The 129,184-nt window shown below is 36.5% G+C and overlaps 7 protein-coding genes and 4 pseudogenes across 8 annotated transcripts; 8 read left to right on the top strand and 3 right to left on the bottom strand.

Annotated features, from left to right (window-relative positions):
* Positions 1 to 6,701: 6,701 nt before the first annotated feature.
* On the bottom strand, positions 6,702 to 12,865 carry LOC143616473 (pectin acetylesterase 9-like; annotated as a pseudogene). Its single transcript, XR_013150668.1, has 12 exons — positions 12,638 to 12,865; positions 12,474 to 12,556; positions 10,646 to 10,776; positions 8,505 to 8,585; positions 8,332 to 8,438; positions 8,110 to 8,234; positions 7,873 to 7,933; positions 7,739 to 7,795; positions 7,580 to 7,657; positions 7,396 to 7,501; positions 7,161 to 7,309; positions 6,702 to 7,051 (listed from the first exon to the last, which is right to left on the bottom strand). The product of XR_013150668.1 is annotated as a pectin acetylesterase 9-like (transcript).
* Positions 12,866 to 20,692: 7,827 nt separating this feature from the next.
* LOC143616469 (putative prolyl 4-hydroxylase 12) lies at positions 20,693 to 26,681 on the top strand. The gene is made up of 7 exons (XM_077089286.1): positions 20,693 to 20,763; positions 21,478 to 21,594; positions 21,670 to 21,727; positions 22,095 to 22,145; positions 25,568 to 25,625; positions 25,903 to 26,075; positions 26,186 to 26,681. The coding sequence occupies exons 1-7, from the start codon at positions 20,693 to 20,695 to the stop codon at positions 26,555 to 26,557; spliced, it is 900 nt and encodes a 299-aa protein (XP_076945401.1). The 3' UTR covers positions 26,558 to 26,681.
* Positions 26,682 to 35,260: 8,579 nt separating this feature from the next.
* Positions 35,261 to 39,536, top strand: LOC143616472 (uncharacterized). Its single transcript, XM_077089290.1, has 7 exons — positions 35,261 to 35,638; positions 35,800 to 35,936; positions 36,121 to 36,165; positions 36,246 to 36,299; positions 36,411 to 36,809; positions 38,282 to 38,367; positions 38,444 to 39,536. The coding sequence occupies exons 1-5, from the start codon at positions 35,458 to 35,460 to the stop codon at positions 36,561 to 36,563; spliced, it is 570 nt and encodes a 189-aa protein (XP_076945405.1). The 5' UTR covers positions 35,261 to 35,457; the 3' UTR covers positions 36,564 to 36,809; positions 38,282 to 38,367; positions 38,444 to 39,536.
* A 7,587-nt stretch (positions 39,537 to 47,123) lies between these two features.
* On the top strand, positions 47,124 to 48,735 carry LOC143616463 (scarecrow-like protein 8 pseudogene; annotated as a pseudogene).
* Positions 48,736 to 68,857: 20,122 nt separating this feature from the next.
* Positions 68,858 to 72,632, top strand: LOC143616467 (proline--tRNA ligase, chloroplastic/mitochondrial-like). The gene is made up of 11 exons (XM_077089285.1): positions 68,858 to 69,139; positions 69,216 to 69,272; positions 69,921 to 70,031; positions 70,177 to 70,263; positions 70,358 to 70,471; positions 70,554 to 70,760; positions 71,509 to 71,646; positions 71,769 to 71,930; positions 72,004 to 72,203; positions 72,286 to 72,369; positions 72,477 to 72,632. The coding sequence occupies exons 1-11, from the start codon at positions 68,858 to 68,860 to the stop codon at positions 72,616 to 72,618; spliced, it is 1,584 nt and encodes a 527-aa protein (XP_076945400.1). The 3' UTR covers positions 72,619 to 72,632.
* Positions 72,633 to 77,065: 4,433 nt separating this feature from the next.
* LOC143616471 (putative receptor-like protein kinase At5g24010 pseudogene) lies at positions 77,066 to 79,556 on the top strand (annotated as a pseudogene).
* Positions 79,557 to 81,738: 2,182 nt separating this feature from the next.
* On the top strand, positions 81,739 to 92,546 carry LOC143616462 (uncharacterized). The gene is made up of 5 exons (XM_077089282.1): positions 81,739 to 81,789; positions 83,374 to 83,457; positions 83,533 to 83,794; positions 83,901 to 83,968; positions 92,189 to 92,546. The coding sequence occupies exons 1-5, from the start codon at positions 81,739 to 81,741 to the stop codon at positions 92,465 to 92,467; spliced, it is 744 nt and encodes a 247-aa protein (XP_076945397.1). The 3' UTR covers positions 92,468 to 92,546.
* Positions 92,547 to 92,774: 228 nt separating this feature from the next.
* On the bottom strand, positions 92,775 to 94,187 carry LOC143616470 (uncharacterized). Its single transcript, XM_077089287.1, has 2 exons — positions 94,064 to 94,187; positions 92,775 to 93,775 (listed from the first exon to the last, which is right to left on the bottom strand). Exon 2 carries the CDS (start codon positions 93,400 to 93,402, stop codon positions 92,884 to 92,886), a length of 519 nt encoding a protein of 172 aa, XP_076945402.1. The 5' UTR covers positions 93,403 to 93,775; positions 94,064 to 94,187; the 3' UTR covers positions 92,775 to 92,883.
* Positions 94,188 to 114,070: 19,883 nt separating this feature from the next.
* Positions 114,071 to 116,957, top strand: LOC143616466 (heat shock protein 83-like). The gene is made up of 3 exons (XM_077089284.1): positions 114,071 to 114,350; positions 115,033 to 115,313; positions 115,407 to 116,957. Exons 1-3 carry the CDS (start codon positions 114,086 to 114,088, stop codon positions 116,955 to 116,957), a joined length of 2,097 nt encoding a protein of 698 aa, XP_076945399.1. The 5' UTR covers positions 114,071 to 114,085.
* Positions 116,958 to 118,137: 1,180 nt separating this feature from the next.
* Positions 118,138 to 119,166, top strand: LOC143616465 (protein SAR DEFICIENT 4 pseudogene; annotated as a pseudogene).
* Positions 119,167 to 126,797: 7,631 nt separating this feature from the next.
* On the bottom strand, positions 126,798 to 127,523 carry LOC143616464 (uncharacterized). The gene has a single exon (XM_077089283.1). It carries the CDS (start codon positions 127,521 to 127,523, stop codon positions 126,798 to 126,800), a length of 726 nt encoding a protein of 241 aa, XP_076945398.1.
* Positions 127,524 to 129,184: the final 1,661 nt, after the last annotated feature.

The following is a 129,184-nucleotide window of genomic DNA, read 5'->3' as shown; positions in this document are numbered from 1 at the left end:
GCACCCCCATACCTCGGTTTTCCGGCGACCTCCGTTTCCGGCGCCGGCGAATCCTTTTCAGCCCCCTTTAATCACGCTTTGACCCGTTTTTTTGGTGTAACGACAATAGACTACGATAATAATTCTTATGCAACATTTTAATTGCGTCATAACGTCTTTTAATCACCGAAATCAACTCGCAAACCACCGGATTAAATTTTAAATTGCGATTATGATCATTAAACTAATAACGCTTCAATTGGCAGTATAAATAACCTCTTATCATTCATCTAAACTCGTACACAGCCTCAAATTAGTCAAATAAACACCCTGTAATTTGTAATTAATCCGTCAAGACTTGTTTTTCCGGCCACCATGTTCGTCGTCAATTGTTAATGATATCAGGTAATATATACATGCTTTTGATTCGTTGTAGGCCACTAATCAAAAACCCTAACCTAATTTCAACAAACATGAATCAGTTTTCTTGATTTGTAATTCTAGGGTTTGTTGAATAAGAAGATGAACAGGATTTATATATATATATATATATATAATATATATATTATATATATATATATATATATATATATATATATATATATATATATATATTTCGTTCTATATCTAAACACCAAAACCCGGGCCTTAGTAGTTAATTTTTTTTATTCCTTTTATCAAATTTCATTTATTAATAAAAAAAATTAAATCTTTAAAAATCATATTAATAAAATTATTATAAACTAAATATATATTTTTATAAATTATTATAAATTAAATAAAATCAAATATAAAAACTATATTTACCGCTTTCACCTAAAAACCGACTTTGTCTTCGTTAAAATTCGTAAAACCCGAATTATTATAATATTAAATACATGTCCGTTAACATTACAATCTTTTTTGACAACTTTAACTACGCTTGTAAATGAGAATAAAACTAGGCCAATAAATTTCGTATCCCATAAATATGGCAGCTCTTTTATTAATAATAAATTATTAATTAAATAGTAATTTTAAATTAAATCATTAAGCTTTTAAATTTCGTCAAATGTTAAACTTTAAATCCGTTAGCAATAATTCGTTGTTTTTAATTATTTAACATTACTTCGTTATAATCATACAAGATAAAATTCTCATTTAAAATCCATGCCTTAAAATATTAAAAGTTAATCAAATAATATTAAAATAGTTCGTTAAAATTCCGTTAAGATAAATATAGTATTATACTATAAAAATACATTAAAATAATGCATAGTCCTAAAATTTAATTATTTAACTTCAATCCCGTTAGTGAGATTTTGTTTGATCTAATTATAGTTCTAGAAGTTCAACCGTTACGGTTCCTTTGACGCATTTCGGTTTTATCTTTACTTCCGCTTAGATTTCAAATGTGAGTTTTCATAACCCCCTTTTTCATCTTTTTAATGTTTTGGGTGTAGCACGTTACAAACTTTGATTTCATTGTGTCATATTGCAAACCAAAAATCACATGCGTGTCTTGTATGTATTTGTTTTGAATCATATTGCTTGCAAACTATGTGGTTATGTGCTAGTTGTTTATTGTTTTATTGGTGGAGATTCGTACACATACTCATAGCGGGAGGGTCCGACGGGGCGTACCTACGCCGTCCATTTTTAAATGGCGGTATCATTATTCTATTCTCCAAGTAGCGCGGCGAACGAGGGTTCCTTAGTAGATTTGACTTTTATCAAACGAACGGGAATATCATGTATTTACTTTTCTTTGCTTTATGATTTAGGTAATACATCTTGACTGTGAATTTTACACTTTTCGTATTATATATATGCAAAAACTATGAATTCTCACCAACATTATTGTTGACAAAATATATTATTTTCAACATGCTGCAAGTTGAAGTTTAAGGATCGAAGAATAGAATAGTTGGACCATTATGTTACAAGAGACGAAAATTCGAAGTTTATTGTATTAATATTTGATTGTGTATTTGTATGTGTTGAAATGAATTAAATATAATTATTATCGCTTTAATAGCGTTACGAGCTTATGAGTGATCTGTACGTCACACCCAGGCATATTCCAATTTAGCCGGGGTGTTACAAAGTACACCCAACTTCCCATTCGAACGCATAGGGTCCGTCTAGCGATTTTTGCAACCATTTTATAAAGTGATACGGGAAACAAACTCTTATTTGAACACTTCCTATGGAAGTGCGATAACATTTTATACATAATAACATAAGAAAAAACAACTGCATGCATTTTTATCGTTGTAAACGTGTGCTATATAAATATTTTGTGCCATGTTAAACCATTGAAATGATAAATTTTATTTTATATGATTATACATTTATGTCAGTCAACATAATATATATATTATATATATATATATATTATTTTGAAGTAAAAATGCATCTATATTTACTCATATATAGTTTTAATATTTATGATTATGTGATTTTTTTAAGTTTTATTTCGTCATTTTCCCTCGTTTTTACTCATAAATAATTGAAAATAATTTCATCTATTCAATATATATATAATATATGCTTTGAAGTGGAATGATGTTTCATATATTAGCTATATAACCAATAACAGACGTGATTTTAAAAATATAGAAAGAAATGTGATTTTGGTCTATCATTCTTTAATTGTGTTTAGTAAAAATAAATATGTGAATTTATGATGTATCTCATTTGACATTAGGTTATAAGAATAATATTTTAATAAACAATTTTCAATTTTGTTAGCTTCAAAGGGAAAATTGGTTCATTGTTCTAGAGGTGTAATTTGAAAGTTTGTAACTACCAACCATATTACCATAATGCTTGGTTGACTTGTACATTATTGCATAACAAACTTGTACATTATAATTGATAAGTCGATATTGCATAAAATTTACATCGAAACGTTGCAAAAAATATGCACGTCGCAATGGTAAGTCCGGTATTTTTTTATAGCATAATATATTAAAATATATATAAAGAATAAGAATTTTAAATAAAGTTGTCAAATTGAGTGTTAAAGATGAGAGGGTAATTATGTAAGAATCTTTAAAATTTACAAAAGTTAACTATATTTAAAGGGAATAAATTGTAACTATTTTAATTAATATGGAGCACACATTATATTTGATGTTGCAATTACTTTTTTGTCCATCTTGAAGCTTGTAACATGTGTTTTATGAGTTGTAAAACTCTTAAAATTACACTATTAATTTTGCCCATCACTCATACTTTATATATAGGAGAGATTCTTTTTTTATCTCATTTCCTTTCAATTTGGTCAAACTTAACTTTCGGAAGAGGCAATATTTGTGCATAATCTACCTATCAATATCTAATCTAACTATATATTAAAGCAAAATTATTTTTTCACATGGTATCATTCTAGGGCTTCCACATAGAATGCCACATAGATGTCATGTAAGCAGTTTTCCTATTTTATTATCTCTTATTCTAAACACAATATGGAGCATGAACCCGTTTAGTTATGTTATAACTTATGACCCGGTTTTTCTTCAAATATAACCATCTTCATATGAAGATAACACTTTGTAAAATTTTGAAAAATAAGTTATTGTGTCATACAAGTCTCGAACCCAAAACCTCATGTTTCAAACTAAAGATGCTTACCAACTCCACTTAAGTAGTTATTGTGCTGGATTTCTTGACTTATAAATGATACATTGTTAATTCACTTATAATTAATACTAGAAAACCATTACACAATTAAGTTAACATCCAATGTTGTATTCAAAGAGGCTTTTAGAGATTTATGAATTGTAAAATTTTGTTTCATATCTTATGAATCTATAACGTATGTTATCATGTATATTACTAAATTTAACTTTTTTGTTGTTTTTAACCACCCGTGTATCACACAGACTCTATCCTAGTATATTATTAAAACAAAATAATTCTTTCTTATGTCATTCAACTAGAGTTGTCAGTTAGATGTCAACCAATACTATTATCATTTATAGAATTACTAACAAAGTTACAGATACAACTTTAAATATTGTATTAAATGGGGTTTTTAGATATTTATGATTATAAAATTTTATTTATCATTATTTATATCATATGAATCCATAAGGTATGCTATCACATATATTATTAAATTTTACTTTTTTGTTTTTTAACCACCTATGTATTGCACAAACTATATCCTATTTTGAGCATTATATGACTAAATACAGCCTTAAATATTAGGAAAACAAAATTAAAGATTAAGTAAAAGACAAAGTTATGCAGAAGCATTAACATTCCCTCTATCAAAATTTTTATTTTTATTTTGGGAGGGGGGGGGGATGTATGGAGTGTTTTAGGATGTTGTGAGTGAATGAGATAGAAAATGCAGTGTTTTTTTGTATAATTGATAAGCTACTGTTCACTTCCGTTATAATTTTTTAATACTTTTTTAAAGTGGTTGTGAGTATAGGGAAGAGAAAAAGATAATGATAAAAATATAAAAAATATATTATTTAATTGAAAAGGAAAGATAAATTTTAGTTTTGGAGATATAGAAATAGATATGAATGCTCTAATGAATCTACCTATACTAATTAACAAAAATGATGATGATAATGTGTCCTAACCACATTCAATATTAACTTTAATTTTTCTCATATTTTCTAATATCCACTCTCATTAATTTATGGTATCCATGGGTTATGAGTTTAATTAGTATGACCCATTAGTTGTAACCCATATGAAAAGAAAATATTTAATGTAATTTAAATAACATTTACTTTAACCCATTAATCTAATTAATAGTAAAATTAATTATTTAAATAATGATATAAACCAATATTTCTAAAAAAAGACATATAAACCATTGAATATCTATAATAAGTTTAAAATCAAACAGTGAATTATTAAATTATTTAAATAATGATTTACAAACCATTATTGTATACTAATTAGTGACATATGTTTATAATAGATATTTAATTCTATTTGTACTTCAAACTTCGTTGAATAAATACAATATTTATAATCTTACAATTTGTAAAACACTATTTAACTTACATTCGTACTGATCATATAAAACATCTTTAATATGTTTAGATACTAATAATTGATTTTATGTCATCTTAAAAACATTATTTCAATCTTAAGAAAATGTAAAATTTAAACATGTAACATTTGAAGTGTGTGTGATTATATTAAAATTAATCTATAAATTCAAAAAAAAATCCCTAAATTATGTATGATTAAATACCAAAATTTCGGTCATTTGACAATCCCGTATGATATACGGGTTCAAAAACTGGTTGAAGTAATAAAAGATAAAGAAAAATTACATTCTGAAAAGGTTTTGATTCTTTGTAGTGCACTTGGATAATTTATATATTTTGATATTTTATTTTGATGTATTTAAACTATGAGTTGCTTGTCATTACAGATACGGACGTGTAAGCGGGTCAAACCTTTGTGACCTAATCTGGACCTTGACCCGACCTTGATCCATTCTTAGGACCCGAGACCCGACCCTATTGTAAATAGCCGGGCCTGATTAGTTCGGGTCTCTCGAGCCTCTCGATCTTACTCGGTTTATGTAAAGAGAAAATAGTCAGAATCGAGAGACCCGACTCGAACCTGAGAACCGACCATATTGTAAATAATCGGGATAAAAAAAGGTTTTATAGAAACTATGATAGGATGAAAATACCCCCTCACATTGGGGGCTTAACGGAAAACTTTAACTTTGTTAATTAATTAGATTGGAATTGTTACAATATGAAACTTTAATGACTCAAATTGTTAAAGGTTTATGGATTGAACAAAAATGGTTAAAATCAACACACTATAAGGATCAAAACAAGAGTTCTCTAAAAAAACACCTTTTATATGTAAGGGCATTCTCGATTCATCCTTAAAAAGTATGTGAAAGGAGTTTGCAAATTATATGGCAGGGTTTTGAGTGGTTGTGAGTGTAAATTACAGGGGGGGAGAGAGAAAAAATGCAGTGATTTTTCTAAATTTGAGGAAACTTTGTTTGCCCCTATTTATTTTTTAATATTTGTTGTATTGGTTGTGAGTGGAGGAGAAAGAAAACTGTAATGATAAAGGTTTAAAAAGTATTATTTAATTCAAAATGAAAGGGAAATGTAGTGTTATTGTAGTTATAGTCTATAGAGATAGGGATGGGTTAATAGTAGATAATTAAATATTAGCTTTCAATAATGTGATTTTTTAATCATGTCAATTGCATTTTCAACTTTGACGATATCATATAACAATTCTTTTTGGTAACCACTTAAAAGAAAAATGTGTATAAATAATAATATGATGGGCTTAGCATGATAGCATCTGTAAACGATTCTTGTAAAATTTTGTTTTTTATTGGGCCTGTCTTGACAGCAAGCATGCTAAGCCCATCATATTATTATTTGTACACATTTTTCTTTTAATTGGTTACCAAAAAGAATTGTTATATGATATCGTCAAAGTTGAAAATGCAATTAACATGATTAAAAAATCACATTATTGAAAGCTTATATTTAATTATCTACTACTTAACATCACATAAAAATTTCCACATGTACAAACAAATGCCCTCTAGATTCAGTTTACATCCTTTCAATACATCTTTCACGGAATGAATCTTAGTTACCGGTGTTTTCATAACTAAACATGACCGCCCATGCAGATTGGGAATCGAGCGTGGGACTAACTTACTTCAGTTAATCAGTTAGACAAAAAGCTGATTATTTGTGTAATCAGTTTTGTACATATTATACTCTGCAAAAATAATTAATTGACCTTATATAAATTAATATAGCATCTAGCTTTTTTGAAGAATGAATGATATGAGCTAATTTTGTATGCTAATTTGTAATTACTATCTAATCAACATATGGGTGACTTCAGCTAATCATTTTCCAGCTGCAGGATAACTTCTGAAGTCAAAATGCAAATATGTAACCGGTATAATTTTGATTTTATATTTGATGGATTTGATTTGAGTATACTACACAGCTCCAATGAGATTATGACAGGTGGTGTCACATGGATAAGGACAATCAACCTTCTTAGAAACATTTCTTCCAAAGTACCAGTCACCAACTGATTCTGCAATTGTCTGGATACCAGTTGAAAAGATGGATTAACAATTTTTATCAACCCGTTAGAGATAAAACATAACCCGAATCAATATTAACTCTATAATGTTCAATTAAACCGTTACAAACCTCGTTATGTATTTGTGGGGAGTCAAGTGCAAACCAGGTGTCTTGAGACTCACTTTGACAGTGAGCAAAACATGAATTAATGAAAACACCTCCTCTCGACGAATTGAACAAGAATGACCTCACAGCTGTAAGCAATTCTATTCTGAAAGCTAAACAAATTAAAACAAGATATTAGACAAGAAAATAGATGTTAATAACAATATTCATAAAATGACTATTTTATAAAATCATGAACCATGCAAAAGGCGGATTTGGTTCGGACGACATGCTTTTGGATTAATTTTGCAGTGATTCCAAAGCCCATGTATATCAGCTGATGGTGGAACTAATATGTGGTGAAACTGTAAAATGAAGAGAAAAAGAAAATTAGTGAATTCAAAACACTATTAAAGTAACTAGACATAATGATATTATCTTACTTGGTATACATCATAGGCGGAGTTTAAGATGAAAACTGGTGGTGTTATGTACTTTAACAAGTACTGTGGGAAGATGCACTGTGAAACATGCAACAAGAGTCAAAATAATTCTCAAAATGTCAAGAAAATTAATAAATGGTGTTATTTATTTTAACATACTTGTTTGGGATCACTGATAGACTTTGTGCAGTTCTCATCCAGGTTCTTCTCTATTTCCTATCAAAACTTGCATGTTTAATTCACTTGTAAAAAATATATTATTTATATAAAAATAAGCATTGCAAATGCTGTACTTGCAGAGTGACAAGTTGCTGAAAGAAGGTTCTCTGGTTATGGTACAAGTTTATATCTGGCCTGCAACCCAAAATTCATAAGGATCAAATAATCACATTAGAAGCTATTGTGGCAATTTGAGCCCCTTTCTTATGATTGTAGTTTTATTTTATCTCAAACGAGTCAATAATTTAATAATAGATAAACAAGGTATGGATCACGTGGTTCATAAGGGAATTAGGAAGTATAGAACATACGAGTCGAGGAAGAATCCAGCATCACCCAGACATTTTACTGCTGTAATATTTGGTAGATAAGTGTTGAAGTTGTTGCAATGCAAATAAGATGCTAAACCTCCAGCCGAACACCCGGAAAGCAAAGCCTGTAATATGTTCATGAACATCATATTTTAAATGTATTGTAGATAATTGATATTGTATTGAAGTCTATTTTGAATTAAAATTTATATTTAGTTACACCTTTCTAGCGAACCGCAAGCCTTTTGGTAGAAGGTCTTCAATAATTGCTTGCCAAATCCGTTGGCCACGGAAATGAAGTACTAATGTCTGTTATTCATATTTGCATGCTAAAAACTATAAGTTATAAGTATCGGAACAGAGATTACAGGAAATTGAATGCAATATATATTTACCCCCGTTGTCGAACTTGGAGTCGCCAGCAAAGGATCCTCCATCACAGTATCTAAGCTTCACACGATTCCAGTTGTAAAAATCTGTTCATGTTAGTTTAGTTTCTTGTAGTTTTGTCAAATTTATTAATGTAAAAGCATGACAACCAGTTAATTAACTTTTATAATTATATGTATTGTTTATATTACTTTATTATGTTTGATGCCACATTGAGATATATAGGACTGCATTTAAGTAGTGTGATGGCCTTTACGGCTTATATTAAGGGTCATGCTATTTAATTTCACATCATAAAACACTCATACAGTCATTTTGACTAGAAAGTGAAACTTCGAAAATTTATTGGACAGTATGACCATTTGAACAATGCACGAAGGTTGTCCTTACCATAAGGGGTCAAACTTTGAAGAACGACCGTTTGGCCAATATTCAGACGACCGTTCTGACCACAGACGGTCAAACTCTGAAGCCTTTTGTCAAAACGGTCATCCGACCTCTATCCACGGCTTAGATGTGGTGGTGAATGCGATTATAAAATGGAAATTTTAATATATTTAAAGCTTGATGTAGTATTTCTCAAAGAATGCGTTTGAAAGATGATTATGTTTGAACATTTCAATCTCATGATATTCCCTTAAAAAAACTGGTAGCAATCATGCCAGATGGACTACAAAATACAAATAGAACACTCCAGTACAATGATAAAGTTGTAAAAATTGAAGTTTGTCATTTAGGGAAATGACGTTGGCACCCTTTCATTTGTTACTGTACATAAGAAGAAAGTTTAATAGGGGAGGGGTATTATTGACTTTTGGGACTGCCAAAAGTGGGGGTAAAGTAAGGTAAAGACATAGTGGGAAGCACGGGTGAAAGCTGGAACAAGACATGAAGTAATCCAGTAGCTGTCAAAAACAACTTAACACGTGAAATAGACAACTGTAATTTGGGCTGGGAGCACATGGTTACCAGATCTAGTCTACAACAATGGTATATGTTTTTAAGTTTGTCCATACTTGGATTTCAATCATCTTGAAATATTATTAACTCAACTATTTTCTGTATTAGTGATATTATATTTGTGGGCTTTTGGGTGGGCAAAAGTGAAATTGCACTAATTTTGACGTTTTTTTACTAATTTCGTGAAAATAGCGTTAAAAGTGGCGGAAGGTTAATCAGGCATCATGTGGTGGCGTTGATAGCCGAAAGACAATGGTACATGCACCAATCGGCTGGGGTCCTAATGGCTGAGTGTTATGTGTCTTATAGTCCAAGGCTTGATTCAAAACCACTATCGAGCCGGGGGTCTCACTGGAAGCAGCCTCTCTATTCCTATGGAGTAGAGGTAAGAATGTCTACATCTTATCCTCCTCAGACCCTACCATAGCTTTGCTGTTAGTGGGATATACGGAGTACAATGATGATGAATGATTAGTGATATTATATACACTTTAAAAGGGAGACACATGGTGTGTTGTTATATTTATATATAAAGCTCGGCAAGATTAGTTTGGTTCGTGTTAAAACAGACCTTAGGTCAGGCCTAGACATGTTCTAACCAGAATGGAGTCATCTTGAAATGGGTTCCCTGAGTTATATTTGCCTTTATGGTGGCTAGTGGCGAAAGATGGCGGTATTGACAGTTGATGGTTTGTTGATACGTTTATCCACCCAGTAAGTGTCACAGAGACAGGAAGTCTTACTAATATACATATTGAATCATGGTTAATTTGATTAGTTTAACATATTTCTGTTAAATCGTTATCAACCCACTGGTTGATAGAGACGTGTTGGAAGCGTTAAGGGTGTTAGAATATGTATTTCAGCTAGATGTACACTGACAATGAAATTTGCTTTCAAGTGGCTTAATTGACAATGATTCCAAAGTAGAAAAGTGACACAAAATGAGTTTGATGATTTTGGGATTCTCGTTGCAATTATCATTTTGGTATGGCATTAATAATTTTATATTCATTTTAACGTTTCAAAAGAAAATAGCCATCCATACCCATTGATGTTGTCTGTAGTGTATATCTCTAATTATTATAATAATAATTATTATTATTTAATTACCATAACAATAATATAAACATATTTAATGCAGTTATAAAATAGCAAGAAAATGACCATAGGAAAAGAGGATTACCAGGATTACGAGACGCGTTATTACTAAGAATGCCTGAGAAGGTCTCTAACTTGTTCATAAGACGTGTAGATCCGCGACGGGTTTGGGCTCTCTCTGCACATGACTTAATATCATTACACCCACCCGCCACCCTGTTATTAGATAATAATTCCACCACATGTTAGTATGATGTACATATCATAGACCCTACAATCCACATGCTAAACTCTGAAATCAAATTATATTAACTTGAATAATTAAACTGAATCATAATATATTTAGCTTTAATCATAATGTTTAATGCAAATCAAAAATCTGTTGACCATTTGTAAGATAATCAATGTTTTCCTCCAAAACACCCAACATGCATAAGTGTTAGGGAAATTCAGTTACTTTATGTAATATCATTTTAGTTTTATTTTTCTTTTTTCATAAGAAAATTACTTTATATGCATGCACTATAAAATAAAACCACAATCCAAATAAAATGGAAATAGCTAAAACAACCCTACACTTTTTAGTACTAGTCAATGTTTTAAAAATTGGTATTTAACTCGTGCCGGGTTAGACTTAATAGTGGTACAACCGGTTGTAAAGAGAGGTTTAACCGGGTTGATTCTTTTTACCCTATAATTCCATATAAATACAGCTTCAACTCAAAAAATAATCCAAAAGTATATAGATCCATATAATACAAAAGTTAATCCATAATAAGTTACTACTCTAAACAATAATCCAAAAGTAATCGAAGATTAAAATCAATATGTTTATGATTGGTATAGGAAACGTTGGTTAAACCTTTGCGATGGCAGAAGGTTAGCTAGGTTAATTCATAGAAGGAGGTAAACCGTGAATGCTTATATGGCTAATAGTAAAACCAATTATGTGGGTCTCAACTTTCAATTTTGCCTGAGTGGTCTAGATTAACCGGTTTCTTCCTAAAAGATGTGAACCTCAACTTTCAATTTTGTGGAAAACGGTTTTGGGCTAAGCCGATTTGTTGGTTTAAACTAGTATTTCATCAAAAATCCGGTATAACAGGCCGGTATGTGGTTTTATCATTGGATTACCAGGGCTAATTATTTATAGCTTTAATTATTGTGTTATTTAAAGCTTTAATCAAACAGTCAGAGCTAACGTCTTGGCTAAGGAGAATAGATGGGGGCACTACCATATGCCCATATTTTGAACATTGTTCCAAAAGATATTCTATCTTATTGATACTTACCTACCAATAGCTTACAGTCTTCTTTCGAATTAAATTTTTATTCGTTAGGACTTTGGTGTGCCATGTTGGTTGAACTTGCATCAATAAATTTAAGAACAATGAACTACAAAACAACTAAATCATCATTTTCTACGTTAATTAGGTGGGTCATGTGGTTCTACTTTTTGGCCCCTTCTGTGCAGGTTGAAAAGCATGTTAATAGCCCCATGTTGAACTCATTTTCTAAATAATAATAATGTAAAAAAACAAATGTTCCAAAGTGTAAATAATAAATTTAAACTTTTCAAAAAAATTATATAATATTTTTTTGACATGATTTATTTAACTCTGAAAAGTGAAAACCAATACTATAATAAAAATGAAATAATTTCTTTTGGAATTATTATAATTTTATTAAATAAGGACGTAACTGATTCAGTTTCCGCCGTTACTGATTTGCGTTTCAGTTTCACCTTAAATAAACGTAAATCATGTTCGTACTCACTTTGACCATTAAAGTAAAGTCAAAGTATGTAAAGTTAACTCAGGAAAAAGTGCAGTAAAGCCAAATAACCGGAAACAAAAAGCCAAGTTTAAATCAAATATTCGACTTATCACCATAAAAAGAATTAAAAAGCGTACCTCAAATTGCAAAAGCCAGTTGCGTGCTCCGGCGCCGAATCCACGGTGTATATGATACGCCGGTAAACTTCCGTCCAAGCAATCTGTACGTAATAAAACAGATTCAATTATTCAAATTATTATTAGAAATTATACATAAATAAATCATAAATCAATTCACGTACATGCTCCAATCGCAGCAGCTCTACGGACTACAGTCATGTTCACCAGAAGACGATCGGCGGGATAAGCGGTGGACGTTACTGCGCATGTTAGCAACACGACGGCGGTTACGAGCACGATCGTGATAACGTGCGCCATTTCTGCTTGTAAGCCACTACTCATCTTTTATGAAAGTAATAATTCAAATCTGAAATCGTATGTTTTATGAACTGCGTCAATGTGAATGTAGGCTTTTTATAATAATTTATAAAAAGTTTAAAACAAATTTTGACTTTTTGAGAAAGAAATGAAGAAGAGAGACGAATGTTTGGGTTTGGAATCTGGACGCACGAAGAAGAGTGACGAAGTATTGTAACCAACAAATAGAGAATGAAGGATAAGAGTGGCCCACTAATGAAGTAATGGGCCCATGTTGTGACGTATTGGTGGATGTATTGGGCCCACGGCTCACGGCCCAGCTGTGAGGAAAGTCAAAATGGAGTCCCGTGTTCGGTTGGATTATGCGGTTAGGGCTAACAAAATTGCCAACCAGTGCACTTTTTCTATGAATTGAAGTTGAAGCTATGTCGATGTGTTTTCAATGTAATGATTGATTATGTGAGCCCATATTGCCTGAAAGTTTAAGAGCTTTTAGGGTGAACGATATTATATTGTTAAAAAGTTTGAATCAATCACGCTTAAATGGGTTGAAATAAACTGAAGTTAGTTTAAAACAAGTTTGAGCTTTATATAATTTGGTTTTACTATACTTGTAAGACTAAATGAGGCTATTATTAATATAAATATTATATAAGTTGTGTTCAATATAAGTAACTAGGTTGTTACCCGGCGCGTTGTGCTGGGCTGTTCTGAAGGTCGGGTATCGTTTCCGTAAGTTGTCGCGAATTCGGTTGGTATCGACTATACTTTTTACGGTACCAAAACCAAACCCAAAAAATAATTCCTTAAATAACGTATTTAAAACAAAGTAAAACGAAACATCACACCACCTTACTTTTTTCGTTGCTTGATCTAGTATGAAATCGATTTAAAAAAAAAGACAAGAAAACCATAAAAAACAAAAATACAAAAAAAAAATTATTTAAGAAAAAACAAAAGAAAACCATAAAAACCAAAAATACAAAAAAAAACGACTTACATAAGGCATAAACTCAAGACAACCGGGTTATAACCATACAACACCACCACCACAACAGCTTTCTATTTTATTCTTTGTTTACTTTCAAATGAATAAATAGTCAAACATATTTTGAAATATTAAAAAAAAATAAAGAAACTTAATGGCTGTCACATAGCAGCCTCTGATTGAACCAACAATAAAAACTGTTGTAACAGGTCATTCTCCTTTAATATATAGTATAATTATATATGTCGTATATAAAACAAATATAGATACAAATAAAAAAAAATAAGACGAGCTTTAGCTAACTAAATGCCCATGTAGGCCTGTAAACGAACCGAACGTTCGTGAAATATTCGTGAACCGTTCGGCGGGAAGTTCGTTTATGTTCGTTTCTTTAATAAACAAACGAACATGAACAAAAAATTTGTGTTCGTTTAATTAAACGAACGAACATGAACACATGTTCCGTTTGTTCATTTATGTTCATGAACGTTCGTTTATGTTTGTTTATGTCTATTTATTTACGTTCGTTTATGTATTAATAGAAAACAATTAAATATTATCTTGATAGGTCATCTACTTAAAGGTTTTATATTTGTTAATTTGTGTTCATTTAAGTTTGTTTATATTTGTGTTTATTTGCATTTGTTCATAACATGTTTGTTTATCTTTGTTCAGTTATGTTTGTTTAGATTTTAAAAAAAGGAACACAAATATCCATTTTTAAATAAACGAACATGAACATAATATTTGTTTGATTAAGTGTTCGTTGTTCTTTTAAAGTTAAATGAACGTACACGAACATGCCCTTGTTCATGTTCATTCGATTCGTTTACAGGCTTTCATTATTCATATTGATGATTACATCGGTCTCAATCTCTAGGCTTGCCAATTTTATTTGTGTTCGTTTGTGTTCGTGAACCGTTCGTGAACACATTAATTGCCTTAATGAACGAACACGAACATAAAATCTCGTTCGGTAAGTGTTCGTGAACACATTATTTTCTTAACGAACGAACATGAGCAAAGCCTTGTTCGTGTTCGCTTACAGCCCTATGCCCGAGTTTGAAAACTACTGGGCTTTTGGGATATAAAGTTCAAAACGGAAACCTTTTTGGTCTTATCCATTAAATAACTCAGTGTAAGTATAACGGTACAAGATAAGCTCAAACATTTGTTGATGATGATAGAGGATTTGATGTTAGGTTTGACCAGGAGCATGAAACGAAGATGCTCATTTCGTATGTATTATTATTTTTATATTTTACATATGTTTTTTATTTGTGTATTCATATATGAAAATTGTTCTCTTCTTTTATTATATAAACTAGTATTAACGCGGGGGGCAAGATAACGATGATAAAAACTAATTAAGAAAGTGTTACCTAGCAGTGTTTGGTGCGTGCATTGGCATAAGTTATGTTGTATAATATACTCATATATATGTCTTACATTATATGGCAGTCTTTTCAACTAAACAAAATTAATTACAAAATAACTTTGGTTGTGCTGGGCAAGACCTGCCAATATCATTAGCTTGCCAATTGTTTGCCAAAAGGTGTTAAACCCACCACAATATCATTTTAACTCTTAAAAATCTCATTCAGTAAGTAGCAACACAGTGGGCCCTAGTCAAGAATCACATAAGAATAAAATTAAACAAATGATAACTTTTTATAACAATGAAAGAACATTGGATTTACCAGAAGAACCTAAAGGGTGCCAAATGGTCACTGTACCTCCCATTGAGGTTTAACCTTTTGTGAATATTTTCAAGTTTCTCTTATACAAAATGTGGTGCAAATTTGCATCTAATAATCATCTCATTGATCTCATAAAGATCAATATCCTTGAAGCCCCTTGACCGCAGTTAGTGGTGCACAAAAAACTCATATCCGAGGGAAAAACCCAAAATTGGTTTTTTTGTACCCGGATATTTTACACCCGCTGAGTCATTTAAACAAATTACGCAATAGGCTAATCACAGAAAACCTAAAATAATTTTGAATACACATAACTGGCTAAGCATATCAACACTTTTGAGTGTAAAAGCTACACCAAAACAATAAGTACAGCCGATGAGCTCAAGACCTATGGTTGTAATGCCATAAGTCATAATGATCATTGCCCACATTTTTAGCCTACATATGAAGTAAAAAACATGACAGCCGCATACAATACCAAAGCAAACGCCACCAACAGTCACTTTTAAGGCATCAATCAATACTATAAAACTTTATAGTCATTCCCCGATAATCATGAATGGCATTAATATGAACTATTAGGCATTATTAGCTGTAAGTCCAAGCTCAGAATCAAGGGGAGGCATTATATCTGGATCCTGGATGCTTATGTGAAGCCATCACAGTTGCCTATCCAAGGCATCCATTATCATTGCCGAACCTCAATTGTATCGATGCAATGTACATAATTAACAGGCTCAAGTACACATCATTGCCTTGTAAATTCAATTACCAATTGAGCCTCAGCTGACCATCATAGACTCTTAACCTCAGCAATGCATCATAGGCCACAGATCCTTAATCCCATCTCTACAAAAGCAAACTTTTTTTCATGGTATATACCGGTTTGGGAATTTTTACCGTCCCGACAACAGCCGTAACCGGAACACAGCGGCGGTTATCGCCGTCTAACTTCTGCCACAACCGAAATTCGTCGGCCACCGACATCGCTGCCGCCGCTTAGGGTTCCAAATTGCAACCCGAGACGACAACAATCGCAATCGGAGCACAGACGGTGGAGAACATCACCGACTCACCTCAGTCACAGCCATCGCCTAGGGTTACAAAACGGAACCCGGCAACAGCCACAACGTCGGCCTCACCTAGGGTTTCCAAAATGGAACCCGGCAAAATGGAAGCAAACAATAGAGAGAACCCGGTGAATGATAAAAGATGAATGAAGATAGAGAAAGCTTTTTCAACATATTCTAAGAATAAGACAGAGAGCAACATGTGTAAAGCCCAAAAACACGTGTTACCCTTCAAACACAACACAACATGTACAACAAATAAAGGCAAACGTACAATAATTTATAGCATGATAAAAGGAACAGTGATTTACTGTCTTGAGTAGAAGTTGGAATTTATTATATATATATATATATATATATTTACTGTCTTGAGAAGAAGTTGGAATTTATAATATATATATAATAAGGGTCTTATCCATTTTTTTCCGATATTAATAATGCCCACCAATTAGGATTTTGCACATGGAAAGACGGTGGCTATGGGATGTGATTAAGGGGAGAAAGAGAATAATGTACTGCATGGACAAAATGACGGAGAATGGTATCATCGAATACCACCCTCATTATCCCCATTTCACGCTTGACGTGATGGGCCTGATTACGATCACGCATATCATGGAAGCCTCACCTATTTTTTGCTCAATCCCCTTTTTTTCTTTCTTTTTTCATTTTCTTTATCATTACTTTTCGTTTTTAAATAATATAAATAAATGAAATTGTGGAGAATGATAGATAATGATGTATAACGTGAGTTAAATGACGAGGGTGATGAAGTAAAAACTGATGTGGCGCTAATGTGGCGAATGGTGGAGAATAAGGAAGTGAACCATGCATATCGCCTAAGATATAAAAGGAAAAACAAAACTTCGAATTGAAAGTATAAGCCGTATTATAAAATTAACCTGTCTATAACATGTTTTCAAAAACTAATATACATAAGGCTTCACGGGGAACACCGTGTCAGACATGCTTACCAAAATTGTATGAATCAAAAGTTAGATTCGCTAACATGGATTCGCTAACACCATGTTATATCAACACATTCATCTCTACATTAGCCAAAATTATAACCAAATATGTCAAAAGCTCGATTTCAAGGTCAAAAACAAAAAGAGTTGTTTTAAATAAGGATCGTGAAGTTGCACTTCATCGTGAAAATACTGGGGCCATGGCCCAATTTCAATATATAGGGCCAATTTTTTTAGCCCGATTAGCAAAACCAAAAAAAATAGAATCAACCTCAAAAACCAAAACAAAAAAAACCGAAACCAAATGGTTTTGAAAAATCAAGAAAATTAAAAATTTGGTTTTTGGTTTGGTTTTAGCCCAAAACCTATTGAACCGCATCACGCACACCCCTAAAAAACTAGGTATTTAGGGAGTGCTTTCATGGTATTTCCATAAAAAAGATACACGAAAACACATCATATTAAATTAGAGGTGGCAATATGAATGGTTTGGGATAGATTTGGGTGATGGGTTAGGATGAATTTTTGGGTAAGGATGGATTTTTAAAATAGAGGGTTATGATGAGTATGAGTCAAGATGGGTAAAGTTGATCCATCTTGACTCAAATAAAAGTTAAAATGCAAAGGGTTTCAAAAACCCCTCAAAAAGATATTCAAAAAAATTAATATAAATAAAAACGCAAAAACTGAAATAACTAAAATGTCTCCCCCGTCGTCCTCGTTCATAAAAAAAAACTCGGTTTCGTTTCGGTTCAGCCTCGGTTTTTTTTCGGTTCATTTTTGCTTTTTTTCCGTCTCGGTATCTATTCGGTTTCAATGTTTTCGGTTTTTGTTCGGTTTCGATTTCTCGGTTTTATTCGGTTTAGGATAGGTATGAGTCAAGATGGGTAAAGTTAACCAATCTTGAACTAAGTAAAGGTTAAAATACAAAGGTTTTCAAAAACCCCTCAAAAAAATATTCAAAAAAATTAATAAAAAAATAATAACTCGAAATATAAATCGAAAACGCAAAAAGTAAAATAACTAAAATGTTTCCCCCGTCTTCCTCGTTCATAAAATAAAAAAAAATAAAAAATAAAACTCGGTTTTGTCTCGGTTAAGGTGCGGTTTTTTCAGTTTTTTTTGCTTCGGTTTTGCTTTTTTTCATTTCGGTCGGTTTCGGTATATGTTCGGTTTCAATGATTTCGGTTTTGATTTCTCGGTTTCTATTCGGTTCCGTGGGTTTTGTTTGAAATAAAATTGGATAAAGCTTGTTTTAGTTCATTTTAATCTATAACCAAAAGTCACAAGCATTTTCCCAACCTATCTTGACATTCTTTCAAAATTCTTTTGATCCAGATCTATCTCAATTTTAAAAGTTATCCAAATTGACCCAAACAACCAATTTGATTTTGTTTTGCCACCCATATATTAAAAAGTTTGACAAAAAGATTAAGTAGTGTTACGAAAAAAAAAATCATCTACAAATGGTAAAAGAGCAGATGTAAGGTGGCCCGTGGCCAGTAATCTGGTTTTGCATAAGTTATGTTACAAGGCCGAGATGACTCATGCTTTAAAGAAACAAGAATGGGAAATTTTGTACATACAAAGAACAAGAATTAACATATATATACAACATTTTTTTTCCATAACCAGTTTACAGTCAAAAACACCTAATAACCGATTTAAACTCTAGAAATTCTACTACGCAGTCTTCTAACCTGATTTATCATTTATGAGATATGATGGACATGAACAAATAGAGCCGTGTCCGAGAATTTAAATACCTCGGACGAATTGAAATAAAAATGCCCGTAGGCCCTAATAGGTAACGAAAAAAAAGACCCGCATGTCCAATATCTCAAATGGGTTATGGGTAAAAAAAGATTGGACCCAATATCAAAAAATTTTAAAAATATATAAAATATATATCAAAAAATAGTTGAGCCCCCCAAAAAATTAAGTGCCCCGACCGGTCGCCCGGTTGCCCAACCCTCAAGCCGGCTTTGTGAACAAATATGAGAAATCCAAATGATCATTTTCCAACCCTATAAGGCGAATTGGCCCATCACAATTGTATTGATCCAGCAACTTATCTACTAATATTGCGTTAACATATTTCATATTTACATTATACGCAAGTCAAATCTTTATCTTTTACCTGTATCTTTATTTTTATACTTCATAAATAAAAATCTCATGAGACAGATGACACAATTGTAGGCCTTCTTAGGCTATGTTTTCTTGCTTCTCTTCTAAACAGTAAACATAAGGATAATGATAATCTCTCTCTCTCTCTCTCTCTCTCTATATATATATATATATATATATATATATATATAAAATTTAATGTAAGGAAAAACAAACGGGTAAAATTACTAAAATAGCATGGTTTTGGAAACGTCGGTTCTGAATTTGCAAGAAATTTAAAAAATATGCTAAAGTTACGTAGTTTACCAAACTTCAGGTATGAAAATGACACTATGTTATAAAATCCACACTATGTTATAACCCGCTTAGCAAAATAATTTTGACCCATGACCCACGGATAGTTAGAACGAATGAGATGATAGATTAGAAATTAAGATAAATGTAGGCTTGACACCTAAGCTTCAACATTTTTCTTTATTAGTATTGTAAGATTGTAAGATAAGATACGAAATGGGTGATCCAATATTTAGGGGTTCAACAAAGATGGTTGCCGGGGAATGATCTATCAAGTGTAGCGTTTAGATAAAGGAGGAGGTGGGAAATGGTATCAACCTAACTTATGGCTCCGACCATTATTTTATACTCTCGGGAATAGACGAAGATACTTAAAAACATTAATGTTCTCAAGCAATCTTCATTATTAAAAAATGAGTGGGTTAATTTTTAGTTGATGTGGAATCACTAAAAAAATAGTTAGAACTATCAATAAACATCTTCTTTTCTGGGGTTAGTGGTGATTAAAATGTCAAAATTTTGATTATTAAAATAAAATTGTATAGCCCGTGCATAACACACTTTTTTTTAAAGACGTGACACTTACCGGTTTTATGTCCTGGACCGGGCCAAAGGAGTAGGCCGTGGTTAAGTTTGGCGTTGTGTTGTTTCTGTGATCCGTTTGTTGATGTGAACAACGAACGAGCACTGCAGATTGCTGGAAGAGTACGGATTTATTTGAACTAATTGATTCAAACTCCAATTTTGTTTTGTTGATACTCTGCCTTCCATGGCGACAAAACCCTCATTTCTTATTATTGTGGCACTTACGTGTTGTCTTTCGACCTCTATTTCAGAAAGGTAACGATATTCATCTTTTCTTTTCTTCCAATTGTCTACTTCAGATTTCATGTTCTTCTTTTGGAGCCCTAATTTTGAATTTGAGGGATTCATTTTCAATCATATTATCATTTCTGTAATAAAGGATGATTCCACCCTAATGTGTGTGGTCTACGGGTGAAAATGAGCCAGAGCGCGTTTTAACTTATGAGAGCGTGACTCGGGTTCAACTCCTTTATTATTTTGTTAAATAACTTATACACAATTTTAATTATTTTTCTATATTATGAGAAAAACCGTAAAGAGCCAACAAACTCGTGTGCAGTGCAGTAAACGAGCCAAAGCTCAGCTTAATCGATACATAGAAGTTCAAAGTAGTTAAAACCTAAAAATATACTAGGCTCGACCAGCCTAAACAATTTTCTCATACAAGGCTCGAGCTCGGCCTTGATGAGTAAACGAGTTTTATCTTAGGCTCGGGCTCGAGCTTATCAGCGATCCAATCTCTAGTAGCTCGCCAGCGGCTTGACTCATTTGCACTCCTATTAATGTTTTGCAATCCTAGATGTTCATATAAAAAGCAACATGAATGATGTTGAATGAGTATTTATGTATTAACGATGTATATATCTACAATTTATGGCCTAGAAAAGACTGTCCTATTTAAATAACTACAAACTACAACATATCTGTATCATGAGAGCTAATTTGGTATTATTTCACTTGCTGTCATAGCCGGAAGATACCAAGGACCAAAGAGGTGATACAAAATAATGTTATACAGTTGGGTCGTGCACATCCTCCTAACACCATTGACCCTTCACGGGTTACTGAACTCTCTTGGCGACCAAGGTCAGGTAGTTACACGTGTCATTAATATGTCATTTTAGAGATGCTATTGACATGCATGTGTGTTTGTTTGGATAGGTTATTCTTCTACAACGGTTTCTTGTCTGATGAAGAGTGTGAGCACCTGATATCTTTGGTAAAACACCCATTCTTATATTTGTTTGGCCCTTACTTTATCAAGTAAAATAAGTTTTTATTGCAGCCAATATAGAAATTGACTTAGACCAGTTTCATATACAAGTAGGAAAGATCATGTACTTTAGCCAAATAAAAAGAACAAATTGCATATAAGATAACTAGCGTTGAACGGAATTTTATAAAGTTGCTTAACTTTAAACGGTTTTTATACTCTGGCTGAATGCATATTGATTACCTAAGTTAAATATGTGACTAGAGTTGGTTATGTTTTTATGCAATTAGCCCTAAATTTAATAGTAGACGGGTCAAATTGAAGTAATCTTTTTACCATTTTTGTGTTACAATGTGTATTTCTTTGATTATAGGGAAATAACAGCAAGGACAAATCCGGTGGAAATAACTCAGCCAATGCCGTGGTACAGACTACAAATTTAGACATCTCTTTAAAATTCAAATTAAGTTCAACTTTCTTTAATGTTCATTATTGTTCCTCGACAAATGTTATGGTACCACACCAATGCAGACAGAGAGGCAAGAGCTGGAAAGAGAGGATCAGATGAATTGAATCAATCGTTTTGGCAGCATCTTAAACCTTAATATCAATCTTTCATAGCATACCTCTATCTATCATTTATCTATCATTTATGACAAGATCACGGAGGTTTCTTCTTGACTGTCTTAGTTTGATTGTAAGTTTTCTTTGCCGTCTTAGTAACCTTATCAGTCTTAGTTTTCTGATCGGGCTTGGTGGTCTTAGTTTTCTGTTCGGTTTTAGTATCCTTATCACTCTTAGTGAGATTGTTCATATGATTGCGAAATTCCTAATGGTTCTCCGCCTTTTAACCCTTGCCAGGGGAGAAGGTACGAACTTCGCGTCTCTAATGGAACGAACGAAGTGAAACGAAGTTCCGCAAGGCACTTAAAAAAAGGTATTACTTAAGGCAAGGAAAGCGCCAAATTGGACTGCCTTTTTGTAGACTTCTTCTGTCCTGACCTGCTTTGAGCTTCCTGGAAATGGGTATTAAACAAAAGACATAGTCGGATAGGTAAAACCTCTTTTTCGAGTGAAAGGCCTTATGTTATGAGGGTAAACCTCCTAACCAGGCTACTAAGTGCCAAACTCTCCTCTATAATAAGGGTGGGGTATCCGAATCGACCTCCAACACTTATTCCGGATATCGTGATCTTGGATCCAGGTCTAGGTACTTTTTCTGATTCAGATTCTCTTGGGTACAATACCGAAGCTAAGTATAAGTAGATGAAAACAGCTTGACCAAGAGTTGCTAGAGCGGATTATTCAGCTAAGTCAGTACAGCCGGAAAAGCCTTGCTCTAAAGGAGCTTGGGGTGAAACCCTTCTATAAAGGGGAGTTTTGTTTGGCAGATCGATTTATAGTTGCTTCGGATGTAGCATTTGATGGGGATCTTTCAGCAGCGGGAAGGTATTTTAATCTTTATTAAATAGGTGATCCGCGAACTCTTCTGCTGCTGCTGCACCCCCAATGAGATGGGGAATTTATAACTCCCTATTTAGACTTTTGGGCCCTTCATCTTTCTGAATCGAGACCCGGCCCGGCTCGCGTCGTTCCAACAACCGGCGGGGAGCACCTCAGTATACGATCGCGTACAGTAACTAGGAGTCCTATTACACCTAAGGCCAACTTCAATTCACCAAACCAAGGTTCATCTCGTGTAGTGATTGTGGACCCGTACAAGGATATTGAGTAGACGGTTGATGTATCAGACTCGACCGTCAAATCGTGAGTTCGGACTTTAGCCCTTGATTCGGACTAGCAATTAGGAGATCGTCCTCGGACAAAGAGCTCAAAGCCTTAGATTTCATGCCGACTTTGGATCAAACCGCTTTCTTTGGCAGAGCACTAAAATCAGTAGAGACACAGGGAATATGGCAGCTAAAAAGATCTATTTTTGTGTGAAACATACTTGTCTGATCCATTTGAGGAAGACTTCTCTTCTTCCGCTGTGAACAAATCCCCGGCATCATGATCCGCTGCTCAGATGCATCTATAATAACGAACAGCGCTTCCGCAAGCCATAGGCAAGGAAGGCAAGGCACTTGACTGAAAGGTCCTACCCGACTCATACTTAGGACAGGCTTAGCTCTAGCTATCTAAAATGAAGAAATTGTACAAGGGAGCAATCCTATTTCACAAAGTAACTTCTCAAAGGGCGAAGGCGTAGTATCGATTACTTGTGTTGGACTACCTTTATAGGATAGATCTGATATACTATTAGGTTTTGGTTGGGCTGCTTGGTACGGAATTCACTGAGATTGACTTTAGATATCGCATTTCCGGTATAGCATTTACTGTTCGATATTTCCGGTATGTAATTGACTCGTATATAAAGAAAGAAAGTCTTTCATTTCCTAGTTCGATATTCCAGATATTCCATTAGAATGACTGATGTTGGACTAGCGTTATGGCAAAGAACAAGAAGAAAACAAAAGGAGAAATTTGTCCAATAGTCACAAATGGTGCCTCCACAGGTTGACATCCGATCCAACCTAGTAGTAAACGATCCGCCAAAAGCAACCAAAATATTCCTTGGTGAATCGGGCGAAAACTTGAACTACGTACATACATACTTTTAAAAAAAGGTAAAGCCAACAGACATAAAAAACTGGTGCTATTGCGGCTACACCTCCCGCTTTGTCAGGTATACTACGAAGAATGGCATGGATCGGTAGGAAATACCATTCCGGTACAATATGAGGCGGGGTGGGCATCGGATTAGCAGGTATATAATTGTCGGGGCATGTTGACTGAAGTAAAGTAGTCCGGTGGACGGGACCCGCCTCACCACTCCCATCTATGAACGAGAACCCGCTCTTTCTCTTTGACACAGAAAAGAGTCTATCTAATCAAGGTATACCAGGTCTAGTAGGAGGCAAATCTCCTATTGTTCTTACAGAATATGCTCTTCTTGTTCGAGAATCAGCTTTGCATGAACTTGTTCCTTCTAGCTTCTTTGTTTTGAGCTGTGGTACCTAACCCGAAGTAGGGAACAGCGAGCATCAAGCGTCAGGCATCGGTAAAAGAGGTTGGCATCGACTAAGTGACCTCCTTATAAGTCAGCCATGACTCTTAGCCCCCTAACTAAGCCGTAGCGCTGGGCTGCACTCTTTCTTCTATCAACTGAGGAAATGCACCTTTCGTTTGAAATGCCCTTGAGCCGTGTCAAATATATAGCGGATTTGGGCGCTCTAGCCAAAACGAATCCTATTTCAGCTATTACCTTCTCCATTACTATGTTCTCCTACGCAGGAATACCCCCGTTAGCCGGCTTTTGTAGCAAATTCTATTTGTTCTTCGCCGCTTTGGGTTGTGGGGCTTACTTCCTAGCCCCAGTGGGAGTAGTGACTAGAGTTATAGGTCGTTGGGCGGCCGGAAGGTTGCCACGAGTAAGTCAGTTTGGGGGACCGAAGGCAGTTCTCCGTGGACCGGACACGTAGCTTACCGAATCAGAAAGAAAACAAGTTTGGTGTTTGCATAGTAGGTTTGGTCACCATTGGCAAATCATTTTTTGTAACCTTTTTCTTTAGAAAGACCCAAGAAACCCTTCATGTCACCCAACAAAATACATGGAAGACCCGTTTTCCCATCATGTGTGTCAAAACAGGTTAATTTGTGTCATATTTTTATTGGTTAACGGTCAAACATATAAAATGAAAGAGCTGGCTAAAGAGGAAACAGGTTTGACAGCTTGAAAGTCACCAAATGTTTTCGTTATATCCTAAACTGCTTCAAACAAAAATGGATCATTATTTTGAATCTTGTTAATTGTATTTAATATTTTTCTTTTTTTATGTCATTTAGGATAAAATAGTTGCAAGAATTGAGGAACGGATATCGGCATGGACTTTTCTCCCCAAAGGTCTTCTCTGTTTATCATTCTTTTTTAATCATGGCCTGGTTTTACTTTCTGAAAAAAAGGTTCCTATATAAAATAAATTAGAAATAAATCAAAGCAGCGACTTTACTTTTTATAATAGCTCTTAATTATTATATTTTAAAAACTCCGTTTTCATGGATATGGATTAATGCAGATTTTGTTATTGGCTTAATCTCTCGAAAGAGTAATTTGAGTCTATATATTTTCATATAATTAACATAGACTAAAAATCATAAATCTACTGTTAACTATATTACAGGAAATGGAAAGGCATTGCATGTTTTTCATTCGAGTCCTGAAGAGACTAATGGGACCCACAATTATTTGCGCAACTTGTCCATGTGGCAAACCGGTGAAAGTGTAATGGCAACAGTTGTAATTTACCTTTCAAATGTTACACAAGGTGGTCAGATCCTCTTTCCTGTAGCAGAGGTTAGACAAAAGGAAGCAAGCTATCTATTTATTTTACTTATTTTTGGAAAATAGAAATTAATGTAAAATAAGCCATATATCTTTCTTTTTTCCTTTTTTTTTTTTTGCAGTCAGGAAGTTTGAGACTAAAGAACATATGGTCCCATTGTACAAACAGTAGTCAAATAGCAAAACCTATCAAAGGCAATGCAATTTTATTATTCAATCTTCATCCGAATGCTAGTTTAGACCCAAGCAGTTCACACGCCAGGTGTCCAGTTACCGAGGGTGACATGTGGTGGGCCACAAAGATCTTTGTGGTGAAACCTGTGGCCCCACGGAATAAAGAAACGGGCGGTGATGATGATGATGGTTTATGCACAGACGAGGATGACAGCTGTCCACAATGGGCTGCGGTTGGCGAGTGTGAGAGGAACCCAATATTCATGGTGGGCACTTCTGATTATTACGGGACGTGTAGGAAGAGTTGTAATGCATGCTGAATTGCTGATATATTAGTTTGAAATTTTACTGATGTCTGGTTTTATAGGCCATAAATTTGGGTGGGGTGTTATACATCTGGATCATTTTTCGTGTCATTTGAGATGCATATTCTGGGTATTATAATTTTTTATCGAGTTTGTATATTCATGATTGTAAATTTTTAGATAGTTTGGTCTCTCTTTGTTGCCTCGTTATTGGAATTTGTTAGTTGGTTAGCCTTGTAGTCTGTATAAAATAATATAGTTAACTGCACACCAAATGAAATTTTCAAAAAGTCAAATGGGTATTTGTATGTTTTTCTTTTTTTCTAAAAAGTATCAAGTGGAAAATGGTCATTTGGCATGGATTTAACAGATTTTTTTTAACATAAGTTGGTTTAAAGACAAGAGTAGGGGAAACTGGGCAAGGGGGGTTTCTAAGCCTGAGCTCGACTAGGCTCGAGTTTAGATTGTTTTGAGTTACGAGATCTCTAGCTCAACTTGTTTCAAGATCTTTTCCTAAAGCTTGAGTTCGGCTCGTGAGTTGCTTTTTCAAACTCGAGCCCTGCATGTTTATTATTTTTTAATTAATTTATATATATTCTTAATTCTTTTTATGTATTTTGAGAAACTAAGCTCGGCTCGAGCTCATGTAGTACCTCAAACAAGCCAAGGCTCGGCTCAAACTAGGTTGTGCAAAGCAAATTTAATACATAGAAGTCTATAAAAGGTAAAAACTTAAAAATTCATAAGGCTTGTTAAGGCTCGACGAGCCTAACCGAGCTTCCCATGCAAAGCTTTACTTGAGGCTCGGGCTCGGCTCATTTCGAGCATTTTGTTGACCGAATCACTAGTAGCTTGCGAGGGGCTTGGCTCGTTTGCACCTATAGACCAAAGTATTACAATTTGACCAACATTTGGGACCAAATATGTACTTTTTTTTATAACAAAAGACTAGAACCGTAAAACATGACTAGAAGAAGTTTAGTTTACTCTTTATTTAAGAGAGATCATCTTGAGTTGCCACTCGCTGATAATAGTGTATTTCTATTGTGATTGCAGCAATAAGACCATTTGCAATTATTGAATTCAAAGAGCAAGTTAGTAATTCAGCTAGGTGATGATATTGCTCAGCACCCTGTGCTTATATAATATGATCATAGTTCTTTTCTACAAATTTATAAGAATAAAAATCCATTGATTTTTCAGTACTACAATTTTAAACGTAAATGTTTTGATAAAGTTGACACTGGTTGTTGGGCGGGTTACTAAAAGCTTTCTTGTCTACTGAGAATAGTTAGAAGGTTCAACTCATGTTTTTCTTAATAAAAACTTATTTCTTAAAAATTCCCCTTGATTCTACATTTTTACCTAAGCAGGTATGTATTGGTGTAACACATATTTTCAGAACATACCAAAAACAGAATCGATTCACATCATCGATTCACACCAAACATATCTTCAACATACGTGTTCGTGTAGGAGTCAATCAAAACCAAATATGTGGAATTTTGGTGGGAGTGGAGATGTAGAGTTGAATTTAACAAGTGAAATTACGTAGAAATAGCAGCTTAACGTGTGATCTAGTCCCATAACCAAAGTTATTGAATAATAAATACATACTTTATTTTAGTTTTTGTACTTTAGCTTATTTTGTAATGCAACACAACATGTTACAAATCTAACGTAACATGAGGCTTTGCTAGCTAGTAGTTTTTAAATTATTCATACACTATTTATTTGAGTTGCTGCCTCTCAATAATGGTATTATTATGTATGTTTAAGTGTAACTACTAGCTAGGTGTAACGTATTAAAAAGGAAGAAGGAGAAGAAATAGGAATGTTTGTCAGCTTAGAGCCTTAGACTCCTAGAGTTGCTCAAATTAATAAAGATTTTGCTATAATAAAATTGATATTTTTATTATCATGTCTTGTATATATCAATTAACTAATTGCAAAGTTTTGTTATTTTGGTGTCCTCTTCAAATGCACCCGTCAACCTTTTTTTTTATTTATTTAATTTTTAGTTACTTCAATACATTAGTTAAAGGTTTCCTGCCTCCGTGATGTTAACGCGACGCTTTAACTACCACTTTCTATTTAGCCCATAACATTTAGCTTTAGGGGATGGGTGTGGCACTGGCATGGGTTTAGGGAGGTGGTATTGAATTTTTTTTTTTTTTTTAAAACCGAATCACTAAAATCTGCTTATTCTTCACCCAAATAAATGAATTCGTCTTAATCTCTTTGAGAATCTTATCCGCCATCTTATAATAGTTATTAAAAGGTCTCTCATTTCAAACCTTTTAAACAAACTACAATGTAAATTTTGCCACATCGTGTAGGTTTTTGTACCGTTAGTTCACTCCATGAATTGTAGCCTAAATAATCATTTCATGCATTTAATTTATAAGTTATGAATTTTCACATAATGATTATAAAAATAAAAACAAAGCTGTATTTGTTAATTATTACTAGTATTAAAAATAAAAAAAAAGCTATATTTGTTAATTACTATTAGTATTATTACTTTTACTAGTTTTAGAGCCCGTGTAACACACGAGATGGTCCAAATAATAAAGTTATAAATAAAACAAATAAGTACATAGTGTACATGAATAAATGATTACATCTATATATGTGACATCCGTGGCAAAACCGAGTACACCTTAGTACTTACAAATTCAAATAAGCGTTTAACCGCTTATTGCGTAACGAACAAACGAATAACCAAACGGGTCTGGTTATGGTCCGGATATCCCGGGGTGCCATCTATAAGTGATATACGTTTAATATAAGCTAAAATATTAGTAATATAGCCTTAGTTCGATAGCAAACAAGTTAAACGAAAACATGCTCGTTTAACTACCCGCTATAGATTTAAACGCGAAAGATAGTTACAAAACAAGCATTGTATCATCCGTTAAGCCGAAAAAGACTTACCAAACACTTATTTGAAATGTTTTAAGCGATCCGTGAAAATATTTTTAATTTTTACAAACATATAGTATGTTTTTATAAGAAAAACACTCGTTTTCGCTCCGTTTGTCACGCCCGATATATTTTTGTCGCAAAAAACCGAACCCGAAATAAATTTGGACTCGGCATTTCACGTTTGGGCACGTAAATCGAGAAAAGTGGGCCAAATGGACCCAAAAGGGGACCCAACGAGCCCAGCCCGCCAAAGAAGACTTTTACCCCCTTATTTTTCCTTTCACATATAAACTAGATACAAGATATTTCTAACATCATTTTCTTGAAAACTCTGGACACAAGTTCTGCTCCAGCCAAAAACCAGCAAGAAACAAGGTAAAGAGGTCTTAAATAATCGATTTTCGACTTATTTAAACTCGTTTAACGACATATAAACATGTCTTGATTGCCAAAAATCATTCCTAACCATGTAAAAACCCTAAAAATGGTCCATAAACATGTTTTGAACATACACATGGTGAGGAACCTGGTTTGATAGTTTTTTTGGCCATAAACACGGATTAAAGGGTTGAAACGGCGTTTCTACGGTTCAAAAGTTCGTTTTTGTGCACTAGCCGAAACCCTAAGTTAAGGGCTGTTATATTGATGAAAAATTGCTTGGTTTATGATATAGGACCTGTACCTAGCTTATATAGAAGCACAAGAACCCGAAAATTGGATTAAGAAAGCGAAAACGAACCAAAAACGCAAAGGTAATACCGATTTACTCGATTACGGGCTGTTTAGATTAAGGTTATGATGTGCATATTTTTAGGCCTTGAAATTTTTCAGAAACATCAGGGACCATGTCAATAAGTCCCTGTTTAAATTTGGTAATTTTTTGACCATCCGATAATATTTGGCGAATTTATTACCGAATTGGGACATTTATTTGGGAAAAATAGCTAAAATACTTCAAAAATTATGAAAATTTTCTGGGAACTCAGATTTAATGTATTTTGATCACATATGAATTTTGAGATCATTTGGAGAAGTCTAAAGGTGTTTAGTACATATGCGTTCATGCGAATTTTTATAGCAGAATTTGGGCCGAAAATAATATTGAACAAGCTTTTTACTTTCTGGAATTGATACAAGTTGTTTTGGGACATGATTTGAGCATTCAGGAATTTTTTTGGAATTTTTGGAAACTGTTTGGGGTAAACGGACGATTTTCAGGCGAAATATAGCTGACAAAATGAATTTTTATAAATTAATAAATCAGTAAATAATTCCATAAATATTTTTATAAAATCTACATATTTTAATTGATAAGTGGTTAAATTTTCATAATTTAATGATTAACGGTTAATTAATTATGTTAATTTAAAGATTAAACAAATTCAGTTTTTATAAAAACTAGCAAGTTCGCGACTAGCGAACCTGCGGGAATATCAAAACACCAAGAGTGATCAAAAATCATATTTTCGGATTAGTTAAGTAAAAACGAAATTTTCTATGAGAAACCTGGACAATCCGGGTGGATTGTGCGCGTTTCTTCCCAAATCAAACTGAATAAATGAAAACGGGCCCCGTGGCTACTCCGGGACCCCAGTATGTGATCCTTCTTTATAACTTAATCATTTTATTAACCAATACATTTACCCAAGCTTATTTTCCCATAACTGTTTTCTGAACGCGTAAACAAACAACTTAGCCCAGCTGGGAAAACAGGAATCTGAGCCAAGTTCGGTTTTAAGTATTAGAGATTGAACAACATCACAACCTAAGCCTATTGCCACTTCTTGGGCGTTCCAGCTATATCCAGATTAGTTATACAGCCCAGTTTAGTAATGAGATTATAATAATATTAAAATATTAATATTATTATAATATGGACTATAGGGACTAAGTGATAGCAAGGGAAACGAACCCCGAGCTGACCTCGCACTGAGTGCCTACAAAACTGTGAGTTTCATCACCCCACTCTTTAAACTATTTTACGAACTTTTGGGGTGGAAAACATGTTTATACACGTTATCTATCTAAAAACGGATCAGGATATAAAATATCTGAACATTTATATATGAAAAGTCCCTACAAACATAATGATTGACTACGTGCTGATGAAAGATGATTATTATCGTTGATTGATATATTGAGTAGAGATAATACGATATGCAAAACATAATGAAATTACACGTGACAGCATGTTTATACAAACACGTTATGTAATGTTAAACATAACTAATTTGGGAGACAACGTGGTCTGTAATGGCCATGGGGATAACGTGGTCTGTGACGATTATGGGGCTATTGTGGGCGGAAGGGGGGCCACAATAGTAATAAACTAAAGTTGAGTATGGCCTATGAGCCAAGTTCTGCTGCAACTTACTAAACTAAAGTTGAATATGGCCTATGAGCCAAGTTCTGCTGCAACTTATAAACTAAAGTTGAGTATGGCCTATGAGCCAAGTTCTGTTGCAACTTATTAAACGAACTAACTTGATTATGACATGAATGTTAAGAAAATAATGTGATTATGCGTATTGTGGGGATGGGGAGCCACAATATCTGGTGATACGTGATAAATACTATACGTATATATGTGTCTATATACATGCTATGTGATTAGCCGTAGGAAATACTATGTGTAGAATATACTAATTATTTGCGTGTACACTATATAATGTTTGAGTTTACGTGGAATCATTGTGGGTGGAAGGGGGACCACAGTGGTTGATGTTAACGCGGAACCGTTGTGGGCGGAAGGGGGGCCACAGTGGTTGAGTTTATGTGGAACCGTTGTGGGAGGAAGGGGGTCCACAGTGGTTGGTTAAACACGGAAATTGGAAACAGGTAATACGAACAAACAATCAAGATTTTACCGAAATTTCGAATTTATATTATAAACTTACATGTGTGCATATGCACACACAAGGATATGGCTGTACATATTTATACAAACGTAAATACATATTTTTACATACGCGCGTACATACAAGCTATGACTGTGTGGTACGCATAACTGATTTCGTTAAACTTATGAAACTCACCAACTATTCGTAGTTGACCTATTTTAACATGCTTTTCAGGTTATCAGATATGAGAAGTAATTTCCTGTGCGTTATGTGTCTGATTGGTGATTGATGTCATGTGCATTTGAGTTAGAAGTAAAGTAATTGAAGAACCGGTTTGATTGTATCACCTAGTTTGTAAAAGATGTTAGAACGATATAATATATTGTAAATTAGTTAGTAATGTTTCTTTATGAACAATGTATTTGATCCCAGTTGTATCTGTTGCATTTCCGTTTTACGCTTCCGCGATTCGCTTAACGGGGTGTGACAATATACTTATATCTATACTATGTGTACATAAATTGATTTTATTATATCAGAAAATGATTTTTTTTTTCAAAAAAAATGAACTTAACAACAACAACAACAACAACAATAATAATAACGCGAGTGCTAAACATACCTGAGAACGCTCCATTTATTGAAAATTTGATTCTGAGTATCATATATATAGAAGAATTTTGGTTATGAACCAATTTCAAAAAAGACTTTTCATACAATAATAGTTATGAACTACACCATGAAAATGATTTTTATAATTTTGAGAGGGCTTATCGACCTTGTCATAATGACAACACATAAAAATAACAAGTTAGCCTGTTAAATTTTGTGAATGTTTTGCTTCACTTGAGCATAATTTTGTATGACATGTTTCACACACTACATTTTAATCACCATTAAAGAAAAAGTTAATGCTGACACAAATGCTTCAAATTTGATAAAAGTTAGAAGCATTGATAGGCCTGGAGGTAGCATGTCGAAAGTGTTCGTCTTCTTTTCTTAAATTTTAATAGTTGTGGGAAAAATAGTCAATTAGCCAAATCCGGAATCTTTTCATTCTTTTCAAAAATGTCATTGAAAATAAATACGAAACCAAAATCACATTTAAAATTCTAACTTTCGTTTGTTTGACATTTTCAGGTTAAAACTTTGAACCCGTAACAAATTTGGTGAAAATCTAATTGCACTCTTAAACTTTTAAAAATACTCCTATTACCCCTTTTTGACCCGTAACAAATTTTGAGCTAAATATAGTTAACTTTTGCCTCATAATCTATTTACCAACTTTGACCCGTAACAATCAAATTTAAGTTACACAAAAACCCCGAAACAATCAAGCTTTGAACTCGTAACAATTTTGATGAAAATCTAATTGCACTCTTAAACTTTTAAAAATACTCCTATTACTCCTTTTTGGCCCGTAACAAATTGTGAGCCAAATATAGTTAACTTTTACCTCAGAATCTATTCACCAACTTTGACTCGTAACAATCAAATTTAAGTTATACAAAAAACCCGAAACAATCATTGATAAAAAACTAAGAAACTGACTATGATAAACGTTATTATATATGAAAGTGAATGGTATATATTACTTCATTTTAGCACATATATAGTTTAGTAAATCAACTGAAAAAATAAATGGATAGATTTAAAGCATATATTTATAATTTAAAAGAATATTTATTTTTATAAAAATGTATAGTATATATAATAAAATAGAGTTTAAAGGAAAGTGAATAATTTAATCATGTTATAGATATAATATAAATGGAATGTAAAGGAAAGTGAATATTTAATGATCTATTATATAGTTTGGAGGGAAAAAATTATGATGTTTAACCACAAGCCGTATCCACAGTTATTTTACTTTATAAAATAGGTAGATTTTGTTATCGTATTTTATAACAATAAAACTTTATAATACTGAAAAGGGCTTGGTACTGGGAGGAAGTGTTAAGACACCCATGCTCGATCCCCACATATAACACTTTAAGGAGGGTATGAGCGGCTCAATGACGTGATATCCGGTTCGATCATGAGGGTGTCTGGGTTTTAACATCAGTGTGCCTTCAGGCCGGGTGAGTTTTCACCGAAACTAGAGATAACCTAGAGGCGCTTAAAATTTCCGTACAACTGAGTTGGGCCTCCTGGCGGTGACCTTTTACCTTTGCGTCATTCCGTAACGAGTAACTAGTAAAGACTATATTTTTTTTAATTAAAAAAAAGAAAAAAAAGCCTCCCTGTTATATATATATATTTTCCTCTGGCACCAGCGCGTTCCAATTCACCCTGCCTCAAGTTTTCGCCGACTGCTTGTTTCTTCGTTACAACCCATACACACTCACATACGCCGTCCGTCCGCAGTTTCTCTTACGATCGTTTCGCCGTCTTTACGGCGATCTCTCAGCCTACACTGGTACGTTAACACAAACTCTCTCTCTCTCTCTCTCTAACTACCTTCTTCACGTGCTTATCATTTTAATCACGTGTTTCTTATTTCTAACCCTAGCACTCGTGACGTCACTCTGCTTATTATTGATGCTATCCAACTTATCATTTGTTTATATGTTGCCTCTATCATTTCATTCATTAATGCTTTTACATTTTGGTTGGATTGATTGCGTGTCTATCATGTATCAACTCTACGATCAATAAATTATTATTATTATTATTATTATTATTATTATTATTATTATTATTATTTGTAATCCGTATAATATAGCACGCGAATTACGTCCATGAATTGAGTAGGATGAATCGAAATATGTACTCGGTTAATGATTATGTTATGTTACTTAAATAGCGTTAGTGATTTTTAGTTATTGTAATGAGATTGCCTATTTTGCCTCCAATTAGGCCTCTTTAGGTCAATAATTGGTAGTTTGGTTCACCATTGTAATTAGGGCGTGTAATGAGGGGGTCTGTTTATTAGAAATGAGATTGAAGTATGCAATTCGATAGGTTTGTAAGTTGTAACAGTTTAATTAGTCTACAAGATTATTAAAATGTATCAAAATTACTTGATACAGATTTTCATCGTCATAGGTTTAGCTTAGTTATTTCTCTCTAGCTGCACTATGTTCAAACTACTCATTGAGATTCTTTTATGCAGTCTCGGTGTGGAGAAGAGTTATTTTTGAACAGATGGCTGTTGCAAAACCTTTAGACACCAGTACGCCAGAAGCAATGCAATCAGAGGAGGGGACGGGTTCCTTGGATACTTTCATTAGGCAAGCTGTCGGGAGAGAGCCTATATTTACACTGTCAAGGACCGGTGATAGCCATACACAGTGGATACAGTTACTTCATACGTTTGATCAAAATGGTAACAGTAAATCTTTAGCTGCACTAAACAGTGTCGTTAATCATTCACAATATGCAGACCAAGTTGGGACCCTCGCTTCTAGTTGTCTGGATATCGTAGTTGGTAGTTTTATATTGAAGTATTATTATAAGTTGACCTGGCAGTGTCTTCTTTATGTGCAGATCTCCCTGGATGGTCTTTGCTGACGCCTATGAAGGTTCAGATGCTAAAGTGTGATAAGTGTGCTCGTGAGTTTTGTTCAACTATCAATTATCGAAGACATATAAGAGTGCATCGCCGGTCTATGAACTTTCATAAGGTTTTCTTATAATAATAATAGATAATACTGAGTAGATCTGCCTACCCAAATGTTAATCATTTTTACGGAAAATGTTTAGAACTTTTCATTTAGACTACCTGATTATAATCACGTTCACCATGTATATGATTGGTTTGCTTTTTTTTTTTTTATATATATGTGATTTTATTTTCTTAATGTTTAGGAGCCTCAAAAGCATATGGATATCCTTGGAGCATTTTGGGATAAGGTACGCTTTTATTTTTGTAGCAGGGGCTTGAATCTATCTTTTTTCAGCTCCACTTTGCTCAGCAATGTGTCTTTTTGCAGCTTGATGATGATAAAGCTAAGGAGATTATGTCTTTCAAGGATGTTAATCTTGAGGTATTTACTCTGAAATTGTCCTTAGTTTTAATGTCAAATTATTTTTTAAGTTTTGGCTTCCGCTTCTAAAATCACATGTGTCAAACTTTATTAAATGCCCCTTTCATTTAGGAAGTTCCAGGCTCTTCTATAGTAAAAAGTCTTGCAGCTAATCTACGGAAATCAATTTTTCTATCTCTTCCACAAGTATACATGAAGGCTGGCTCAACACTTGTGGTATACTTATCTTTAATATATTATTCTACTGCTTTTATTCAGTTTTGATATCATTTTAATATTTGAGGCATACTTAGGAATGCTTACTTGCAGGATATTATTCTAGGTAGATTTTTCAGGCTTTCTTCCCAAGAATTATTCAGTGTCCTTGATGATGCTAGCGAGGGAACATTTCTATGTGCTGGAACAGCCGAATCATTGAAAAAATACGTCTTTGATGGGGAAGCTGGGAAAGTTGGTCTTGAGACGAAAAACTTAATTGCTTGCACAAGTTTTCTTCTTGAACAAAAATTGGTATATTCTCTTCACCTATATATTAGTAAACAGTCTTGTTATCAAGATAGGTCCAAAGCGTTTCTTAAGACATTTTCTAGCAGGCATTTTACAGTATTAGATAAGTTCATTTGTTTATTACAATTTGAATCACAAACTCTTTTACCCGGTATAAAACATTTTCGTACTTCAAAGCTGGACATTATTATCTAATTCTATCTATAGTTATCAAATGCGCTAGGCGCACTCAAGGCCCGTAGGCCTCGCCTAGGGTCTAGGCACAAGGCGCAAAAAAAAAAAAAGCGAGGGCCCGAGGGATTAAAAAAGCGCACTTAAATAAAAAATTAAAAATATACTATGTATATGAAAGATAATATTATTCTTCAAATAAAATAAACAACTATTATATAACATTTAATATCATCTAATTAGTACCAAAAGTTCTAAAATAGTCAAATGTAATTCCAAAACTTGAACAACAAAATCTATCAATATAATGCCTTTGACCTCTCCTAAATCTAAGTTTCGATAGCGCTCCTTGCGTTTCTTTTGCCCGGCCTTTATCTTCTCGTGTTCATGGCATAGACGATACCAAAGCGCTCGCCTAGGAACTAGAAGCGCATTTATTGAGCATGCATGAAAGTTGGGCCTAGGTGCAAGAAGCGAGGGCTTTTAATAACTATGTTTGTATCTGGTGAATTTTAAATGTTTAGCTTTAAGGTTATATCTATGTTTGAATGTACCTCCTGGTTTTCACACTTGCATTTTTCTTTAGTAGACCAGAAGTCAACATATTCTGAGTATAAATAAAACATGTTTTATGTTTCTTTGGTGTAAATAAAACTATCACGAAATAAGTGGCATGTAGATGTTTAACTGTGAGGCTTACTTGAAGTGCCTATGATACAGACATAATTTGATATCTCATTGATAATTTAATTCTAAATTAGCTGCTTGATCTCCAAATCAAGTTCAGGTTGAAAGAGGTGGAGAAATATGTCTTTCAAACTACTACCATAATAATTTTTAACAATCATTTTCCAGCTTGTTGCATTTAAATAATGTCACAGAGATACCCTTGATTTCTTAGATTATGTTTTACGTGAATGCAGTTAAGATTCTGAAATTAGTGATGGGTTTTTGAATGGCGTGTTGTCTATCTTTAACCTTCAAATTAGGCTCAACAGATAAATTCATGGTTAAAACTCCATTTACCACTCTGAACTTCAAAGATTTTTACTTGTGATATGTGTATGTGCTAATGTTATGCTTCTAGGGTAGATAACCGTGAAAGCCACGTGTATAATATGCATATGGAACATATCGACATTGTAAATACATAGAAACAAGCATGCCAATGCGCCATCATTGAGTTGGTATCCAAAGAAGGCTTGAACAAAAAACCTGAAAGTGAAGGAAAATAAAGGAAAACTTGTATACATGATTATGACAGGACTTATTATAATAAATTATACAATTTCAAATCTGTTTAGGTGGACGCATGGCTTGCAGACAAAGATGCTGAAGCATTGAGATGCCAGAAGTTGCTTGTAGAGGAAGAAGAAACTGCTCAGAGGAGGTTTGTGTGTGCGTGTGTGAGTTTGTGTGTATATAATCTGATCAAAGGTATGCCTGTTTTCATGATATGGATGTAGGCAAGCTGAGTTGTTAGAAAGGAAAAGACAAAGAAAGATTAGGCAAAAGGAACAGCAAGCAAGGGAGCAATCTGATGGCATAAAGGTAGAACTATACACTGCTTCTGATACGTTTGAGAGTGTGTCATCACCAGAGAATCCCAGCCCCCAGATCTCAGTGATTGATCCTCTCACCCCAGATGATACAATAATCACACCCCTTGATCCTGCCCAGTCATCAAGCTATCAAGAAGCCGTTGATCATTCAGATTCAACTGTTAATGAACAACAGAAGATGAACAGTTCACAACATTTCACTCGATGGCAGATGCCAAAATCACAAAGAAATGGTCACCATAATAATCAAAATGGTAGTTCTCTATACACTGCTTCTGATATGACTGGAGAAGTCCAGCTCAGATGAAAATATAATCACAGCCCTCGATCCTGTTCAGTTGTCAAGCTCTGAACAAGCCATTGATCATTCAGATTCAACTGTTAATGAACCACAGAAGATGACCGACAGTTCACAACATTTCACTGCTCGACGACAGGTGTCAAGACCACAAAGAAATGGCCATCCTAATAATAATCAAAATGGTAATTTCTTAAAATGGGAACATGCACACAAGCACAGGGAACAAAGGGTTAATAACGGTGGTAAGATTTGGACCAAGAAACCTAAACCTGAAAACACTGTAAAATCTAGAGTACACAATGATGCAGATAATCAAACAGCTATGAACAGCTGTCAGCTGATGATTGGTTCCATATCCGTTACCGTGAGGAAAAGTACGGGTCAAAATCAGGTCAACCGTCCAGAACCTGAGTTTCAAGAAAGTGTAAACATGGAAGTCAAGACAAAGAGTGTCCAAAATGTCTTGAATCGTTCCAATATCAAGCTTTGGAGGGCCCGACAGGCAGATGGAAGCAAAGGTCAAATATTGGAAGAGGATATAAAATCCGCAAGAAGCGTTGACCAGACTTTGACCACTGAGAGTAGTAGCCAGTCGACTGAGTTGAATGTTAATGAAGAGGCTAGTGGAAACTTGATGCCATTTTCTATTGATGCAGCAAAAGATTTTCTCGCTCAGCATAAGCTTCATCATTATTATTATTTTATAGTTTTTTTAATAAAAATCTCATAAATCATACTTTTTTCAATTAACATAATTGGCAGGATGGAAAGAGGCAGTTTCAGGGGAACATGTGGAGTTGGTTCTAACATCAGCACCTGAGCCACCTGAGGTCCAAGATGACCATCAATCGTCTGAGTCTTCAAAGGGTCACGCGGAGGGACCCGATTCTTCAATTCATGCAAATGTTCAACCCATGTTTAGGACAAAACCCAAGAGTGTAAAGGCCAGGTACATTCTAAGGCAGAAACCTGTTTACTAGAAGTTGAAGCAATGTTTAGGTTATACCCGACGACACTGTTTGTTCACAAAGAGTTTGTCAAAAAGAGAATAGGTTATGATATTCTACGGTCGGTTTAGTTTTTTTTGGGTCCCTGACCTCATATTGGTTTTTTTTTTCCTTTTAGCTACCGTCTATTCGTCTAATGCTGAATTGGGTACCATTTTTTTGGTAATAAGCTTCATGTAGTTTAATCAGCGTTTTTATAGCAGCAGCTGCCTTTATTTCATCTTTATGCCTATAGTTTTGCATGCCATTATGTGGCTTTAGTTACATCATGCTTGCAATTTTGAATATTGTAACTCTAGAAAAACAAGTTTATCTGGGTCCATACGGTATAGTTTGGGTTGGACCGCTGACCAAAAAAAATATTTTTTTATTTATTACGTTAATATTATATAAATAGTTAACTTCCAGAAGGTTATGCCTTTTTGATATTTATATATTTTGGATGTTTTTTGATCTGGTGCATATCTATATTTTTCTGTTACTGCATAGTTTTAAATTTTAATATTAACATTTGTAGTCATGTTGAAATGTTGAATATTTTAATTGCTTATGGGATTAAAAAATAATAGATTTGGCAGACCCTAACTCTTTTGCCATCCTAAATTATGGTAACCATTTGAAAGAAAAATTAACTCTTTTAAGAATTCTAGTTTAGTTCACCCTTCAAATTCTTATATGAAGAGCCTAATACCCACTTTGGAAAGATGTTGGACCATGAGACATGTCTTACTCTGTTCTTATACTCTTGTAACAAGCATGTTTATTGACTTATTCTGATGAGATATGAGCTAACTTGACCACTTGAGAATTGAGATCGTCTGTGAGGCTTCAACCATAGGACCCTTCTAACGGTTTTCATATTATTTACATTCATCATGTACATTTAAGAATGCAGTGGCTGGTTCACGTCTTTTACAGTTGCAACAATTTAGGCAACCTCTTCGGGGTTCTTTTTGTAGCAACAAGTTATCAGTGTATCTAATCCATACCATTATAACATTGACGTGGGCATTGACAATAAACGAATGCCCCTAGAGTAGTATGCGTAATTAATATAGATCTCTTCCATCTATAGGATAAGAATGACATATGAAGGACAAGGACAAGAAGATATGCAAAGAGTTATGGTAGAAACGCAAAAGAATGATTAAAGATGTGCATCTAGGGCATGGCATCAATGTCACAAGTCCTGTTTAGCACGTGACTATCATACTATAATAATGTTATGGGATGACAATGTGCCATAAAAAATTGACAAGACAAATAGGCATATGATGTAAATTTCACATGAAGAAAGTTTTGTAAAACCATTTAAGGTAAGATATATGAAGATGATAGCAAGGTTGAGAAAATGTTCTACCTAAAATGTAAAAGTTGTGAAAAGTAAGTGGAAACTTTTCCACATAATGTAAATTACGGGAGGACAGGACTTTGTAGTGGTATATAAATGAAAGCCAATCTTAAACTGTTTATAATGTTACAATTCATTTTTTTCACATGTAGGTCTAGTCAGCATATCACATTAGCTTTTTATCCTAATGCACCTTTACTCAACACTACCTTACACATCATTCCCACACATAACTCACATTATATCCTTTTTCTTGAAACAACCCACATTATATCTCCGACCACCACCATGTTTTCTTTTGTTCTTGTTAATTGTAAAAGCACTTACAATCCATTCCCTACAAAATGTGAGTTGATTTTGAAAAAATAAATTCTAATTTAAAACAGTTATTGTGCTTGAGGTTTGTGAAGTCAACTTCAAAAGTACGTTGCATCATAGTTTTATAATTGGGGTTTTTTTGACACGCGAGGTCACATCAGTGGAGAGGTGATTTTTATTTTAGTGATGTTGTAGTTCTTTATAGACCCCTTTTTTATATTTTATTGTTATATTCCAACATTAACATGGCGACAAATCTATGCCCCCCTCCCCCATGTCGCCCCGTGGTGGTGGTGGTGGTGGTGGTGGTTGGGGGGGGGGTCGTCTAAAAACCTCCTACAAATCGTCCCATTACTCGCGGACTTATCAACTTCACTGTGGTGAGTATGATTGCCAACTTTTTTGTTATTAATAATCATCAACATATTATTTGTTACCAATAAATAATTCTATATAGTTGCAGTGATTTCAGGATGGTGCTACCAGCCGTTTAGAGGATGCAGTCTTTGGTGATGCAATAATTGACAAGTTTGAAAGTAGGCATCTAAAGTTGTAACTTTATCTTTTTCTAACAACTTTTATGTCCACATATTTCGTCTTTTAAATTTTATTAATTTCAGTCAGTGATCGTCTATGAGTAAATACATAGTTTAGTTCATATTTTAATTCTTGTTTAAAACTTATTTTCTTGTATTAAAAGTTGTCATCCATAATCTTGATAACACTTTCATAGTTTCATGTAGTAACTAACGATTGCATACTTTTTTATGAAACAAGTTAACGGAAACGACATAAAGTGGACAAGTGGGACAAGTTGTTTAGTTAGATTTCATGTCTTTAAAAAGATATATTAAGGAATCGAAGGACGTGCCCATGTAACAGTCAAATCTTCTTGTTCTTGTTATTGTTCTTGCCATTGTTGAGTATAATGGAATTTTTTTTGTTTTTTCTTTACTTATAATTTTATATAACTAACAATATATAATAGTAAGTAACTATACGTGTAGCTGCTAAGTTATATTTATATTACAATTTTGGTCTAAACGTTTAAAATTACACAGTAACCTCAATTGTTTTCTAGTGGATAATATGTTAGTAATTTTAGGGGGTGTTTGGGATTCTTTATTTTAGCCTCTCTATGATTTACAACTTCTTCAAAAAGTCATAAGGTTATTGAATGAGTTCAATATTGTGAGAGCAATAAGTCATAAGTTACACTTTTGTAACTTATAACAATAAGTATAAGGAGGCCAAAATAAGGAATCCCAAACACTCTCTTAGTGTCTTCAATTTATGATGAATAATCAGGATTTGCTTGCAGATTAAAGGAGAAGACATGGCAAACAAATTTAGAGATACGAAGTATATGACTTCGAGACCTTGGCGGGTCCGAGACAACGCTTTTGCATGGTCCAAGGCAGTGGCGGATTCATGATTTTTCCCTTATGGGTTCACCTTTTTTCGGCGGTCAAAGTTTGCACAACCAAATGTTAGATCTTTAGGTCATTTCGGTCGGGTTAGGATGATATGCTCGTCTAATTTCATCTATTTGATTAAGGTAATAAAATGAAATTGGTTTTTGTTCGGAGAAATCCCATAAAATGTCTTCCAGTTCAATTATCTTATGAGTATTATTTGAAAAAGATGATGACTCGAACTTTCGTTTTAATAATTGTTTCATTAGCCCTTTATATCAAGTTTTAACATAACTAAACAAGTATTCAAATTGGGATTTAATAATTCAAGTTTAACACAAATAAACAACTAAACAAAAACCAAATCAAGTATCTGAAAGGATGAAACTAAGTCATACTACTGTCGTGAGTCATGAGGTGCCGTCAGAAAAAGATTGTTGGTTGCGGGAGGTTGAAATTGTTGGAGAGTAACTCTTTGCTATGGGTTCGTTTCTAAACTTTTATGGGCTCACTCAAAATTTTCATATATCACTTCTACGTAAAATTTTAAAATCAATTGGTTCATGTGACAATGTTGGCTCTTAGTGGCTATGCCCCTAGTCCAAGGGACAACACCACCATTGGCTTGGGTTGCGTTGAAATAAGTAGCAAATTGTTAATACTTGGTAGAAACTTGATTACTACATGTCGATAGCAACCGAAGCTCGGTAGCAACTTTGTCTGTCTGTAACTAATGAGCTAAGTAGCAAATGAGATGAGGTAGCATCTTATAGTTTGATAGGATCTTATAATTCTCTATTTGAAAAAACCCCCTTTTTGTGTTATCCGATTATTGATTTCGTCACATGTTAAATACTTTAATCTAAGAGTGAACTCTACACGATTCAGCAATATATCAAAGTTATACGAAATCTACGAAACCTGCATAATGGTTTTTTTATTTTCGCCATCTTGTTAAGTTTTTAATAAATTATCAATATACCCTAGTATTAAAAGGACAAAAGTATATAAAACCAATCGTATCAAGTTTCTTTACCGTTCTGTCGATGGACATTTCATTGTCTCTCTTCTTCTCTCTGTCTATTGTCATGGTTCGGTATCCGGATTTGCATTAATTAATTTGCTCTCTGCCGTTTCGATAAATTTGAGTTTTGGGGACATGAAAGCCCTTGGCGGTCTCTCCTATCCTCACAAAAGTCTATCTATAGCTTGATTATGGGTGAAATTTACTTGGTATGATTTTTGTTTTCAGTCCAAACTTAATAAAATGATTTTGTGTAGAAAGCAAAGGAAAACACATATTTTATGTTTATGTAGGAACGAAACAAAACGAAAAATGGACTAGTTCAAGTGAATGACATGGTAGGATTAGATGACCGGCTGCCCGAATGTTGACGGTGTAGCAAGTGTTGGCACCGCGGGCACATCGTAGGTTGCAATTTTCCTTAAAACTATGTTTCATTTAAATATCATTTCTTTTCAACTTACCTTACGCGCCTTCTTTCATTTTCACTTAATTTAAAATTGTTTTGGCTGCAAAAAGAATATTATTTAATAATAATAATAACAGTCAAAATGTTAACAATCATAAATTCAGTTTTGAGTGCACATAAAATAACTTTATTTTGAGTTGATTATTACCGTTAATTAGAAGATCTATCTAATCTTTGATACCTCATACCTCTTGTCTCATTTAACAGGTTGATATGTTTAATTTTTAATGCTTTATAGAAAGTAAAAGGTGTTAATATGTCAGCTCCCTTAAATATATATAAGATTCTTTTATTTATATTTATATTTATATTTTATATTATTTTAAACACATATTAGTTTCTTTCTACCTAATTTACAGGGGTCGTTGGTATCGGTGGATTTACAGGGGGTCAGGAGGGTCCCTTGACCCTCCGGCCGGCCGGCCAAACTAATGATTTACCGGACTGCCGGAATACTTGATCGGAAAATAAAATCAGAGGTTGACCCTCTTAGTTTATGTTAAACTGAGTAATTAAAGTTAAAAGAGAGACATTAAGTTGTTATATTTAAACAGTTTCTGGCTGATGGTGATGATTCAATAGTCCGGCGAAGTTTTTTCTGTGATCGGTAAGAGACATAAAGAACAGGGGAGACAAAGGGTGAAGAGGTATGGATTATTTTAAACCTTAAATCAAATTAATTGAATTAATAACTACCGACATAAATTATTCTTTTATCCTTATTTTTTTTCTTTTAGAGTATAATACTACTTCTATTTATTAATGTCTTGGTGGCTGCTCCTGTTCATCTCTCAAATAATATGTTAAAACTTATTAATTTTATTTGTTTTTTTTATGATTTATTATTAGTTTAATAAAATAATAGCATATGAAGTTATTTCCGTTTTTGATTTTACATCGTTGGATTCTTTATTATTTAATTTTTATATTAGGTTATCATAATATTTTTAATATACGTTTAAGAAAAAAATTAATAAATACTTTTTAATTTAGTTCTTACATTTATGCATATTTCTTTAAAATGATAATTTGGTAGAACGAGCCAAACTTTATCAACCGTTAAATGCTAATGAAATAATTTTAATAAAAATCAAGTAGAAGTTGATTAATCACTAGAAGATGAAATTGTTGGTGAGCTGACTTGCGTAAACATCATGTTAATCATCCGATAAACATTGGAGAGAAAATAAGGAGACGATACGAAAAGCCCTTGTCAATTAAATTATCAAATTTTTCATAAAATTTAAACAAGTTGATGTTTTTGTAAATGTCAAGACTTAAGCATTATTTTACATTGGATTCAAGATATAAGACGTTGAAGGGTGTTGTACCAACTTATAGTAACAAAAAAGTAACCGGTATATGGTAACGAATTACGAATCCAAAACAATAAAGTTACGACCCCCCAGCTAAATAATCCTGGTTCCGCCACCGGTCGTTGGAGGACTATGAAATTAGTTTAATTAGAGAGGAGTAAAATACCATGCATTTGCCTCTCATTTCTATATTGTTTTACAAACAAGCTTGCAAAATACTTACTTTATTCACAAAAATGCTTTAAGAAAGAGTTTACGACCATGAATTCTCTTTGAAACGGTCGTCTTTTCCTAAACTACACCACAAGTTGGAATATAATCTATAGTTAAAAGCAGAGCATATTTAATCAAAAGTGAAAAGAAGAAGGTACATAAAATAATATCTAAACCAAATTTCAAGTCAAATTAAGAATTTTAAAGACACGCAGAACAACTTAGCTCATACAATATGAGAAAAGTTCAATAAGTAACTGGATTTAATTAGAAAATAATGAAAATATCAAGAAACAGTCATGTTATGTAATATGTAAAGTAGTGTAACCATATAACGGTCATGTTATCTCTTTCCGCTTATCTAACAATCACATATACAAGTGTTACATTTTTAGATTATCGTAGTTTTGTATCCAAAGTTATATTAAACATTTTGATGGTTCATTCATTAGCTGATGTAACTGTTATAACTGTTGCAGCCATATGTTAACAACCAACTTAAGCGTTACGATGATTCAGCCGCATATAATAAAAAGGTATCAAATAAATTATTTTCTTAATCGAATTTCTCACTTTAAATTTCTCACAAAAGAATCTCAAGTTCTTATATAAGTAATTTTCTGTCTTATCTGACACTTAATTTAGTTTATAAACAAAATATTTTCTGATAACAACACCATTGCATGATTCAAAAACTTGCCAAGAAAATACAATATCTACAACCTAGAAACACACAATTAATTTAACTAACATGTACAAATATTGGTGTTTGTATTTAGTATTCCACTATATTGAATCCTATTTTATGCCAACCATATCAAACCCAACCAAACAATTTATATATTAGTTATTGCAAAACAATAAATCATAACTTTTTAACCGTAGCTATTATTGTCCATCCAACATTACCTCTCCGTATTAAATTTCCAATTAAATAACAAAACCATATAGTATAGAATATATAAATTATTATTATTGTTATACGTGGCTCCAGTCAATAAAAGGAAGCTTTTTATAAGCCACTTGGAACACCATATTGATATTATTATTATTATTATTATTATTATTATGTTATAAAAACAAGAATCCATCCAATTCTTGCTTTCCGATCATATTCACAATCACAAAACCCCTTTTGCTTTTGTTTCATTCGTATTAACTCCGGCGACAATGTCGTCTGGTTTTCCCGGCCGCTACCCAGATTTATACAGGTCTCCGATGAATAATATTATCTCCGGAAAACGATCGTTGGCTGAATTCCAAAAGCAAAACCAGTTCCGGCAGCAACCGCCGGTTTATTTGAGAAACGTGAAGCCCAGGGTTTGTAATTATAATAATCAACAGACGCTAGATGTTTCTTCAGTTCCTAATTTATCTTCATCGTCTTCGGGTTCTCAACAACTCCGGCCAGACACGTTGAGTCGGTTACAGCAAATTGAAAAAGAGCTTTTGTTTGACGATGAAGACGACGTCGGTTCAGTTGTGACAGATAACGACATGTCGGAAACGGTTCGGAAGCTACTGAACCCGGTTCAGGTTAAAAAAATATCACCGTCTCCAACTACGTCGTCTTCGTCTTCCTGCGCATCATCTTCGGCAACGATTTCGCTAAAGCAGTTAATATCAGACGCGGCCGAGGCGATAACGGACGGGAAGCTGGAACATGCGGTGGAGCTACTCACGCGCGTGGAACAATGTTCCAGCGCGCGTGGGAGTCCTGAGCAACGAGTTGGATTTTATGTAGCGTCAGCTTTACGGGCACGTGTGCGCGTTGGACAACAACCGTCCAACGCGACGGAGTTGTTTCAAAAGGAGCACATTATGTCGACTCAAATGTTGTACGATAAGTCCCAGTGTTTTAAGCTAGCGTTTGTTGCGGCTAATAATGTTATCCTGCAAACGGTATCGTGTTCGGGTCTACCTGAGAGAAATATTCATGTGGTGGATTTTGACATAGGGCACGGGTTACAATACGTGTACTTGATTCACGCGATTGCAGCTGCGCGTAGGACTGATAATTGGATACCTGTTTCAATAAAGCTCACGACGTTTAAGGATTTCGGTAACGGAGGCGTGGAAAGGTTGACGCTTGTTGGTGATGGACTCAAATTGCTTTCCAACAAATTAGGGGTTGCTTTTTATTATAATGTTTTGGATTTTAAGTTATCGAGTATTAGTAAACAAGGATTAGCGGTTGCGGACGGAGATGTTTTGGCGGTGAATTTCGCGTTCAAGTTGAATAAATTCCCTGACGAAAGCGTTAGCACGGAGAATCTCAGAGACGAGATTCTCCGTCGCGTGAAGGCTTTGACACCGTCTGTTGTGACTGTGGCAGAGCAGGATTTGAACACGAATACCGCCTCATTCACTGCGCGTGTGAACGAGGTGTGTAGTTATTACACGACGTTTGTGGACTCGTTCGAGGCGATGATCCCGAAGGACAACCCGGAGCGAGTTAAGGTAGAGGAAGGACTGAGTCGGAGAATAGTGAACTCGGTTGCGTGTGAAGGTAGGGACCGTGTTGAAAGATGCGAGGTGTTTGGCAAATGGCGGGCCCGGTTAAGGATGGCTGGGTTTGATCAAAAACCGGTGAGTCAAGTTACGGTTGACTCGTTGAAGTCAAAGGTGAACTCGGGGACACGTGGCAACTCGAGTTTTAGTGTGAAAGAGGATTCGGGTGGGGTTGGATTTGGGTGGTTGGGAAGGACTCTCACCATTGTGTCTGCTTGGCAATAAATTTTTAAAATTAATTTGATAAATGTATTATAGGTTTAATTATGATTATAATTAATTATTTGATATTTGGGTTAGTTGTGTAATTGCACCTAAGAACAGGAATAAACGTGGCGTTTGATTGTGGGGTCAACGTGTAAAAGCTGGTACTTGGAACCTAGAAGGTTGGGACCATATGTGTTCACGTATACATTGCTTGTTGTTTGATTTAACAACTTTGTACATGTGTGTTTAACAAAGGCCTTTTTCAAAGTTTTAATATCAATATTTTAAAAACCGATCTTTACTCGTACAGGTTTGGCTAAAATATATACAACCGGTTTAATTGAATTGTAGTGAAAGATAAAGTTTCAACTAGGATAAATAGTTGCCTTGTGATTTTATATAAATGCAAATTCAACACAAAAAATAACTCAAAAGTCAAATGATTTTATAAAAAATAAAAAAAATCCAAAAGTTAAATCATAATCAAAAAATATTTAAAACACTCGATTTACACTGAGTTATTCCCAATTAAATGGTTGAATGCCAAAATGCAACTTCAAATATTGGAACAAGTTGCAATACCATTTGGGCTCTCCACTAGGCAAGAGAATGGATTTGAGATTGAAGCTTCAATAGGCCATAGCTCTTTTTAAATTGACTTGTTTTTGTCTTTCAAATTTTAATTCAGTTACCTCAGAAAGATAGGAAGAGAAATCGCATTTAATCGCTCCAATTATAATCGCTTAGTTAATATATATATTTTTTTTTTCAAAAAATGCGGACGATTAATTGTAAAAAATCTTTTGGGCTAAAAACAAGTTTAATGGTTTAAACCCGTAATTGAAGAAAACCGGCCGGTTTAAAGTTTTAGTATACCGAGCCCATATACGAGATCCAGCTTTATCGATTCAACCGGCCGGTTCGAACAAGTTTTAAGCATTGTTAAAAACCGGTTTTTACATCGAACTGGTTTGGGCTTGGAAGTAGCGTAACCGGTTGAATCCGGGGGTTCAACCGGGTTAACTGATTAACCCAATAATTTCATAAAAAAACAATTTCAACTCAAAAATAATTCAAAAGTACATTACTTCATAATAAAAATAATAATAATCAAAAGCACTCAATAATCCTTAAAAAAAACAATCCAAAAGCACTTAATAATCCAAAAGTACATTATTTAATAATAAAAATAGTCCGCTAGTTTACTAATATATTAATTTAGAATCTTTCAGTCTTTGCGATTTAGCTAGGCTAAAATTGTAATCGCATACTAAAAGTAAAAATGAGCCATTGTTTATTTAATAGAAAAGTCTTGGGCTTAAACCGGATTGATGGTTTAAACCAGTGTTTAAGGGAAAACCAACGATTCAGCAAACATATTGTATGCTCAAAAAAATCGAGCTCAAAATTGCCCTTACCTGGAATCTGGTTCAATCGGTTTAATCGGCTGGTATTTACCGATTTTTAGAACATTTGGCCCTTTTCAGTTTTCATAACATGTGTGACAGTAAATTTGGTAAAATCAAAACAACCCATACATGATTAAATGTTTGTCAATTGTCATCTCCTAACATTTTACAAAATATATATTATTTAATAATAACTTTGTAATTGTATTTTACGTGTAAAATAAAAATTATTGTGGAATTAAAAACATATTTAACAACATATTGTTGCGTACACTTATTTGTAAATGTGTCACATACCGGTCGTTAGAAAGTGGGCATGGACCTTTCTAATGTATGTTTTTATTTCTTAGGTGTCAGCCAATAAAGGGCTCCACTATTGCAGTAGTTTGGTGGGGGTTTTTTTTTAGAGAAAAGTTATTATCACAAAGTTTTGTATGATAACTTGCTAGATCTTATCAAACCAGGCCAAAGTTTATGTGGTAGATGAAAACGATGTTATTAACTAATTAAATAAAATGCTAATAGTTTAACAAAATAACAAAACTAGTACAGCTTATTGGATTATTTTTTTCTTTAATAAATGGCGAATAAAGTTAACCATCCATGTATGCAATGTCTTATGTGTATGTGGGAAGATAAGCACGACCAAATGTGTTGTTTTATAAAACTTATCTATATGTTTTTGTAATTATAATTATAATTCAAATGTTGTAAAATAAATTGTTTAGCGGTTAAGAACATCATTTTCATATAATCGTTATTGGTCCGAATATAGCAGCAAGTAGAACGAATAAAAAGCGCCTTGTTTAACGACATGAGAATTTAAAAAAGAGAGTCATTTGAACGATTAAAACTTTGTTTACACCATTGACCTCCGAATAAGTAGTAGATAATTTCTAACCTCTACCGTTTTTCAAAAAGTAGGCGTAGTCAGTATGAAAACATGTTTTTTTTTTCTTTTTTTTTCAACACAACATCAATGAGTTTTTGGCACTTCATTAAATAAGAATTCTAGAATGAATATTTTCACAAATAATAAGAAAACTATATTTAAATTTGTTTAGATTAGTTTAAACAACCTAAAATGCTAAACCATTCTAAACACAATTTTGTGCATATGCCAAAATAAATGTACATTAACATGGTCATTTGATTATATAATGTAAGTATGTTGTACAGGATACTATTTTTTATTTAATAAGAATGTTTTATTTTGTTGCTTTAATAGTATAATGATGCTAGCTGTTCCTGATCCTGGCTGCTTTGATGTGATTAGGGACTTATGGATTGAACTATTGAAGTATGATAAACTTATAAATGCAAAAAGTCGATTTCTTTGAATACATAATTAATGCATGTTAAATATTTATGAGTAAATAATTCATAATGCTTTTATAGGCTAAAATGATTCAATGAATATGCTTTTATAACACTATGTATAGTGATTTAAATAAAAATGATATTTTAAAGTGTCATGTAGGCAGTATGGTGTTTGTTAATACGCTCTTTAACAATGGTGTAGTGATTTAACTTGGATTGGTTAAAGTCCCCCACTTCAAGTTGCTGCCTTTTCTCCCCTACGCACTCGTTAAAGCAATGGCGGGAGAAGGCTTGCCACTCCACCCCGGACGGCGGAGTAGCGGTTTTGACGCCCTTCTTTGTTGACTTGGCGGTCAATTGGCGCCCCTTTATGGCAACAATGTACACAATCTAAGTGGTATTACGCGTATACGCTTGTAAAAAGAAAAATTCTAAACATTTTCATGTTTTCGTAAAGTTGGATTTCAAGCTAATTTCATTGCAACAAATTCTTTATAGAAAGTTGTCTGTTTATAAGACCAAGTGTGGTGGTAGGGTGGGGGGCGCCACTTAGGGATGAGATTGGGATGGTACCGGTACCGACCGGTACCGATCCCGAAAATCCCGATCCCGAAATTGGGAAATTGTTTGTACCGGTACCGGTACCGAAATGTTCGGTTCGGTACCGGTATTTCGTGAAACTTCGGGAAATACCAGTACCGTACCGAACCGTACCGGCGCCAGTATCGTACCAATACCAAAAACTCAAAACTTGGTACCGATTCGGTACCAGTACCAATTGGTACCCGTATCGAAAACACTCATCCCTAGAGCCACTCCCTAGTCTCTGTCACCTTACCTAACCTTCGATCTTAAATACCATAACACACCCATGGTTTCTCTCTCTGTCTAGTAATGGCTAAGAGGGCTTACAAAGGTCGGGTCCGCCCCCCGTTTCTGCCAATCATTTTATTATTATTATTATTATATATTAAAAAGCATTATTATTATTTTTTAACATTTTGGCTAACCAACCCGTTCCATAACATTTGTTTTGTTTATATTAGCACTAGGTTAGTTACCCGTGTACTACACGGGTTGAATCATTTAAATTATATAAATAATAATTTTATAAAAAATAATAAAGAAATCACGCATTACATTAAATAAGGGCAAAAATAAATACATCTATAATCCACAAACCTATAAACAAATATAAATCTCTAAAGATTTGTTGTATACTAACATTAGATTTCTTATTTGTAACTTTACTATGTATATCTTATATTAGAGGTAATTCTACTCAGTAAAGTTATAGAAAAATAACACGTCCCAACTCTCAACTCCCAAGATTAATCAAACAAAAAGGAAATACCATGATTAATAGAATGAGGAACATGAAATTGTAGTTCTAACAGGCATCTTGGTTTATATGAAGCTCAAGCATCAAATAGTCTACAAGCATACCATAAATCATATTGATGCAAAATCATGAATCACCAATGCAACAATCTAAAATTCATTAAAAAAATAGTTATTGACGTGCCATACCTGCGTCTGCATATATAGTTCTTGTGATGATTCCTCCATCTATACTTGACCAATTTATAGCAGGTATAATAATTAATATAATCATTAAAATTATCATAAAACCCAAAATTTCAAATTAGTATAACACGTTTATCTGTCTTACATTTAAAGTTGACACACTTATTACACTTCACCATTTTATGGCAGGTGTACAAACCCACCATTGCAAAATCTCCTATATGTCTCTCATGGTATCGTATTTTAAAATTATTAGTTGGACATTGATTGTTCAGAAACATTCACAAAGTTAGAGCATAAAGGCAATGAGCGTAATGCTTTAACACAACTTATGAGGATGCGATAGGACTAATGAAGATTAAAACCTATTTCCGATCAGTTTGATATGACAACATTTAATCATATGAGGTTGTATCAGAATTCGATGCTTAAATCAAATACTCATTTTTTAAGGATCTAATAAATCATTTTCAAACCAGATGTAACAAAACTGAAGATTACTTATGTACCCTTCTTTAAGCATAAGCATAACTCGATGACGTATACAATAAAGAACGTGCAGGTCACATATTTGACATACAAATTATTTATAATGTTGCTGACAAAAAAACATTTTGAGCAAAGTCAGCCTGACCCGTGCAAAAAGTTGTTTGTTTGACCTGAAGTTAATTTGACGCATTTAAATGTCACTAATCTCTACAAATATCATGAATGATTATTGTTAATAAGATGATTATTCACAAGGTAGTTAAGCTGTTACAGGAATCAATCACTATAGAGGATTGAGGAAGGTCATTCTCCACTCAAACTGTTACAGGAAATATCTCTGTAATTTAAAAATTAAAATTTAAAAAGAATATATATCTTTGAAAATTGCTTGGATTGCAATAAATAATCTAAAATCTATAAACAAAACTTGTGTGAGTTTCAAACTGCAAACTGATCTAACCCTTTTAACTAACTTTTTTAATTTGACCAGTTTTAAATAGTACCACAATTGAATTGATAATAAGTGAATGGCCCGACATAGTAAGGGTGAAAATTTACAACAGGAATCTTATACGAGTTCGCCTTTGAGTTTTATGCGCCAACCCACAAGACAACCCGTTTAGCATCCTCAGGAAACAATCTAAGCAAATGAATAATGGATAAAACTTGCAAGGCAAATAATTGTGTTAAAAATGATAAAGTATGAGTAAGCTTTTAGTATAGTTATTATCTGCAAGACAACACAATTCTAAAATCTTATATATTTGTGATGATAACAGGGAAAGATATTGGAATGCAACCTCCAATGACATTATTGCTCAAATCTCTATGAAACATATCATCATTTTAAACCAAATTAATATTTAGAAACTCATGTTGTCATTCAAGTTGCTTTGTTGATCATCATTTTCTATATCCATATTCAAGTTCAAATCAATTTTTAATGAATGACCATAAGGCTGAGGGGTGTGGAGCGCGAGAAAGGGCGCGTGAGGCCATCTGCTCGCGCCCCGGGGCGCGAGCACCACACCACCGAGGCGCGAGAGGGGCGCGAGCGCGGATTTCCAGGCGGGCGCAAGGGTGATCGCGGGAGAAGAGAGAGGAAAAGCTGGTGGGCCCACCCAAAAGAGCCGTTGAGCTCGGGTATTTTTTTAAAAAAACCTTTACAAAATCCTATATAATACCCCTAAATCAACCCATTTTAATCATATCAAACACAACTTCAATCTCCAAACTCATATATAATATCCCAAACTCCTTTATAAAACCCAAAATTTTTTTCCTATATATAACCCATTTCATATAAATCAATTACCACAACTTCAAAAAAAAATCCAAAAACAACCCATCGTCCCAATTTTTTTTTAAAAAATAATGTCGTCGTACTCGTCTGATTCCGACTCCTCCGAAGAGGATGATTTGCTTCTTCATGTAGGGGGAGTTTTGACCGCAACCGTGGTCAATCTCTTGCAAAATCAAGCCCATCAACCCCGACTCCCGAGGGTTAGAGCACCACCTCGTGATCGTGATCGATCGGGTGCTAACGATACTTTGATGAGGCATTATTTTAGCCCTCAACCGGTATACGCGGAGTCGGATTTTCGAACTCGTTTTCGAATGAGCAGGCAATTGTTCACGCGTATAGCGAGTGATTTAGAGGCACGGTATCCCTTTTTTCAACAAAGGGAGGATGCTAGGGGTCTTCCCGGTTTTACCCCTCTTCAAAAATGCACGGCTGCTATCCGTCAATTAGCGTACGGCATCTCGTCGGACGCTTTGGATGAGTATTTACAGATGTCGAAAAGGGTTGCACGTGAATCCCTTCATTTTTTCTGCCAAGGTAAAAAACATTAATTTTACTTTTTATTAAATATTTATTACATTTTGTAATATATATTGTACGTAGGAGTCATATCGACTTACGCTCGGAGATATCTGCGTAAACCTACAACGTATGACATCCAACGCATATATGAGGTGCACGCAGAAAAACATGGTTTTCCTGGGATGCTAGGTAGCATCGATTGTACGCATGTTGGATGGGCTATGTGTCCAACGGCCTGGCGAGGTCAGTTCCACCGTGGTGATCATGAAGGGCCAACCCTCATACTTGAGGCGGCGGTGTCACATGATCTTTGGTTTTGGCATGCTTTTTTTGGTGTTGCTGGGTCAAATAACGACCTTAATGTTATCGATCAGTCACATTTGATCAACGACCTTATCGACGGGGTTGAACCACCTCAATCTTTTGTTGCAAATGGAGAACTCTTCAAGTACGGGTACTATCTGGTCGATGGTATTTACAACGAATGGGCTGTGTTAGTTCAAGCTTTTACAGATCCAATCGCCGACAAACGGAAGTATTTTACGAAGAAGCAAGAGTCTGCTAGAAAAGATATTGAAAGAGCTTTTGGAGCTATAAAAAAACAATATTATGTTCTGGCGAACCCGATACGTTATTAGACTCGGGAGAGGATAATGGACGTCGTCTACACGTGTCTTATCCTACACAACATGACGTTAGAAGACGAGGGCAAAGCTATATGCCAAAACTACCAAGGTGACATTCCGCCACAACCGTCCACAATCAGTGATCAACAAAAACTTCATAACATAGCAAATATCAAGAGCCGTGAGATACACGGGGAGCTTCGACATGAGTTGGTTGAACATTTGTGGGCGAGGCGACCAGATGATCTTGTATTAGATTAGTTTTATTATTAAATATTATTGTTTGTTTAATTTTTAGTATGTTTTTTTTTATTATGAATTTTCAAAAAAATGTGTGTTTTTTTAAATACTTTCTTGTTTTTTTAATAATACGTTTTTTTAATACATTTATAAAAAAATAAAAAAATAAACCGCTCGCGCCCCCTCTCGCGCCCCTCCACACCAGGGCCAGGGGCGCGAGCACCACAACCAACACCCATCTTATCAAGTTTCACTCTCTGCCACACGTCACAATATTATTGGCTGGAGCCCGCACTCGCGCCCCCTCCCCCACACCCCTCAGCCTAAGCTTTAATTGTTCCATTATACATGTAGCACTCAAATCAAGAATTTTGGAGACTACCTTATCTAATTCCTTGAATCCTAAGTCCTAAATTTATTTAAAAGAACCCCTGCAATAGTATCACTCAAATATATGTATTAATTCCGTGTTTAATGTATTAATATTATATACTTTAGTATCAAAAGTGTATAACAGTATATGAATGTAGTATTATTAGTACAAATATATAGTAATCAAGAATAGAGGTTAGGAACACAACAAAAATTTGAAAGTAGACTGTGATACTCAAAATTTTATTATGTATAAAGTATATATTGTAATCAAAGTAATTAATAATTTTTTTTGAACAACTAATTAAAAAAAACATATTCGATTAGTTTGATTACAATATATAGTTTCTACATAACAATAAAAATTTTTGATTATTAGAGGCAAAAGGGGAGGAAAATAAAAGGTTGTTGTTCAAAGAATTAAATTTTGTTATGATTCAAAGCACTATTGTGTATGCTATAATCAATATCATCGTAAATGAATAAAACCCAGAAACCCTAACAATATCACAATCAGCAGAGTAGAATCAGAGGAATGTTGACGAAAAGAAAGCGATGAATAAGAAATGAATGAAAGATATAAATTTCAGATGAATCTTACCGTAAATCACCTCAAAATCGGATGAGGATGACCTGGAGATGGATTGAGAGAGGGTTTCTGATATGATAAGAATCGAAGAACGCCATTAGTAACATACAACGTCACCGACGGGGGGAACACATAGTTTGACGGCGATGAAGATGAAATTGGAAGTTTTGGACTGGTCGCCGGTGATTATGAATTTGGGGAATGAAAGCTTAGGTAGCATGATGAATTTAATTTTTCGGATCTGGTCGGGTAAAAGGATCTTGGTGGGAGGCGGGATATTGAGAGCAAGAAGAGGCTAACAGCATGACACGTGGCATAAGAAAAGGTTTATTTATTAAATAATATAGATTAGCTACTTAATGTTCCACTATCTATGTAGAAGGAATGTAACATCACTTTTTGATTAACTAATTACTAACCTACTCAACAACACATAGTTTTTATTTGTTTTAAGTAGTAGTTACGTCTCCCTTATTTTTAACCATGGTTGTCACTTGTCAGCATTTTTTTTTAGTATTTTATCTTCCCATTTTCCTTTTACTGTTATTCCTAGTCTGGCGATTTTTTTATAAAAAGGTTTTCATCATTAAATTTAATAAATGAGTAATGTCATAGCTTTTGTGTATTTAACTAAACTCATGAATATTGTTTATACGAATACAACAAGTTTTAATTAATACAATATATAATAACAAATACTATAACATTTATAAAAAAAATAATATCTTAAGAATTCTATATAAATTAAAAATATATAAAAATAATTAATAAAAACAAGTCAAATGAGAGCCTAGTTAAAAATTCACCCAAGCCGCAAGGCAAACTTAAGCTTGAAGGTCATATAGTTTACACCACTTTGAAATGTTAATATTTTCAAGAATTAAGTAGATAAAGGATCAAAAGTGATGTTGCATACAGGACATGTACTTCAATATGCAATAAATAAAAAAGAAGGTACAAGTTGTAAATACATAGTTAGATTGGGGTGAAATAGCTACAATCTTATTAGGGGGTGTTTGGTACAGAGAATGGAAAAGGAGAGAAAATAGAAATGGAAATGGAATTGTAGAGAAAGAGAATTAGTATGGAGAATGAGAATCATTTCTCTTGTTTGGTACACGAGAAAATAAACAGAGAACTCTACCATACCCAACCCCACCTCCACCCAACCTGACACCACTCACCACCGCAGCCCCACCACCACCAGCACCACCACCACAGCCCCACCACCACAGCCCCACACCACCAGCACCACCACCACAGCCCTTTCTTCAACCACAGCCCACCACCACTGGCTGCCGCCACCAAATCCCCTTCTTCAACCACAGTACACAAGAAATTAAAAAGATTCAAATTTTTGGAACATAAGATATAGAAAAAGGAGGCTCAGATCTGTCATCACTGCCTCTTTGGAGATTTTGTGGTGGTGGTTGTGGTGGCGATGATGATGATGATACTCAGAAGCCACCTGCGACCACCGCCGATTTCCACCACCACTGTCACCCACCTGCGACCACAATCACCCGACCATCTGAAAACCCTAACCTACCACGAACCACCACTTGAAACCCTAATATCCGTTCACCCGTACCACCTGCAACCTACAACCGGTTACCATCTCTGTGTTCACCACTGCGAACGGCGGAGACGGGGTGGTGGTTGCAGACTTGGAGACGAGGTGGCGGTTGCAGACTTGGAGACGAGGTGGCGGTTGCAGACTTGGAGACGAGGTGGTGGCCGGAGACGAGGTGGTGACATGCTATGAGGAGGCTGCTGAGAAATGGATTTCTCTTTGTTTTAAAGAGAAATGGAATTCTCTAGTTTTAGAGAAATAGAAAGAGAAATAGAAATGAAAAGTGGAAAACAAACAAAAGAAATATTTCTAATTCCATTTCTCCCCAATCAAATCCCTCTACCAAACACCCCCTTAATGTGTAGGCTAGTGATGTAATGCATTGGAGCAATTTATGAAATGCGTCAGTATTACAGTGTGTGTGACTGCATCATCTGAATCCTTTAGTAAATTTTCCATCAGTAATATGTTAGAACTTATGGCTTCTGTCTACACCATATCTAGCAACTTATGTCTCCTTTTCATGGGCATTTGTACGAGTTGTAATGCATGTAACACAAGTTGTTAGGATGTTATTGCGGTACGGCATTAAGAACTAGATTCTCTCTATGTGGATGTTGATCAAGAAACACATTCTTTAATAATAGAAGACATAACATAGGATACTAAAGTTAATCAATATCATATTCCTTTTCTCTGTATAAGATTTTTAGTGATGATTGATTATATTTTTACTCGGTAAAAAAAACTTAAAACCAGTATAAGGTCGTTATTAGAGGCTGAGGGTTGTGAGGGTTAACATTGTTTATCAAGGTTTTTGAGGGTCAACATTATAGTTGAGTGACGGCTAGGAAGAAAGAGAAAGGTGTGATGTTACAAATATTAAGATTAGCCACAAAGTATTGAATGATGATAAAAGGTTCACATGAAGCCAAGACGAAGGAGATACATGGTGATTATCACCCCTCGTTTAGAGAAAAGAAAAAGAAGTTGCGAGGCCTACTGACTGATGAGTGCTAATTGGGCCGTGTTCAAGAGCTAAACACAACACTAAGATGAGGCGGGACTAGTTTTGGATTTACACAATTCCTTAACTAAAAATTACTATTAATTTCAATGTAAGTGACTAATATATGTTGGTAACTTCACTAAAAGCTAAAAGAAAACCATATACAGTTCAAACTTAAAATATTGACTATGCCATGAACTGCTAGAATAGCTCGATGATGCACTAATATTCTTTTCTACTAGATGATATACAATCTCATAAATACATGCTAAAACCGTCTTTTAGTATTTTACACCAATAAGCCTGCTTAGCTTAGAAAAGCATTTTAGTTATTAAACATTACACCCGTTTCAATTCTGTAACAAGATCAATAATTGTTTTACAGCAAGCCTGATCTGTATAACATTAAATGGCTTTTGGTTTGACAACAAATGCATGTAGTTTCTCACTAAATGATTGTGGTGACTTGCAACGTGTCAGGGTAATCTCCATGACATTGGTGGCTTAAAAGAAGCATGATAAGTAGGAATGAGCAAATGATATCGGGTACCGGTACTGACCTTTTGAAGTATCGGGACTGGTACGGCACTAGTATTTCTCGAATTTTTTGCTTTTAGAAACGAGTTAACAATTACAATTTTAGATAAAAGTAGAAGAATACCTAAACTGAACACGTAGAAGTCAAACCATGGAAGAGGGACTGAGGGAACACCGGTCGTCGGCGACTCGGCTACAGCGTGGAGGTCCAGTGACTAGAGGAGGGCAATGCGGGGTGGAGGCAACGTGGGTGGACAATGGCTGAATAAAACTTTCTTTTGTTAAAGTCTAGCCTAGTCCAAGCTTAAGGAAAACAATGACCAAAGATTTTATTTGGTTTGATCCTTAATTTGGTTGGACTTTAACTTTAGTTGGGTTTTAATTGGTTTTAGCTTTTAATTTGGTTGAGATTTAAATAAATATCGGTAACATTATATTTTTTCAGAGGTAGCGAAATACGAAAACCGACTAAATATAAAAAAGTTTTGCAGTGCTGACGAAAAGTTGAGGGGTAGCGGATGTTACCCATGCTTAGTAGCTAGGTCCACCCCTGCGGTCGAGTTTCTTCGTTATTAATTTCTCATAGCATAACATTTAACTATTAAAATTTGTACTTAAATCTTGCAAATTATTTGTAATTTTCCAAATTCTATATATTACTTTATTTGAAATTCCGAATCGTGTGTATAATGCTAACAGTCATTATATTTCACTTAGTAGAGAAATATTACTTTTGCTAAATAAAATTATCTTATCAAAATTAATCAATTAGACATTTAGACACCTATAAAACTTTTATTGGTAGACAAATAACTTCCGCAAATCTAAATTCATTATTCATGAATATCGAATCATGACTTCTTCATGAGTCTCATTTTATTGCATGTACATATTGGGTTTCAGCCCATTTGAAGAAAAGAAACATAAATTGTGGCCCAACTAAAAGACTTATCTGGCATTTTGTATACTGTAAGTGTACCCATTAAACATGTATATCATAAGTTCATAACGACACTCTTGAAACCAAACATTGAAAGTTCTAAAACAGGCTCGAAGATGATTCATCCAGCATTACAACCTCAAAATTGTATTAAATCAATTTGTTGTAAACACCTCAAACTCGTAATTGATCAAACAAAACAGCCTAAAAAATATCTAAATTTGATTTTCTAAAACACAAGAACAACGAATCGAATGAGAGTGGAACCGTCTGACCAAAATTATGGTCAGAATTGTAATTTGAATGATAAAATGTTATCTATATTTACAATTATTCTAATGGTGTAAGAGATAATAATCACAATAGACCCCTTGCCTCCTTCTCATTCATCATCAAATATATATTTACAATATTGTGACTATCTTTGGAAAGAATATAAATTATAACTAACACAATATATAATCAAATGTCTTCTAAACATAACATATTCTATTACACCCCCGCAGTCGAAACAGGAGGTGACCGAATGCTGAGACTGGACCGAAAGTCTTGAAAGAGAGCCCGAGGTAAACCTTTCATGAAGATGTCTGCGATTTGGTAGCGTGTAGGCATATGAAGAATCCAAACGCAACCCCGGTGGACCTGCTCGCAAACAAAGTGAATGTCGAGTTTAATATGTTTAGTGCGTTGATGTTGAACCGGGTTACCAGAAAGATAGATCGCGCTAACATTGTCGCAATAAACAAGAGTAGCACGTGACAGGAGGCGATGAAGCTCAAGAAGGAGATTACGTAACCAACATATTTCAGCAACTACGTTTGCCACCCCCCGATACTCGGCCTCAGCACTGGAGCGGGAGACGGTTGGTTGGCGCTTAGAAGACCATGAGAGGATTATTACCAAGATAAACACAGTAGCCGGAAGTAGAACGCCGGGTATCTGGGCACCCGGCCCAGTCAGCATCTGTATAAGCAACAAGGGAGAGATCTCTGCTTTTACTTAAGGTAAGTCCGTGGTCGGCGGTGCCTTGAATGTATCTAACAATTCGCTTCAAGGCATCCCAATGATCGATCTGAGGGGTCATGCATGTGCATGCAAATTTGTTGTACAGCGTACGCGATATCGGGTCGAGTGAAGGTTAAGTATTGAAGTGCCCCTGCAAGACCTTTATAGAGGGTTGGATCTTCAAATGGTTCCCCGGCTTGAGATCCAAGTTTCGATTTCGTATCAACCGGTGTATCAACCGGCTTACAAGCTTGCATACCTGCTCGTTTAATGATATCGAAAGCATACGCGTGTTGAGATAGGAACATGGTGTCCCCTGAGCGAGAGACATGAATACCCAAGAAATAATTGACTGGACCAAGATCTTTCATAGCAAACTCTTTGGCAAGATCGGCCATGAGATACTCCCGAAGGCCATCAGTGGATGTTACAAGAAGAATGTCATCCACGTAGAGGAGAAGGTAGGCGGTGTGGTGGTTATGATGAAGTGTGAATAACGATTTATCACACTTGCTTTGTGTAAACCCCAAAGTGAGAACATAACTTGTGAAGCGTTGATACCAAGCTCGTGGTGTGACACTTCGTGAAACAGGTCATCTTCCGTACATTCCTTAAACATACTTTCGTTAAATTATTTCCCGAATGATTAAAATTTGTAAAGTTTAATCATGACGAGACTAGAATAAGCCCGCACATGCACAATATATAGCATATAAATAATTTACTTTTAACTAAATTACTCAAATTTTCGGAGTTATCTGCCGGATACGGACGTTGGTGATAACTTTAACGACTCGTTATTATAACTTATAAACGTTTTTTTTAAAATATTCAAGCGTCGTATACAAAACGAATTAAGAGCGTTATTATTTGTTCTATTTTAAATTCCTATGACGCACTGTCGTCACTAGTATATAAACATACTAACACGTAGGCTCGTTTGACATTTAACATAATCCTAAACTAACAATATATATGTTTAACAAAATCCTAAATAATTTGGTTGTCATTCATTGTTATGCAATGACCAAATTATATCAACACTGCAACTGAATTCAACTAAATAGATCATATACATATATAATGCATATTTAAATTCAAACAAAAAAAAAGGAAAATAAAATAAAGTAAAAAAAAAATCTATCACCCACCTACTAAATGAGATGTCAACAATCAATCAATAATAATAATAACACAAAGAACTACACCTGATGTTATCCATACAAATTATCACCATACTTTCTTTCTTCTAGAGCCACTCTAAGTCTCCAACCAAGTTGCTTGTTTCAGTATTCAAATTATATCCACCATCTCACATAGAATAAAAATCTTCACTTACTTTCCTTGTCTCTTTCACTGCTCTACTCAACCAAACCCATAAAAATTTCAAATTTATCATTTCATCCAACGTGATCGGTTATCATTATTTTGAATTAAACTAAAAACTTTACTTGATTCTTTTCCTATAAATTTACAAGTCTCCATGTGAAGAAACAATAACCCTAAACTCAATCCATTTTGAAGATCACAACATGCCTTAATCAACCTCTCCTCTTCTCAACAGCAACTCCAAGAACCAACCTACGTGCTACAATCACCTTCCACAACCACAAGTCACCACCTTAGCAGCCACTAACCTCCATCTTCACCACTCAACACCACCACCCTTACCGTTTTAAACCACCACCACCAACATTCACGTACCTTCCACCTCCTACCACCCTCCCTCACGGCTGTTCTAGCACTACCACAAGCCACCACCCTCCACTTCTCCTCACGCCCTCTCCGGTTCACGGTCGACAACTCACAACACTCCACAGCAGCTCCGCCACCTTCTCCGTGCACAACGACACCGCCGTAGCATCACCGAAACATTACCGCGACAAACCGTAACAACCCCGCGATACACTACCGTCAAACCGTAGCCATCTATAACCACCTCACCCCCCCCCCCGCGGCCACCGCGAACCCCTGCCCCGGAATCACCATCGTCATCCACCACCTTTTCGCTCTCTAGGTATACATATATACTCACTCTCTATTGTTTTACATACTAACACATGCACACGTACACACTCACTCTCTCTCTCTATATATAATCTCATTCTCTCTCTCTCTTCGTTTAACATACAAACCCACGTCTACACCCTGTACTAACCCATGATATCTTGTATTTCAAGAGTCCGAACGGTGAAGGCATCCTCCGAGTTAACCGAGTTTCACGTGGAGAAACAAGCTTAAGACTCTAGCCTCTCGTTAAATCCCAATCCTAGAACTAAGTAAGCTAAACTTTCCTAAGTCTAGCTTTATGTTGATAAAATATGTTTATGCTAAGCTTTCATTTAAAATAACAACCAACCCGCATTAGCATGTTTGTAATGAACCAAAAACTTAACGAGTGTTTGTTCATACCACAAATCTCGCATACACGCATTTGGTCTCAAAGTCTTAATATACTGTTTCTATAATATCAATTTTTTTTATATTTATGTTCACGGTATTTAAAAATTTAAAAGAGACATTTCCATATTTGTTTTAAAAAGTTGAAACCATATATGTTTATGTGAATGATAAAAAGAACAAACACTAGCTAACTAGTTTTTCTCAAAACATGAACACATGTATGTAAATAAATCTACTGTATATGTGGTTTTCAAAAGAAAAACTTGACTTTCAAGTACATACCCCAATGTTCTTCTATGATTATATATATATATATATATGTGTGATTTATAAATAAACAAATAAAATAGAAGACTTAATATTTTTGTCATTCATGAATCCTACATAACATTTATATAAATGAGTTTCATCATAGTTTCAATAAATAGTTTTAAAACTTTACAACATGAATTATGATGGAAACAAATATACTCTACAAAATACTAAGTTACAACATGATAATAGATATCATATATGTTGAAGAAAAACATATATTCCTTGAACTTAAAAATACAATAGACTATCACCAAAGGTTGTCCAAAATTAAATTAAATGTTCGGTTGGGGAAACCAACCGGCACAAACGGAATAAACGAAAGAGCTAGTTAGGTGAAAGCGACTAGCATAAACCGACTTGCGAGTCAATAACGAACTAACTGACCTTAAGCTTTTAGGACGTGTGAAGGCAGAGGAACCGGGTCTAAATTACAACTGCTAGCATACAACCACTAAATTACTCGTTTACGCGTTTAGGTGATCCGGGGCTCCCGGAATCGCCCCTTGTCGTCCCAAAATGGCTGGAAGTCGTTCTCCCTGATTAGGGTTCGTAAAATAGAAGATATAGGCCAAACCTGTTTTTTCCCGTCTTTTAGGCCCGTCGCGTAGCACGATGGTCATATGACCATACCATCGCGTAGCGCGATGGTAGATAACCTCATTTTTTGATTCCTCTCGCCGAGAAACCCAAAATTCATATATTATGGGTCCCGTAGCTCATTTTCTAGCCTAGGATATGCTCGTTTTACTTCCTGGTCGCTCTTTGTGAACCCATCTTGTTCAATTTTAGCATTGGCTTTAGGTTTCTCATCCAAACTCCTCCCGAATCCTTCTAACACTTCCTAAGACTTCAATTTATGCTCCAGTATTCCCGATATATCATTCCATGCTCGTACCAGTCTCCAATTTAGCATCTTTAACGATCAATGACCTGAAATACAAAAGCATGTATGAAGTACCAAAGTTCTAATAATATACTAAACAAAACTACATAATTAACACATTAATATATATACAAAATACCCGAACATCAGTGGGTGGTGGTATGTTGTGTGAGTTGGCAGGTAGGGAGGAAGGATGTGTACTATAAGTATTGGGAACATGAGTTAACTAAGGGAATGGGGGGTCAGATGTAGGCGGGGAGGAGGTGGTGGGTGTGGAAGTATGATGTTGAGTAGCAGATTGGGTCGAAGTATGTGGGCTGTGGGGTTGGGGAGGTGTATCCGTAAGCTGGGTTGTGTTAGGGGAGTGGGAGTGGGCCATGTGTTGGTTAAATGTGGTGGAAGGTGTTGGTTGGGTTTCGACAGTGGGTTGGGAAGATGAATTTAAAGGTGTGGATTGGTCCATTAAATTTGGCCAGTAAAGGGAATGAATGGGGTCATTTAAGAAGTCATATTTAGGAAGTGGTGAAGAAGAATTGGCAAAAGGAAAAATGATTTCATCAACGACGACATGGCGGGATATGATAATTTGATTGGTGTGAATATTTTGACATTTATAGCCTCGATGGTTGGATGGGTATCCAAGGAAAACACACGGAGTTGAGCGGTTAGCTAATTTGTGGATTGTAGTGGAGGGGAAGAGGGGATAGCATAGACATCCGAACACACGAAGGTGGTCGTATGCGGGGAAGCGGTTATTAAGGAGACGGGTGGGGGTTTGAAATTTCTGTAGTTTACTTGGTAGAATATTAAGGATATAGGTAGCCATGTCAAGGGCATGGTGCCATAGGTGGGGAGGGAGGGAGGCACGAGCGAGGAGGGTGCGAATGAGATTCTTTATGGAGCGAATTTTTCTTTCCGCCTTGCCCGTTTTGGGACGACGTGTGTGGGCAAGAGAGGTGGAATACCATTCCATTTTGAGCACTAAATTGTTTAAAATTGTGATTAATGTATTCGGTTCCATTATCACATTGTAGGGTTTTAATTTTGCGTTCAAACTGAGTTTCAATTAGTTTATAGAACATAATAAACGTGTTGAATACTTGGGATTTATGTGCAATCGGGTAGGTCCACAAGAAATTGGTATGATCATCCAAAAACAATATATAATATCTATGTCCGCCCGTGCTAATCACGGGTGAAGTCCATAGATCACTATGAACAACGTCAAAGGGGAAATAAGTACAAGAAGTAGAATCATAAAACGGTAAACATGTACTTTTACCAAAAACACATGATTGACAAATGTTTTTATCGTTCTTGACATAAGAAATAGAAGTAGAGTTTTTCAGTTTATTCAGTAAATCATGTCCCGGATGACCAAGACGACGATGCCAAAGGTCTTGTGAAATAGCAGCAAAAGCGGATGGATTGGTGAGACTTGAAAGCATGGACGGAAGCAGATGATATAGATCACCGCTACTGTTGCACCGGAGAATAGGAACTCGGGTCTTGAAATCTTTCACAAGAAAACCAAAGGGATCAAATTCAATGGAAATCCAATTATCAATCGTAAGGCGGCGAACTGAAATTAGATTTTGTATTAATTTAGGTGCGTATAGAGCATTGTTGAGTTTAAGAGGAGGGAAAGGTTTAGGTAGGGTTTGATTGCCGTATCCGACAACCGGAATGGTCATGCCATTACCAACAACAATATTTTGAGAAATGCCGTTATTAAAAAAGGATTGAAAATTACCCAGATTATTCGTCATATGCTGTGTTGCTCCAGTATCTATGACCCAACTTTGGTGCGGGGGGTTAAGAGATAGTGTAGGAAGCTTGCTCCATGTTTGTCGGTGCATATGCTGTGTATTGGGCTTGAGTGGGCTGATTTGTATATTTGTATGTTTGTGGCCATTGTGAGCCGTAAGGATCTTGTGGTGGACTATGTACCCACTGTTGACCAACTTTTGTGGCATGTGAGGTGTAATTGGATTCCATTGGTGTAGTAAGGGAGATGTGATTGGAGGAGAGGAATTAGATTGAAGAAAAGGAGGCGGCAGTTAGAAGGAGATGGCCGACAGGAAGGATTGTATGGTGGGCTAGAGTTTTTTCTCGTGATACCATGTAAGAGATAATAATCACAATAGAATCCTTGCCTCCTTCTCATTCATCATCAAATATATATTTACAATATTATGACTATCTATGGAAGGAATATAAATTATAACTAACACAATATATAATCAAATGTCTTCTAAACATAACATATTCTATTAAATAGACCGATAAGGGTGTAAATGAGCTGAGTTTGACTACTAGTTTGTTGGTTGTGTTGGGTTAGTCCGGGTTGGTTACTTGAGCAGAACCTAGATAGTGGTGTAAGCGAGCCGAGCTGAGCATGAGCTCGACTCGTCTAGACTTATAAGAGCTCGAGCTTAGCTCATTTCAAGCTTTTTTTCTAAAGCTCAAACTCGATCCGTGAATTGTTTTTTAAGTTCGGGTTTGACTTGTTTGCTATTTTTAAATTAATTTACACATGTTTTTAATTATTTTATATATTTTTAAAGAGAACCCTTAAACGAGCCTAAACTCTGCTCGAGCTCGTGTAGTAGCTTAAACTCCGCAAAGTCCAGCTCAAGCTCAGCTGTTTAGTGTGAAGTTAACATATAGAAATCCAAAAAAGATAAAAATTAAAAAAAAAACACAAGGTTCCCGAAAGGCTCTACGAGTCTAGACGAGCTTCTCATACAAGACTGAAGCTTGAGCTCGATAACTAAACAAGCTTTATTAGAGGCGCGGACTCAAAAAAAAAAGAAAATACTAACTTATTTTGAGCTTGTTACCGATATTAGTTAAGCGTAAGAGGGTGTTTGGGATTGCTTATTTTCACCAATTTATAACTTATTAACTTTTTGAAAAGTAATAAGGTGTTTAAGATTGTGTTTTTTTTTGTAAAGGAAAAAGTTCATCAAGTTAATAAAAATTTATAACGAAGCAAAATAAGAAATCCCAAACATCCCCGATTCCTAACTCGCAAAAACGTTTACACTCTTGACCATAGATTTTGCTCAACCCCTACTACAAAGACAAAATTTGGCCAACAGTCAAACCCTCATCCGTTGTGATGGGGGCTCTGCGGCTTCCATGTCTCACTTCCATATTCGCCGTCTCATCGGCATCCTTGTTTCCCCGTTGCCGCAACAACCACCTTAATGTTCGGAAGCTCAGTTCTACCGCCAAGGTTGAGGTCGCTCCGGTTCAGGAGCAAGCCATCACGCCTCATTCTCAGGACTTCAATGCGTGGTACCTCGATGTCATTTCCATGGCTGAGCTCGCTGATTACGGTCCGGTTCGTGGCACTATGGTCATTCGACCGTACGGTTATGCCATTTGGGAAGCAATTCAGGTCATTTTGAATTCAAAGCATTAACAGCAATATTTCAGGGTTATTAATTTAGTAATTTTTGTTTTAAACTTTGCAGGATTATTTGAACATTAAATTCAAAGAGACAGGTCATAGTAACATGTATTTTCCACAGGTGTGTATTAACTTAACTCTATTGGTTAAACGAACCAAATGCCTTGTTCATGTTTGTTCATAAAGCTTTTATAGTACAAGTGAAGGAAATTTCTTGTTCGTGTTCGTTCGTTGAGGAAATGAGTTTGTTCGTGAACAGTTCACAAACAATGTTATATATGAAATGATTTGACCAACTGAGACTGGTCAGTGTCAACGGTTTAGTCCAGCTACCAAATTTTTGTTGGTGTTTTGTTTAACTAACAGATATGTGTGTGTGTATTTGTTTTATAGTTAATACTTCTGCTTAAATCTATATGATAAGATTAGAAGAGTCATTACAAAAAGTCAAAAATATTAAAAACCTTAATAAGCAAACATAAGCAAAAATACATTAACGAACATAGAAGACATAAATGAACACATTATCGAGCATTCATGAACACAATTGAACGAACATGGGCTCTGTTCATGTTTGCTCATTTAGTTAATCGAAAGAAATTCCTTGTTCATGTTTGTTCATTTATTAAACGAACTTCCCAGCAAACAGTTCTCAAACAGTTTGCCAAACGTTTGGTTCGTTTACAGCCCTAATTTTAACAGAACTAATAATGGAGTTTACTTGTTTATTAAAGCTTGATTAAGCAAATGTGATTGTGATTGAATGCAGTTTATACCGTATTCATTTATAGAGAAAGAAGCCAGCCATGTTGAGGGTTTTAGTCCAGAGTTGGCTCTTGTGACAGTTGGAGGAGGGAAAGAACTTGAAGAAAAACTTGTGGTACCGATTTAGTTACTTTAGTTTGATATTGTTTTGTAGTTTATGGATTTCTAAGATAGAAATGAAATTTGTTAATGCTGATTTTAAGTTGGTAATTAAGACCTGAGTGTGACTTTGATTCTTGCAATTCGTGAGGCTCTTGCAGGTTCGACCTACTAGTGAAACCATTGTTAACCACATGTTTACTCAGTGGATTCAAAGTTATCGTGATCTTCCTCTTATGATCAACCAGGTTCACATCTAGTTTAATACTTTAATTACTCATTGTCATGTTTATATTTGTAGCACTTTGTACTTATTTTTTATAAAATGATTATTATTAATAGTGGGCGAATGTCACACGATGGGAGATGCGCACAAAGCCCTTTATTAGGACTCTTGAGTTTCTATGGCAAGAAGGGCATACTGCACATGCTACTTCAGAGGAAGCTGAAAGAGAGGTTTGTAGTTTGTGTATCTTTTATATATAAAAGATACTATCTTTTGTTCTCTTTTAACAGGTTTGTGATTCTCAAATTTCAGGCGATGCAAATGATTGATGTTTATACAAAGTTTGCTTATGAGCAAGCTGCAATACCTGTTATTCCGGGTCGAAAATCAAGGGTCGAGACGTTTGCTGGAGCAGATAGAACTTATACCATTGAAGCTATGATGGGTGACCGTAAGGCCTTGCAGGCTGGAACCAGTCACAATTTAGGGCAAAACTTTTCTCGTGCTTTTGGAACACAGGTTTTTTTCTAATCATATTCATGCTTGTCACTTTATATTGTTGTGAAATGTTTGGCATGTTTAAAAAGAGTAGAAAGGAAGAGAATTTGGTACTTATGGTAAAAAATTCTAGTTGCTGTTGACTGGATTTTAGGATTGTAAAAGAACCGAATGAACATGGCGAGAAATGTTCATATTTGTTTGTTTAACTTTAACTAAAAAAACAATCGAACACAGAAGATTAAACGAACAAGCTTTTCTTGTTTTGCTAAAAAAATGAATATGATTGTGTTTGTTTATGTTTGTTCGTTAACAGTATAAATGAATAGTTCATGAATTTAATTGAATGGCGTAACTGAACGTAAATGAAGGGAGATAAATGAGCATAACCGAGCGAATAACAATTAAAGTATACCTGAGCATCAAACTGTTAGGCCTAAAGAGCTTATAAGTCTTGACTCTAGACTATTTTGTAATGGACCTGAACTTCTGAAAATTTTAAACAAATTTATAAGCAAACGTAAACGAACCAACATAAACAAGTTTAAATGGATGAACAAGACACATGCTCATGTTTGTTTGTTTAACTAAATGAACAAATGATGTTCGTGATAGTTCGTTTATTAAATAAACGAACAAAAACGAACTTCCTGTCAAAAAGTTCGTTGAACATTCTGTTCGTTTACAGGCGTACCAGATTTTGCTTGTGAATAGATTTCTTTAGAATCCAATATCTTATTAATAACCAAATTTATTTGCATTATTAAAGTTTGCTGATGAAAATGGTCAAAGGCAACATGTATGGCAAACTTCATGGGCTATAAGTACTCGATTTGTTGGTGGTATCATCATGACGCATGGTGATGATGCTGGATTAATGCTTCCACCTAGACTGGCTTCTATACAGGTGCTATTCTTTAATATACATGTTGTGATATTTAATATTAAATACTTTCAGAATTGTTACACTTTCTGTGCACTTTTATTATCATTATATTTTCATGACAAGTTTGCTTTCATGATTCTAAGGTGGTGATTGTACCAATTTGGAAGAAAGCTAATGAGAAAGATGAAGTTCTTGATGCTGCATTGTCGGTCAAAGATGTTCTTCACACTGCTGGGATTAAAGTAAAGCTAGATGATTCTGATCAAAGAACACCAGGATGGAAATTTAATTTCTGGGAAATGAAGGTGAGATATTAACTAGAGTTTTGAAGTAAATATCATCTTTGTAAGTTATTTTTAATTTAGTTATCTTGTGCAGGGTGTGCCACTAAGAATTGAAATCGGTCCACATGATGTTTCAAGCAGGAGTGTGGTGATATCTAGAAGAGATATTCCTGGAAAACCAGGGAAGGTTTTTGGAATATCTATGGAAGATCCGGTTCTTGTACCCTATGTTAAAGAAAAGCTGAATGAAATCCAATCATCCCTTTTGGATAAAGCTATAGCTTTTCGAGATAGGTATGTGCAATATAGTAATATACTTCAATGTTTATTAAGACACAAAGGGTATCAAGGCTAACGAGTATTGATCGTACTTCAGCAATATTGTGGATGTGAGCTCATATGATGAACTCAAAGAGGTGATATCACAGGCAAAATGGGCCAGGGGTCCGTGGGTTGGAAGGTATGTTATGTTAGCTTTATTTTTTCATACTGCATTTTTTTAACTTTGTGAATGCACTTAACTATGCATTCTTTCTACATCTAACCTCTTTCTGTCAACTTTTTAAGTGATGAAGATGAATTGAAGGTCAAAGAAGAAACTGGGGCAACAATTAGGTGTTTTCCTTTCGATCAACCTCAAGGGCCAAAAACGTGCCTGATGACTGGTAGTCCAGCTGAGGAAGTTGCAATATTTGCTAAATCCTACTGATGAACCGCCCTATAACAGAATGAGGTATTCATTCTATTCTTCATTTTTTTAGATATGTTTTAGTTACTCTAATTGTTTAACTTGTCAACAACATTGTGCTGGTAATATTGTGGTATTATGTTATCATACAAAATAATAATACTAGTGCATTGAATTATACAAGGGCATTTTTTTACCACATTAAGTTGGTTTGGTTTTGGATTTATACTTCTTTCAGCTTTTTATTTTTTCATGTCTTGTTTATTTGGGTGTAATTAAATTCTACCTAAGAGGTGGTAACAGCATCTTTAATTATTATAGAGGGTTTAATGTTAAAGAATGTTTGATGCAGCCAAGTCAGCAGTAGATAAGCAAAATGAAGAAAGAAGCACGTAAAGAGATCGGAAAGGAAGGTATCTTCGAGGTGGTGTGGAATGAAAAATATGCAGGTGGAGGAATAATTTGCTCTATAGCAAACATAGACAATTTCTTTCGTATGCATTCATTACTTTTTGACAATAATCAACAGATCATGTTGTGTTTAATTTTATTTTTTTCAGTATTCATGTATTATTCTAGCGAAATCTTATAAACTAGTAAAAGATAAATATGGTGAAATGAGTTGAAAGTGTGTTTTATATGCTACAATTTTGACTTTCTTAAATAGATTTTTATTTTTATACATTTCTTATAAACATATTCAATACATTAGTTATCTCGACTTGTATTAAGTCTTTTGTTTCACTGCTAAATCTAGCTAACCTGGATGCTCAAAAACTTGGTTCTGTTAAACCAGCAAGCTAACGGTTCAGTTCTCGGCCCTTGATTTGAAAAGGTTATTTTTTTGGTGGACTCAAAACTGGGTATATTCTTTAGTGAATATAACTAGATTAAAAGTTCGTGTCGTGTTTATATCTTGTCAGAACCAAACTGATTTTTAACTGGTTATTTAAGGTTTTGGTTGGTCCTGGCCAGCTGCGCAGCTTTAGATTCTATCTGCTTATGCATTATGCAAGTAACTAAATACGAAAATATCTATTTATCTATGCATGTCTTTTAACAAATAAATTTAGATAATATGGCAATAACAGAAAACGTATTTCTAACCGTTTGCAAAAGATAGGGTACGTGTGGCCTTGAGCATGGCTGGTTTCAGTATTTCCACATTCTTCTCCTTAGCATACAAAGTTGGATAACTTTTATTAAGTTTGTCTAAAAAATGAGTAAAAATAAATCAACACCATTTCACATTTTTCAATAATGGTGTTGAGAAGTAGAGTGTTATATACAATTTATGAATAGATGTCTTAAAATTAAAATAAAAATCCAATATCATCTTTTATAACTAAACAGTTTATAACATTGCTGGTGACTTTTGAGATTAAAATTTCTCATATCTTTTATTATTTATTCATAAATATGTTAGTTGTTTCTAAAGGGTCATGGATGGTGGATGAGTGGGAGAAACCTTGTGATAATTTGCTGATAGAAAATTGTAATAATGGTTCTGTTGAAGAAGCATATGAATTGATTGAAGATTTGGAGGTGACGAGCACAAAGAAATAGTATTAGTAATAGGTAATAACACATCATCAGATGGCGAGAGTTTAGCAAGTAAATAGGATATTGTTGCCTACAAACATAATCTAGTAAAGATAGGCTGCAACCATGCATGAGAGGATAACACAGTCCGATGACCCGGTTCAACCACCCAACCACCCAAAACCGTCTAATCGATTTGAAGATGGTCCAAACCAGGCTCGGTTCTTTGTTCGACCCTCTCAAAACACTCAATTATTCATATGTTTATAATAAGAAGAGCTAAAAGAGTGACAGCACCACTCTACCAATAAGTCTTAATGGCACACCCTACTACCCTAGACAAATGGTTGATTTTTACCATCCATTAGGCTATATATGCTCGTGGGTATAGCATGCATAAAACAAAAATGTAAATAATCTCTCATTTAATAAACTTGATTAGGCATTGACTAAAATTTCTTAATTATAGTATAACTAAAATTGTATGTTAAATATATGTAAAAGTATAATAGGAATTATTGAAAAAAGATGCTAGTTATTCAAAAACTATAACACACGCGGTTTATATAAAATCGAAAAGGATTACTAGAAAAGATATTTAATTATTCAAAATCTATAACACGCGGTTAATATAAAATCGAAAAACGTTATAAAAAGGAAAAAGGGAAAAACCATGTAACGAAAATAAGTGCTGTGTTATTAATGTATATACATGGAGTAATAATAATAATTAGGATTCGCTAGAAGTTGGCATAAAAAGTCAATTCCGGCCCCACAAAATCACATGATCGCATCTAAATTAGAGAAAAAAAGGTCTAATACTCTAATAATAGGATAGTATATCTTCCACTGACAAACCTTTAACGATAACCTTCAAAATTTAGTAAACAGTAGCTTCTCCGCCAATCACTCATGCAACTGTTTGTAGTTAATTACACATATGGTCTTGATTTCGACAATATAACTCGTTCCATACTTTAATTTAAAGGTAAGTTTTGAGGTTTTGCCGTTTTGCTTTTGTTTAGAGCATTCTCATCCTGTTCCCTATCCCTATATCCATATATATCATATAATTACACTAAAAAACACTACATTTCTCTCTCCTATTCAATTAAATAATATTTTTTATACCTTTTTCATTACAGTTTTCTCTTTCCACCCTATAATTTACAAAAAAATCACTACCTTTTCTCCAAATTTACAAAAAATCACTACCTTTTCTCTCTCCACTCTATAATTTACACTCACAACCCCACCCTATAATTTACAAACCCTCCTCACATAATTTTAGGGGATGGGTTGGGAATGCTCTAACAAGGTTGGGATGTAAAGCAATCTCCGTTAATTGGCCTGTTAATTTGAAGGACATTTTAGTCATTTAAATTTAAAGAACTAATTATGTAACTTATTGCGTAACTTATGAATGTTGTTTGATCGTTGGGGCACTTTGTGTATTTACATAAAATATTAAAAAGGTAAAGGATATATTAAAAAAGAACGAAAAGAAAACATTTTTTTTTATTTTAATTCGTAACTAACCTACTCTTAAGTAACATATAAACAGCCTAGATATGTATATGACAGGATTTAAACCATTCACCTTTAAAATAAAATAAATGATATGAGTAATCTACTAATGGTAACATCCACCCAACCGTCACACAACCCTTGCTGAAGGCAAAAAAACATTTTGGTATTTAAGCCATATTTAGGTGGCTTTTCATTAATTTTTTTTAGAGGAACAAATTCGGTTTCAAAATAAAAATAAACTTTGAACTTTCAAATAAAAGTTAATGTTCCAAGAGGTATAATATGGTCGTAAAGTGTCTCCCCTCTATTTTAGATATCAAATGTTCAAATCATACAATGTGCACATATAGATAGTTTAATAGAGTATTTAGAAATAGTTAGCTTGCTGTTCAAAAAATAAAATGAAAAAGTTAAATATTTAAGTTTATGGAAAATCAAATGATTAAAATCAGTATAAAAATATGTATCAATCTAAAAAGCAAGAAAGATATTATTAAATCTACTCTACAGGAGAATGACTAAGAATAAAGATCTCGAAACAAATGCATTTAGAACTCTGGCCCCGTGCATTCCTTGTTTGTAAATGTGTTACATATCTAATGACAAATACATATGCTATATTGAAAGTTGAAAGAGATGTGTTAATTGTTATAGACACCCGATTTGGCACATTACGGAATGTGACATGTAAGTGCGCACATAATATCTTGTTGCCACATTAGAGAAGATGCATGTGTGTTTGTTTTTTGTCTTGAAACTTAGTTCAAGTAAAAGGATGTCCTTAAGCTTCAAAGAGAACTAATTTATAATCTATTTGATAGGTGATGATAGATTATGGTTATGAAGTACTTTATAATCTATTTGATATGTGATTGATTATGGTTATCGGGTAACTAATATAAAAGTGAGTATCATTATGTGAAGAGTTTTAAAAATATTAAAAATAAATAGTAATTACTAAATAGTTTGACATTGCTAGACTATAAACCCATATTTGAGTAAATTTTTTATTATGTTCTAATCTTAGGTTAAGCGTTTCAGATGTCAAACTTATTTCACAATAACTAAAGAAGGGCGTTAAAGCCAGTTTCTCTAAGAGTTCAACATAAAATGGAGGAGTGAGTTGTGGGTTCCATCCCCGATCAACCAATCACTCTATTTTTTTTTCTTGCTTGTTTCTTTAGTTTAGTTGTTAACTAAAACTAGTACACTAAAGTTAAGGGTGAGCTCGTTAAAAGCATTTTTTATCGGCAAATAACATCAATATTAGCGTTGTAGTAATCGCTAGCCAGACGATATGATAAGGAAGGATACTAACAATTAACCGAGATTATCCATAGTCAAAAATTTTTTTTTACGATCATCATCATCTGATTGTCATCCACATTACCATCGTCTCCATGTGCTCTCTCTCCCACCTTTTCAACCTTCTTTATTCCCATCCCGCCATTAAATTCTCCTCACATTCTTCATTATTCTTACAATACAATCATCCACAAAACTTATCATCATCAAAAATGGCTACAAAAACTCACTTTCTCTCTCTAACTCTGTTTCTCTCACTCATCCTTAACCTCTCAATTGCTTTCACACCACAAGACAACTTCTTAATCAACTGCGGCTCAAACACCAACACCATTTTCGCCGGCAGAGAGTTTTTATCCGACTCCATTCAACCCGGGTCGGGTTTCCTCTCCTCACCCAAATCAATCACCCTCTCAAACCCAAACCTGAACCCGAACTCGTTCCACATTTACACCACAGCTAGACTTTTCACTAGCATATCTACCTACCGTTTCAATATTAATACAACCGGAACCCATCTGGTACGTCTTCATTTTTCGCCTTTCACTTATTTGAATTACAATCTCAGCACTTCCAATTTCAGTGTTTCGGTCAACGGGGTTTCAATTTTGACCAATTTCCGAGCTGACGTCACTCTTGTTAAAGAGTTTATTCTCATGATAGATAAAACCCACTTCGATTTAACCTTTAATCCGTTAAAAAGTAATGGGTTTTCGTTTATTAATGCAATTGAAGTGTTCTCAGCTCCAATTGATCTTATTGTTGATGGGGGTGCAAAGCTGGTTACCGTTGATGGGATTCAAGAATTTGATAATCTGACGTCACAGATTTTGGAAACTGTTTATAGAATTAACGTAGGAGGTTCAAATTTAACACCTTTTAATGACACCCTTTGGAGGAATTGGGTTCCTGATGAAGAGTTTTTGAAAATAAAATCATCTGCAAAAATTATCTCCACCATACAAGCCCCTAACTATCAAAAGGGCGGTGCTTCGAAAGAAGTGGCTCCGGATAATGTTTATATGACAGCTCAAGAAATGAATAGAGGGAATTTGACTATAAATTCTGTGTTTAATCTGACTTGGGGGTTTCCAGTTGATTCGGGTCGTGGTGTTCGGTATTTTGTTCGGTTGCATTTTTGTGATATAGTTAGTCTTTCATTGAATCAGTTGTATTTCAATGTGTTTATTAATCGGTTGTTAGCGTACAAGGATCTTGATCTTTCGTTACTGTCGTTTCATGTGTTGGCGTCTCCGTTTTATGCGGATTTCGTTGTTGATTCGGATGGTTCCGGGGTTTTGGAGGTAAGCGTTGGCCCGTCGGATTTGAGTACCAGTTTGAGAAAGAATGCGATATTAAACGGTGTGGAGATTATGAAGATAGTGAAGCCTGCGAGTAGGGAATCTTTACCCGAAAAGAAGAACATTTGGGTTTTGATTTGTTTGATTGTTGGAGGGTTAGTTGTTACTTGTTGCTTGATATCAACAATCTTGATTGTTTTGAAATTGAGGAAGAAAACTGGAGGGAAAACGAGACGGGCGGAGAGCAACGGGTGGACTCCGTTACGGGCTCTAAGTTCGCATAGTAAATATTCAGAAGGAACAAATAATACTAACACGTTAAAGATCCCTTTTTTTGATTTGCAATACGCAACGAATAATTTTGATAAAAGTTTGATTATTGGGTCGGGAGGATTCGGTGTGGTTTACAAAGGCGTTCTTCGTGACAACTTAAAAGTTGCGGTGAAGCGAGGCGTGTCGGGTTCTAGACAAGGGCTACCGGAATTCCAGAGGGAAATTATGGTTTTGTCCAAAATCCGACACCGACATCTTGTTTCTTTAGTTGGTTATTGTGAAGAGCAGTCTGAAATGATACTTGTGTATGAATATATGGGAAAGGGCCCGTTAAAGAAACACTTATACGGGTCGAATCTACCGCCATTGTCATGGAAGCAACGGCTCGAGATTTGCATTGGGGCAGCCCGTGGGCTTCACTATCTTCATACGGGCTCGGCACAAGGTATAATTCATAGAGATGTGAAGTCTACAAATATATTACTTGACGATAATAACCTCGCGAAAGTGGCAGATTTTGGGCTCTCGAGGTCGGGCCCGTGTATGAGTGAGACTCATGTTAGCACGGGTGTGAAGGGTAGTTTTGGGTATTTGGATCCTGAATACTTTCGAAGACAACAACTTACTGATAAATCGGATGTTTACTCTTTTGGGGTCGTGCTGTTTGAAGTTCTTTGTGCTCGACCCGTTGTTGACCCGTTGCTGGGTCGTGAAGAGATCAACTTGGGTGAGTGGGCAGTCCGGTGGCAGAAAAAAGGGTTGCTTAAACGTATCGTGGACCCACGTATTGCTGACCAGATAAAACCCGAGTCTTTGAAAACATATGGGAACACGGCAGAGAAATGTTTGGCAGACTATGGTGTCGATAGACCGACTATGGGTGATGTGTTGTGGAACTTGGAACACGCGCTTCAGCTTCAAGAAGCCGAAAGCGTGAATGCAACAAGCAGCGATCAAACCAGCGCACTGAATATTGCTGATGGTGTTGGCACGAGCAATATATGCTGATTACGGTTAACTGTTGGGCATGAGAACAAGCCAATGTTACATAAATAATGTCATTTTTGTAAAGATGCAAGGTTGTCACCTAAGATACCTAAAACGTAATGTTAGGCCTAATGATGGTTACTTTAGACGTTTAGATCTGTTAATGAAGTTGGTAATCCACACATTAGTGCGTTTTGGTATATAATTTGTTTATACTTTGCAGGTCCTCTCGTTAGAGCATTCTCAATCCGTTCCCCATCTCTATCCCTATAATTACACTAAAAAACACTACATTTCTCTCTCATGCTTAATTAAATAGTATTTTTTATACATTTATCATTACAGTTTTCTCTTTCCTCTACTCACAACCAATCCAACAAATATTAAAAAATAAATAGGGAAAACAATGTTTCCCCAAATTTACAAAAAATCACTACATTTCTCTCTCCACCATATAATTTACACTCACAACCACTCATCACCCCACCCTATAATTTACAAACTTCCCTCACATATTTATAGAGAATAGGATGAGAATGCTCTTACACTGTTGGTTACAGCGATGATGTGTTTTTATGACAATTGATCTGAACTTATTATAACGATAACGATGTGTTTAACTCGTTTAAAACAACGCGTGACATTGCTAATTCATGTCTTCCTTTTGCTAGTGCAATGAATTTCGGCTAACAAAGTATATTTTTCTATATATTAAATAAATATTTGTTTTGATGGTATATGTATATTTTTTATCATGTTTAATGGATGGAAAAAGTTGTCATCATAATGGCATTTGGCTGTCATTGTGACCATTCAAGCTAAGATACCACTCACGGGTTTAGACTTCAGTGCATACTCAAGAAGTCAATACCATTTACATAACGGGGTAGGACTTGTGTAGGGATAATTTATGTCATTAATATCATATACAAAATAAAAATAAAAAATATTAGTTAAATTTGTGACTTTTGTTTCATTTTCATGAAATTTGTATTTAGGACAAGAGAGTTGGAATTTAAGGACGAAAATTTTATATTATATCAATGAAATGAGTATATATTTTTGAATGATTTGAATGAATATATTTGATATTAACTTTTTATAAGACAGGCATAAAAGGAAAAACAACACTTCTTAATTATATACAAGAAACCACATTTGTTTCGCGTGGTGTATATTATTTTAATAATGTTTATATGTATCATGTGCTATCCCTCTTTTATGGACTTTAGTTTACTTTGGTCCCCGTTGTTTGCTAAAGCATAATCATGATATATTGTTTTGCATTATATATATATACTATAGCATTGTATTTATATAAATAATGGGGTTAAACAATAATGGGGTTGTTTAGAAACGCATATTCAATCAAATTACTCGTATGAAGCTTGGGATAAAACTGTTTTTTAAGTAAGTTTTATTTAACTCGGCTTAAAGTCATTTAAGTTTAATTCTGTTTGAATATTTAACAAACTAATATTGAGTAACTCATAAGTAACTTGACCCATCTACACATCTAGTTATGTGTCCTTTCGGGTTACCACACTAACAGTGAGTAGCTCATAAATAATTTGTCTTGTTCACACATATAATTATTTGTCCATTTGAGTAAAAAACCAGCATTTCTGGATCACAGTTTGAATACTATCCAATTAAATGCAATGCACGCATTTGAACGCAAAGATTAAGGACATCGAAGAAAAGTATTCATATATAATGCATTGTTCATGAACCTAATAATAAATTATAAGTTTTGACTAAATGTTTTTGAGACTTTCTAGTTATTGTCTTCCGTGTATTTGCTATACCATCGTCCATCTATTATATGCATGTATATTTAACACATCGCATACGAACGTGCAATACACTATACATGCGTATAATGTATATATGATTATGCGCACATATACTATGATTTGAGGTATACTGAGAGTGACGCGCTAACAAAAATAAAGAATCGTATGCTATAAGGTGAACTTTTCCATCATGTTTAATCTCTTTTTATGTATTTTTGTGTCTATTTGTGTTATCTATTTGAAGTGTAATCTATCTTTCTGTCATTTTTCATATAGATGCTTTGTTTAAATTTGAATAGGTAAATTATTTTTTCCATTTTATATTTTAATATAATTTATATAGTTGTTGCTACTATGCTCTTTTTGGCATTCCTAAGCTTAGATCCAATCGTTAACAAACAAAAAAAATGTTAGAAGGTGACCCGAGCCAGAGCTCTGAAATTCCCACTGACGCTCAAGTTAGTAATCGGAATGAGACAAACATGCATATAAACATATTCATTGTGTATGAGCATTTGGGTACATATATATAAAAGGTAAGAGATACAGAGTGAGAATGTGGATGTTCGGTGGGAAGACTCCCTTTGAGTAAATAAGGAGCTATGACAAAAAGACGAGGAGGATGTCCTTTGTAGTAAAAGGAGGAGCTGCCATATATAGTAAGACGAGGAGGGTATTCTATTATTGACATGTTAAATGGGGAAAAATAAATAAATTTATATTCTAGAGAGGGAAAGTGATTGAAATGCCAAGAGGATGTCTACCTCTTGCAAGTGAGATGATATGAAGCGAAGGGGGTGATCCTCTATTTATATAAGGGTAAGCATCAAACCCTTATAGGTATGATGAATATGGGTCGGGTCATCTAAACGGGTCAACAATATGTTTCATCAAGCGAATGGGTTATATAAGGTTGAATGCTAAATTAACCCGGGCATTAGGTCAGATTGGGTCACCCATCCTAGAAGGTCCTTTTAAACGTTTTGAAGTTAGAATCGGTTGCACATCCTTCCTTATGAGACCCTTCTAAACATTCCGACTTTAGGTCAAGTTAAACATTATGACTTTGGAGGCACCTTTGGACATGTTGAACGTCCATACTAAACATCGAGACACTAGTAAGCCCTTCTGGACATGGTGAACGCCCTTAACATCAGGCCATACTAAACATCAACACAATAGAAGACCCTTTGAACACTAGATCTATCTAGGCTGCTTAAGGAAAGACATTTGTTTATATTTGGTAATAAACGTACCCACGACATCAATAGATTGGGTTTATTATAAAACTAAATTGGTTAGCACATAATTATTAATATTTTTTTCGTGTTAGGTTAAAGAGCACACGAAAAGGGTGAGGTTAAAATATAGAATATTGAAATAATGATTAAAAAAAAATAGATAGAAACATGAAAAGAATAAACAAGTAGAAAGAAAGTTAGGAGAGTAAGGGAGCAATCCATCCATCCATCCAATCCACTTCTACAAATGAAATGATTGAGGGAACAAAGCCTCCATAGAGCAGCTCTTCTTTCTAATCTAGCCTTTCACTTTCTGTTCTCTTAATTTGTGTTTCTTATGCAAAGTTTTCCTGTGCTTCTATATTTAATTAATAATTTTGGTTGGTTTAGTTAATTGTAGAGTTGATTAGTGATTAATAAAATATATATACAGAAGTTTATCATGTTGAATTTAGTTCTTTTATTATTATAATTCAATTCTGTATAAGAAGGAAATGGATGGCAGCAAGGCACTTAACCTGCGCCTAAACCTCGTCTGGACAGTTGGACGTAGGTTAGCTTAGACCAAACCACAAAAGCCCCTGTCTCTTGTTCGCTTATTTTCTGCATATTGAGTGCGTGTGTGTTTGACTGTTTGCCATAACTGAGATCCTAACAGCATGAACTAATGTTGATTGTTGAACTTGGTTATCTCTTTTTATTATTCTGTTTAAGATCGTGGAGAGTGGAGACGAGGGTGCTTCAAATTGGGGATGAAAGCCCTATATAATTGTCAATACATATATGAGTAAACATTAGCAGGATGCCAGTATAAATTACCTTATTGATGACGACACTTTTGAGAGTCATTACTCTTGCACCCTTATATTTGATCATCCAGACATTGTATTTCTTCTATTCCACAATGAATGTCAAGCTTTAACATGTGCAAAAATCAACGAAATGTGTTTTTTATGACAGGTTTATGGAGAAGATGAATGGTCATTCGGGTTCTGTGAGCAAGGCACTGGAGTTTTTAGTTGCCCTGCTAAAAAGAACCCGATGTACACATATCGTGAAAGTATTGCACTAGGGAAAACAAACTTATCCAAATCGAAGGTTAACCAGATCTTGAGGGAACTTAGCAGAGAATGGCCCGGAAATTGTTACGACTTACTGTCAAAAAACTGCAATCACTTTTGCAACGAGTTTTGTGAAAGCCTTGGTGTCTCTAAACTTCCAGGTTGGTTTATCGCTTTCTTTCAAAAACCCGCAACCATTATGTTTATAGATGATTTTGTACTGCTATACAGCATGTTCATATATGAATATGATTTTGTGTTGGTCAGGTTGGGTGAACAGGTTTGCTAATGCTGGTGACACTGCTGTAGAAATAGCCGAAACCACAGCTATGCGGGTGAGCATGTTATGTCCTGTGTTATGATACTATTTTTGTGTTTATTTGCTAAATCTTTTTTTACCTAACTAGCTTTTTTCTTTCAAATGATTATAGTTTAGACAAGCTAAAACAGAGATCGTGACGGCTAGCAAAGTGGCATATCGGTTTCTTTCTGGCATCACTTCAAAGAATATAGTGATCAAACAGAGATCGTTGAGTCCCACTTGTGTGGTCTTTCCATGAGGTTTTGGTAGTTTTGAACATAGTGATCAATTATGTTAAAACCATCAATTCCATCCTGGAGCTTCCAACAACGTAGTTCTCGACGTTCCCGCTATGCGGGGATGTTATTTTCGTTCCGCAAGCATTGCCCAGAAGATCCTTCTTGGTTTCAATTCCCAGCGGAGCGCTAGGTATGTGAAGGGTTTTGCCTTAACACTGTACCTGCGCTCGTCTTACGGTTACTTTACTTCCAAGGTATTCCTGGCGTCAATTCCCTGCGGGTGCTAGGTATGTGAAGGGTTTTGCCTTTACACTGTACCCGCACCCGTCTTATAGTTACTTGGTTGCCGAGGTACTTGGCTTCAATTCCCTGCGGGTGTTAGGTATGTGAAGGGTTTTGCCTTTACACTGTACCCGCATCCGTCTTACGGTTACTTGTTTGCCAAGGTTTTACTTGGCTTCAATTCCCTGCGGGTGCTAGGTATGTGAAGGGTTTTGCCTTTACACTGTACCCGCATCCGTCTTATGGTTACTTGTTTGCCAAGGTAAGGGGTATTTTCCCGCTTACTTTTTAATATTTTCAAATTTTGAATTTTGAAATTTGAAAGGTTGGTGGAAAGATAGGAACAGTCCAAACCTCTGAAACGTCGTGCGACAGTTTCTTCTGACTGTGTCAGGGCGTGCAGGAAGTTATGGTGACGTGACGTTATATGGTCATTCCAGATGCTTTTTCAGGCACGTGGGCGCGATTTTTCGGGAGCGTGGCCGCGAAATTACTGGCACACGTCCTGTCAACAGCTGTTGCCAGCCTGCTTTTTGCCACGTGTCATAGTTTCATTGCACCTTCGATTTCTCTCTCCTCCGCATTAAATTCACCGCATTAATTGCGATTAGTATATAAAGGGGGAGAGGCCTCTTTGTAATCCACACTTTCACCTTTCTTCTTCTTCTTAGTGATTTCCGGCAAATACTCCCCTTTTCAGGCAAGCATTTTCCCGAAATCACTTTCTTCTTTCTGCAAAATGTCTTCTCATGATGCTGAAGCTGTAGCCGACGATAGGAGTACTGCTGGCGAGTGCCAGTGTGCTCTACCAGTCGATCAGTACCAGTACATCGTCAGGAAGTTCATGCTTGAGTCTCTTGAGCCTGAGTTTCCTGAATCCCACCAGACTGTGTACGATGCCCCCAGTGGCAAGATCGGGGTATATGCTGCATTCTTTGTCTATGGGAACCTTAGGTTTCCTTTGACAAAGTTTGTGTACCGTGTCCTGGAGAGGCACGGTGTGCACCTGACCGAGGTGCATCCGATGGCGATTGCCAAGGTCCGGCACTTCGAGTGGGTGTGCCGGATTCTGGGTATTGAGCCCTACGTGGACCGCCTGATGACCTTCTATACTTGGAGGTGCGTCCAGGGGTGGTACACCCTGACAACCCGTATTAAGGGTTTGAAGATCTGCGTGACCGAGCGCAGTCTCCGATCGTGGAAGCGGGAGTTCTTCTACATTTCTGCCCGCGCCATTCCCATTGCCATGAAGTTTAAGAAGGGGCAAGCGCTTCCGAGCCTTCACGCTTCCAGCTACCAGGAGGCGGAGTGGTTCGCGAAGATATCCCGGGTCCAATCTCCGGTTTACCGGTTTGCGGAGTCCGGGATGGTGATGCTGGGGATGAGCCGGGTATGGAAGGATGCGTCCCGGTTTCCCATCCTTCTCGAATACGGTTTGAACTCTATTCCTTATGGTATGTCTTGTCTTTCTTGCTGATATTAGTTTTGTCTTCTAACTGTTTCTTTTCTTTCAGAGGGGAATGACTTGGAGTCACTCCTGTACCCGCGGGAAGCTGACGGTCCCGTGCGGGTGGGCACTCGTGCCCTAGACGAGAATGAGTTGCCCATCCTGGAGCAAACGGCGGATCGGTTTGTGGAGGTCTATCCGCCGGGCCAAGAGATCCTGAGCCACCGGCGGCCAGGTAAGGCCATATTCTATCCTCAACCCCTCAATGCTGTACCCGCTGCTGGAATTCCTTACATCCTGTCTTCTTCTGAGGAATCCGCAGATGGTCCTCCGCTAGTGCGGAAGAAGAAGGCTGCCGGCGGGAAAGGGAAGGAGAAGGTGGCCTCCACAGCTGATCCGGTGCTTCTATCTGACACCGAGTCAGATAGTGAAGAGGTGGCGGGGAACCCCGGTGGTGAGAAGACCACTGTTCCGGAGGCTACGACTGTTATCTCCGGAGAACCAACGACGACGACGGTGACCGGCGTCAAGAGACCGGCCCCATCGGGCTTGTCCCCGCCCGTCCGTACGTTCAGGCTCAAGAAAACCGTAAGTACAAACATCCTTATCTTTGTAGATTTCACTAAATTTATTTAAACACTTATCTTCTTGTGCAGGCGTGGATGTTGACGCATTCCAGGGTGAAGTACCGAGTAGTACCTCTCCGCCGATGACGGTAGGCTTGGTCAGCCTACCTGAGGCGTCGACCCAGGCGCCTGCACCTGCTCCCGCTGGTTCAGTTGCTCACTCTGAGCCGACTGTTCCAGCCGAGTTTATGCCACCGCCGGCCGTGAGTGCGATTTTTACGGCGTCTTTCACCGAGCCGGCGGTTACGATTGCTGCGGATTCTGCGGCAGCGACTGCGGCGGCTGCCACCATGCCCCCGCCACCGGCACCGACAGCCGGTTCATCAGGTACGCATGGGAGTACTCGCCAATCCTTGCCACCTTCCCATCTGCCTGACCTTTTGGATGGGTTTCCTTTGGGTTCAGGTGATGGGTTCGGCGGCTATCGGCCTGTTATAGACCCTACAGGTGCGTAGGGTTCCTTTGGCCCTTTTTTACTATTATTTTTATCATCTTTTTCCTAACTGCTTTTTTGTTTTTTGCAGTGTCGGATTCCAATGAAGTGTATGTTCCGCGATGGAACATACGCCGAGGAACAACCCTTCGTACCCCTGTGGAGTGCGTGGACTGGGCTCGCCACGCTGCTCCTCATGGTGCGTTGGGGGAAGCCATGGCTAGCTACCAGGAGGGTAGGCTAACCAATGAGCTTCGGGTTCTCCAGGCCCGGATGCAGCCGCGCGTCGAGCTGCTTTGTCGTGAAAACGACAAGTTGAAAGCAGCTCGCGCCAAGGACGTATTTCAGGCGCGTGCTCTTCGGGAGGAGAACCAACGGTTGGCCGCAGCAGCTGCGGAGAAGGAGAAGGCCTTCAAGGCCCTCGAGGTTGAAGTTCAAGCACGACTCGAGGCCCGCTCCAAGGCTGCCTAAGCTGTTAACGAACAGCTTCGGCTGGCTAAGGAGACTGCGAGGAACGCAACTGAGAGGGCTACCAAGGCTGAAGCCGTTGCTGAGCCTTTACGCGTGGAGAACGAGGAGCTCAAGGCCCAATTAGAGGCTCTCCAACGTGCTCATGATGCCTTGGCGATGGAAGATGCCAAGAAGCTCCAAGAGATTCTGGACCAGAGGGGCGTGCTTGACCACACCGAGCGGAAGCTTAAGGGCGTTGAAGAGGCTGCTGCAAAGTGCAACTTGCCAACCTCAATAAGAGCGAAGCCGAACGCGCCTGCGCCCAAGCCCTGGTTGCCAAGGAATGGCTTCTTCGAGAAGCGTTGCCTCAGGTATTTTAGCTTTACGTCTTCACGCTTTCCTTTATACATAGAAAAGGTGTTTTGACACTTGTATTTTCTTTGTAGGTTGTGCATCGGGTCTTTTCAGAGACATCCTACGACGATGCTATGAGTGCAGCCCTCAATGCTTCTCACGAGGATGGGGAACGGGCCGGCTTCCTGCTTGGTCTAGGGTTCGTTGAGAAAGGCTTCCCGCCTTCCAACTTCCCTTTGTACAATGTTAATACTGAAGCCATATATGACCAAGCAGTAAATCAATACGCCGCCTTCCCGCATCCAGTGGTGGAGAAGGTGAACCAAGTAGCTGCTGCTGATGATGGGTTAGCTGTCCTTAAAGCCTTCCTCGAACCGCCCCGTTCTTCTGATGGGGCGGGTCCAAGTGGAGGCGGCCCTGAGGCTTGATCCCGAAGATCCCTTCCCATTGCTAGGATAGTCTTGTACGGATGTATTTATTTTTATTTTCGTAGGCGGGTAGTTACCCGGCCTTTCTTGTAATAATTCATTTGTGAAATATTAATCTTTTTGCGTATAAGATTGTTATTTCCTTCTTTGGGTTCCTTGCTTTATAAACTTATGACTTGCATATTTAGTTTAAATTAGCAATTTTCCAAGTGTTTAGAATAAGTTAACCTGTTGAACGTGGTTGATAATGGGTTAAAGTTTTGCTTCCTCTTTCGTGATTGTGCGGGTAGATCCGTCACTTGCACTTAGTAGGATGGCTAAACTTTAACCTTCATCTGACCTGCGTGTAGGTTTTCCTCATCCTTTTGAGGATAAGTTAACCTTTGAACGTGGTTGATAATAGGTGTGAAGTTTTGCTCCCTCTTTCGTGATTGTGCGGGTAGAACCGTCACTTGCACTTAGTAGGATGGCAAAACTTTATCCTTATCTGACCTGCGTGTAGGTTTTCCTCATCCTTTTGAGGATAAGTTAACCTTTGAACGTGGTTGATAAGTGTGAAGTTTTACTTCCTTTCGTGATTGTGCGGGTACAACCGTCACTTGCACTTAGTAGGATGGCAAAACTTTACCTTTATCTGACCTGCGTGTAGGTTTTTCTCATCCTTTTAAGAATTTTGTTTTGAACCGTTCGACGCGCGGTTGTCAATAGGTTAGTGCAGTTTCCTTTAATGATTCATGCGGATAGACCGGCACTTTCATTTAATGGGATTATTGAACTCTTCCCCTTCAACTGACCTGCGTGAAGGTTTGCCACGTTATTGGGTTCGTGCGGGTAGGACCGCCTTCCCACGCAACGACTTCACGTAATGTGAATGCCGTCACCAGTGTTGCATAGTTTAACCGTTCGACGCGCGGTTGTTGATAGGTTTTTATTCAGTTTCCTCGTTATGATTGGTGCGGATAGACCGGCATTTTCATTTTTGGGTGCTGAACTTTTTCCCCACGTTATTGGGTTCGTGCGGGTAGGACCGCCTTCCCACGCAATGACTTCACGTAATTATGCGGTGAAAACCGGCATATTAGTGTTCAGAAAAGTATAAATGTAAAATCATCAGCTTCGATGTTCTTAAAGAGAATCATTTCCATTAGAAGTGGCTCTTGGCCTTTTCTTTACAAATTGGAATTGATTTACATGCAAACTGTGTAAATGAGCTCCCTTCCATGTTGTTGGGATGGGAGTGCCATCGAGCCGATACGCACCTGGTTCGGGATCTCGTTCTTTACGCAGCATGTAGTCTCGATATTGAAGCTGGAATTTTGATTCGTGTTTTCCCCAGCTGGGGTTCTACACGCACCCGCCTGCTCAGCCTTTATTGCGCCACGAGGTGCGCGAGCGTCCCATCTCTGACAAATGCTTCGACCATGTCTTTTACGTCTGTGCATTCTTCAGTGTTGTGGCCTTTTGTCTTGTGAAAGTCACAGTATTTGTTCCGATCAGCATCGTGACGATGTCGGATTATTGGAGGCTTTGGCCACGGGAGCTCTTCAGTGGCGAATATCTCAGTGACGCTTTTGCTGAGTGGCGTCCATCTGGAGTTCCGGTGCTGCTGTGCATTATCCCTTCCGCCCAATCGATGTTGCAAGCCGGATGAGGTGTCAAAGTTTACCCTTGACTGCCAAATGCCTTGCTTCCGCTTTTTATTTAATCGGGCGGTGAGGACGTTGTCTTCTCTCGTCTTCTGAGTGTAGAGGTTTGTGCTCTGTGGGAGATCTCTACCCAGTTGCTTCTCCGTTTCCGCATAGCGTTTTGCTGCTGTCATGATGGCATCCCATGTGGATGGCATGCCATCTTTACCCGTTAGGGTGCGGATGAGCTCTGGGTCATGCGCGCCCTGGATGAAGGCAGCGCGAACAAGATCTTCGCTGATATTGCCCAAACTTAGCTTCTTCGAGTTGAAGCGAGTGATGAAGTTTGGCAGAGATTCATCTTCTTCTCGTATGCATTTGAGGATTGTCCATTGCTCCTCGATATACTTCCGTTGCTGGCTGAAGTGTTGGCTAAACTTCTGCTGGAAGTCTGCCCAGTCGTAGATGTGGTTGACCGGTAGACGATCAAACCAAGCTCTAGCAGCCCCAACAAGCGTCATTTGGAACATGTAGCACCACGTGGGTTCCGTCCAATTGCTGACGGTTGCCCCCGCTATGAATCTGGTCAAATGATCGTATGGATCAGATATACCGTCATATGTGCCTATGTTAGGCATTTGTTTGGCACTCTTTGGGGCGATTGCTTCAGCAATGTCCCTTGCAAATTTGGACGTTCCCGCATTTGCTACGTTTGGTCTGAAGGTTTTGGAGAAGTCTCGTGGACTTCCACCTGTGCTTTTTGGTTTGAAGGCTTGTCCAAAATGCCTTTTCGGTTGGGGTTCCATTTCCTTACGCTTCCCTTTTGCCCCATGGCGAGGGTTCGCGTCGGAGTCGGATTCCTCCGAGTCATCCTCCCAGTATTCGAATTCGTCGGCCTGTTGTACGGAACACAAGCGTTCGTCCAACTCAGCCTGGAGTTCCTTTTGTCGTGCCTCCGCCCATGCCTTAACTTCATCGAGAGTTTGGCGGGGGAGTCTTCGTTTCTCAAGCTGGGTATCAGTGGATCCCAGTAGGCGATCATTTACTGCACTTGCCCCAGCTTGAGTAACTGGGGTAGTGTTCGTAAAATTTACTTCACTTGTCCCGGCTTGGGTAACCGGGGTAGTGTTTGTAAAAACTGTGTTACCGGTATTCACCCCAGTAGCTGGGGTTGTGGTTACCGGAATTTCTCTAACCATCTTTTGTAGAAAGTTTGAAAAAACTGGAGAAAAATAAAGTTCTAGCTTTATGCACGGATGGCGCCAATGAAGAAACACTAACCGGACCCCGGACAGATTACTGGTAACCTGGGGGTTGGAGAGATGTTTCCCACGAGGGGTTAGACCCTTGGAAGATGGTTCTTCTGATAACCTGCAAAACAGACACCGTGAGCTCGTCACTGAGAAGGGGGGGGGGGGTTCCTCCTTGTGACCACCCTCCGGCGTGAGAATCAGACTAGATTGCTCTTTAAATATAAAAGTATATTAAGAGATTGCTAGAGCAGATATCAGGTATATTATGATGATATAAGATAAGATATGATGATCATACCATTTGTGGTATTTATAGCCGAAGGTAGGTTTCCAAGGAGGTATGGCCGGCTGCAACAGTGTTCCTGTTTCACCAACAGTAGCCTACGCACGTGTCCTGCTGGTAGTTGGTGGGTAGGTAGCGGCTGACAGTGACCAGACCTGCTGTATACTATTCCTTTTCCACCAACCGCCGGCTACGCCCGTGGTATAACAAGAGTTGGTGAGTAGGCAGCGGCTAATAGTGACATACAGTGTAGGAGCATGCTGCTCGCCATACTGTTGTCCATAAGCTGTCGTATCTTTAGTCAGATCTTTTTCCCATACCTCGTCAGGTACAGTACAGAAGATCTTCCTGTATCGTACGGACTGGCTTATTTGGGCGGGAGTATTCCCCCTCCCGCCCTTGTGCGGGATAGTTCCCGGCTTCGCTCATTCCTTCAGGTGACTGAGAGCCAAGTGCCTTGTGCGTGTAGCCTTGCTGCGCGGGTGGCCTTCCCTAATGGCTTGTATCCGAGGCTGCGGGGACAGGCGGAGTCCTTCACCATGGGAGGCATTTCCTGCGGGAACAGCTTGCGTACTGCGCGTCACGTCTCTGAGCATGGTTGGTCCTGCGGATCCAGTTGGTTTCTGCGCCGACGTCCCTGTTTAAGGTGAGTCTTGCGGGTCCAACTGGGCTCTGCTGGGACCTACCTCTTCAGCTGGTGACACTGCTGTAGAAATAGCCGAAACCACAGCTATGCGGGTGAGCATGTTATGTCCTGTGTTATGATACTATTTTTGTGTTTATTTGCTAAATCTTTTTTTACCTAACTAGCTTTTTTCTTTCAAATGATTATAGTTTAGACAAGCTAAAACAGAGATCGTGACGGCTAGCAAAGTGGCATATCGGTTTCTTTCTGGCATCACTTCAAAGAATAATGTCACTCAGGGGTCTCCGGATTCCCCTGGTGATACCAACAGAAGCAACCCTAGATTCCAACAACCCGCTTGGTTTAAAAATCTTGTGGCTGCTGGAGCAAAACCATCAACTAGTGCCACACTTGAAAATGGAGACGACCAAGTTCAGAAACCACAACTGCTAAGACAAACGGCATCCCCGAGGTCACGCGAGATGTAAAACATTTGGTACTACTTGTAACTTGTGTACTAGTTTTATGGACAGGATAAACCTTCTTTCAGAATATGTGTGATTTGCAACTGTTTTTTTCTTCTTTTAATTCATGCACAAATTCGTTTAAAACTGATTTTTTTCTTGTAAATCGAATTTTCATATTTGATTGCAGTAGGAACAAAAGGAGCATAACTGCAAATCATGTGTGTTAATAACATCAAATCTTAACTTTCAAATCTGTTATTTAATATGTAAAAATCCCTTAATATTATTAATAAAAAAGCCCATCACTCTAAAACAACAATTACAAGAAGAAACAAGATCAAACGAACAAACAACGCGAATTCATCAAGGTCCACTTAAATACACACAAAACAAACCAACACTTAAAAGAAGCAAGCATTCACCCTCTGAGCATTCTATTAAAAAACAAAGGCATTGACACCATCATCTGCAATCTGGAGTGAAGAAATGGCTTCAGATGCTTCCCAATCTCTCTCCATAACATAAGGTGCCTGAACATTGCTCAGAAAACACCCGTACCCATTCCACTGGTGTCCGGATGGGCCGAATCCATCACAACAATCTCCATTCGAAAGATGAGTGTGTGCTGTCATTCTAGCATGATTGTCACCCACAAACAGATCACATGATCCCCATGGATACCATTCCTGAACACATGACTTGTCTGATTCTTCACCGATTAGGACCTGCAAAGCAACCGCCTCGGCTATTGCAGCACACTCTTCATCCAGCCTCTGTTGCTCTTCTTTCTTCTTTTGGTTCTTCTTTTCAAGCTCCGAAATAATGGCTGCGGATGCTGCAAGGGCTTTCTCCAACCGCCTTTTTTTCTTCTCGGCCTGTTTGATACGGTCCAATTCGTCTTTCACTTGCTTCTTCTTACCTTTCCTCACACCAGCCGGTGCCTTACCACACTCCATTATATCTTATAATTCTATAAAAACTAAAACTTTTTTCAACACTAAAAAGTAAAAAACATCTGTGGTTTATGATTCTTTATTTCTTTGCTATCGAGTACTATAAACTTGCAAGACTAATAAAACGTAAAGGTCACTCTTTTCCCCGCCGCTACACCCACTCGGGTCTGAACGAATACCTCATTTTACGAATACTACATTCCCACACGGAAAGAACGGGAGAAAGCGTAATCAAACACCGATTACCCATTAAACCACCTCTCGGCACCATTCTGTCTTGATCTACCAAAGCCTTTGTGTAAGCAAAAATCTAATAATTAAATAAGTAACCAAACGACGAATATTACTCTTGTTCAAATTCACATGGCACAATAACCTGAAAGGAAATCAAATCAACTCTTTCAAAGTCAAAGATGAATTCTCACCTAATTTGTTATAATTATGATTATTATTATTATTATTATTATTATTATTATTATTATTATTATTATTATTATAAAGGGTGCATATAATTAACAGACATAATTAAAATCAACAATTGGGTAATACATGAACAGTAATCAAAACAAGGAATCGAATAAAAGATCCGTGAAACGAAAGCAATCAATCATGGACTCAATACTAAATTGAAGGGAATTAAATAATATGCAATTGAATTGCAAACCTTGGTAAGAAGAAACTGGATAGGAATTGGGGGTTGGTAGTTGGATCTGAAGATGCAACCTAAGCAAGAGGAAAGAGCAACGTAGATGTGATGACGATGATGATATTATAAGGCACGGTCGGTCACATGATATATTATATGATCGACAAATTGGATATGTGAAGGGTAAATCGGTAATTTGACAGACCAAAACAAGCGTTAATATTACGCCGTTAAAAGGAGGATTAGCAAGCCGCTGGGTGATGGGTTTGTAACCGTTGGATGTGTGTAAGGTTAACGGCGTTAGGAATTCTTGTTCCGTTAAGTCAACTGCCAGTATAATAAGTTTGGTGAATAACAACTAACGTTAGAAATAGTTAAAAATAAATGTTATGATAGATAATATCTTTGTTTAAAAAGACTTTAGTGTAAAGATAGAGCAAAGCATTATTATAAGATTATGAGGTATCCCCTGTGGGTATATGACTTCTTATATTTCTTTTTAGTTTTGACTCAAATTGTGTGTAATGGGAAATTTCGGATTGAGGTTCGATCGACTTTTGTAATGTACACCACTACATTAAGTCGCAATTGTTTTGGTTAAAAATCGGGCTAAGGATCAATGAACCAAATTTGTATGTAAGGATTAGTGCTAGTATGAATTTATGTAATCAAAGTAACAATTATAGACAATGAACACGAAAATTTATACGAGAAAAAGCCCTTGGTAACTAGTATCTCGCCGGCACAAAAACATCGGGTAGTGAAAACTATCACTACCAATTATATTGAACTTAAAAGGATTACAAATGGTGGAATGGTAGCTGATTGTGAATACAAGTGTTTGCTATGAACTTCTCAGTGCTAAAAGTGTTGTGTATTAATCAGCTATCACTCAATGTATATATACAGATAAGTATAACGGCTAGTAACTAATTAAGCTATAAGTTCGGCCACGTTCGTTTACTTCTTCAACTTTCTTGTTCAAGAGCTTGGACAAGAGGGGAAGACCAGGTAAATTATCTCGTCCGCAAGAATAGGAATTTCCAGTAAGCACGTGTTTTTTCTACAAAAAATAGATTAGAATATAACTGAAATTGACTGTTGAGGATCCTTGAACCGCTAAGGATCCTTGGTCCTGCTAACAGTTTCCAACGATACTTGATTTTCGAGGATCAAAGATCCTGGTCCCAATAATTGCCCTCAAACATGATAGGTGTGAATGGGGTACAGCTGTCATGTTTATCCCGAGAAAAGTTCACCGTAACCATTGATTACGAGTAGATGTGACCGTCGCCTGCCACCATATAATTGCGCCTACTAATTAGACTCAAACCCATATATCTTCCTTCCTCATCGGATTATAAGTGTATTTCCGGCATAACCATCAGGTATCCTTCTTTCTTTCTCTATTCTCTCTTTTGCTTTCCTCATCCTTTCATCATAATGCCTAAAAGAAATCAGAAAGCTTTCTTTAGTTTGAGTCCTAAGGACATTGGTCCCGTACTTCAAAGCCAACATCTTCTTAAAGATCCAGTTTCTGAGATTTGCAAATTCACCAATGAAGAAATCCAACGCATCTCTGACTGTTTCCCTGAAGGAACAGTGTTTAGAGCATATGACTCCCGATTAAAGAGCGATTGCGTTTCTTCCGATTGGATTTGCTTTCCGGCACTCCCATTCCTTTCTGGATTCTCATACCCGTTTCCTGACCTTACATCTACTTTCTTTTCTTTCATCGGTTTTAGCTATATTCAAGCCATGCCGATGATGTGGAGGACTTTGCATACCCTTGAGAGATTGATTGCAGAACAGGATCTCGATTTCAATCTTCCAGCCCTTTCTCACCTGTACAGCCTCATAACCCATGGCTCCAGCAGATTTCTCTTTAAAAGCAAACCCTTTCAACCTCTACCGATCAACAAGACTACCCACAACGATCAAAGTTAAAAGAACCAGTTCTTTTTCGTTTTAAGAGATAGTATTCCAAACGGGAATTTATTACCAACTCGCTGGATCCTGAAGGGTAGGGTAGTGGATCCTGAGGATAGAGGATCATAATATTATTGATTGGCTAACTGTGGATTTGTTGTTTCTTGTGCAGTATACAACTTCTCAGATCTTGCCACTGACCCGGACGGTGTTAAAAAGGCAAAGGTGTTCCTGTCTTTGGATCCTTTTAACAGGACATTCAAAGCCGTTGCTGAAGAGGTAAACGATTCAGACGAGAAGACCGCCAGCTCCTCAGAAACAATCTCAAGTAAGTTAGAATAGATTCATTGATTATTGATGAAAATAAAGAAAAGCGTTAGACTATAAGAAACTTATCTTTTTTTCGGGCAGGTGCACAAAAATCATCATCCAAACTGTCCAAGAACTTGTTGGGTCAATTCCAGTTGGAATATGTTGACAGCCTCATCTCTTCTCGCTCCTCTAAAAAGAAACCCATGAAAGGTTCCAGCCTTGCACCTCCAAAAACTATGACTACCCGCTCCAAGGCCAACATGAAGAGAAAAAGGGACCCTGATGTGGAAGTCCACAGTGCCCAGGATGTGTTCGATCAGCTTTCGGAGGTAAGGATCCTTTGTCCACAAGTACAGACGGTTTGACTATTTTATTAATTCGCTTTCTTTCTTTAGGCCGTGGCCAGCTTCAAGAGCTTGTATGCTAAAAATGTGGCCAACACGGAAAAGGAATTGGACAAATACCGTGCTGGCATCAACCTGAAAGACAAGCTCAATGTAGCACTTCAGGTAGAGAATGAGGCTTTGGAGAACAAGCTGGCCCTCGCGGATATCCGAGCTCAAGAGCAAGTGGTTGAGGTCACGGAACAAGACAAGGTGTGGGCTAGTAAGGCGGTGCTCACAGCCAGAATCAAGATGGCTACAGAGGCTGAGGATCCTAACTTCGACAGGTCCACTTGGAATGTGGCTATGTGGGAGAAGGCATTGGCTGGCTTCGGTGAAGAGAGCGAGGATGCAGGGGCCGAGAAGAGGATCGAGGATGCTAGGACGATCAGGGTCAAGGATGATGCATTGGAGGTCAAGGAGGCTGGTGAAGGTGATGGTGATGTGGCTAAGGAGTTGCTGGCATAATGGGCAATGATGGAGACAAGTACCGCCTACCATCCCCAAACCAACGGTCAACCCGAATTGACCTAAGTACCGCCTACCATCCATGGTAATTTGTTCCCATTTCCATTGTGGTATTTCCGGTTGGTGCAACATTCCTGAAGGTTTATAATATTCGGCCTTAACCCTCGCACAAGTTAAACATTTACTAACATACGTGGCTATATCCTCTTCATACCGGGCCACCAATAATACTCCTTTAAGTCCTTGTACATCTTATCTGACCCTGGGTGAATGGAATATCTGGACTTATGGGCTTCGTCCAAGATCAAGTCACGCAGATTGCTGAAGGTGGGAATCCAAACTCGGTTTTTGTAATATAAAATTTCTTCGGTTCTTTCTTCAAAATTTTGTTCGGTCCCATGTAAGTTTTCATCTTCCAAGTGATCTCCTTTCAGGGCTTCGTTTTGAGCAATACGAATTTGTTCGATGAGACTGGTTTGGACAATCATTCTAAGTGCTCGGACCCATAGTGGTTTGATCCTGTCTTTTCTGCTCAAAGCATCTGCTACTATATTAGCTTTGCCCGGATGGTATCGAATCTCACAGTCATAATCGTTCAACAGCTCTACCTATCTCCTCTGTCTCATGTTTAGTTTTTTCTGGTTGAAAATGTGTTGTAGGCTCTTGTGGTCGGTGTATACTGTACATTTGGTGCCATACAAATAGTGCCTCCAGATCTTAAGTGCGAAAATAACCGCGCCCAGTTCCAAATCATGGGTAGTATAATTCTTCTCGTGCACCTTTAACTGCCGAGAAGCATATGCTATGACTTTATTTCTTTGCATTAGTACGCATCCCAACCCTTTCCGAGATGCGTCGCAATAAACTACCCGATCATCAGTTCCCTTTGAAAGACTCAGTATCGGGCTTGGCATAGTTTCTGTTTCAGCAATTGAAAAGCCGCTTCTTGATCTTCTCCCCACACATAAGCGCGATCTTTTTGAGTCAAAAGGGTTAAAGGTTGGGCTATGCTGGAAAAGTTAGCAATAAAGCGTCGGTAATACTCAGCTAATCCCAAAAATTGGCGGATCTTTTTCGGTGACTTTGGGGCTTGCCAATTTTTAATGGCTTCAAGTTTGCTCGGGTCTACATGAATACCGTGTCGGTTAACAACGTGCCCTAGAAATTGTACCTCTTGTAGCCAAAATTCACATTTTGACAGCTTGGCATACAACTTTTCCTGCCTGAACAGCTCCAAAATGGTTCGTAAGTGCTGATCGTCGTCCTCTTTGGTTTTCAAATATATCAAAATGTCATCAATAAACACGATAACGAATTTGTCAAGGTACGGTTTGCAAACTCGATTCATAAGATCCATGAAAACTGCGGTAGCATTAGTCAGTCCAAACGGCATAACTAAGAATTCGTAGTGGCCGTAACGAGTTCGGAACGCCATTTTAGACACATCTTCCTCTTGAATTTTAACTTGATGGTAACCGGATCGAAGGTCAATTTTCGAGAAATAGTTTGCCCCTTGAAGTTGGTCAAATAAGTCATCTATTCATGGAAGAGGGTATCGGTTTTTGATGGTAACTTTGTTTAATTCCCGGTAATCAATGCACATTCTAAAACTTCCATCTTTCTTCTTTACAAACAATACCGGTGCTCCCCAAGGAGAATAACTAGGACGAATGAAACCCTTATCTAACAACTTCTGTAACTGGTTAGATAATTCTTGCATTTCAGAGGGTGCCAGCCGGTAAGGTGCCTTAGCAATGGGGGCTGATCCTAGGATTAAGTCAATACGGAATTCAACCTGTCGGTTCGGTGGTAATCCAGGTAGATCATCGGGAAAGACATCGGGGTATTCACGTACAACAGGAATCTCTTCTATGCATTTCTCATTAGGGCTTTATAGTCACGTTTGCCAAAAATGCTATACAACCTTGGCGTAAACATTTCAACACTTTGAGATGAGACACGAGAGGTAATATCGAACTGGACTTCTCTCCTTGTACCACAATCATCTCACCATTCGAAAAGGGAATTTTAACTGTCTTGTTATTACACACAATCTCTACCTTATTCTTGGTTAACCAGTCCATGCCGACAATAACATCAAAACTTTCTAACTTTACCGGGAGTAGGTCAATAAGGAATGGGTGGTCATTAAGAATAATGGAACCGTTTTGGACTATTTGGTTTACAGTTATAGAGTTACCGTTAGCGAGTTCTATAGTATAGGGATTTGTTAGTTCACTAACTGGCATATTACCCAGGGATACAAAACTAGTGGAAACAAAGCTTCTATCGGCACCCGTGTCAAATAATACAGAAGCATATTGATCAGAAACAACAAATGTACCTGTTACTACGTTCGGGTCTTGTTGTGCTTCTCCAGACCCGATAACGAATGCGCGTCCCCTAGGCGCCCAGAAGTCGATGCTTGGTTCCGACCGGTGACTGCTCCTTGATTCATCTTGGGGCAGTCCTTTCTAAAATGCTCCGTACTACCACATTCATAGCAAGCACGGCGGGTTACTGGTGCTGTGATTTGTTGGATAGGTTGTTGACGAATTGGTTGCGGTCTAGGTGGTTGCAGACGGCGAGTTTGGGTTGGTCGGTTGACAATTCCCATACTGACTCTACAACTAGGGCCATTATGCCCCATTCTCCCACACTTCTGACAAATTAACGGTCTGCACTCACCCACGTGATGAAAACTACATTTATCACATTTTGGCCATGGTCCCTTGTACCTATCTCGTTTCACCTCGGAACTGCTCATGACATAATTTTTTATTAGTCGGGCGTGCACGTTTATTTGCTGGCCTTCCTTGTGACCCTGATCCATAATTGGTTCACTTTATACCCGATGTTTCCTCGGCCATTCTCAACATTCCACTTCTTACCAAGTCAAAAGTTACAATGCCGGCTTGAGTCACGGCATTCTCAAATGATGTATGACTAACAGAGTTCACTAAACTCCTCACTTCCGGGGCTAAACCCCAAATATAATGTCCAACTCGTTTGTCTTCGGGAGTTACTAACCAGGGTACTAGGCGAGCCAGTTCATTGAAGCGGTTGGTATACCCCAGATGATCCGCTCCTTTCATTTCTAAACTCCAGAGTTCGTATTCTAACCTTTGTATTTCGTTCTTTGGTCAGAATTGATCTAGCATTAATGTTTTGAGTTCCGCCGAAGTCATGTGGTTAACCGTATCTTGCCCTTTTATCTGAACCCTAGTGTTCCACCACATCAAAGCATGATCCGTAAAAGTAGAGGCAACATACTTGACAATATTTTCGGGTGGACAATTGCTAATATTGAGAACAGATTCCGTCTTCTCTATCCATTTAATCAGCCCGTTTGGCCCTTCGATGCCTTTGAATTCGATCGGTTTACAGGCCATAAAGTTTTTGATTAAGTATTCTCTCCGAGGGGGATTAGGATTGTTATTGTTATTGTTTGGGTTCGGTGGAGGATTATTGTTGTTGACGTTATTTGTATCAGGTGGGGGATTATTTGCATTGGGAGGGGCATTTGTATTAGGTGGGGGTTTATTATTTGTGACTGTTTCATTGTTGGTTGGGGGAGCATTATTGGTTTGTTGCTGGTTTGTTTGTATATTGGCATTAACACCGGCAGTTACTTGTGTTACAATAAGTGGTATTGTTGCCTGCATTTGCCGAGCAATCATCTCGGCTATTTCTGCTTCAGTCATGGGGGTTGCTTTCTTTGGGGCCATTCTATAATGATAAACAAATATAAGCCAATTAATACTAATTCCAGTCTACGACACTGTGTAATAATAATCACAATAAATGTTGTACAGGTAAACCAGATAACATACTAACATTTCACAAATTGTTCTGTACATTGATAATAAAAGTTACATAGACTTAGCCTGATAAAGGCCAGTGCTTGCATGTATATATCAAAACCTGTCACTAAGTGACCGTTAGACTTAACCATGTAAGGGTCAGTGCTTGTAATAATGTACAAAATTGTGCCCCATGTTAACATAACATACTACTATATACATACATGGAGTATCAAAAGATCACGTACACATATCTGTAACATCCAGCATATATCCGTACAAACGATAGGCTAACCACAAACATAGAAACAACAACACCGTAATAATCCAGTAACAGTTCCACAGTAGAACTGTCACCCTATCCAAATACCAACGGTAGTAGGCATCTGACTGCTGCAAGTTCAGTACTATCTGCTGTAACGTCGATAAGCACTGGGTCACGTCCCTCCTTTCCTGGTTAATGTTAGCTATGGCTATCGAGTGGTCTATCATAGGTCAGTCAGGACAGCCATCCAAGAGTTGTTTCCTACGTTTGGGAGGTCAGGGCGAGGGGTAGGTATACTCAACGAACGGGAAGATGAAGTATCTACCCTAGGACGTGAAGGTCCTCCCCGGTAGTGCGTAGATCTGAATGGAATCGAGGTAGGGTCAATCGGGGTTACCCGAATACGAGCAGTCTGTCGGACTTGTGCAGTAGCTGAAGTCGTCGGCGACAGGTGAATAGGTGGAGTGGGTGATCTGGCTACTCTAACAGGTGAATGGTACTGACTGTTAACTTCGTTTTGATCTCTGCGTGGTGACCTGGGTGGATAACTATCGCATCTGTAGCCGGACAGAGCAGGCACATTTCTGGGTAGCTCTCTACAAATAACTTCTTCTTCCACCTCTTCCTCATCCTCTTCCGGTTCCTCTTCTGGGTCCTCCTTCTCTGGATCCTCCTCTGATTCCTCCTCTGGATCCTCCTCCTCAGCAGAGATTACCGGTTCTTCTTCTGGTACGTAGTCGTTATTCCTTAACATGACTTTGCACAAATGTTAGTTATAAGAATAATATCTATTGCTAGCGCTAACTACTGTCGGAGAAATTAATTAATTAAGCCAAATTTAATATTAATTATATTAGAATATAATATTAGTTTTATTAAAATTTTAATTTTAATTATTATTAGAATTAATACTAAATATAAATTATTATAATATTCACAATAAAATTTACCGTCATTAACAGTATCGTACGTATACGTATTTATACACCTTGATTCAGATAAGCACGTATGAATGTTACATATATATATATATACTTACACATTACCTTTTATACACATATGTTGCCATTTTCACCTAACCACACGTTCTGCAACTTCTCCCCGAATTCCCTCGTACAAGCAAGTCTGTTATTATGTTTCGGACCACAATAACTCACTTGCCCTACAAGTTCATCCCGGCATCCATCAGTATATAATATTAATTTATTATTTAATTATTTTCCCAGAGTTAATCAAGCCTACGGTTATATTTTAGGTACCCTAAGGGATAACCTAATCCTTTATAACCAACGGCTCTGATACCAACTTCTGTCACACCCCGACTAGCACAATGCGGAAGCGTAAAACGGGAATGTAACAGACACCTCTGGTATCAACAACATTGTTTATAAATAAACATTACAAACTAATTTACATTGTATTACATTTCATTGTTCTATCATTGTTTCACAGTCTAGATGATACAAACAAAACCAGTTCGTTAACTATACGATCTTACTACTAGCACCCTTGATTCTGTTCACATAGCATCAACCACACACCTTGGGCAAGTAACAGATCACCAAATCATTCCGATTTAGGTACACCTGAAAAGCAGTTTAAAACGAGTCAACTACTAGAGTTGGTGAGTTTCACGAGTTTCAAGAAAACAGTTATGAGTATTCACAAGTTAACACTTGTAATCATGATATAAGTATGTATGTATGTAAATGATGTAATTATGCTAAGCTACAGTGAAGCCTTGACTGTTTGTGCTGCGTGCATCCATTTCCCACGCTCAATCAACCACTGTGGCCCCCTTTCCGCCCACAATATGCCCCAAGTAGCTATGTCTAAAACTACATAGCGTGTTGTATAATTATGGTCATGTGCAAACGGGGCAAAGTTTCAGCAACACATGTCGGCTCCGTTTGGGTTTGTCAAACCAATAGTACTATTCACAAGCCACCAGCTCGAAGTTAATCACTGTGTTAGTGGGACTTTCGTGTTAGCACTTAGATAATTCACATCAATACATGTTTCAGGTATGTATATGTGATCAAACATGCTTTTCACCACAAAAGTTCATAAAACAGTTTAGAAGTGGGGTCATGAAACTCACTGTTTAGTAGATAATCAGTAGCACGTTGGTTCGAGGTTTGTGTAACTTGTAATCATAGTTTCCTATAATCAATATTATAATAATATTAATATTTTAATATTATTATAATCTCAATACTAAACTTGGCTGTATAACTAATCTGGGTATAGTTGGAACACCCAGAAAGTGGCAATAGGCTTAGGTTATGATGTTGTTCAATGTCTAGTACTTAAAACCGAACTTGGTTCAGATTCCCGTTTTCCCAGCTGGGCCAAGTTGTTCGTTTACGCGTTCAAAAAACAGATATGGGGAAATAAGCTTTGGTAAATGTGTTGGTTAATAAAATGATTATATTATAAAGAAATATCACATATTGGGGTCCTGGATTAGCTACGGGGCCCGTTTCCTTTTATTCAGTTTGATTTGAGAAAAAACGCGCACAATCTATCCAGATTGTCCAGGTTTCTCATAGACAGGTTCGTTTTTACTTAATTAATCCAAAAATATAATTTTTGATCACTCTTGGTGTTTTGATATTCCCGCAGGTTCGTTAGTCGCGCACTTGCCGGTTTTTATAAAAACTGAATTTGTTTAATCTTCAAATTAGCATAATTAATTAACCGTTAATTATTAAATTTTGAAAATTTAGCCACTTATCAACTAAAATATGTAGATTTTTATAAAAATATTTCTGGAATTATTTACTGATTTATTAATTTATAAAAATTCATTTTATCAGCTATATTTCGCCTGAAAATCATCCGTTTATCCCAAACAATTTCCAAAAGTTCCACAAAAATTCTTGAATACTCAAATCAATTCTAGAATGTAAAAAGCTTGTGCAATATTCTTTTTGGCCCAAATTCGGCTATAAAAATTCACACGAACGCATATGCACAAAAAACCCTTAGACTTCTCCAAATGATTCCAAAATTTATATGTGATCAAAATACATTAAATCTGAGTTCTCAGAAAAATTTCATAATTTTTGAAGCATTTTAACTATTTTTCCTATTAAACGTCCCAATTCGGTAATAAATTCACCAAATATTCTCGGATGGTCGAAAAATTACCAAATTTGAACAGGGACTCAATGACATGGTCTCTGATGTCTCTACAAAATTTCAAGGCATCACAACCTTAACCTAAATAGCCCGTAAGCGAGTGTTTCGGCATTACCTTAGCGGTTTTCGATCGTTTCCGCCTTTCTAATCAACTTTTCAAGCTCTTGAGCTCCTATGTAGGTTAGATACAAGTCATATATCACAAACCAAGCAAGTTTCATCAATAGAACATCCCTTTAACTTAGGGTTTCGACTAGTGCAAAAAAACGAACTTTTGAACCGTAAAAATGTCGTTTCAACCCTTTAATCCGTGTTTATGGCCAAAAAAAACTATCAAACCAGGTTCCTTACCATGTGTATGATCAAAACATGTTTATGGACCATTTTTAGGGTTTTTACATGGTTAGGAATGATTTTTAGTAATCAAACTATGTTTACAAGTGATTAAACGAGCTTTAACGAGTTAAAAATTAGCCAAAAATGAAGCTTTTTACCTTGTTCTTGCTGGGTTTTGAGAGAACCAGGTTGATGTCCAAATTTTTCCACAAGAAAATGACTTCAAAAATATCTTGAACTTATTTTATATTTATAGGAAACTTAGGGGGGGGGGGTTCCCCTATTGCGGCCGCCCCAAAAGGTGGGGTCCATGGGCCCCCCCTCTTGTTCATTTGCCTCGTTTCTCGTGCCCTTACGTGAAATCCCGACCCCAAATTTATTTTGGGTTCGGTTTTTGGCGCGAAAAACTTATCAGGTGCGTCAAACAGTGCGAAAACGAGTGTTTTTCGGCTAGTTTTGTGTTAAATTATAAAAGCATACTATATGTTTGTAAAAATCGAAAATATTTTCACGGATCACTTAAAACATTTCAATTAAGTGTTTGGTAAGTCTTTTTCGGCTTGACGGATGATATAATGCTTGATTTCTAACTATCTTTCGTGATTAAATCTATAGCGGGTATTTAAACGACCATGTTTTCGTTTAACTTGTTTGCTATCGAAATAAGGCCATATTACTAATATTTTAGCTTATATTAAACGTATATCACTTATAGATGGCCCCCAGGGATATCTGGGTCATAACCCGACCCGTTCGGTTAATCGTTCGTTTGTTACGCAAAAAACGTTTATTTGCTTAATCGGTAAATACGTACTGAGGTGTACCTTGTTTTGTCTCAAATGTCACACCTATTGCTCGGAATTTCTGCAACTTTATATACTTGACAAAACAAAATTTTAACATAATGTAAATAAGTATGAACATAAACTAAGATTTTACCAGATTCAGGATTGAAGCAAGTGACTAGGATCCAAGATCCTGATTAACAAAAATATTTTTTCAAATGAATTGCATTCCAAGCCCTTGGGAGCAAGTCACCTTCCATATTCATTAGACGATATGCCCCCTTTCCTGCTTCAGCTTCAATTAAATAAGAACCCTCCCATCTGGGTGCTAACTTCCCGTCAGCGGTATTAGTTGTCTTTTGGAACGCCTTTCGAAGAACTAAATCTCCAACTTCAAATCTTCTAATTCTGATATCTTGTTGTATACACCAGCCATCTTTTGTTGGTAAGTGGCCATCCTGAATCTTGCTTGATCTCTAAGTTCTTCCACAGTATCTAGATCTTGGACAAGATTCTCGTCATTTCTCAGATGATCAAGGATGCTTGTTCTGGCTGTTGGATACACCATTTCTGTGGGGATCACTGCCTCAGCTCCAAAGACTAGTGAGAACGGCATCTGTCCGGTGGCATTCTTTGGAGTAGTCCTATCTGCCTAAAGCACATAGGATAGTTCTTTAGCCCATTTGCCTTTCTTCGCTCCAAGCTTTTTCTTCGGAATGTTGATTGATGATCTTGCTACTTGGATCTGCTTGGCCATTCGCTTGTGGATGGACTAGTGTCGAAGTGATCATCTTGATTCCCCAACTGTCACAAAAGTTAGTAGTTCTTTTCCCAATAAATTGGGAACCATTATCACAAATAATTTCAGAAGGAATTCCAAATCTGGTTATAATGTTAAGTTTGATAAAGGATATAACTTCCTTTTCCCTAACTTGAGGGAAAGCCTTAGCTTCGATCCAGTCTGTCATTGCTAACATGAAGACTTTTCCACCTGGAGCTGTAGGGAGCTTACTCACTATGTCCATTCCCCATTTCATGAATGGACAGAAGAGACGATAGGATATAAGGGTTCTGCCGGTTGATGTAGAATGTTGCTGTGTCTCTGACAAGCATCACACTTCCTGGAGTATTCCATAGCATCCTTTTTCATAGTAGGCCAGAAGTATCCAGTTCTTAGAATCCTGGAGAATAATGCTCTACCCCCTGTATGGTTGCCACAACCTTCTTCATGGAAATCCTTCATCACTTCTTGGATCTCGGATCCTTCGATGCACCTTAAATATGGACCTGCAAGGGATTTCTTATATAGCATATTATGTATAATAGTATATTGGGATACCTTGGCTTTAAAAGCCTTGGGGTTATCTTGTTTTGGGATTTCTCCATCTTGGATATACTTCATTATCGGGATGATCCAGGATGAATGATCCTCAGGATCCGTATGTAGATCCCCATCTACCTCCATTGTTTGGTATTCCTCAATTGCAGGGGATAGGACGTGGATGATAGGAATTTTTATATTCTCCGGGAGCTTCAAAGGTGAAGCTAGGTTTGCTAAGGCATCGGCCCCAGCATTTTCTTCTCTTAGTACCTGCGTAATTGTAAAATAATCGAAGGATCCTGCAAGATCCTTTACTATATCTAAATATTTAATTAGTTTTTCACCTTTGACAGTGTATGAGCCATTGAAGTGATTAGCAATTAATAATGAATCTACAAAAATCTGAAGATACCTGAATCTCATACCTTTGGCTAGTTGTATACCTGCGATGAGTGCCTCATATTATGCCTCGTTGTTAGTGGCCTGGAATTCACAAGCTATGGAATGGGGTATTATGTCCCCCTGTGGCGATTTCAGTAGTATTCCCAATCCTGTTCCCTTGACATTTGAGGCTCCATCAGTGAAGAGTGTCCAAGGATCCTTGGTTTCTTCAAGCTGTTGAACTTCAAGATTGGCTTGTTCTTCTAAATCGCTACTGAAATCAGCCACAAAGTCTGCTAGTACCTGTGACTTAATTGCATTTCTAGGCTCATATTGAATATCATATGAACTTAATTTTACAGCCCATTTGGCCATTCTACCCGGCATTTCCGGTTTTCTAAGGACATTTTTTATGGGATAATTAGTTTTTACAACAATAGTATAAGTTTCAAAATAATGTCTTAACTTAGTTGAAGCCATGATTAGAGCAAGAATAAGTTTTTCCAAATGAGAGTACCTGGACTCGGCATTGAGGAGACTCTTACTTACATAATAAACAGGATGTTGGTTACCTTCGTGATCCTTTACCAAACTGCACTTAAGGCGGTTAGAGAAACGACTAGATAAAGGATCAATGGTTCTCCATTCACAGGCTTCATCAAAGCGGGGGCTGAGAATAAGTAGTCCTTTAAAGCGGTGAGAGCAGCTTCATGTTTCTCCATCCACTCGAATTTCTTGTTTTTCCTTAGGATGTCATAAAAATCTTTACATCTTTCTGAGGATTTCGATATGAACATGTTAAGTGCTGGCACCCTTTCTGTTAATCTTTGTACTTCTTTGACGTTTGTTGGAGATTTGAGGTTTAAGATGTCTTGGATTTGCTCTGGACTCGCCTCTATCCCCCTTTTGGTTACCAAATACCCTAGGAATTTTTCGGCTTTGACACCAAATACACATTTAGCAGGATTTAGCTTCATGTTGTATTTGTCAAGAATGTCAAAAGCTACTTCCAAATCCTTAAGGTGGTTCTCCGCCTTCTTTGACTTTACCACCATGTCGTCGATGTAGACTTCCATGGTGTCTCCCAACTGTTCCTTGAACATCATGTTGACTAGTCTTTGATATGTAGCACATGCATTATTAAGACCAAACGACATAGCAATATAACAATATATGCCCGTTGGGGTTATAAATGTTGTATCCTCTTGATCAGATGGTTCCATCTGGATTTGTTGAAATCCTGACGAAGCATCCATAAAGGTCAACATTTCGTGCCCTGCAGTAGCATCCACCATGGAGTCAATGTGGGGAAGAGGGAAAAGATCCTTGGGACATGCCTTATTCAAATTAGTAAAATCGACACATACCCTTCACTTTCTGTTTTTCTTTTGAACTACAACCACATTGGCTAACCATTTTGGATATTTTACTTCCCTAATCATACCTGCCTTCAGTAGCTTCTGTACCTCCTCCCAGATCGCGTTTCTTTCCGGAGCGAATTTCCTTTTTTTTTTATGAATAGGCCTGAAAGAAGGATCAATTCTAAGTTTATGGGTTATAACATCTTTAGAAATACCTGTCATATCTTCATGCTTCCATGCAAATGTTGACTTTCTTCTTTGTAAGAAGGATACTAGATCCTTTTCAATGGGGTCTTGTATTTCAACACCTATTAGGACTTTGTTGTCAGGATCCTTTAGGTGTAAGACTACTTCCTTAGAGTCTTGTTGCCTAGTCTCCATGACATTTCTTCTCATTTTCTGTAATTGCTATGCTTCCCTCAACTTTTTTGTAGGCTTCATTGAGGAAGTGTAGCAATCCTTAGCGTCTTGCTGATCACTTTCGATTTTCGCTATCCCCCACGGGGTAGGTAGCTTTACACATTAATGGTAAGTGGAGGGACTGCCTTCATTTCGTGTATCCATGGCCTGCCAAGTATAACATTGCAACAAGACTAGTAATCGATGACACAAAATTTTTTAATAGAATTTACTCCCTCTATATATATGGGTAGCTTGATGTCCCTCAATGTATTCTTCGTTTCCCTGCTAAATCCTACAAGAACTGAGGATCGTGGGACGATTTCCGATTCTGGAATATTCATCCTTCTGAGTACTTCCAATTGGATGATGTTAACTGAACTTCCTCCATCAATGGGTATCCTGCGAACATAATGGTTAGAAATAAATAAACTAATGACTAAACCGTCATGATGAGGATCCTGTACATTGACTCGATCATCCTCATCGAAGGATATAATTCTTTGCTCGGCCGTTGTAGAAGTCTTGATTGACCTTTCACCATTCTCCAGTTTGCATTCTTTGGCGTACTTCTTTGCAGCCGAATAAGAAGTTCCGCATATATCGGATCCTCCAAAGATCATGTTGATAACTTGAGCGTCAGGGGGAGGTGGAGCAGCCTTTTCCGGAACTGGTTCAGGATCCTGGTTTCTGGGCTTTTTTTCTTCCGAACAGCTCCTTAAGATGACCCTTGCTGAGGAGGTAGCATATCTCCTTTCTCAAGGCTATGCAATCCTCTGTCATATCATATGACCGAAGTCTTCGTGAAAGGCGCACCATATCAATTTGTCTTGGGGGGGGGGGTTCCTTATCATTTTTTTTTGGCCATCTTACTTTGTCACCCAAGTTTCTAACAGCAAGCATTACTCCTCCCATACCCACGGAGAAGCAATAATCAGATATTCTTGGACAATCTTCATTGTCCTCGTCCTCTTCTACAACATTGATCTTCTGGCCATTTGGTTTGTTGTATGGTTTGGAGTTGTTGTTTCTGAAGTAGGATCCTTGCTTCTTGTCTTGAGACTCGTTTTTTAACGGAGTGCTCAGTTGATCTTGCATTCTTAGATCCTCTTCCAATATGATAAATCTTATGGCTCTGTTTCAGACTTCATCTAAATTACTGCATGGTGTCATCACAAGATCATGATAAAACGGGGAGTCTTTTTGCAACCCCATCTTAAATGCCTCAACAGCTGTCGGGACATCCAAGTTTGGAATTTCCAAACCTCCCTTCCAAACCTAGTAAGGAACTGCCTAAGAGGTTCCCCACGAGGTTGGACAACTTTATACAAATCACTAGTTAATTTTTCGAAAGATCTACTACATGAAAATTGACTATTAAATAGATTGATTAAATGAGAAAAGGAAGTAATAGAGTAAGGAGGAAGACTTAGCAGCCATTTAAGGGTGGATCCAGTGAGGGTTGAGCCAAATCCCTTACACAAGCAAGCTTCATTTAACCTATCTGGAATCGGGTTGATTTCCATTCTTTCGCGATATAAGGCTACATGTTCCTCATGATCCGTGGACCCATCATATAACTTCATACTAGGGGTAGTAAAGCGCTTTGGTATCTCGGCATCGCAAATTGGTGGAGCAAACCTGGATATGTTATGGCTTCCTGCTGGTAATTCGGGAATAGGTTTGATGACTCCAGGCACACTCGATATCATATCCTTGAGCTTTTGTAGCTCACGGGCTATGGTTTGGTTGATCCTAGTATCCTGCATACCACCATGATTAGTGACAAAAGATGGATTATCATAAATGTTACCTCTTGTGTGATCAAAAGATCTAGCTCCATAGCTGCGTCCGGGGTACACTGTTTCAGCATCAACAGTTGGTCCAGCAGGAGCAGCGGTTTGCATGGGTTTGAAGTCGCCTTCATGGACCTCCAATGGCCTGGACCGGGGTTCCTTCAGAGGTTCTTTTCCATAAGGATAGTAGGATTCTGGATGCTGATGGATGATGGATTCTGTTTGGAAACCCGAGGATCCTGGTTGAAAGACTGAGGACCTTGAAGTTTCTGGGTGGAGGATCCTTGACGGAATCCTAAGGGTCCAGATTGGAAGGCCGAGGATCCTTGCAAATGGTGATTTAAGGGTTGACCTAATGATCCTTGTTGAAAGATAGAGGATCCTTGCGAATATTGGTCAGGGAATCTTTTCTGGGAAAGGTCCGAGGATCCTTGCTGAGGATAAGTGGATGCTGGGCACCTTTGATCCGGGAAATCCGGAGTGCTGAAATCAAGCATGCTCGGCATAATGGGGCTTGTGTTTTCAGCGGCCTTCTTGGTCCTCCTGATTTCCTCGATCTCGTAGAGGATCCTCTGGTTAGTCTTGTTTTGCTGCTCCATATAACTCTTCATCTGTGAACACAAAACAGAAACATCATTGTTAGCCGTTACCGTTTGGGAGACAGTACTGGATTTTGATCCAGAGAAAACAGCGGTCTCCTTCTTCTGAGCGACTGTTATAGGTTTTTGTGGCTTCGTAGTGCCAGGTAGCGATGGTAAAGTCACTTGAGCCGGGATACTTGAAGCAGCGGTTGTGAGAATAGCTTTTCCTTGAGAGGCCATTGAATGAGTGATTGTAGGGATTGAATAAAAGTAAGGATTTTTTGTGATTAAAGCACCAAAGGCCCCACGGTGGGCGCCAAACTGTTTTGGTTAAAAATCGGGCTAAGGATCAATGAACCAAATTCGTATGTAAGGATTGGTGCTAGTATGAATTTATGTAATCAAATTAACAATTATAGACAATAAACACGAAGATTTATACGAGGAAAAGCCCTTGGTAACTAGTATCCCGCCGGCACAAAACCTCAGGTAGTGAAAACTATCACTACCAATTATATTGAACTTAAAAAGATTACAAATGGTGGAATGATAGCTGATTGTGAATACAAGTGTTTGCTATGAACTTCTCAGTGCTAAAAGTGTTATGTATTAATCAGCTATCACTCAATGTATATATACAAATAAGTATAACGGCTAGTAACTAATTAAGCTATAAGTTCGGCCACGTTCGTTTTCTTCTTCAACTTGACCGTTCAAGAGCTTGGACGAGAGGGGAAGACCAGGTAAATTATCTCATCCGCAAGAATAGGAATTTCCAGTAAGCACGTGTTTTTTCTACAAAAAATAGATTAGAATATAACTGAAATTGACTGTTGAGAATCCTTGAACCGCGAAGGATCCTTAGTCCTGCTAACAGTTGCCAACGATACTTGATTTTCGAGGATCAAAGATCCTGGTCCCAACAGTAATATGTTTGTGTTTTCGCTTATTCAGACTTAAGAATCATCAATGTAGTTCCTTTGTAAACTTAATATGAAGCCTGTCATGTATTGGCTAGCATTATAGGCTTTACTCGGTTAATTCTTAAGATCTTCATGTCGTATGCCAACCAGAAGACATATATGCTCGATTCACAAATTAACTTTTTAATAATTCTTATAAAAACTATATGGCACTTTGGTTCAATAAATCATTGATAAAGTCCATATTGATACAATATCAACCAATAATGTTGTTCATCTCCAACGTAAGATAACATGAATTACAAACGTTGAAAAATCTTTTTCATATGCTCTTCAACCCATTCCTTAATTATAAAGTTTTTGTATACCTAACTGGCTAACTCTGATCATGCTCTTATCATACAAAATTACAAATCCTAGGCGAATATGGGTATATGGTGATCAACAGTCAACTGTTCATGTTCATGCTTCCTCAATATGGGTTTTAAGCCCATTGTGAATTTAAGTGTGGGCTGTGGCTCTGGATATGGGCTTAACTAACCTAGAGCTTGGCCCAATGAGTAAAAGGACTTTACAGTTTACATTACTCACTTTAGTGTGCAAACTTGGTCTTGGTCATAATAAGATAAACAGATGATCTCAATTCTCAAATTCTCAATGTAAACATGCAAACCAATAAATTTCGTACAATAATTATTTTTCATGGTTGTCATTAATTATCTGCATTATGATATCTATTACACAAATTAAGAATTTTAATCTAGCTTAGATCGGATCACATAATAAAAAGAATATACCAAAACCACCATAAAGTATATAATACCAAATCCAGGGGTGGGCCAAGCGTGGTGACGATGGAGGGGTGGCAAGGTGGAAGTGGCATTCAAAAAGCAGAATGTTTATTTTTTAAATCCTATTATAATTCTACACTTCTATTAACTATAAGTTATTTAGAAAAATTAACTTTTCTGCTTTTATTTTTAGGTGGTAAAAAGAGCACATATTGAGTTTATATTGTTGTTTTTTTTTTAATTTTCAATTCACTGAGGGTTGTTGAAAATCTATTTATTAATTTTAATTATTGGTTTGTATATTTTTTTCGAACAACTAAATTTTTGTACTTTATATTTTATATCTTAATCTCCTTACCAGCCCATCAAAATGGGTATGCAAGCATTTGAAAAAAAATATAAATAAATAAATACACACTTGCATAAAAGCGTTAGTTTTGAAAATAATATTTTTAAAAAAAAATAAAAATGTGTGTATATATATTTATATATAAACAAATATAAGAAACCATAATATTAAAAAATAACAAAAAAATATCAAACTTATATTTAGTAGAAAACCCACAAAAGTTTGTAAAAATACAAAAAAAAAACACTCTCAAAATTGTATTAACTAACTATTGGTGGATGACATTAATGGGTGGGACAAAAACTGATAGTTAATTAACACTATTGTACCATAAAAGCTTAAAATAAACTATTGAATCAAAATTGATAATTTTAAGAAACCACCGTAGGACCAAAATCGAAGTTCTTTTATTTTTTAAAGTATTTATTTTAAACAACAAATACAAAATAATTAGGCGGCTCAAAAAGTGTATAAAGGTTTCCAAAACGACATCGTGTGAAGGGTCTCGCGAGAAACGTAGAATCATCCAGAACAACCCCGACCTGACTCATAACCTCACGCACCATAGAACCTCCCAGAACCACCACCTTCCTCATATATAAACACTCAATCCCACACCTCTCCTCACCCGAAGAACCAACAAGCACACTAATTCTAATTCTAATTCTAATTCTCTCAACAAATCAATCAAACTCTCAAATCAACTGCAATTAATGGCTGAGGCAGAGACCTTCGCATTCCAGGCCGAAATCAACCAGCTGCTGAGTTTAATCATCAACACCTTCTACAGCAACAAGGAGATCTTCCTTCGAGAGCTCATCAGCAATGCTTCCGATGCGTTGGATAAAATCCGGTTCGAGAGCTTGACCGACAAGAGCAAGCTGGATGCCCAACCGGAGCTGTTTATCCGGCTTGTTCCTGATAAGGTGAACAAGACGCTGTCGATTATTGATAGTGGTGTTGGAATGACCAAAGCAGGTATGCTATTTAGCATCTAATCTAATTGTGATTATTAATTATCGCTTTGCTGTTTAGCATAACATGCATGCCTTAATTGAATACTTGTTAGAACTAACTGTTAAACGTTATCGAAGAAAACGTGTATTCTAACCCTAACTTTCGTTTCTCTGTGTTTGTGCTAAAATATTAGCTGCTAATTAGTTCAGAATATATATTAGGCGTTGTTAAGTTGTTTAGCAATGTTATTTTGATTCATAATTAAAAGGTCAGTTATAAGTTAGAATACCGTTTGCAGAAGATTAATTAAGCCTTTTAAAATTTTTATAAGCTGTTGCTTCTAATATTAATTAATTCTCAACTCTGTTGTTTGGTATAGCATGCATGCCTTAATTGGTAATGATTCATATAATATGTTTAATTTAAAACCTAACGAAGAAAATGTATATTTTAACCCCCTGCTTTCAATTAAGATATTATTTGGTAGTCTGTTCTAATTATTAGGCGGTAACACAATTAAAAGGTCTAAAAATCTGGATTAATTAAGCCTTATGAAGTTGTTATATGTTTCTGTAGGCTTTGTGTGGGAGTAGTGTATAATTGTTTTCACATAACATATTGCAGAATACTTATGCATTTTATTATTATTATTATTATTATTATTATTATTATTATTATTATTATTATTATTATTATTATGTAGATTTGGTGAACAATTTGGGGACAATTGCAAGATCTGGAACCAAGGAATTCATGGAGGCACTTCAGGCTGGGGCTGATGTAAGCATGATTGGCCAGTTTGGTGTAGGTTTCTATTCCGCTTATCTGGTTGCAGAAAAGGTCATTGTTGCCACAAAGCACAATGACGACGAGCAATACATCTGGGAGTCACAAGCCGGTGGTTCGTTCACCGTCACGAGGGATACCGAAGGGGAGCCACTTGGTAGAGGCACCAAAATTACCCTCTTCCTCAAAGAGGATCAGGTAATTATGAAATTTGATGACGTTGTTTAATGGCATAACACGCGGTCCTTGGTGGTGAAATGTGCATGCTAAATGGTTTTTCACATTTTGCAGTTGGAATATCTAGAAGAAAGAAGGATTAAGGATTTGGTGAAGAAGCATTCTGAATTCATCAGCTACCCCATCTATCTGTGGACCGAGAAGACAACCGAAAAAGAAATCAGTGATGATGAAGATGAGGAGGTTAAGAAAGAAGAGGAGGGTGACATTGAGGAAGTTGATGAAGAGAAAGAGAAGGATACGGGCAAGAAGAAGAAGATCAAGGAGGTTTCTCATGAGTGGGAACTTATCAATAAGCAAAAACCGATCTGGCTCCGTAAACCAGAAGAAATCACCAAGGAAGAATATGCTGCTTTCTACAAAAGTTTGACCAATGACTGGGAAGAACATCTAGCTGTGAAACACTTTTCGGTTGAAGGACAGCTTGAGTTCAAGGCGATCCTGTTCGTGCCTAAACGGGCGCCCTTTGACCTGTTTGACACGCGTAAGAAGATGAACAACATCAAGTTGTATGTGAGAAGGGTGTTCATTATGGACAACTGTGAGGAGCTGATCCCTGAGTACCTCGGGTTCGTGAAAGGTGTCGTGGACTCAGACGACTTACCACTTAACATCTCGCGTGAGATGCTTCAACAGAACAAGATTCTGAAGGTTATCAGAAAGAATCTTGTCAAGAAATGCATTGAGATGTTCAATGAGATAGCTGAAAACAAGGATGATTACAACAAGTTTTATGAAGCATTCTCCAAGAACCTGAAGTTGGGTATCCACGAAGACAGCCAGAACAGGAGCAAGCTGGCTGATTTGCTAAGGTACCATTCTACCAAAAGTGGTGATGAGTTGACAAGCTTGAAGGACTATGTGACCCGAATGAAAGAGGGGCAGAAAGATATCTATTACATCACGGGTGAGAGCAAAAAGGCGGTTGAGAACTCACCTTTCTTGGAGAGACTGAAGAAAAAAGGCTATGAGGTTCTATTCATGGTGGATGCGATTGATGAATATGCGGTCGGCCAGTTGAAGGAATATGATGGAAAGAAGCTTGTGTCTGCAACAAAGGAAGGGTTGAAGCTTGAAGATGAGACGGAGGAAGAGAAGCAGAAGAGGGAAGAGAAGAAAAAGTCATTTGAGAATCTGTGCAAGACAATAAAGGACATATTGGGAGACAAGGTGGAGAAGGTTGTTGTGTCGGATAGGATTGTGGATTCACCCTGTTGTTTGGTGACAGGTGAGTACGGGTGGACGGCTAACATGGAGAGGATTATGAAGGCGCAGGCTCTAAGAGACAGTAGCATGGGGGCTTACATGTCTTCCAAGAAGACGATGGAGATAAATCCTGATAATGCTATTATGGAGGAACTCAGGAAGAGGGCCGAGGCGGATAAGAATGACAAATCTGTCAAGGATTTGGTGCTGCTTTTGTTTGAGACGGCGCTGCTGACTTCCGGATTTAGTTTGGAGGACCCGAACACCTTTGGTGGGAGAATTCACAGGATGCTGAAATTGGGTTTGAGCATTGATGAGGAAGAAGGTGAGGAGGATGCTGATATGCCTGCTTTAGAGGAGGAAGGTGCTGAGGAAAGCAAGATGGAAGAAGTGGATTAATTCTAGAGATCAAGGTTGTTAGCTTGTTTGTCTAAAGTGGGTCGGTCTTCGTTTTGTGTTTTCAACTTGTTATATGGAGTGTCTTTATGGTGTGGTGTTTTGGGTCTTAAGACTTGAGTTGTGCATGTTCCTTTTTTGTAATATGTTGGAAGTACAAATCTAATGTTTTGAATCAAAGTGCCTGCGTTGGTGACATTTATATTTTTGTATAATAACAAATTTATTAAAGTAGGTGATTAGATACAAAAAACCTTCTACGTATAATATTTTGGACAAGCTTGTAACAAATTTATTAAAGTAGGTGATTAGATACAAAAAACCTTCTACGTATATTTTGGACAAGCTAGTGATATGCATGTTCACAATAACCATTTGAAACCAGTCAAACCGTCTAAATTAAAATGATTTGGTAAGTCTAGATTTATATGGTTCGTTTTAATTTAACCAGTGCATTTCTGATCAGCAAGAGATCCGGATGAATGATTCAACCACAAAAGGTGTATTCACCGATTGTCAACTAGTTTTCTGTCCTTTCAATTCTTTCCAAACTAGATATGGTATTTGAAAATTTGAATAACCCGAATTAAATAGAAAACAAGTATAAGGGCGAGTAGGTGTTTGGTTAAGCTTAAGCCTATTTGAAGATCATGCCACTTTTTTTTATTTGGGAAAGAAAAATTCAACATCATCATCATCATACTCAGTAAATCCCACCAATAGCAAAGCTATGGTAGGGTCTGAGGAGGAAAAAATCAACATACTTATTAAATTCATCTTACAGTCAACTCTAATGGCTTATGACATCCGGTGTTGAAACGAGCAATTTGGTACAAGTATCAGGTTTTTAAGAAAACTTAGGATTGGAAAATTTGGAATTGGTATTGATATTTACCGAATTTTAGCCAATGGTATTAATACCAAACCGAGCAATTTTTGGTTCGATACATGTACCAAGTTTTTATGAAAATTGAGATTAGGAAATTTTGAGATCATTTCTAGTTAGTACTGGTATGATACGAAACTCATCCTTAATGAAAATGACAGGGAAATGTGGTGCATGAGATCGGAAAGGCGACTATTGACTGGAAAAACCATCCACAAAATATAAACATTTCTACACCAAATTCCAAAAAACGTATACCTCATCAATCAATCAATCAATCAATCAATCAATCATCAAATGGCCACCGTAAGCAGCAGCCACTCCAACCCACCCGCCGGCGAGTCACCAATCTTGATCAACGCAGCCACACTCCACTCCCTCCTCCCATACCAATCCCTGATCACCCACCTCCAATCCACCCTCCCCTCCGCCTCCTCCGTCATCCAATCCCCCACCCGCCACTCCCACCCCACCTCCCACTCCTCCACTCTCCTCCTCATGCCCGCCTGGTCCACCAACCCTTCCACCCTCCCTTACACCGGCGTCAAGCTCGTCACCACCCACCCCACCAACTCCGACTTCAACATCCCCGGCGTCCACGCCAGCTACGCCCTCTTTAACTCCCTCACCGGCCAAACCCTAGCCTCCATCGACGGCACCGAACTCACCGTCCGCCGTACCGCCTCCGTCTCCGCCGTCGCCTCGCTTTATTTATCAAAACCCATGTCCCAGATTTTGCTTATGGTCGGCGCCGGAGCGTTGGCTCCGCATTTGATCAAGGCGCATTTGACGGCTCGCCCGAGTATTAATCATGTTATAATTTGGAACCGAAACCCGCTCAAAGCGAAACATCTGGTGGACGAGTTGAGGAATGAGAGTGGGATGGAGCGTGTGCGGTTTGAAGATTGTGAGAATATTGAGTATGCGGTGGCGATGGCGGATATAGTGAGCTGCGCGACGTGTTCGGAGACGCCGTTGGTGTGTGGGAAGTGGTTGAAGGCGGGGGCGCATTTGGATTTGGTGGGGTCGTATAAGCCGACGATGAGGGAGTGTGATGATGAAGCGGTGAGGAGAGGGAGGGTGTTTGTTGATAATGAGGCGGCGGTTGTGGAGGCAGGGGAGTTGGTTGGGGCATTTGAACGAGGCGTGATGACGAAGGAGGAAATTGAAGGGGATTTGGTGGAGTTGATTAAAGGGGACAAGATTGGGAGGAAAGATGACAAGGAGATAACTGTGTTTGTTTCAGTCGGGTCAGCTGTTGTCGATCTGTTGAGTGCTCAATTAGCGTATGAAAGTTTTCATAAACGAACCTGAATCTGAGAGTGAACCGGTCGCCTCACTGGTACTCTTTTTGCATCCCAATATTAGTATTTGCATGTTAAGTATAAGATGATTTAGATTGTTTGATGGTTTAGGTGATGTTTGGGATTAGCCGATTAGGATTTTTTATCCAACTCAAATAAAACAACTTCTGTAGGCAATGCCAAACACAGCCTTGTAATAAATGTTTAAATCAATCGAATGATTTGTTGGCGACAACGTGGTGTATTATACTACTGTTAAGTATTCATCTTATAAGGAGTGATGAAAACGCATAGAAAAATGGCCTGTTCTGCTCAAATTTATTGCTTGCATTTTATTAGAGTTTGGTTTCATGGGCTTCTTTCGGAAACAGTTAGTTGTTCAACCGTCTCTCTGCACTGCACTCCGAAGAGGCCTGCAAAAAAAACATATAAACTTATCATAAACTTACCATAAAAATGGTTAACACCAAATGATAACCCTAATTATCTTGTTTAATTTAAAAAGAAGCAAAAGCATGAGGCATGCAGAATTTAGGAGAGTTACCCTCTTTTTAAGGCGACATGATTTTGGGAGCCGAATATGCAATAACACCGGGTTTAACCATCCTGATTTGTATCTTCATCATTAGGCAGTCTGCCAGATCATTTGATACAACTGACGAAGAGAAAAAATTTTACCCAAAACAACAAATGTTGTTAAAGATGCATGAATATCAAAGTAAACAGCCTACATTAGTGGAAAGGAAAAAATGGCCATGTTACTTCGAGTAACAAGTCAAGAATCATAATGGGTTCGGTTCAAAACAGACAATTTTGGTGCGGGTCGGGTTGGTTTGGTTTGACTTTTAACGCCTTTTGACCTCTTTTTCATAAAACGATTTACTTTAAAATGTAATTACAAATCAGACATCATTATCATCATCAGTTGTATCCAAGTTTATTATGATCTGGTAATCTGCTATGTCCCACATCAGTTGTGAATCTAGAATTATTAGCAAATTAGTTGTCTTTTGTGGGCTTGTGGCCATTTGTAGCCTGTAAGACTCGTACCAGTGACCTAGTCACATGACAACAACCTTACATTGCTCCAAAGTTTTCATTTAAAAAACTATACCATGTCATACGATTATATATGCAATTGTTTCAATGAATGTTATGACTCGGTTTACTAGCTTTTGATAATATAATAAGTTTTTGCATCAAAGATCTACCTACGATGGAACACATTTGCTTTCAAACGAAGTTGCTTATAATTTCAAAGGTCTTAGAGCATTCTCAGCCCATTTTCTATATTTTTGTGAGGAGAATTTGTAAATTATATGGTATGGTTATGAGTGGTTGTGAGTAGAGGAGAGAGAAAATGTTATAGGGAAAAGTTAAATTTGAGGATTCACTGTTCATACCGTATAATTTTTTAATATTTTTTAAAAGTGGTTGTGAGTGGAGGAAAGAGATAAGATAATGATAAAGGTATAAAAAGTATTATTTAATTAAACAGGAGAGAGAAAAAACAGTGATTTTTAGTGTAATTATATGATATATATATATGGATATAGGTAGGGAATGGGTTGGGAATGCTCTTATTTGTCTTGACAAGTCAGATGCTTGTGTTAATTTATTTTATTGATAATGATAATCGACCTAAACACGTCTAAAACTGGGCCCACTTATTAGCTAGTCCGGCCTCTAGCATCTATCTTTTGCTAGTTCTGTCGTCTTTAATGGCAGTCGCCGTTAATAAAAGAAAATGTTCAGCTGATTCAAATAAAATACCCCTAAACTTTTGGGCCTCCGGTTAAAGAAAACTGTATATTATTATTGGGCCCTTTACTTTCCAGTCCCACACTACAAAGTACAAACAAAGCAGAAGACGAAGCACTGCTGAACAGGTTTGATCTCTTGTATTCTAATATTGATTATTTAACCAAACAAGTTAGCAGCGGAAGTGACGTAGTGAACGGAAGTTGCAGTGTTCCTTTGAATCAAGGGAAAATTCTTTAGATGTCACCTTTTTAGTTATGTCCTCCAATAAAAAGGCATTCTAGTTATGTCGTCTTCAAACTCGTCGCTGGCGATGTGTCTTTTAGGAGTGGCGCCTTTTGTCCAACTAGAAGGCGGCATGTCACCAAAGAAGCTGGCCCGACGTGTTTGCTAAGTATTTGGTTGGGCCACATAAATTTTTGTTCCCATAAATTCAGGTGATTGCTCCATAGTGGCATATTTTGCCTGGCCGCATAAAATTTTTAGATATATGGTTGAGCCGCCCTATTTTGGTGATAAATATCAACTTCTTGTTGGATGAAGAAACTCGTTGTGCTGACTAAAAGGCACGTGCCTGGCGACGAGATTGTATGGACAATTCTGGAATTCGTTGTTTGTGGGGATAAATCTCAAATCTCTCTCTTAAAAAGAGAGATTTTGAGAATTTTCTCTTGAATTAACCATATAAGGTCTAGTAAGAAAGATGATTACTATTCACATAAAACTTTCTCTATGATGATTTTAGACTACAACATATGCAACTCAAATAGATGTAGTGGCCAAGTATCTTGAACTCAAAGTAGAATTTAACTCAAAAGATTCAAATAACTATATTTAAGATGCATTAATGTAAAACTCATTTAAAGTGATATCATAATAAAATATATAATGGATATGTAACTTTGTGTATACGTTTATATCATTTTGAATTACATGCTAATGTTTGCAATTAATTTGCATAAGCACCTTTTATATTATGCTTTAATGAAAAGGATTTGATGTTTACACATGTTGTAGTTTATTATTTATTTAAATATTTGAATAAAAATATCTTATAACTGTTTTATGCACCCCTCTCTTAGAGACTAGTACCGAACTAACTGACATCAAATAGTTGGTTAATTTTCAACTTTTGGTTCACGTAATTAAGATCTAGTTTAGTTATGTACGATTACATAAACCTAGAAAAGCAAGACCGAAGTCCACAATTACAATAAAAACAAGGAAAAAAACAAAAGTGAACATGTAGATGTAACAATCATAGTACAGTTGATATCTTCTGTGGCTCTGTCTCGTCACTTTGTCCTGTTATTGTTGTTATTCTTTAGATTCATTATTCCTGGTAAAGGTTAAAGCAATCATCCTTCCTCTGCCACCACCTTCCTTATACTATACGTACAACTCCTCCTGGATATACCAACTCCTATTTCTTTATTCTGTTTTTTCTTTTTACATTTATATATTATGGTAAATATAACGAACACAAATACAAATTTTGATTTCACGATTCTCCTTGTATTTTATGTGTTATATATACCATACCCATCATTCATCACTTATTTCCATCTCAGTGTCAAGTTATCGCATGTATCCTTTCACCATTCAGCCAATCTTAAACCATCACCCATCGGTTATTCAAAATCCCTTAATTGCAATTAATTTTAATAACTAAAAATAATATTAATAAAAATAAGATATTTAAGATTAAAATTTAATATGATGTAGTATTATTAGCTAATATTAATAAATAAAAACACACATCAGTTTAACTAGAATTTAAAACACCAAATAAAATCATATCTTCACCGTCGGCACAACGTCATGTTTATCTATGTTGTATAATGCTAGATGCTAAGACTCTTTTTGTGGGATGAGAGGGGACGTGGTTCTTACCATGTCACCAGTCATCACACACGCCATCTCATCTCCTGCACTTCAACGCAGATATAACATGGTAAATGTTTAAAAAAAGAGTTCAAAAGAGAAATATATAAACTTTCATGGTAGTGACTTAATGATAAAAGCATTTGAGTATTTTTCTTACGGAGATCTTAGATTCTAAACTTCTCTTTGCTTGTTGCATTTACCTTCATATGTTTATTTTTCTTTTCTTTGTTTATTACATTTTTATAGTCCATCTAGTTACACTAAACACTTACATGAGAATTCTTAAGAGATGTACTGATTAACGCATATGAAGGCAAATCTTTAATTTGTAAAGTGTCGAAATAAGTGGGTTAGACGAGACGACTATAAGAGTAAAACTTTTCGTAAGCCCAATTTTAATTGGTTGATAAACAAATAATTTATGAATGGTTTTTAAGATTTTATAAAGAATCTATTAGGCTCTTTTTCTCTAAATATTATCTTTTGAAAATGAAAATAGATGTGTGGCTTTATTATACGGTGGTGTAATTGAGGCGTATGTCTACATCTTTCGTGTGACCATACTTGTATGGGTGAACAAGAGGTCAGCAGACAAAAAGAGTAAAAGGTAAGTCTCAATCAGAGGCAGTAAAAGCACAAATATTCAACGATGCTTTCATAAATATTTTGGCAACAATTTCTATCGTATTATGATTTTGGAGTTTGAGGCCCTGTGACAAACAGAATCTACACTGTCATTTGTTTTCCTTTTTTTTTCTTTTCACTGTGGTGATTTCTTGTGCTTTATAAAATATATACATACATTTTATTTTATTTAGGTTGTTGAATATCTAATCAAGAGTATGAATGAAAAGAAGAAAACAAAATGAAGATGAGGCGTGTTAATGAAATCACATACAAGCCCTTGATAAAAATATAAAGTATAGTTTTTGCAGTACCTAGAAATGGGGGCAGAGCTCCGGCCGATACCGCCTTACCTCCTAAACCATGTTGAGCTTCATGTTGCTATAGGTCGAGATTCAATTGCTAACGATAAACAAAGAAAAGACGGAATTGCCTCTAACTTAACGATGAAAGTAGACAAGGTAATCGATTTGAACAACATTGACACAATTGGGAAATCTAAAAAGTCCAATTGCAAAATAAAAAAACTTTTTAAACTAAAGTCATGAAAGTGATCAAACCAGAAGAACTCTTTTGACAATTTACTCTTATTGTTTGTTAATAATCAAAAACTAACGATTCATCAAATACTCAACACCAAACAATCCAAATATACCTGGTATTAAACTTAACCAACCCTAAACAACTCGTAGCTCTACTACTCATTAAATCAAATAAATAAAACCCAAACCTATAATAACTCTAATAAATCACCTATACAATTCAAATTCAAACTCCTTAGGCATTTTAACTTCGTCTCAATTTCACCCGTCTCACATATTTGTTTTAACAAGGCTTATATATAAAAAAACAAAAACATTTTAAAAAAGGTACATCTTTACAAAATCTCAGCAAGAAGGTGAGGAACAGGCCCAATAAAGACAGAAATAACTAAACCAAAACATCTAATACATCATTCCATCCAGGTTAAAACCAAACCATAATCTCCACTCCCTTATAGAAGTCTTGGACCGTATAGAGAGCCACAAGAAATCCAATTCTTTTATGTTACCCAATACTTTTTTAAACAAAATAGTCTTGCCGTAAAAAATCTTCTCTTTACAATTATACCATAAACTCCACAATGTCGCGAAGAAGATAGTAATAAGCAATTTCCTTTTTACCTTTATTGGAATTCCAATCTTTCCCAAAACACAAAGTTAACTTGACGTCCAAAAAATTACCCGGGCTAGGAATTTTGACCCACCTACAAAATTACCCGTTTCACATGTAACTATCAGAATTATTCCAACAATTTAAACCTTAGAAAATGGGTTCCACCCTCAAGTTGGCAAATCGGTTTGCAATACCCGATTGTGTAGTGTGAGGGTATGAAAGAAGATGGATGATCCGCTTCATCAACTTCCACACCGCATCATTCGGGTAGTTTTGAAAGTGAAGATGGATGACTAGGTGGCATGTGAATTCGATCGGCATTGCAGCATGCGATTCGAGTACCCCAACTGTTCTTGAACTTACCGTTTGTAACAGTTAAACTAGTTTATCAATAACTAGTTATTTAACTGGCCAGGTTCTATTCCTAACCGTTTATGATTAGGCAACTTAACAATTTTCTTTTTAACACCTCTGGTGTAGACCCTTAGGGGCAGACCTAGCCCTTTATGAGGGCGACCAACCACTTTAAAAAATTTTCTAGTGTTATACTGTATATATAAAAATCCCGATCACTTTTCTTAAAATTAGTGTCAAATCCCCTAATCATCGCTATGAATAAATTTTCTGGATCTGTTATTGACTGACTACTCCTATTGGTGAATTAGTTTGGATTGAGACACTATTTGAAAATAAAAAAAAAAGAAAAAATCATCAAATTTGGCCAAACTAGTTTCCCACCACAAATTAGCTTGACCTCTAGCATCATGACCACATGCCATTAAAATTATTGGTTCACCTTTTAATTTATTTTTTCTTTTCTTTTCATACTAATTAATTTTAACACTAAAAATTTTTTCCTTAATAACTTTTAATAAATAAGTTTTTTAAAAAAATCTAAAAATACAGTATTGTTTAGTTTTTTTTTTTAACACACGGGTATAAATTTATTAAAAAACATAAGATTGCAAAAAAAATATATTTTTATAATAAACTAAATATTAATCATTATTGATATACATTATCCGACACTTGTCAACTCCGTATTGGTTCATAAAATTTTTTGGATAAAACTTATTATCTAAACAATCTAACATTATCTGATTATATAATTCATCATCCGACACTTGTCAACTTCGTATTGATTATTTTTAAATAAAGAATTATTTTTTATATTTATAAACACTTTTAATAAAAAAAACAACAACTATTAATAAAAAAACAGTTACAAATTATATTTATTTAATAAAAAATATTGAAGTTTGGGTTGCTAATGAGTGTGAAATGTTTGGGTTTGATTGGGTTGGGTATGTAGAAGAGAAATAAATTAATTTTATAATAAAGTTTGGGTTGAGGTGGTTTGTGAACGGGAATGGTCAAAGATAGGCGATCTAATATCTTGAATAAAATACTGAATCCAAGTAACAAAATATAGTGGAGAGCTAGGGATGGCAATGAAACCCGAACCCGATGGGAAAACCCGAAACTCGACATAAATGGGGCGGGTAACACCCGACCCGTTAGGGTTTGGGACGGGTTTAGGAATAGTTTTGAAATTTTTCGCGAGTTTGGGACGGGTTTGGGATTTCTAATATACCCGATTACCCGATAACGTAGACCCATTTACCCGATTATATGTCCGATGTACCCGATATAGCTTATTATATTATACATATACTATATTCCAAATATATTATATGTCGAAGCTTGTTTATGGTCAATTATTTGAGATATTTTACCTTTATGGTAACCATCTTTGTAATTGATTAGTTATATTTTGTCAAAACCCCGGTAAAACCTGACGGGTTTTGAGCCGGATATACTCGACGAGTATTTTGTCAAAACCCAATAGGAAACCCGAAACCCGATGGGAAAACCCGAAACCCGACGGGTAATTACCCGATTAAAACCCGACGTGTTTGGGACGGGTTTGGGATGGACTTTTATAACCAGGTATGAGTTTGGGAATACCTAAACCCGACCCATTGCCATCCCTACGTAGAGCATACAAAAACAAAAAGATTTTGTCGTCATTAGGTTTTAATCACATAATTTTGTTGATGTAATCATCACCTTTCACTTTACAAAATACCACCTCATACTTGACTGATTTCCACTTTACTACCCCATACTACTACTATGTGTCTAAACTTTAACACAAATAATATACTATCATCAGCACTAAAACTAAATACATGAATATACTCATTCCCGCCATTTCTTCTTTCCTCAGATACTGCTTCTCTTCAGTTCTTCAATACATATCCAAGACTCTTGATATGGAGCGCTTCCAGATCTTGACAGCACATCACACCCTGAGGGTGAACCGTACGATTTCTTGCAGTGCAGGATGGCGCTTTGGATTCCGTCTTGTTGCAAATCTGAATCCGAACTCCTTGCCGCCGGCGACGGTGTCACTTTTCCGGCGGAAGACGACGACGAGCGGCTTTTCCCCAACCGCTCAAACACTGTTGGTTTACCATCTTTCCTTGGACATAATTTTGATGATTTGGTGGCTGGAGAGTCGTCCGGAAATCTAGCCTTCTCGTTAGACTTCCCGGACACCTTAACATACAATGGCTTAATAAGACTCAAGTACTTATTCACCACGTCCTTAGAGAACCGCTTCGACGGCTCTGATTTTAAAAGAGAGCTAATCGTAACGTGTTCTTGTTCTTGTTCTTGTTCGTGTTCAAGTTCACGTTTGATTTTCTTCTTGTCCGATCTTGATTTATTATTTTGAAAGCCTAGCTTCAACGCTCGAAACGGAGACCTGGTATTGGACGAGTCCAGAGGCGAAGCTTTCCGCTTATTGTTTATAAAAACGGAGGCGTCATCGGTGTTTGTAAATACCAAGTCGAAGAATGAGTTATCGTCGAACTCAAGTTGTTGGGTGTTGATGGGGTGGCCAACGCCGGCATTACGCCAGAAGTTGAGGAGGCTGAAGACGTCCATGGTGGGGAAAGCCAGAGTGAGTGAGGGTGGTAAGAGTGAATGAAGAGAAAGTGGGTGGGTGTTGATAAATAAGTAAAGGGAGGAAGCTTTCCCTTCGTTTAATGGCTGCAAAAGTTGCAGGGTGAGGTAAGCTTTTTGCAGGGTCAATAGTGTGTGAGAGAGAGAGGGTGTGTAGGTGTGAAGATGATGGATGGTGTGGTACAGCATTGGCGTCATATTGCAATTTCCAATGATAATTATTATTTTCCTTTAATCATCTCTTGAGTTTAAGTTTAAATAATATAGATTGTTTTTCGTAAAGGGTGTATGGGTTGAGATTCTTTAACCTAAACTCACCCAGATTTTATTTGTGTTATGTCGTGTCGACTAACTTAAATTCATGTTGTGTTTGGTTGAGTATCTAGTCAACTCATTTATATGCTTGTGTTTGTCTTCTCCGGTCTTATTTCCAACGCTTTCATCTTTGGTTTGCTTCACTACACGAATTCATAAATCATATGAGGTAGGTAGATGCCGAACTTTTTAGAACAACTTTTATATTACAGTAATGAAAACAGAAAATAAATATTGAATAGTTTTTTCTTCCAAGTGCGTTATATCGATCTATATGTTTGTTAATGCTAAGACAAAATGTACCTCTAGGCCCAAATAAGTGAAGTTAGTATTGTGTAATTGCTTCCATCTCACACTTTACTTAAATTCGCATTAACGTGCGCTTAAAACCATATCTTGTAAAAATTTGTACCAGCTAAAAATTGTCACTGGTAAATGCTTCTGCATTAAGTTATTTTATCATAAGTACATATAAATGACGGATTAAGTACAAGTTGATTGTTGTCTAAGTAGTGTACGAAGCAATTTAACCCAATAATCAACTCATTTTAGTGATTAAGATTAGTCTAGCCAGACTCAAGATATGAAGCTTAAAGTTAGGTATATTTTTAGACTCGAACTCAAACTCAAGTTTATTTGAGTAGACTGTATTCTAAGTTCTTAATCATAGCATTTGAAGTGGGCGTTTGACTAAAAACTTAATTACTAAAAAGAAAAGAGTCAAAAAGACCTATTAGACATGAGAAAAAGGAAAAGAAATGAGAAATGAGAGGCGTTCTAAAAGATATAAAGGGTGAGAAATAAAGGTGTGTCAAAGTGAAGGGGGTTTTGAGGTGACTTTTGCTTTCCTTTGTTCTCTCTTTGGACACGCTTCTTCTTTCTTTTCTTTTCTTTTCTTTTTTTTTCTTTTTTGGTAATATAAAAAACACACTTCTATTTCAAGATTTATCACCGAAAAACAAATAGATATATAATAACTATAAATAAATCAAAAGACACATATTTATGAAAATATTTTGTTTCAATACCTTAGTTCAATCTATTTGTATACAATTTTAAAACCTTTAATATTTTGAATACAAGTATATTTTAATTTATATTAATGTGTATACAACTTTCAAATGAAATTAAACAAATATGTTCAACCCTAAATACGTCAGGGGGTATTTTTGTCAATTTCAATTAAAAAATTAACCCTGCCTAAATTTCATATAAGATCAATTAAAAAAATAATCCCGGCTCATTAGAAATTTAGGCTGGGTTAATTTTTTAATTGAAATTGACGAAATACCTCCTGAGGTATTTGGTGTTTAACAGACCTACTTAAT

The sequence above is a fragment of the Bidens hawaiensis genome, unplaced genomic scaffold, assembly GCF_021521415.1.
Source record: "Bidens hawaiensis isolate Kalapana, Puna unplaced genomic scaffold, B.hawaiensis_p1.1 tig00047501_1, whole genome shotgun sequence".
Lineage (NCBI taxonomy): Eukaryota > Viridiplantae > Streptophyta > Magnoliopsida > Asterales > Asteraceae > Bidens > Bidens hawaiensis.
This window is presented reverse-complemented; position numbering and strand designations above follow the sequence as displayed.

Coding starts and splice junctions, on each gene's coding strand:
- LOC143616470 (XM_077089287.1), bottom strand. CDS start 93,402: ATGGAGTGTGGTAAGGCACCGGCTGGTGTGAGGAAAGGTAAGAAGAAG.
- LOC143616469 (XM_077089286.1), top strand. CDS start 20,693: ATGGCGACAAAACCCTCATTTCTTATTATTGTGGCACTTACGTGTTGT. Junction 20,764..21,477: donor TCGACCTCTATTTCAGAAAG/GTAACGATATTC, acceptor TTGCTGTCATAG/CCGGAAGATACCAAGGACCA. Junction 22,146..25,567: donor ATAACTCAGCCAATGCCGTG/GTACAGACTACA, acceptor TATGTCATTTAG/GATAAAATAGTTGCAAGAAT.
- LOC143616467 (XM_077089285.1), top strand. CDS start 68,858: ATGGGGGCTCTGCGGCTTCCATGTCTCACTTCCATATTCGCCGTCTCA. Junction 71,647..71,768: donor CTAGACTGGCTTCTATACAG/GTGCTATTCTTT, acceptor CATGATTCTAAG/GTGGTGATTGTACCAATTTG. Junction 72,204..72,285: donor GCTATAGCTTTTCGAGATAG/GTATGTGCAATA, acceptor ATCGTACTTCAG/CAATATTGTGGATGTGAGCT.
- LOC143616464 (XM_077089283.1), bottom strand. CDS start 127,523: ATGGACGTCTTCAGCCTCCTCAACTTCTGGCGTAATGCCGGCGTTGGC.
- LOC143616462 (XM_077089282.1), top strand. CDS start 81,739: ATGTTAGAAGGTGACCCGAGCCAGAGCTCTGAAATTCCCACTGACGCT. Junction 81,790..83,373: donor AAATTCCCACTGACGCTCAA/GTTAGTAATCGG, acceptor AAACATTAGCAG/GATGCCAGTATAAATTACCT. Junction 83,795..83,900: donor TGGTGTCTCTAAACTTCCAG/GTTGGTTTATCG, acceptor TGTGTTGGTCAG/GTTGGGTGAACAGGTTTGCT.
- LOC143616466 (XM_077089284.1), top strand. CDS start 114,086: ATGGCTGAGGCAGAGACCTTCGCATTCCAGGCCGAAATCAACCAGCTG. Junction 114,351..115,032: donor TGTTGGAATGACCAAAGCAG/GTATGCTATTTA, acceptor ATTATTATGTAG/ATTTGGTGAACAATTTGGGG. Junction 115,314..115,406: donor TCTTCCTCAAAGAGGATCAG/GTAATTATGAAA, acceptor CACATTTTGCAG/TTGGAATATCTAGAAGAAAG.
- LOC143616472 (XM_077089290.1), top strand. CDS start 35,458: ATGGCTGTTGCAAAACCTTTAGACACCAGTACGCCAGAAGCAATGCAA. Junction 35,937..36,120: donor GGTCTATGAACTTTCATAAG/GTTTTCTTATAA, acceptor CTTAATGTTTAG/GAGCCTCAAAAGCATATGGA. Junction 36,300..36,410: donor TCAAGGATGTTAATCTTGAG/GTATTTACTCTG, acceptor CCTTTCATTTAG/GAAGTTCCAGGCTCTTCTAT.